The sequence below is a fragment of the Jaculus jaculus genome, chromosome 13, assembly GCF_020740685.1.
Source record: "Jaculus jaculus isolate mJacJac1 chromosome 13, mJacJac1.mat.Y.cur, whole genome shotgun sequence".
Lineage (NCBI taxonomy): Eukaryota > Metazoa > Chordata > Mammalia > Rodentia > Dipodidae > Jaculus > Jaculus jaculus.
This window is the reverse complement of record NC_059114.1, coordinates 23,394,815-23,516,150: the sequence shown is the minus strand read 5'-3', so window position 1 is coordinate 23,516,150 and position 121,336 is coordinate 23,394,815. Positions and strand designations below refer to the sequence as shown.

General features: G+C 44.8%; 2 protein-coding genes and 1 non-coding gene across 3 annotated transcripts; 1 reads left to right on the top strand and 2 right to left on the bottom strand.

Moving 5' to 3' along the window:
- Window positions 1–5,603: 5,603 nt before the first annotated feature.
- On the bottom strand, window positions 5,604–70,516 carry Acad10 (acyl-CoA dehydrogenase family member 10). Its single transcript, XM_045132709.1, has 21 exons — window positions 70,378–70,516; window positions 63,871–64,070; window positions 56,823–56,971; window positions 54,282–54,476; window positions 51,949–52,107; window positions 50,850–51,009; window positions 49,008–49,149; window positions 47,165–47,233; window positions 38,642–38,823; window positions 30,655–30,805; window positions 27,764–27,909; window positions 26,675–26,848; window positions 23,086–23,489; window positions 17,266–17,406; window positions 16,715–16,852; window positions 16,536–16,626; window positions 13,235–13,393; window positions 12,437–12,609; window positions 8,662–8,805; window positions 7,019–7,096; window positions 5,604–6,352 (listed from the first exon to the last, which is right to left on the bottom strand). Exons 2-21 carry the CDS (start codon window positions 64,055–64,057, stop codon window positions 6,182–6,184), a joined length of 3,213 nt encoding a protein of 1,070 aa, XP_044988644.1. The 5' UTR covers window positions 64,058–64,070; window positions 70,378–70,516; the 3' UTR covers window positions 5,604–6,181.
- On the bottom strand, window positions 48,380–48,542 carry LOC123454420. Its single transcript, XR_006633379.1, has one exon. It is a non-coding gene; the product is annotated as a U1 spliceosomal RNA (small nuclear RNA).
- Window positions 70,517–70,640: 124 nt separating the features above from the next.
- LOC101611263 (BRCA1 associated protein) lies at window positions 70,641–116,162 on the top strand. The gene is made up of 12 exons (XM_004670974.2): window positions 70,641–70,912; window positions 74,440–74,601; window positions 76,739–76,934; window positions 78,537–78,726; window positions 86,696–86,809; window positions 89,977–90,125; window positions 97,172–97,247; window positions 98,901–99,039; window positions 99,397–99,506; window positions 104,676–104,765; window positions 110,716–110,819; window positions 113,946–116,162. Exons 1-12 carry the CDS (start codon window positions 70,831–70,833, stop codon window positions 114,307–114,309), a joined length of 1,776 nt encoding a protein of 591 aa, XP_004671031.1. The 5' UTR covers window positions 70,641–70,830; the 3' UTR covers window positions 114,310–116,162.
- Window positions 116,163–121,336: the final 5,174 nt, after the last annotated feature.

Sequence of the window (121,336 nt, the reverse complement as noted above, 5' to 3'; positions counted from 1 at the left end):
GTGACCCTAGGCATTGTTTGCCTGCTATTCAAGTATTCTAGTACACTGGGGGAAGCACTTTACTGGCAAATTCTAAAATTCAACTGAATAATATACACATTCAATCAAAACCAGCACAGAGTATTTATGCAAGAGTGGGGATTACAACAAACAGATAACCTAACAAAGCCAAGGTCCCTAAGGGTTTGTGTTGCTTCATACTCTTAATACTGTCAGCTGGGAGGTTGAGATTTTTGGTCTGAAATGGGCTCCAGGTCAGCCTGGGGCTGAGTCAGACCCTGCCCCTAATAATGACAGAAGAAAGACAAAGGCTCTATGAATTAAAAAATCTCAAAGCCGCCCACGAATATGTAAAACATTACCAGCTCTGACATAGAAAGAAAGATGAGCACTTCCAGTGCAGGCCTATGTACCTGCCTTTGTAAGTAGGTCCTGTTACCTTTTCGAATGGCTTCCAGTCTCACCAATGCTGAGTACTTACCTCGATCCATCTCTGTTGCCCTGTGGATCTGGTGTTCTGATTGGCTGTGCTGGATGTCCTGTGGCCAGGAGCTGAATGAGTTCACAGGTGGTTCTCCATGGCACTGGCAATTGGGGAATGGGAGACGGCGCAGGATGCCTGGAGTTGTACTGAAGCCGCTCAGCCGGTCCTGTTTGTGATCTCCTTCAGTAGTTGCTCAGCTGGTCCCTGCTGACTTCTTCAGGTTTCTTGACTTTGCGAGGAGGCTGATGTGAGTAGAAAGTCCCTTCACCTGGTTTCTGATCCTGCAGCTTGGCACCAGGCCAGAGGGGCATACAGACCTGAGCTGCTGGTGCCCCAGCGGGATTCTGGCCAGTTTCCTCCTTTCTGAAAGGTGTCTCTCCTGCTTCTCTGCTGTGGTTGATAAGTTATACACCTCCACTTTTCAGAAGAAGGGTTTATTTTGCTGTTTCTCTGCTTATTTCCCTCTCTAGGCTGCTTTGCTGTGGCTCCTATGCTGCCATCTTACCTGAGAACCATATTATTTTTTTGAGACAAGGTTTCTCATTACACTTGGAGCTCATGAACTTAGACTAGGTTGGCAGCCCCAGGGATTCTTTATCACCAGTACTGGGAGTATAGGCACCCAATAGTGGGAATACAGTCCAGGTCCTCATGTTTGCACAACAAACACTTTACCAGCTTAGCCAGCTCCCAAGCCCCAAGGTGTATTTTTAATTAATTTTTATTTTGGGAAGAGAGAGAGAATTGGCATGCCAGGGCCTCATCCACTGCAGTCAAACACCAGACCCTTGCATCATCTAGTGCACTTGCCTCACTTTTGTGCATTTGGCTCATTTTTTTCTTTTCTTTTTTCTTTTCTTTCTTTCTTTCTTTCTTCTTTTTTTTTTTTTTTTTGAGGTAGGGTTTTGCTGTAGCCCAAGGCTGACCTAGAACTCACTATGTAGTCTCAGGGTGGCCGCGAACTCTGGGCAACCCTCCTACCTCTGCCTCCCGAGTGCTGGAATTAAAGGTATGCACCACCATGCCTGGCCTGGCTCGTATTTTTGATTGTTTTACTAGTGGGTCCTTTGGAGCCCTCAGTAACATCAGAAAGCTTTCTCTGATCACCTCTATTCCTTCTCAGTCCTGGGAAACTTTGGAGAGTGAAAAGGTCTTGTGAAAACTCAAATTGGGGCTGGTGAGATGGCTTAGCAGTTAAGGCACTCACCTGCAAAGCTAAAGGACCCAGGTTCAGTTTCCCAGGACCCATGTAAGCCAGATGCACAAGACAGCAAATGCTTCTGGAATTCATGTGCAGTAGCTAAAGGTCCTGGCATGCCCATTCTATCTGCCTCTTTCTCTCTCTCAAATAAATAAAATAACAAAAACAAGGGCTGGAGAGATGGCTTAGCAGCTAAGTGCTTGCCTGTGAAGCCCAAGAACCCTGGTTCGAGGGTTGATTCCCCAGGACCCACGTAAGCCAGATGCACAAGGTGGTGTATGCATCTGGAGTTCGTTTGCAGTGGCTGGAGGCCCTGATACACCCATCCTCTATCTGTCTGCCTCTTTCTCTGTCTGTTGCTCTCAAATAAATAAGAATAAATAAATGAAATAAAAATAAGAGATATCCCAGTGGTTAACACACTTGCCTGCAATGCCTAATAACCTGGGCTCAATTCCTCAGTACCCATGTACAGCCAGATCCACAAAGTGGTGTGTACATCTGGAGTTTGTTTACAGTGGCTGGAGACCCTGGTACATCCATTCTCCTTTCAAATAAATAAATAAAACCTGGCTATAGAGTAAGGTCCAGGTCAGCCCGGCCTGGTAAGATTGCCTAAAAAAAAAAAAAAAAGCATGCCTTTAATTCCAGCAGCACTCGGGAGGCAGAGGGAGGAGGATTGCTGTGAGTTCGAGGCCACCCTGAGACTACAGAGTGAATTCCAGGTCAGTCTGGGCTAGAATGAGATCCTACCTTGAAAAACAAACAAACAAACAAAGCAACAAAAAAACCCACTAAAGTGTCATATCATATCGTTACCTACATTTACCACTTTGGCGCACTGAGTATCAACACCAAACAGGTCCCACGTGGCTGAGTGCCTGCCCTACCTTCCCAACCCACCTATTATGTCATAATTTTTCTCCTGCCCCTTCATCTACACACCAGGCTATGCCTGACTGCTCCTGCTTCTGGAAGCACCTTTCTTCTTAGCTCTGGTGCTGTTTAGAAATCATTGTCTGTGTCCCCAGCAGTTTCTGTCACATCACCCACCTGACAAGTGAAGTTTACATGGGCAGGACAGTGACTACCCTATGTTCACCTGCACATTTCCCTAGACCTAGACTTGGTCCAGACCAGTGGTGGGGCTCTCTTGACAGTGGATAGAATCCTGGAACTGGGCACTCTGAAATAGGCGCTGCTGCCAGCCGATCCAAGGGAAATATACGGTCCTGTCTCAACGTGGCTACAAAAGCAAGGTTATTTTCAGTGTTTCAGGGTAGAGAGCGACAGCTCTTCTCAGCTCTGGTTGGTTTAGCTTAGTGGTTAGAGTGTGAGACATTCAACGGTCATTAAAACTCCCCGAGACAGTGGCCCTCGAGTCCATGTCTTATGATTAGCAAAACTAAAACAAATAAAAAAATAAAAAATTGATAAATAACAGCTGGAGAAAGATGGTTTAGTAGTTAAGGTGCTTGTCCGGGAAGCCTAAGAACCCAGGTTCAATTCCCCAGGACCCATGTAAGTCAGATATACAAGGTGGCACACACATCTGGAGTTCATTTGCAGTGGTTAGTGGCCCTGGTGTGCCCATTCTCTGTCTGCCTCTTTCTCTACAAATACATAAGTAAATAAATATTAAAAGTAATGAAAGAAGCTGGGAGTGGTGGCATACAACTTTAATCCCAGTATTTGGGAGGCAGAGGTAGATGGATTACCACTGTACGGTTCGTGAATAACCAAAGAGCACACATGATCACTCTGAGGCAGGAAAAGAGCTGTTTATTGGGGCCAGAGCTGCCAGGCTCTCTCTTGGGAAGAGAGAGAACAGCCAGCATAAGTCTAGATAGTTTGGGTTTTTATAAATTTTTTTTTGTTCTTTTTTTAAAAATTTTTATTTATTTGATAGAGAGAAAGAGAGAGACATAATGGGTGCGCCAGGGCTTCCAGCCACTGCAAACGAACTCCAGACACATGCACCCCCTTGTGCATCTGGCTAACGTGGGTCTTGGGGAATCGAGCCTCAAACCGGGGTCCTTAGGCTTTGCAGGCAAGCGCTTAACCACTAAGCCATCTCTCTAGCCCAGTTTGGGTTTTTATATAGTCTTTTCCTTTGGGAGGGGATACAGAAAACAAAGAACTGAGAAATTCAAGGGAGAGAAGGGGCCAAACAGAGAAGGGGGACAGAGATTAAATGGAGAAGGTAATCACTCAGAGAATGAGTTGCCATCAGAAGAGCCAGGTTGTCTGTTAGATAAGATTGGCAGGAAAACTATGGTCAAGGACACTTTTAGGTCAGGGGAGTAAGGGTTAGGCAATGTAAACATCTGAAGTTGCATCAGTCAGGCTGCTGTCGTCCTCTCAATTCCATCTTGGGACTCTTGTCCCTGACCTAAGAGCCATGAGTTCAAGGCCATCCTGAGACTACACAATGAATTTCAGGTCAGCCTGGGATGGAGAGTTAGACCCTACTCAAAAAAAAAACAAATAAAAAATTGATAAATAGACAAAGTAGGGTACAATATTAAACACTTATTTTAGAAGAGTGTAAAAAAAAAATAAAGCAGAAAAGCTCCCAAGCTAAACTGAGAGGAGTCCTGAATAGGTAGCCACATAATGGTTTAGGTTTGGTTTCCTAATAGCCACGGAGATGTAAATTAGCCATCTTGTTGGGATGGGCCAAGTTCAAAAGCATATGGATTGATTGGTGGTGGAGGGAGGTGTCAGGGAGGAGAGTACAGATCTGGTTTACATGGGGTCTAGGGAATCGAACCTAGGCAAGCATCTTAACTGCTAAGCCATCTCTCCAGCCCGAGTGTGCAGATTTGGAAAACCCACTTGAAACGTCCTTAACCAGGCAGCAGTTCCTGGAGCCATACTTGGTTTCCCTCGTAGTCTTGCTAAACCTGGGCAGGGAATGTGTCCCCAACTGACAACCTGTGAAGGAAGGCTCCCATGTGCCTAATCTCTATTAAGAGGGTACCAGAGACATTCTGAGGGTCATGTGGTATGCTGGGCCATGAATACTACTTTTTTGGTGGTGGTGGGGGGTTGCATTTGTCTTTTTGAGATACTTTCATGTGACCTAGATTGGCCTAAAAATGGCTACGGACCCGAGACTAGCCTTGAATTTCTGACCCTCCTGCCTAGGTCTAAGATTACAGGTTTTGACCATACCTTGATACAACTTCCTTTTACAAATGCCTCTTTTCTTCCCTGAACCCCTAAGCAGAAATAGGACTCCTGGGATCCTTCCAGTATGCAAAAGCTGGAGTGCTGGCAATGAGCAGGTCAGAACTTTATGTGGCCTTCCTTTAGCAGTTTCTCACATGCCAGCAACCAGGATTAGCCCATTCTGGAGCCCCTGGTGACTACACCTGTGGTGAATGGCCCAGGCTGCAGTTGTGGACCCCCTCAGGGAATGTGGTTCCCCGCGGCCAAGTCTGCAGTTGCTGCCTCTCTTACCCTGAAATGGGCTGCGGTCAGATTGCAGCTGGTGAGATCAGAAGGCTGAGTCCTCCCAGCTGGTGGCTTATCAGAAGGTTAAGACCCCACAGAAGTTACTTCTCTGCAAACCCCGGCAGCCCTTTCTCCCAATTCCCTAACATCGTGAACGGGGCAGGTGGTGGAACATGACGGTTTTGGGGAACTTGCACTCGCAAACACTCGTTTGGTGAAGATTTGCAAGCAAAGTTTGTAACTGAGCCCAGACACGAAGCAGTAGCACAGAACCCACAGAACCCAAGACACACATGCCCCACAAGGCCCTGTGTGTAGGGCTGGCACAGCGCCAAGAGGCTGGGGGAGCAGCCAGAGGCATGCAGAGGCCACTGACACCAAAGATGCAGGGGCTGAGCAACAGTCTTTATTTATTTATTTATTTTTGGTTTTTTGAGGTAGTGTTTCACACTAGCTCAGGATGACCTGGAATTTACTAAAGTAGTCTCAGAGTGGCCTCAAACTCATGGTGGTCCTACCTCTGCCTCTTGAGTACTGAGACTAAAGGCGTGTACCACCACGCCCAGCCTAACATTCTTTATTCTTTATGCCCTTCATATGACATAGAAAGCTCACAAACCCTCTAAGGTGTTCTCTTCTTTTGTGTCCCCAATTTCCCTCCCCCCAAATCACACTTTAAATAGTGTCCTGTGATGTGAGCCATCAGATGGATGTAGGTGGCTGCAACTTGGGTTCATTCCATCTCCAGGATCACTCGCCTGGGTCATGCCTGTGCCCCTACTTCTGGGAGGTCCAGAGCAGGAGGCCATCATCTCTGGAGAGAACACAGCTCACTCGTGTTGCAATTCCTGCAGCCAACAGGGGAAACAGGCCGGCACTAAGAAACTGAAGATCAGCTCTCCAGGCCTGAAACGCAAACTCAGCTTTTCCAGAAACACATTCAGGGGGACCCCAGCAGGCTGAGCTGAGAGTGGCTGTCCCAGAGGTGCTGGCAGCAAGCTAGAATCACACAGAGCAGATCTTTCCAGGCAGGCCACTTAGAGTCTGTGCACGGGGGGCTCCCTCAGCCTCGCAGGCTTCTTCAGCTCCATCTTGGCCACTGTTAACTGGTGTACCTCGTCGGGGCCGTCAGCAAAGCGCAGTGCCCGGGCCCAAGAAAAGAAGTGAGCCAGGGGGTAGTCGCCGCTTAGACCCCCTGCTCCAAAGGCCTAGTGGACACAGGGCAAGAAGGGAAGGAAGTTCTGGGTAAGCCATAAGAATTAAGGACTGCTTGAGAGGACTACTGACAGCAATGTTCCTGTGGGTGTCCTGACACCTGTGTGACCTAACTCATGCTCTGGACCAGAAGGCCCGACGTGGGGCAGCACTGCCATCTTTGGACGCCTAACTTACCAAGTCCATTCTGCAAAGGGCCTTTTGCTACTAGGACATCTCTGTGTTGAACCAGCTGTCAGAAAATGGGTATGATGAGACACCTGAGGGATTAAGATGCTACAAGCCCAGGCTCATGTAAATTTGAGGTGGCTATTTTTTGTTGTTGTTTTTTTGAGGTAGGGTCTTGCTCTAGCCCAGGCTGACCTGGAATTCACTATGTAGTCTCAGGGTGGCCTTGAACTCATGGAGATCCTCCTATCTCTGCCTCCCAAGTGCTGGGATTAAGGGCGTGCGCCACCACGTCCAGCAGAGGCTGCTACTTTTGAAAATCAAATGATCTGGGCAAACCATACCACTCTGAACCTGTTTCTTCATATTCAAATGGGTATAGGAAGGGCCAATGGACAGCCAATATCTAAGAGGGAGAAGAAAATGGCTTGAACAGTTAAGGGGCAGTTCGGGGAAACTGAGGACCAGGGAGTTCAAATAAACTAGCTCACCTGAATAGCGCGGTCGATCACTCGATAGGCCATGGATGGGGCTACCATTTTAATCATGGCGATCTCTAAAGCTGCAGTCTGCAAGGAGACCATTAACTTAGAACAAAGGGCAGGCAACTTGGAAGAATGATTAGTTTCACAAGGAATTTAAAAAAAAAGTTAGTGCTGGGAAGATTGGTCAGTGGGTAAGGTCCTGCACAAGACATTTATATTGGAGTCCCCAGACCCATGTAAAATCCTGGGTAAGGTGGTGTGTGCCTAAATCCCAGCTGAGGAGTCAGAGGCAGGGAATCCCTAGTATTCACTGGCTAGACTAGCTGAATCAGTGAGCTCTAGGGTTCAGAGAGGTACCCTGTCTCAAAGAGCAACTGAGGGGCTGGAGAGATTGCTTACTGGCTAGGGTACTTGCCTGCGAAGTCTAAGGTTCAAATCCCCAATACCCACGTAAGCCAGATGTACAAGGTGGTGCATGGGTCTGGAGTTTGTCTGCAGTGGCTGGAAGCCCTGGTATTCTCTCTCTCTCTCTGCATTGGGCCCCATTGGACAGCTTTGCCTAGCAAGCAGAAGAAAGGCACTGATTTGGACTCCCAGAGCCACAGAAAGTAAAGCAGGAACAGCCAGCACCAGTTCCAGGAACAAGACTGAGGCCAGACAGGGTCCGCCCTGGGCCAGGGCATGAGTGAGGCACCTGCGATCCTCCAGTACATTCAGAGTAGGGCATCAAAGAGCAAGAACTTCACACCTGGTTCACTCCCCCATTTCTGAGACTCTTGGATGGGGATGAAGCCCCCTACTGCCACAGCTGGACAAGGCAGGGGTCAACACAGGTATTATGCCTGGTCGTGACAGGTCGGCAGAAAAAGCTCTACTACTACGAGACAGTGTCGTCCTGGGTGATAAGCCCTGTGTCGGTTAATTCTGCGTCTGGATCAGGGCCTGTGGGATCCCTTTGACCTAGTTTGCCTCCTCCACCAACATGCACAGGGAGCAAGGGCTTAGATTAGAGGCCATGTGACTCTATTAGGTCCATTGCCCTGAACCAGAATGTTCTTTTTCTATTAATTAACTAATTAATTAACTTTTTGAGGGTCTCACTCTAGAGCAGGCTGACCTGGAATTCACTATGTAGTCTGAGGGTGGCCTTGAACTCACAGTGATCCTCCTCCCTCTGCCTCCTGAGTGTTGGGATTAAAGGCATGCAACACAATGCCCAGCAAACCAAAATGTTCTGCAGGCAGTAGCAGTGAAGTTCAGTTGGCCTCTCACTGAACATTCCTGTTGTTTTTGTTTTTTTTTTTAATTTGAGAGCAACAGAGAGAGAGAAAGAGGCAGATAGATAGTGAGAGAATGGGTGCGCCAGGGCCTCCAGCCACTGAAAATGAACTCCAGATGCATGTGCCACCTTGTGCATCTGGCTTATGTGGGTCCTAGGGAACCAAGCCTTGAACTGGGATCCTTGGGCTTCATGGGCAAGCGCTTAACCGCTAAGCCCACATTCCTGGTTTTAAATGGATGACCAGACAGTTCCAAGCAGAGCTGAGGCAATTATCTATGTCAACGAGCCAAACCTTCTCCAAGATTTGCTGAACGAACAGGGTAAGGCTAGAGTTTCACTGTGACCTCACAACCTGTGATCCTCGCACCTTATTTCCTGCCACGTCCATGAGGTGGGCAGCTTTCAGCACCAGCAGCCGTGCCTGCTCGATGTCCACGCGGCACTGGGCAATGTCTGCCAGGATGGTGCCATGTTCTACCAGAGGCTTCCCAAAGGCCACGCGGGACCTCACCTGTGGATGTGGAAGAGACACAGGGCTGAGGGGCTGGGCTGTGGTGGCTTGCATGGGAAGAGGGAGTTCACACAGGAGAGGCATACAGAAACAGGTGCATTATCACGTGTCTGCCAACTCACCAGCCACAAGCATCTGCTGGTTTTGCTTCTAGGGAGAAGATCTAAATGCAGACAGTTGTCATGTAAACTGTACCAATCCACTGTCTACCTGGTGTCCAGAAAAGTTACTTCTAAGCACCTTCCTTCACTGCAGCTAGGCGGCCACCTCTTGTCAAGGGAGAACAGCTCTGAGCCAGAACCTGACCCGAGGCTTCTCCTGGGAAGAGCTGGACTGTTGAGTGGCTCACATAGGGGCTGGGTGCCCTCTGCTGACCACAGCCAGAACATAACAAGCATCTTGCTATGCACCCTAGGCTGGCTTTAAGCTTACTGAAAGGGGTTTTAAAGTTTGAGGCCCACAAGGCAGCAGAGTCAAAAGCATTTTTCTTTTTTCTTTTCTTTTCTTTTTTTTTTTTTGAGGTAGGGTCTCACTCTGGTTCAGGCTGACCTGGAATTAACTCTGTAGTGTCAGGGTGGCCTTGAACTCAGGGCGATCCTCCTACCTCTGCCTCCCGAGTGCTGGGATTAAAGGCGTGCGCCACCACGCCCGGCCAAAAGCATTTTTCTTTGGTGTGTATTTTACTATAATCACTAAAGGAACTTTAAATTTTTTTTTTAATTTTTATTTATTTATTTATTTGAGAGCGTCAGACACAGAGAGAAAGACAGATAGAGGGAGAGAGAGAATGGGCGTGCCAGGGCTTCCAGCCTCTGCAAACGAACTCCAGACGCGTGCGCCCCCTTGTGCATCTGGCTAACGTGGGACCTGGGGAACCGAGCCTCGAACCGGGGTCCTTAGGCTTCACAGGCAAGTGCTTAACCGCTAAGCCATCTCTCCAGCCCTAAAGGAACTTTTAGATAGTATGTCACGGTGGAACTATCAATAGAAAATAATAAAACCACCTACTAGCCCACCATCTCATTGCTTAGACTCTATGGATGTGGCTTTTGGCAAGACACAGTGGTGCATGTCTGTAGTCCTAGCTACTTGGAAGGCTGAGGTAGGAGGGTTGTTTAAACCTAGGAGCTCAAGACCAGCTTGGGCAACATCACAAGAAATTATCTCAAAAAAAAAAAAAAAAATTCGCAAGCTGGAGAGATGGCTTTAGTGGTTAAGACACTTGCCTGAAAAGCCAAAAGACCCAGGTTTAATTCTCAGGACTCACATAAGCCAGATGCACAAGCTGGCACACGGGTCTGGTATCTGCAGTGGCTGGAGGCCTTGGTGCATCTGTTCGCTCTATCTTTCTCTCTCTTTCTCCAATAAATAAGTAAAATAGTTTTAAAAATCATACTTCATTTATTTATTTGAGAGAGAGGGAGAGAGAAAGAAAGAGAGAGAGAATGAAAGGGCACGCCAGGGCATCCAGCCATTACAAACAAACTCCAGATGCATGCATCCCCTTGTGCATCTGGCTTATGTGCGTCCTGGAGAATCGAACCGGGATCCTCTGGCTTTTGAGACAAATGCCTTAACTACTAAGACATCTCTCCAATCCTTTTTTTTTTTTTTTTTAAAGAGGCTGGGCATTGTGGCACATGACTTTAACCCCAGCACTTGGGAGGCAGAGGTAGGAGGATTGCTCTGAGTTTGAGGCCACCCTGAGACTACATAGTGAATTCCATGTCAGTCTGAGCTAGAGTGAGACCCTACCTCAAAAAACAACAAAAAGAATCTGGCACTTTTTTTTTTTTTTTTAAGTATGTTAAGTATCTGCTTTATTTATTTTAGAGAGGGAAAGAGGAAGAGGAACATGGAGAGTTGGAGGGAGGGAGAGAGAGAAATACAGAGCGAGAACTTAATTGGGCTTGGAATCTGGCACTTTCTGAGTCAAGCTGCTTTGCTGGAGGATGCTCAGAGTTTCAATGGCATGTGGGGCTGAGGTCTCATAGCTGAGCCCCCAGAAACTTGAAGAAATGTTCTGTCTGAAAGGAGATGGTGTAAATAGCAGGTGTGCTGAGGAATCAATAGCAGCTGATGGCTTCTGCTCCGTGTGTGGCATTTCCTGGGAGAATCATTTCGGTATTGAGGGTTTGTTTCATCTTTGTGGAGCTAATACCCTGGTGTGAATTTGTCTTTGGAGATAGCTCTTTTGCATAGGCTTCTAGCCATTGAGGAGCTCGTGGCGGATGGCCTTTTGCTTTTCTTCAGATTAGGGGTCTTATTATGTACTGTAGGGTTGCTTTGAACTTACAGCAAGCCTCCTGCCTCAACCTCAAGCATACAAGCTTAAGTTCCATGTCCGACTTCAGATTACAGTTTGTTGTTTTTGAGGCAAGCCCAACAGACTGCCCCCCTTTTTTATGAGAGGGGATGAGAGCAAGAGCAAGAGGGCATGCGCAAGAGAGAGAGAGAGAGAATTGGTGGGCCAGGGCCTCGGCCACTGCAACTGAACTCCAGACACGTGCGCTATCTTGTGTTCACGTGCGACCTTGCGCACTTAGAGCGCCTTGTGCATCTGGCTTCTGTGGGAGCTGGAGAGTCAAACATGGGTCCTCAGGATTTGCAGGCAAGTGCCTTAACAGCTAAGCCATCTCTCTAGCCTCAGATTACATTTTCTTTTTTTGTTTTGTTTTTAAATATATTTTATTTATTTAATACAGAGATAGAGGCAAACAGAGAAAGAGAGAGGGAGAGAATGGGCAGGCCAGGGCCTTCAGCCACTGTAAATGAACTCCAGATGCACGTGTCCCTCGTGCACCTGGCTTACATTTGTCCTGGAAAATTAAACCAGGATCCTTTGGCTTTGCAGGCAAATGCCTTAACTGCCGAGCCTTTTTTTTTTTTTTTAAGATTTTATTTTCATTCATTTATTATAGATAGATAGAGAGAGAGAGAATGGGCACGCCAGAGACTCTAGTCACTGCAAATGAACTCCAGATGCATGTACCACCATGTGCATCTGGCTTACGTGGGACCTGGAGAATTGAACCTGGGTCCTTCGGCTCCACAGGCAAGTGCCTTAACCGCTAAGCCATCTCTCTAGCCCCTTTTTGTGGGTTTTTTTTTTTTTTTTTTGAGGTGGGGTCTCACTCTAGCCCAGGCTGACCTGGAATTCACTCTGTAGTCTCAGGGTGCCCTTGATCTCATGGCAATCCTACCTCTACCTCCTTAAAGCTGGAATTAAAGGCATGAGGTACCACACATGGCTCCAGATTATATTTTCCTGACATGTTGGGGGATGATGCTGGTCCAGGGACAGATGCTACAGCCCAAGGACAAAAAGAAGCCCTGCAGGGTCTCCCTGGTGTCTGAGCTTTAACCATGTGCTGGGAGCACAAACAGCTCTTAGTAGCCTGTGGACCTTTTGGGCCTTGGAACTCACCTTCAGCTTCTGGTCACCTGAACAGTTAAGGTTAAACAGTGGCAAAGTGAAGAAGACGCAAAGTGAAGATAGGGAAGCAACTTCTAGGTGTGAACAATCTTGTTTCACCTTCTAACTCTGCTCTCAGAAAGAAGCCAGGGCTCAAACTCCCCCAACCCAGCAGACAGTGGCTCTGAGTCAGTGTGGAAGCAAGTGGGGACTCACACGGGCTTTCATGAGTGACAGGGCCCTCTCTGAGTACCCAATCAACCTCATGCAGTGATGAATCCGGCCGGGCCCCAGCCGGCCCTGGGCAATCTCAAAGCCACGGCCTGGGCCCAGGATGATGTTCTCCTTGGGCACACGCACATCTTCGAACCGTACTTCACCGTGGCCACCTGCAACAGAGACAGACTGCCTTAAGCACTGTGCTACAGGCCTTGCAAGTGTTTACTCCTTGCCTCAGTGCCATGTTCCACTGGCAACATCCCACCCCTTAGTCAGCTACCGTCTATTTGTGTCACTGCTAAGGGGAGGGACAGGAGGAGTCTATTCAAAATAGAAAGGGAAGCATTGCTTTCTAATAGCCAGTGAGTATTTTGCCTTTTTTTTTTTTTAAAAAAAAATGAAAACATGATGATAATGGCTGAAACTCCCAGTGTGCCTCTAACAATGCCAGAAGTGAACCCCAACTTCTAGCACATGAAGACATGGGGGCTGTGGCCTAGAGTTCACTATGCATTCAGAGACCTAGAAGAGAGTGCCAGGAGGACTCTCCCTGCCTTGCCCTCCTGTATTCCTTGTCTCACAGATGCCTGTTTATCTATTGAGTTTAGAAGACAAAAGCATGCATAAACAGCCATGGGAAGTCTGCTGATTACAGAAATGAACTACTGGACTAAGAACCTTTCTAATGTCATAGATTCTTGCATGTGGCAATTTGTGACCTTTAGAAGGAGTTACTCAAAACTGTTGCCCAACCGCCAGAGCCACATTCAGGGTGACTGGCCCTGGGAGTCTAACCTGGAGCATCATCCATCCCATACACCGTCAGAGGCCGGATGACTTTGATCCCAGGGCTGTCCATGGGCACCAAGAGCATGGACTGCTGCTGGTGCCTCGGGGCCTGTGAGTCTGTTTTTCCCATAAACACACAGATTTTGCAGCGTGGATCCATGATGCCTGCCAGGAAAAAGACAGACTCTATGAGCTGCTGCCAGGGCCACTAAGTCTTGGTCCACAAAGGCAAGATGCAGGCTCTGTTAGAATACACATAACCAGAGAAGCGTGACCAGACAGTAGACTGTCTCAAGAGAGGCAGGAATCCAGCATCATAAGAGCAAAATTTTAAAATAGCACCAGGCTAGACGTGAAAATACAGAAACAAGATGCTGAGGTTGCCAATGCCAGGTGTGCCTCTAGTTCACCAAGCCCCAACGGAAGGAGAAGAGGTTAAGTACAGTTTCTACTGTGGTTGGTCAAAGCCCACTGCCTACATATCCACTGTGGCACAACACGCAGGAAAAAAGGGGCTACATTGTAGATGCCTATCGACAGGCCTGTGACTGTGGCACTTACTGAAATTAGACACTATTAGAAGTCTACTCAACTTCAAGTATGACAACTCTTCTGGTGCCCTGATGCAAGAAATTCCTAAGGATTTCAAGGTAAAGCTGTGCTTGCAGAGAGCACCTATTGGTGCTTTGTGGGAGGCACTTGATGCCTATGTTTTGGCTTTTTAATTTTTATTTTTTATTGACAAGTTCCATATTTGTAAACAATATTCCACAGTAATTCCCTCCCTCTACCCACTTTCCCCTTTTAAACTCTACTCCCCCCCCCCCACTTTTTTTGTTTTTTGAGGTAGGATCTCACTCTAGCCCAGGCTGACCTGGAATTCACTATGTAGTCTCAGGCTGGCCTCAAACTTAGAGAGATCCTCCTACCTCTGCCTCCTGAGTGCTGGAATTAAAGATGCATGCCAACACACCCAGTGGGTAAAGAGAGAGGCAAACAGAAAGAATATATGTGCACCAGGGGCCTCTTGTCACTGTAAATGAACTCCACTCATGCGCCACTTTGTGCATCTGGCTTTATGTGGGTCCTGAGTACTGTGGAACAGAAGTTAGGCCATCAGGCTTTGTAAGCAAAGTGCCTTTAAGCACTGAGTCATCTCTCTAGGCCAATTTTATAACTTATTTTCTTCTTCTGGTTTTTCGAGGTGGGGTCTCACTCTAGCCCAGACTGACCTGGAATTCACTATGTAGTCTCAGGGTGGCCTCGAACTCATGGCGATCCCCTCCTACCTCTACCTCCCAAGTGCTGGGATTAAAGGTGTGTGCTACCATGCCTGGCTCAACTTTATAACTTTTTTATTTTATTTTTGATAGAGAGACAGAGAGAGGGAAAAAGAGGCAGAGAGTGAGAGACAGAATGGCACACCAGGGCCTTTCAGCTGCTGTGAATGAACTCTAGACGTGTGTGCCCCCTTGTGCGTATGGTGACATTGCATGCTTGCATCTGGCTATGTGGGACCTGGAGATTCAAACAAGTGTTCTTGGGCTTAACAGGCAAGCACCTTAACTGTTAAGCTATCTCTCCAGCCCCAACTTTATAACTTTTAAAAATAAACCTGTTAAATTTTTCTGGACAATGACATCATTTGGAATTTTGTGGTTGTGGCTGTTATTGTTTTGCAACAGGGACTCATGCAGTTCAAGCTGGCCTAAAACTTGCTATGTTGACAAGAGTGACCTTGAATTCCTGATGTTCCTGCCTCCAGAGTGCTGTGATTACAGGTGTGTGCCACATCACCCAGCTAGATTTGGATTTTTTTTTTTTCAAGGTAGGGTTTCACTCTAGCTCAGGTTGATCTGCAATTCATAAGTAATCTCAGAGTGGCCTCAAACTCACAGCCATTCTTCTACCTCTGCCTTCCAAATGCTGGGATTAAAGGCACGTGCTGCCATGCCCGGCCTAGATTTAGATTTAAAAAAAAAAATTTCAGGGCTGGAGAGATGGCTCAGCAGTTGAAGGCACTTGCTTGCAAAGCCGGACAGCCCAGGTTCAACTCCATAGAGCCTAATGTTAACCAATGCAAGTGGTACATATGTCTGGAGTTCGTCTGCAGTGGCAGGATGTCCTGGTGTGCCCATACTTACACTCTTTCTCTGCCTCTTTCTGTTTCTCTTAAGTACATACACACATACATACATATTTAAAAAAACTGATTTTAGCTGAGTGTGGTGGGGTACACCTACAATCCCAAGACTTGGAAGGTAGAAGCAGGAGGATAAGGAAGTCAAGGCTAGCCTAAGCTATAAAGCGCATTTGAAATCAGCTGCCTGAGTTACATGACAGCCTGTCTCAAACCAATAAAAAAGATGCAGCAGGGCTGGAGACATGGTTTAGCGGTTAAGGCACTTGCCTGCGAAGTCTAAGAACGCTTGTTTGAATCTCCAGGTCCTACGTAGCCAGACACAAGCATGGAATGTCACATATGCACACAAGGGGTCACAAGCATCTGGAGTTCGTTTACAGTGGCTGAAAGGCCCTGGTGTGCCCATTCTCTGTCTCCGTCTCTCTCTCTCTCTCTCTCTCTGCGTCTTTCTCTTTCAAGAAAAACAAAATAAAAAATAAAGATGTTTCAAACTGTTACTTAATCCCTGCCAGCCTGCCTTACTGTCCCCAAAGATGATACAAAGCACATCTTGGGGCACAGACTTGAGAATCCAGAAAATCTTGAATTCTGAGTTCCCTACCCAACAGCTGAGGGACTAGAGCCTTCCATAAGTGACTGCGGTCAACCAAGTCTTGGTTTCTGCCTCTGTGAAATGGGAGGCAGGATGATAACCCTGTCTTCTGAAGTGTGGGGGCTCCATAAGTGGGGAAGCAGACTGGCACTGGGTTGGGAGGGGCTTGTAGGGAGTCCAGAATGTCATGAACATCTAAGATCTATTTTAATACATTTGATCTTGTGGCAATGACAAGCCACCAAAGAGACCTTGTCCTTCCAAAGGGGCCTGATGGACAGAACAAAGAAAGCAAGGGTGAGTGAAGAGATTTCTAGAGTGCTATATGCAGGGACACCTCCACAGGTGAGGGTGTCTGATAATGCCTTGAGGGCACCCATGATTCAGCACACCTCATATAGTACTCTCTTATTCCCTGGGGTTTGCCACTTCTGCAGGGAGCAGAGACAGATTCTATTGTGCCACCAGAGAAAGAAGCCAGACCCCACTAGAGGCACCAGAGACCTGCACCAGAGACCTGTACATCAACAAAGACTGGTGAGTGTTTGAAAAGCATATTTCAGCCCAAATACCTGAGATCCACCACTTGTGACCATTTATGATGTAGAAGTCACCTTCCTCTCTAATGGAAGCCTCAATGTTGGAGGCATCTGATGAAGCCACCTGCGCAGAAGAACATACTCTGCTTAGAATGGCCAGTAACCTACATTCCTTGTAGGCAGAGACCAGGATGTAGAGTGGCAATGGGTACCTGGGGCTCGGTCATGGCAAAGCAAGAACGAATCTTGCCCTCCAGTAATGGCTCCAGCCAACGGGCCTTCTGCTCCTCAGTGCCGTAGCGCACCAGTACCTCCATGTTCCCTGTGTCAGGAGCAGAGCAGTTAAATATCTGAAAAGAAGAAAAATACCTCAGTGATTCCCATATCCATGTTTAGAACTCTACACACCACAGAAGTCGGAGCAGAATCCTTTCTGCACCACAGGCCCTCAAATAACTCAAGAAAGATCTTCCTGTCCCCAAAGAAGAGCCCAGAAAAATGCACTCAAACAGAATCTTGGACCTGCCTGGAGCCCACACTCATTCAGATCCTGTCTTTGAGACAAAGGTCCCTGGACCTCAGGATGGGGACTTCCAGACTTCCACACCACTAGACAATTCTCCTGCTAAGCTATTTTTTTCTCCTAACTCCAGCCATGTGTCCTCTTTCCTACAGGAAGACCCTGATCCGAGTTTCTGTGTGAGCAATGAGCGACAGTGTGGGCAGATGTTCTCATATGCTGAAGAAACTTCTGAAAAGGTACCTCAGGAGCATATATGGACATGCCCATGACTTCACACAGATGTGCATACTCCACGTTGGTCAGCCCTGCTCCATATTTTCTCTCAGGATCAGTTTCCAATGGTAGGAAAAGGTTCCAAAGTCCTTCAGCCTTGGCTTTCTCCTGTTGTGGGAAAAATAAGTCAGGGAGCCAGAGAGAATGACTTTTTGTTGTTGTTTGTTTTTTGAGGTGGGGGTTCACTGTAGCCCAGGATGACCTGGAATTCACTATGTAGTCTCAGGGCGACCTCAATCTCACAGCGACCTTCCTACCTCTGCTTCCCTAGTGCTGGGATTAAAGGCGTGCGCCACCACGCTTGGCTAAGAATGACTTTTATATGGTCACGTGGAACACAAGGGGTTGGAGGGAAGAAGGAAGTAGCTAATGGCACAATGTTTGCCAACAGCAATGCCATGAGTCAGGGTGACTGGTAGATGGTGGGTTCAACAGAAGGCACTGGGGAACAGCCAGGAGTCAGCTCATACCCAGGCCCCTGCCCTCTTCCTTCCTTCCCCCCTTCCTTCCTTTCTTTTTTAAGTTAATTATTTGAGAGACAGAGGAAGAGGCATATAGAGAGAATGGGTGCACCAGGACCTCCAGCCATTGCACATGAATCCAGACGCATGCACTACCTTGAGCATCTGGCTTACATGGGTCCTGGAGAATTGAACATGGGTCCTTAGACTTCATGGGCAAGCACCTTTAACCACTAAGCCATCTCTCCAGCTACCCTGCCCTGTTTCACCAGGAGTAGCATTGGTGGTATTATAGCTAAGAATTCTACTGGAGCACACACTGCAATCACTGAAGGCTAAAAATATGTCTGGGCACATGAGAGAAGTCTGGCCCAGCTCCTCTGGCTGGGTCTCCCGCCCTTTTAAATGGTGGATGAGAAAACCTCCCTAACAAGCTTGCTTTTGCAGTCCAACTTTGTTCCTGGGACAAGAGACTTGTATTCCTATGCATAACTGGGCTGAGGAAGCAGGAAGTTGACTGTGGGGTGAGAGGTCAACCTTGGTCCTGCACACCTGGTATGCTGGGTTTGTTTCCTTTCTGTGAAATGGAGATGTGGCCAGACCCCATCAGTCAAGACCACTGAGCAAAATGGATGAGACTAACTGTGGTGGTTTGATTCAGGTGTCCCCAATAAACTTAGGTGTTCTGAATGCTACGTTCCCAGCTGATGGAGATTTGGGAATTAACACCTCCTGGAGGGAGTGTATTGTTGGGAGTGGGTTTATGGGTGTTATATTGCCAGTGTTTGGCACACTCTCCTGTTGCTATTGTCCACCTTATGTTGGCCAGGGGTTGATGTCCACCCTCTGCTTGTGCCATCGTTTTCTCTGCTATCGTGGAGCTTCCCCTCAAGCCTGTAAGCCACGATAAAACTCTTTTTCCCACAAGCTGCTCTTGGTTGGGTGATTTCTACCAGCAATGTGAACCTGACTGCACACTAACTAAAGAGTAAAGGGAGTGAGGTGCTCAGTTCTCCAGGGTCTTCACTGGACAGGGAGATTAGAAAGTGAGGTTCAAATGTGGATAGGAACCAGCCGCGTACAGGATTGTGCTAGCATGGCAAGCTTGCGGTCTAGCTCTACTCCACTGCTCTGAACAAGTGAGCGTCCACTAGTCTCCATATTGGAAACACTGCTCCTCTTCCAACTCAAGGAGGAGAGCATCCAGCTGGAGCACCCTGACTCACAAGTCCTCTTTCCAACAAGGCCTGGGACAGTAACATGACTGATAATCTGTCAGGCTGTTGCCAAAGAGGAGAGCAATGTCTCTCAGTAACCTGGCGTGCTATGAGAAAGGGGGAACGGCATGATCCTGTCAGATGGGTAAGGGTGAGGATACTCTCAGCACACAGCGGCCTGTGTGTGGAAGGTGCCTTCTTGTAGCTTCTGTGTTTTTGTTTTTTTTTTTTTTTCAAAGTAGGGTTTCACTCTAGCCCAGGCTGACCTGGATTTCATTATGGAGTCTCAGGGTGGCCTCAAAATCACGGCAATCCTCCTACCTCTGCCTCCCAAATGCTGGGATTAAAGGCGTGCGCCACCACGCCCAGCCGCTTCCTCTGTCTTTTGAAGGCAGCTACCCAAAGTCCTGTGTTGCTTAACTGGCCCAGAGTTAGCTTTGGTGGCTTGTACTGTGACTGCCCACTCAGTCACGTGTACCATGGCCTTCTACTAGGGGCAGGTCAGACAGATCACAGCGCACAGTGCCCACACTGAGGAACCCCCCTGTGTGCTTTCATGTGTTTAAACCCCAAAAGCAAGTGGGAGATTTGAAGGCACAGAATGACCTCGTTTCAGCACAAGATGACAATATTTGTTAAGAGTATAATGGGAGATGCACCAGGTTGGTGACGGTAACCACCTTAGGGGCAGAGTACTTCTCTCATGTTTGAGTTTTGCTGAATTTTGCAAGAAGTTTGGAACTAAAAAAAAAAAAATCTGGACAATGCCACTTGTAGAAGTTACTTTGCCCATGATGAGCTCAAAGAACTTAAAACTGGGCTGGAAAGATGGTTTAGTGGTTAAGGGGCATGCCTGCAAAGCCAAAGGACCTGGTTCAATTCCCCATGACCCATGTAAGGCAGATGCACAAAGTGACATATGCGTTTAGAGTTTGTTTACAGCAGCTGAAGGCCCTGGTGTGCCCATTGTCTCTCTCTTCCCCTATTCCTGTCTTTTTCTCTCTCAAATATATATTAAAAAAAAAAAAAAGAGCCAGGCATGGTGGCACATGCCTTTAATCCCAGCACTAGGGAGGCAGAGGTAGGAGGAATGCCATGAATTTGAAGTCAGCCTGAGAATACACAGTGAATTCCAGGTCAGCCTGGGTTAGAGTGAGACCCTATCTCGAAAAACCAAAAATAAATATATTAATTAAAAATTAAACAAAAGAAGAAAAGAGACTTCCCTTAAAAAAAAAAAAAAAAAAAAAACAAGCAAACGAAAAAAACTTAAAAACTATGGGCCACTGGCGTGGTGGTGCACACCTTTAATCCCAGCACTCGGGAGGCAGAGTTAGGCGGGTTGCCATGAATTCAAATTCAAGGCCACCCTGAGACTACATAGTGAATTCTAGATCTGGACTAGAATGAGACCCTATCTTGAAAAAACAAAAAACCAAATCAATCAAACAAACAAAACCCCCCAAAAAACAACAAAAAAAAACCATTGGCTGGAGAGATGGCTTAGCAGTTAAGGCGTGTGCCTGTGAAGCCTAAGGACCCAGCTCTAGGTCCCATGTAAGCCAGATGCACATAGTGGCGCATGTGTCTGGAGATCATTTGCAATGGCTGGAGGCTCTGGCATGCCCACTCTTATTCTCTCTATCCCTCTCCCCCTTCCTCCCTTCCTCTCTCTGTCTCAAAAGAATAAATAAAATTGACCGGGCATGGTGGTGCACGCCTTTAATCCCAGCACTTGTGAGGCAGAGGTAGGAGGATCACCATGAGTTCGAGGCCACCCTGAGACTACACAGTTAATTCCAGGCCGGCCTGGACCAGAGTGAGACCCTACCACAAAAAAACAAACAAACAAAAAAAGAATAAATAAAATAGATGAATAAATTTCTCTTTTTTTTAAAAAAAATTTTTTGTTCTTTTTTTTTAATTTTTTTTTTGTTGTTCATTTTTTACTTATTTATTTGAGAGTGACAGACACAGAGAGAAAGACAGATAGAGGGAAAGAGAGAGAATGGGCGCGCCAGGACTTCCAGCCTCTGCAAACGAACTCCAGACGCGTGCGCCCCTTTGTGCATCTGGCTAACGTGGGACCTGGGGAACCGAGCCTCGAACCGGGGTCCTTAGGCTTCACAGGCAAGCGCTTAACCGCTAAGCCATCTCTCCAGCCCTTTTTGTTCATTTTTATTTATTGAGAGTGACAGAGAAAGAGAGAGAGGGAGATAGGTAGAGAGAGAGAATGGGCATACCAGGGCTTCTAGCCACTGCAAACGAACTCCAGATGCATGTGCCCCCTTGTGCATCTGGCTAACATGGGTCCTGGGGAATCGAGCCTCGAACCGGGGTCCTTAGGCTTCACAGGCAAGCGCTTAACCACTAAGCCATCTCTCCAGCCCAAATTTCTCTTTTTTTAAAAAACAGATACAAGGCTAGAGAGATAGCTTGGTTAAGGTGCTTGCCTGTGAAGCCTAATGACAGGATTCAGTTCCCCAGTACCCACATAAAGCCAGAAGCACAAAGTGACACATGCATCTGAAGTTCATTTTCAGTGGCTAGAGGCTCTGGTGCACCAATTCTCTCCCACTAAAATAAACAAACAAACAAACAAACATGAGCCAAGGTTGAATAGCAGGTGTTTGTGTATCAGCTGTAATGGGTAAATGAACAATCAACCTGATTGGGTTGAGAGATGCCTATGAAAGTAGTTAAACACCTGAGGGTGTTGCCAAAGGTTAATGAACTAAGTGGGGAGGACCCACCCACATGGGGGTGCAGATAGAATAAAAAGGCTGAAGGAAGACGTCACCAGCACAGACATCCTCTTCATTTCTTCCACAAGCTCTTGTCACCAGGGGGTTCTGTTTAACCATAGGGACACAGCAAAGGAGACAGCCCACTATGGACTGAAAACCCCAAAATGCTGAGTCAAAAGCAAAAACTTTCCTCCTTTTAAGTTATTCTCTCAGTATTTGTTCCAGCAACAAGACCAACAAAACAACAACAACAACAACAAACTACTGTAGTGGGATCACTAGAAGTCACCAAGCCGCAACTCCTAAGTGGCTGATCCTCTGTTTTTAGTCATGAATTCTCTAGCAAGATTGTTACTTAATACGGCAAAATTTTCACATATACCCACCTCCCTCAACTTCCTAAACTACAGACAACATTATTTTCTTTTTTTTTTTTCTTTTAATAGTTTATTTGTTTGAGAGAAAGAGGCAGAGGAGAGAGAGAATGAGCACAGCAGGGCTTCTAGCTACTTACGTGGGTACTAGAGAATTGAACCTAGGTCCTTAGGCTTCACAGACAAGTGCCTTAACCACTAAACCGTCTCTCCAGTCCTTGTTTTTCTTTTATTTATTTATTTTTATGACAAGGTTTCATGTCCAGGCTGGCCTCAAACTCACCATGTAGCTCAGGATGACCTTGAACTTCTGATCCCCCTACCTCCACCTTGAGTGCTGGGATTATAGGCATGTACCACCATGCCTGACATAGCACTCTTCTTTGATATCAGAACTTTAACTCTATTTTTTTTTAATTTTTTACTTATTTATTTGAGAGCGACAGACACAGAGAGAAAGACAGATAAAGGGAGAGAGAGAGAGAATGGGCGCATCAGGGCTTCCAGCCTCTGCAAACGAACTCTAGACACGTGCGCCCCCTTGTGCATCCGGCTAACGTGGGACCTGGGGAACCGAGCCTCGGACCGGGGTCCTTAGGCTTCACAGGCAAGCGCTTAACCGATAAGCCATCTCTCCAGCCCTTAACTCTTTATTTTTAAAAAAATTTTATTTATTTGCAAGGTCAGAGAAAGAGAGAAGTATGGATGCACCAGAACAAACTCCAACACAGGTGACATTCCGTGCATCTGGCTTCATATGGGCCCTGGAGAATCAGACCCAGGCTGGTAGGCTTTGCAAGCATCACTTTTAACTACTGAGCCATGTCTTCCAGCCCAGAACCTGCCCCTTCTGAAGGTGACAGATGAGCAAGGAATTCCACCTGGCCCTACTTTCTCTCCCACTTAGCAAGGACTCAGATGAGCCCGGCAGCCTGTGCTGAGGGGCTGTATGGTGACGAGGGCTCACCAACCTGGCACGCTGCCTTACCTTGAGGTCTTCTATCACTGGGGAAGGGGTCCATCTGTCCTCGGTGGTATGATATTTCTGCAGCTCTGACTCCAGGGGGTACACACGCTGCTCCATGAACTGCTGAAGCCGGAAATACAGCTCTCTGACCCGAGGAGAGAGACCTTCTGGAGAGATTATCAGAGCTGCCCTTGAGGCATGAGAAGGGGAAGAAGGTTCTGGAACAGTGCTATAACTCCTCACGCCCTTGGGGCTTAATGCGGACTGTGAACCAGCCCATGAGTGGTGGGATCTCGTTTGCGGTTTGGTCGTCGGCATCTCCTTGAAAATCTGGAACCCTTCTCTGATTGCGAAGTCCCATGCCAGGTTAGCCACCAACTCAGTGAGCTTCCCGCTTTGTTCGGCTGTTGCTGAGCTTGCCTGCCCTAAGCAGAACGACAGCAAAGCAGTGGTCACTCTTACAATCCCGCCTGGTGATGCTGACCAGTGAGAGCGCACATGTTCTCTGCAGCCACAACCGGTGGCTGGACACTTGCTATGCACCAGATCGTGTGCCAAGAACCCTTGCAGCTCACTGCATTCCTAGGTCAACATAGCTATCTGCACCCAAACTTTGTGGACAAAGAAATTGAATCTTAGCCGAGCATGGTGGCATTCGCATTTAATCCCACACTGAGGAGGCAGAGGTAGGAGGATCCCCAGGAGTTGGCCACCCTGAGACTATATAGTGAATTCCAAGTCAGCCTGGGCTAGAGTGAGACTCTACCTTGAGACTCCCCCCCCCCCCCACAGCAATCGAGTCTTAGGGAGGGAGGTGACTTGTTGAAGTTACATCAGTGTCCTGGGGACCAGACATCAAACTCAGGTCTGGTTGCTCCTCCTTTTCCCAGAGAAACCAATTGAATCAGTGACGCTTCAAATCATTTCTGCTGCAGCACTGGGCAATCAGGAGTCCTGGATGGTTCTAGAGCACCTCTGCTAGGGAACTGGCAACAGTGTCTCAGGCAACTGCATGAATGGCCAGTTTCTACATAGCATTTCATCTGAACTAATGTGCAATGCCGGCCAGCATCACAGAGCTCGCAGGGGTTTTGCTCTCTCTCCACCTTTATTTGCATGTGCTTGGGTATGTGGTAAACATGCATGTATGTGTGTGCAGATTACAGATTGGCATCAGGTGTCTTCCTCGATCCTGCTCTGCCCATTACTGAGGCAGGGTCTCTCACTCGAACACAGAACTTAACTGGCGCAGCTACTACTCTAGCCAGCTTGCCCCCGGGATCCTCCACTGAGTCTCCCAAGCACGGAAATTACAAGTGAGCTGCCCGACTGGCCTGGAATTTATGTAAATGCCGGGGCTCCTGCAGGCTGGTCCTCATGCTTGTATAGCATCTTAACCCTTGCACCATGGCCTCAGCCACCACATTTCTTTTTTGTTATTTTTTTTAAATACATTTTATTTGTTTATTTGAGTGAGAGAGAAAGAGACTGAAAGAAAGAGAATGGGCACACCAGGGCCTCCAGCCACTGCAAACAAACTCCGGACACATGTGCCACCTTGTGCATCTGGCTTATGTGGGTCCTGGGGAAATCAAACCTGGGTTCTTTGGCTTTGCGGGCACACGCCTTAACCACTAAGCTATCTCTCCAGCCCTTTTGTTTGTTATTTTTATTTTTCATTTATTTATTTGTGAGAGAAAGAGGCAGATAGAGAACGTGTGTGCCAGGGCTTCCAGCCACTGCACATGAACTCCAGACGCATGTACATCTTGTACATCTGGTGTTGCATAGTACTGGAAAATCAAGCTCATATCCTTAGGCTTTGCAGGCAAGCACCTTAACCATTGAGCCATCTCTCTAGCCCCAGCATATTTCCTAAACCTAAACTAGCTTTGAACTCTGTATGTAGCTAAGAATGAACTTGAATTCCTGATCCTCCTGCCTCTGCTTCCTTAGTGCTGAGATTACAGGTATGTGCTACCAAGCCTGGATCCATCCTTTTATAAATATGTGCACCCAGTGATGGGCATGGTAGCGCACACCTTTAATCCCAGCATTTGGGAGGCAGAGGTAGGAGAATCGCTGTGAGTCTGAGGCAATCCTGAGACTGCATAGTGAATTCCAGGTCAGCCTGGGCTACAGTGAAACTCTATCTCGAAAAACCAAAATAATAAAATAACAAAAAATAAATATGTGTACCACCATGCCAAGAATAACACTCCTCTTTGACATCAGAATCTTCTCTCTCTCTTTCTTTTAACTGTTGTCTATTTTTCAGACATGATGTAGCCCAAACTGCCTGTAAGTCTTGATCTTCCTGTCTCAGCTCCTGAGTGCTAGAATGACGGGAATGATTCACCACACCTGACAAAAAAAATTTCCCCATTTTTAAATAATTAAGATAAAAAGAAACGGCTTAAAGGTTCTTGCTTGGGAAACCTGACAGAAGGTTTGAGGAAGGTAGAGATTATCTCCATGGCGGTGGAGGTCACCCAGCTATCTGCTGGTCCCTCTCCCCAGTCCCAGCACCAATGCCCTCTATCCATCTAGTCTGACTCCCAGGAAGCCACACACCGCTTGCCACGCCCAAGATCCATGCATGCTGCCGGTGCACATACGGCTTTATAGTGGGTGTTTCTCAGCTTCCCAGGATTGCTGTTAGCATACCCAGGTACCCAAACCATTTCCCTCATTCTCTTTGTATGGGTCTTTGTATGGTAACTCTCACTGTTTACCACACTGCTTGTAAGGCTAGCAGGTCAAGCAAACTTCTGGGAAATATCCTGTTTAACCATAGGTTCACTGGGATTACAGAAACGTGCCACAGCTTCTGGCTTTTCTGACGGGCCTGGGGATCCAAACTTGGGCATTCATGCTTACATGGTAATTGCTTTATCCACTAAAGCCATCCATGCAGGCCCCATTCAACTCTTTCAGAAAACCATTTTTGTGAGACTGGAGAGGAGCGACTAAGGCACTTGCCTGCAAAGTCTAAGGACCCATGTTCGGCTCCCCAGGTCCCACATCAGCCAGATGCACAAAGTGATGCAAGCACGCAAGGCTGCACATGAGCATAAGGTGGTGCACGCATCTGAAGCTTGATTGCAGTGGCTGGAGGCCCTGGTGTGCCAATTCTATCAGCCTCTTTCTCTCACATAAATAAATAAAAATAAACATTTTAGCAAATTAGCCAGACGTGGTGGCACACACCTTTAATCCCAGCACTCGGGAGGCAGAGGTAGGAGCATTGCTATGAGTTTGAGGCCACCCTGAGACTACATAGTGAATTACAGGTCAGCCTGGGCTACAGTGAAACCCTACCATGAAAAAACAAAAAAAATCACTATTTCCTTTTGGTGAGCGGTATGGAGGGGTAAAACAGGGTCTCCAATAGCCCATACTTGCCTAGAATTCACTATGGAGCTGAGCCTAGCTTTGAACTCATGATCCTCCTGTTTCCATCTCCCTCCTGGGATTACAGCAAGCTATATACTTTAATGATGACCGAATTAACTGAATTTTACAGCATCTACCCCACAAACCTCTGTGGCAAGGTAGGGTGAGGGACCGATCTTGTTTGAGACCTCCCATCAGACTAGCCATCCATTACCTGAGAGGGACCGCTTGTAGACTCCCTGTAAGATTGCAGCCACGCGGAAAAAGGAGAAAGCCATGTAGAAGTTCCAGTTCTCAATGGGGGGGATCTCCATGTGAAGACAGTACATGTGGAAGTACTCCTCGGCCGTGGGGATTCCCAGCTGTGCCACATCCCGGCCGCTGAACCCTGAGGTAAAGGCAGAGTGGTTCCCAAGTGGTGAGCGCCTGTACTTTCTATGGACGGCAAGTGAAAATTCTGACCTTCACCATGTCTCTCAGCAATTACTTTCACAACTAGTTCCAAGGGGCACCTCATAATTTCAGCCCTGTCAGAGGGCCAGGGATCCAGACAGGGAGCTATTACACAAAATAGCCTTTCAAAGTTTCAGCCTAAATTAGCAGTGAAGCAAGGAATAAAGGCTTTGATTCCACCTAGACCAACAGTCACAGTAAATGGATGGGATCCTCAATCAGTCATTTGATTAAAACCAGCCCTTTGGAGAGATGGCTTAGCAGTCAAGGTGTTTGTCTGCAAAGCCTAAGGACCCAGGTTCAATTCCCCAGGACCCACGTAAAGCCAGATGCACAGGTGGCACAAGCACCTGGAGTTTGTATGCAGTGGCAGGAGGCCCTGGCACACCCATACTCTTATCTGCCCTTTCTCTTTCCCTTCCTCCCTCTCTCATACATACATACATAAATAAATAAATAAATAAATAAAAACATTTAAAAAACCCAGCCCTTAAGGGACTAGAAATGTATCTTAGCAGTCAAGTGCTTACTTTGCAGGCACCAGACCTTGGGTTTGCTGCCCGGTGTCGCGTGCGCGCGTGCACACACACACACACACACACACACACACACACACACACACACACACGCGCGCAGAGAAATCCCACTGAATGATAAAACAGTTAAGCACAACAAATTCACAAGTTTATCCCCTACTTGCAAAAAGATAGGAAAACATTCCAGTGACATCACTTACCCAAACCACCCTGACTTCACTTTCCTGCCCTGCCCAATCATAAAGCACTTCTGCCAGGTGTACTCCCCGGGGCTTGCAGAAGGGAGCAGGCTCCGTGTCAAGGGCGGTACCTACCTTTGAGCATGGGAAAAGTGGACGGCAGGTAATGAGCCAGGCAGCTGTAGGCCACATCGGAAAAGGGGTCACCTAAGGTAGAAAGTTCCCAGTCCAGAACAGCAAGCACTTCGGGCTTTTCTGGATGAAACAGCAGATTGTCCAGCCTGAGCTAGCACAGAAGGAACAGAGACAGCGCTGAGGACATGAGCGGCTCAGGTGCTCTCTGAGACATGCCGATCCATTTGCTTCTCCAGGATTCCACCCCATCAGCCCACCGCTGTGCTGGAGCCTGAGCCTCTAAGGGCTGCCTGGCCGTCTGACTTGTAACTGAACATAGCTGACCTCAGCTGACCAACAAATAGCAGCAGGGATGGGGAAGGGCCTTGCTGTTCATTCCCCTAGCTCCCTCACTACGGAGAAATGTACTCAGAGCTCTGGCCAGGCAGCCCTCTCTGCACAGCTACCCCGTCTGCGATGGCTCTAAGGCAGGCCTACTAATTCCTTGACACATTTGCCACCAAATGTCACATCTAATTCCTTGTCCCAAGATGCACCCAGTTGTAACAAATATGGGATGGGAGAAAGTGACACTGAGGGGCTCCCACGACTCAACAGCCAGAGCAGTCCAGCTGTGAGCACCTTCTGTCTCAGCGCCAGCATGCCAGCAAGGCTGCAGATGACTCTAGCCCTGGCCAGGAAGTCACCCCAGAGGAATCATGCTGACTTGTCCCCAGACTGAGGATGCACAAGCAAAGCAATCCCTGTCTCTGCAGCCAACCACCAGGCCTTGGAGCAGTTGGTTGTACAGTCATGGCAGTGGAATGTGCTGGCCCAAACAGGCCTGGGTGCTGAGGAGCCCCATGGTGCCAACCCCAGGCGTCCAGACTGCTCAGTGGCTTCCTTAAACCAAACTGCATCCTGTGTTAAACTTGCCTCTGTTGATCTCTGAGTCCTGTTTCCTGTCCGGATGTTAATGCAAGCTTGTTTTAAAAGAAAAAGTCATTACCAACATGCGGAAAAATACATGGAACAACACACAGAAACCAAACAAACAAACAAAAGTAGAAAATTTACAGCCAGACATGGTGGTGCATACCTTTAATCCCAGCACTCGGGTGGCAGAGGTAGAATTGCCATGAGTTTGAGGCCACCCTGAGACTACATAGTGAAATCCAGGTCAGCCTGGGCTACAGCAAGTCCCTACCTTGAAAAACCAGAAAGGGTGCAGTTGGGGGCTGGAGGGATGGCTAAGCAGTTCAGGTGCTTGTCTGTAAAGCCAAAGGACCCAGGTTTGATTCCCTAGGACCATGTACGCCAGATGCACAAGCATGCATCTAGAGTTTGTTGGCAATGGCTAGAGGCCCTGGTGCGCCCATTCTCTCTCTCTCTATCTGCCTCTTTCTTGCTCTCTCTCAAATAAATAAATAAAATGTTTTTTAAAAAGGCACAGCTGAGCTGGGCGTGGTGGCGCATGCCTTTAATTACAGCACTCGGGAGGCAGAGGTAGGAGGATCACCGTGAGTTCAAGGCTACCCTGAGACTCCATAGTGAATTCAGGTCAGCCTGGGCTAGAGTGAGACCTTACCTCGAAAAACAAAAAACAAAAATCAAAAAAGGCACAGCTGGCTGGGGTAGCTCAGTGTTATATCACTTGCTTGACACACGTGAGGCGCTGGGTTCAATACAAGCACCTACATGAATGAGTCAAGTAATAAAATGAAAGGCATAGGTCCCCAGGATGGACAAGAAAAATAACCAACAAATCAGAGGCCCAATGGGAAGTGCAAACACAATGAAGCCTACCTGAGGGCCTCAAGGGCAGTATAATGTCTAGCTCATGAACCAGTTGGACAGAAGGAGCACCTGGGTTCAGATGCAACCCATGAAACCACACCCACAACCTGTCCTCACTTCACTATAGATTCAAGGCCAACATCCAACAATGACTCCACAGGAGGTGAGAGGAACCCTCACTCCACTGGACCTTCAAACAGTGCCTCTGCACCCAGCATGATGGCACACTGAAGGGCACATGGGTTATCTAGTACTGGTATTTAGTCAGCAGAAGCAGGGGATGAAGTCAGGTGTGGTGATGCACACTTTTAATCCGAGCACTCAGGAGGCAGAGGTAGGAGGATCACTGTGAGTCTAAGAACAGCCTTGGACCACAGAGTGAGTTCCAGGTCAGCCTGGGCTACTAGAGTGAGACTTTATCTCAGAAAAACCACACACACAAAAAAAAAAAAAAATTAGGGGATAATGCTTGACATCTTGCAAGGCAAAGCAGCCTTATGACAAAGGATCGTCATGGTGTTAAGACTGAAGAATGTGCCGGGCATGGTGGCGCACCCCTTTAATCCCAGCACTTGGAAGGCAGAGGGAGGAAGATCGCTGTGAGTTCGGGGCCATCCTGAGAATACAGAGTGAATTCCAGGTCAGCCTGGGCTAGAGTGAGACCCTATATCTCAGAAAAACAAAACAAAACAAAAAAAAAAAAAAAAAAAAAAGACCGAAGAATGCTGAGGCTGGAGAGATGGTTCAGTGGTTAAAGGTGCTTGCTTGCAAAGCCTGGCAGCCCAGGTTCAAATCCCCAGTGTACACATATAAAGCCAGATGCACAAAGTGGCGCATGCACTTGGAGTGTGTTTGCAGTGGCAGGAGGTCCTAGCATGCCCATTCATTCTCTTTCTCTCTCCCTTCCCTTTCTCTCTCTCTACTTGCAAACAAGTAATACATAAAATATTAAAAAAAAAAAAAAAAAGACTGAGAAATGCTGATGTAAAAGGGAAGAACTCTGTAAGGGGAGCAATTTCCGACTGTACCACGCACAAAGACAAACACCTGCATTCCCCCTTCAAGGGGCCCACCGTTTTCCACATCCGGCACACAGGCCCGGCAGATGCATCTACCTGAAGTCGCCATGCACCACCGTGGTCCTCTGTTGAGTGGGAAGATGCAAGGGTAGCCACTGGATGAGCTTCTCCATGGCAGGGATGGTGCTGGTTTCTGCCGCTCGGTACTGCTTAGTCCACGTTTGCACCTGGCGAGGAAGATAGTTCCCTGGAGGAAAGAAGACTAAACTATGGCTGCCATTCCAACAACGCGCAAAGGCTTTGAAAAGTGACCAGTGCAAAGAAGCCTCAGAAATGTGTGGCGGTGCTGTGTCTTCAAACACATTCCTGTGATGAGAATCTCCCAAGTGACGTTCCTGCTGCCCGGCTCAGAAGCCACTAGTCACTTTGCCTTGAATCGGGTACTATTCTCCACAACATGGCTTCAAGCTTGACCCCTGATACTAACTGAAATCTTGCAAGTTTCCTAATAACTGATAAATCCCGACTTAGTTAAAAAGAATAATGGTGCCAGGCATGGTGGTGCACACCTTTAATCCCAGCACTCGGGAAGCAGAGTAGGAGGATCGCCGTGAGTTTGAGGCCACCCTGAGACTACATAGTGAATTACAGGTCATCTGGGCTAGAGTGAGACTCTACCTCAAAAAACAAAACAAAAAAAAAGAATAATGGTAGGGTTAGGGTAAGAGAATGAACTTTGGAGACAGATTGCTAGGGTTTGAATCCCAACTCTGCCATTGTCAAGCTGAGTGAGGTTCGTCACATTGCTTAATCTCTCTCTCTCTGCCTTTCCTCCTTGAGATGGTCCTTCTATAGCTGCTGAGAAAATAAATGAAACATGTAAAGCCACTGGGTGACAGCTACTTGGGACGCTGCAGCAGGAAGATCACTTGAGCAAATGAATTAAAAAATGGAAACTAGAGGGAGGGAATTACCATGGGATTTTTTTTATAATCATGGAAAATGTTAATAAAAATTAAAAAAATTAAAAATTAAAAAAAAATGGAAACTAGGGGTGGAGAGATGGCTCAGTGGTTAAGGCACATGCCTGTGAAGCCTAAGGACCCAGGTTTGATTCTCCAGGTCCCAGGTGTAAGCCAGATGCACATGGTGGCATGTGTCTGGAGTTCGTTTGCAGTGGCTAGAGGCACCGACGTGCCCAATCTCCCTCTCTCCCTCTCTCTCTCTCTCTCTCTCTCTCTCTCTCTCTCTCTCTCTCTCTCTACATATATATATATATATATATATATATATATATATATATATCCCCCACCTCTCTCTCTGTCTCTAAGAAACAAAGAAATAAAAACAAATGAAAGAAAGAAAGAAAATGAGCGCTAGAGAGATAGCTTAATGGTAAAGGTGCTTGCCTGTGAAGCCTAAGGACCCAGATTTGACTCTCCAGGTCCCACATAAGCCAGATGCATATGGTGGCACATGTGTCTGGAGTTATCTGCAGTAGCTATAGGCCCTAGCACACCCATTCTCTTCACCCTTTCTCTGTCTCAAATAAAAATAAATAAAATAAAATACAATAAAAAAAAAAAAAGAAGATTAGAGACAGGAGTGGTGTTGCACTCTTTTAATTCCAGCACTTGGGAGGCAGAGGTATGAGGATCACAGTGAGTTGAAGGCTACCCTGAGACTGACTACATAGTGAATTCCAGGTCAGCCTAGCCTAGAAACCTTACCTCAAAACACCAAAATTAAAAACAAAAACAAAAAAAAAGAAAGAAAGAAAACTAGCTAGGTGTGGTGGCACATGTATTTAGTCCCAACACTTGAGAGGCAGAGGTAGGAGGATCACCATGAGTTCTAGGCCAGCCTGAGACTACACAGTGAATTCCAGGTCAGCGTGGACTAGAGTGAGGTCCTACCCTGAAAAACCAAAATAAAAGAAAAAGAGAACTAAGGGAAGAGGGAGAAAAGAAAGCATTCTACATACCACATGCCGACAAGGACAAAGAACAACTCGACTTCTGCATTAAAACAAGGAAGTGGGCTGGGAGGTGGCTTAGCAGGTAACGGGCACTTGTTGGACAATCCTGCCAGCCCAGCCTGAATTCCCTGGTACCCACAGAAAGCCAGCTGCACAAATGCTGTATGCGTCTGGAGTTTGTATGCAGCATCAAGAGGCCCTGGTGCATCTATTCTCTCTCTCCTCTCAAATAAATTAAAAAATTCATTTATTTGTATATTGTGGGGGCAGAGGCAGATAGAGAGAGAGAATCACTCCAGGGCCTCTAGCCACTACAAACAAACTCCAGACACATGTGCCACTTTGTACATCTGGCTTTATGTGGGTACTGGGGAATCAAACCTGGGTCCTTAGGCTTTTGCAGGCAGGCACCTTAACCGTTAAGCCATCTCTCCAGCTGTCTAATAATTTTTTTTAATTACAAAGCAGTGGGGTGTGGTGGCACATGCCTTTAATCCCAACACTAGGGAGCCAAAAGAGGATCGGGTGAGTCTGAGGCCACCCTGAGACTACATAGTGAATTCTAGGTCAGCCTGGACTACAGCAAAACCCTACCTCTAAAAAAATTTTTTTTAAAGTACATGGGCTCTGGAGATGGCTCAGTGGCTTAGAGTGCTAGCCAGTTAAGCACAAGGGCTAGAGACCACTCAAGTCTTATTCCCCAGAACTAACTCAAGTAAACAGCTGAGAGTTGCCAAACATCTGCCTATAACCCCAGGCTGTGGGAAAGCAGCAGCCATGGGGGAAGACAGGACACAGGACCAACACTGGAGAATCACTGACTGGTCCAGGCTGAGAGAGAAGGTGTCCTAAGGAAGTACGTGGAAGAGCAGAAGAGAAGGGCACCCACAGTACTCCTATGGCCTTGTGGGTATATGCATACCATACCACACGTACTCTGCATACACGTGTACACCAAAAGAGTACATCACATAAACATAACATCTTGGCATAATGTCATTTAAAGATACCTATCAGGCTGGAGAGATGGCTTAGCAGTTAAGGCAGTTGCCTACAAAGCCTAAGGACCCAGGTCTGACTCCTCCAGATCTGTGTAAGCCAGATGCACAAGGTGGTGCATGCATCTGGAGTTTGTTTGCACCAAATGAAGGCCCTTGTAAGCCAATTCTCTCCCTCTTTCTCCCCGCCGCCTTTTTTTACTGAGGTAGGGTCTCACTTTGACCCAGGCTGACCACTATGACTCTTTCTCTCTCTCTCTCTCTTGGTTTTTCAAGGTAGGGTCTCACTCTGGTCCAGGCTGACCTGGAATTAACTCTGTCATCTCAGGGTGGCTTTGAACTCATGGCGATCCTCCTACCTCTGCCTCTCGAGTGCTGGGATTAAAGGCATGCGCCACCACGCCTGGCTTTTTTTTTTGTTTTTCAAGGTAGGGTCTCACTCTAGCTCAGGCTGACCTGGAATCCACTATGTAGCCTCAGGGTGGCCTCGAACTTGTGGTGATCCTCCTACCTCTGCCTCCCAAGTGCTGGGATTAAAGGCGTGTGCCACCACACCTGGCCCTTTCTCTCTCTTAAATAAATGAATAAAAATAAAAATAAAAATAGCTGTTAGGCATGGTGGCATATGCCTCTATTTAATCCCAGCACTCGGGAGGCAGAGGTGAGTCTGAGGCCACCCTGAGACTACACAGTGAATTCCAGATCAGCCTGAGCTAGAGTGAGACCCTACGTCAAAAAAACAAAAATTTAAAAAGCAAAAAAACAAAACAAAACAAAAAAAAACCCCACAGTTTGGGACAAAGGTACTCTGTGTAGATAGATAATGCTGCTCGAAGAAACCATAGGTTGTTAGAAGAAAATCCCAGTGTCACAGGTAGGAAACCTCCCAGTTACAGAAACCCCTGAGGCTAAAAATAAAATATAAAAAATAAAACTAGTATTGTCACTGCTCTTGGTTGCCCACCAGAACTAGATGGTAAGACCCTATTGCTGAAGACTCCACATGCTTTGGTTGCAGGACACTGAGAAATCAAGCTGGAACTGGCCTGGAAGCCTCTTCCTAGCTAGCTAACTAGCTATCATAATGCTGGAAGATGCTATACAGGCTGCAGAGGGAGAAAAGTCATCAACAATCATACCCAGTAGTGGATCCTATGAACTACATAACTGACAAGCCAGGCAAGATGCACCCATTGGTACAATAATGGCATGAGTTATGGGAGTAACCAACTACTCTCTGATTGGCTATGAGGCCTGTCCTATGGGAGGGGAATTCATGCCTGGTACTGAAATCTTAGTCAAACACCTATGGCTAGACAGGTGTGGTGGTACATACTTTTAATCCCAGTACTGGGGAGGCAGAGGTAGAAGTATCCCTGTGAGTTTGAGGCCAGCCTGAGACTACATAGTGAACTGCAGGTAACTTTGGGCTGGAGGAAGACCTTACTTTGACCTTGAAAAACCATCTGGAATGGTAGCATATGCCTTTAATTCCAGCACTCAGGCAACTGAGCTAGAAGGGTTGCTGTGAGTTTGAAGCCATCACAGGCTACAGAAGGAATTTCATGTCAGCCTGGCTGGAATAAGACTCTGCCTAAAGAAAAAAATGCTGGGTGTGGTGGTGCACACCTTTAATCCCAGCACTGGGAAGGCAGAGGTAGGAGGATTGTTAGGAGTTCCAGGCTACCATGAGACTACATAATGAATTTCAAGTCAGCCTGAGCAAGAGTGAGACCCTACCACGAAAAACTAAAACCAAACAAAATAAAATAAAAAACAATACAACAAAGCCGGGCATGGTAGCACATGTCTTTAATTCCAGCACTTGGGAGGCAGAGATAGGAGGATTGCTGAGAGTTTGAGGCCACCCTGAGATTACATAGTTAATTCTAGGTAAGCCTGGCCCAGAGTGAGACCCTACCTCGAAAATTAAAAAAAAAAAAAAAAAAAGAGACTAATTGGAAAGAAAGGATTCAGTAGAGGGAGAATAGGGTGAAGGAAAAAAGGAAGATGGTGGGAGGGGTTTATGATCATGATATACTATCTATATGTATGAAAGTTGTCAATAAAAAGTTTTATAGCCGGGCATGGTGGCAAGCATCTGGTATTGATTTGCAATAGCAAGAGACTCTGGTGCAACCATATACACTCACATGCAAATAAATTTTAAGTCTATGAACTGCTCTGTAATTGGTCTGGAGGCCTGATTCATGGGAGGGAATACAACCCTGATACTGAAAACCTACAACAGAGGTAGCCATGAGCCCTAGGAGTGTAACGTCTGCTGGTGTCTGGCTAAATGTATATACTATGCTCACCAAACTGCCCAGTAAGCACTTCTCTTAATGTCCATACCCATATATTAATGCTACTCTCACTTTTATTGTTTTATTTTTATTTATTTGAGAGCGACAGACAGAGAAAGAAAGAGGCAGAGAGAGAGAGAGAGAGAATGGGCGCTTCAGGGCCTCCAGCCACTGCACGCAAACTTCAGATGCATGCACTACATTGTGCACCTGGCTTATGTGAGTACTGGGGAATCGAGCCTCGAACCAGGGTCCTTAGGCTTCACAGGCAAGTGCTTAACCACTAAGCCATCTCTCCAGCCATACTCTCATTGGTTAGAGAAGCTTTTCTTTTCAGAGGGCAGTGACTTTGGGATGACTCAGAAGGCATCCTGTGCTGAGAAGAAGTGGCAGAGGAGTGCTCAGCACTGAAATATCTCTATCACACCTTCCAAGGCTCAGGGTCCATTGTGGAAGAGGTGGCAGAAAGAATGTAAGAGCCAAAGGAAGAGTGGGGACTCCTTACAACATGCTCCTCCAAACACAAAATGGCCTGGATATCCATGACCTCGCAGTGCCTAACACTACCTACACAAGACCATCATAATAGGTGGAAAAGATGATGACATCAAAATAAAAGAGACTGATTGAGAGGGGGAGGGGATATGATGGAGAGAGGTGTTTCAAAGGGAAAGTGGGGGGAGGGAAGGCAGTACCATGGGATATTGCTTACAATTATGGAAATTGTCAATTAAAATTAAAAATTAAAAAAAATGAAAATAAAGCTCTACATTTTTTAAAGTGTATGGCTGGGAAGGTCTTAGGCCCCAGTGGGAAAGTTAATGCTATTTTATGTCTAAATGAATATACTATGCCCATCAAACTGCCCATAGATTAGTGTGCTCCTACGTTGGTCAAAGCTTTGTTTTGCAACTGGTGGGTGACAACAGGAAAGACACAAAACTCCACACAGTGCTGAGAAGTAACTGTTGAGTACTCAGTGTTAAATGAGACGTCTCTATCAACACCTCCAAGGCATGGGGAACATTGTGGAAGAGGGGGTAGAAAGCACGTGAGAGGTAGAGGATGAGGAGGAATGCTTTGCAACACTGTCTTCTGGACATGAAGTGGATTTTGTATTTCTGACTTCACAGTAGCTGTTACCTGCACAATACTGGGCCCACCAGCATTCTATCATGGAGAGTGGATGAAGGGAAAAAAAGATATCAAGGTCAGGAGAGATGGCTTAGTGGTTAAGGTTCTTACCTGCAAAGACAAAGGACCCTGGTTCAAATCCCCAGTCTCACTCCAGCCCAGGCTGACCTGGATTCACTATGTAGTCTTAGGGTGGTCTTGAACTCACAGCAATACTCCTCTGCCTCCCAAGTGCTGGGATTAAAGGCGTGTGCCACCACGCCCAGCCTAAAATCATTTTTTTTGTTTTTAAAGTCATCAAAAGCCAGGCATGGTGGTGCACATCTTTAATCCCAGCACTTAGGAGGCAGAGGTAGGAAGGACTGCCTTGAGTTCAAGGCCACCCTGAGATTACATAGTGAATTCCAGGTCAGCCTGGGCTAGAGTGAGACCCTACCTCAAAACAAACAAACAAAAAAGACATCAAAGTAGGAAGAGTACTGGTTAGAAAGAAGAAAGGGTTCAGTGGAAAGGTGATGGGGGAGAAGAGGGGATTATGATAATACTTTGCATACATATATGAAAATTATTTTTAAAAGTTAAAAAAAATCTATTCCTGGGCTAGTAGCTCAGTTGGTAGGCTTATCTAACATGCACAAAACCTTAGGTTTGATCCCCAGCAATGCTTAAACAGGATACCTTGAGAGCCTGTCTTAAAATAAAAGCCAAGGGCTGGGGAGACAGCTCATTAGTTAAAGGCACTTGTTTCCAAAGCCTGCTGGCGCAGGTTCAATTCCCTAATCACCCACATAAAGCCAGACAGAGACAGGCACTGGTTTATAGTGGAAAACACCCTGGTGTGCCCTTATATACATACATACACATGCATGCACACACACAAATAAATAAAACTTTTAAAAAGGAGAGCTGAAGATGTGGATGAATAGTTAAGGCACTTGCCTGCAAAGCCTAAAGACCTGAATTTAATTCTTCAGTACCCATGTAAAGCCAAATACACAAAGTAGTGTATGCATCTGGAGCTTGTTTGCAGTGACTGGTGGCCCTGGCACAACAATTCTCTTCATCTCTTTTCTCTCTCTCTGCTTGCAAATAAATAAATAAAAATATACCTGAGCACGGTGGCACATGCCTTCAAAAAATCTTTTTAAAGGAAGGGCAGGAGGGAAGAAGAGAAGGAAGGGAGAAAGGAAAGCAGGAAGGAAGGGAAGAAAAGAGGCCGTGAGGGAGGGAGGAAGGTAGGTAAGAGAACTCTATCTTTTTGCACAGCATCAGAAAAAGGAAAAATTTACATGGTCAAGGAGAAGAGTCTGTCAGGTCCTGATGGGTTTATCCAAGGACAAAATGACCAATAATCGCCTGGTATGGTGGTACATACCTTTAATCCCCACACTTGGGAGGCTGAGGTAGGAGGATCACTGTGAGTTTGAGGCCAGCCTGAGACTACATAGTGAATTCCAGGTCAGCATGGAATAGAGTGAGACCCTACCTTGAAAAAAAAACATAAAAATAAAAATAAATGGCCAGTAGACAAGATCTCTGTTGAATTTAGCAGTGGATTGTGAATTTCGAAGGTGGACAAACACTAGGTTGTAAGTACCCCAAACCATCCCAGAGCTGAGGTGAGCAGCTGGTAAGGAACTACAGGGGGAGGGGGCAACCCTGCTCACCTTGCTTTCCAAAGCTGTCTAGGCCCAATGCCTGCAGGTCCACACTGTGAATTTTGCACAGGACTTGATTCATGGCGGTGTATATGGCTCGGCGCTGACTGGGCTCCATCCCTGGCAAGGAGGGGTCTTTGTAGATGATGCCTGGGCAGTACTCCATCACATAGAAGGGGGTGCCGATGATACTGGGAAGGAAACAGATGAGCCAGGGGTCAGGGTCCCAACACAGACTGCAGCCACAGTGCCACTCTATTTCTGTGCCCTGGACTTGGGTGCAGGTGCAGAGCTCCAGCTGGGAGACTTTACATGCTGGGTGTTCCGTTACTCTTTTGCATGTAAGTACAGGGCTCTGGGAGTATACACTTCCCCAAAGATATACTCACATGCACACATACACACACCCAACCAACTGTACTTTAAAACATTTTTAAGATTTTATTTTTTTACTTATTTGAGAGGAAGAGAGGGGCAGAAAAAGAGAGAGAGAGAGAGGATGGGCACACTTTCATGGCTTACATGGGTTCTGAGGAATTGAACCTAGGTCATTAGGCTTCGCAGACAAGCCTTAACCACTAAGGCACCTCTCCACCCACCATCTGCGCTTCTTAGTTAGCATGCTCTCTATCTATGGCAGATGTACAGAAGTCTCAAAAGGATGTAAGCACTAGTGTGTGAAACACAATGGTTTAGACACGGGGGCTCTGGAGTCATGCAGAATCAGGTTGAAATGCCCCTTGTGCCTTGCACTAGCAGATAGTCCTAAGAGACTTGCCAAGCCTCTCTGAGCTTGCCAAGGCCTTTTGTTTGTTTGTTCTGCTTTTGTATTTTTTGACACAAGGGCTCAATATGTAGCTCAAAATGGCTCTGAACACTTTTTTTCCTAATATTTTATTTATTTATTTATGAGAAAGAAAGAATGAATGGGCATGCCAGGGCCTCTAGCCACTGCATACAAACTCCCGACACACGTGCCCCCTTGTGCATCTGACTTATGTGGGTCCTGGGGAATCAAACCCTAGTCCTCAGACTTTGCAGGCAAAAGCTGTAACTGCTAAGCTATTTCCCCAGTCCTCAGCTCTGAACTCTTAATCCTCCTCCTCAGCTTCCTAAGTACTGGGATTACAAATACCATGTCTGGCTTGTTTGTTCAATCTATAAAATATACCTACTCTGTGGTGGTTTGAATCAGGTCTCCCCCATGAACTTAGGTGTTCTGAATGCTAGGTTCCCAGCTGATGGAGATTTGGGAATTAATGCCTTCTAGAGGAAGTACATTGTTAGGGGCGGGCTTATAGGTATTATAGCCAGTTTCCCCATGCCAGTGTTTGGCACACTCTCCTGTTGCTATTGTCCACCTTATATTGGCCAGGGGGTGATGTTCACCCTCTGCTCATGTCATTTTCCCCTGCCATCGTGGAGCTTCCCCTCAAGCCTGTAGGCCAAGTGAACCTCTTTTTCCCACAAGCTGCTCTTGGTTGGGTGATTTCTATCAGCAATGTGAACCTGATTGCAACAGTAAAGTGGTACCGAGGAGTGGGGTTGCTGCTGGACACCTGACTGTGTGGCTTTGGCCTTTTGGAGCTGACTTTCAAGAGGAATGTGGAAGAATTTGAAACCTTGGCCTCAGAGACACCTTGCAATGCTGTAAGTACAGCTTCATGGACTATTCGGGTCAGAGTTCAAAGACCTGGATGTAGTAAGAACCATTGACTGTGAGGTTTGGCTTATGAGGTTGAGAGAGAGCTTTGCTTAGACTGGGCTGTAAGTACAGCTTGATGAACTATTCTGGTCAGAGTTGAAAGACCTGAATGTAGTAAGAACTACAGACTGTGAGGTTTGGCTTATGAGGGTAAGAAAGAGCTTTGCTTGGACTGGACTATTTTTGTGTGAAAAGCTTGCTTTTATGCCCATGTCCTAAGAAGTTGTGCAGGGTTGCATTGCATAGAAAAGAACTGGTGTGAACAGAGGGATATGGCACATGAAGAAAAATCTTTGGGTGAACTGCCCATTCCGTTGCAACTGAGAGATTATAACCTTTGAGATTGGGCCAGCTGACCTGCACTGGGGCAAGAGGAAGAATGTAGACTCTTTTAAAGGGGCCTGAGTGCTCAAGGAGTGTTCTGTTCTTCAAAGTCTGCTTTATTCCCCCCTGAGTGAACAAGTTGACACCCTACCTGGTATTGTAGAGTATAAGAAATGCAGGAAATTTTGGAAGTCTTAGCCATAGCAATAAGGCAAGAGACACATATAAAAGGGATACAAATTGGAAAGGAAGAAATCAAGTTATCATTATTTGCAGATGACATGATTCTATACATAAAGGACCCTAAAGACTCTACTAGCAAGCTGTTAGAGCTGATCAAAACCTACAGCAATGTAGCAGGATACAAAATAAATACACAGAAATCAGTAGCCTTCATATATGCTAACAACAAACACACAGAGGATGAAATCAGAGAATCACTCCCATTCACAATTGCATCAAAAAAAATAAAGTACCTTGGAATAAACCTAACCAAGGAAGTAAAGAATCTATACAATGAGAACTTTAAAACACTCAAGCGAGAAATTGCAGAAGACACTAGAAAGTGGAGAAACATCCTTTGTTCCTGGATTGGAAGAATCAATATTGTGAAAATGGCAATCTTACCTGAAGCAATCTACACATTTAATGCAATCCCTATCAAAATTCCAAAGGCTTTCTTCATGGAAATAGAAAAAACAATCCAAAAATTCATTTGGAATCACAAAAAACCTCGAATATCTAAAATAATACTGAGCAACAAAAAAGAGGCTGGTGGTATCACCATACCTGATTTTAACCTATACTACAGAGCCATAGTAACAAAAACAGCATGGTACTGGCACAAAAACAGACATGTAGATCAGTGGAACAGAATAGAGGACCCAGATGTAAGCCCAAGTAGCTATAGCCACCTGATATTCGATAAAAATGCCAAAATCCTCATTGGAGAAGAAACAGCCTCTTCAGCAAATGGTGTTTTGAAAATTGGATATAATATCTGCAGAAAGATGAAAATAGATTCTTCTCTCTCGCCATGCACAAGAATGAAGTCCAAATGGATTAAAGACCTTAACATCAGACCTGAAACTCTGAAACTGCTAGAGGAAAAAGTAGGGGAAACCCTTCAACATATTGGTCTTGGCAAAGACTTTCTGAATACAACCCCAATTGCTCAGGCAATAAAACCACAGATTAACCACTGGGACCTAATGAAATTACAAAGATTTTGCACCGCAAAGGACACAGTGAAAAAAGCAAAGAGGCAACCTACAGAATGGGAAAAAATCTTCGCCAGCTATATATCTAATAGAGGATTAATATCTAGGATATACAAAGAACTCAAAAAGTTAAATAATAAGGAATCAAACAAGCCAATCAAAAAATGGGCTATGGAGCTAAATAGAGAGTTCTCAAAGGAAGAAATACGAATGGCATATAAGCATCTAAAAAAATGTTCTATGTCACTAGTCATCAGGGAAATGCAGATTAAAACTACATTGAGATTCCATCTCACTCCTGTCAGATTGGCCACCATCATGAAAACAAATGATCATAAATGTTGGCGGGGATGTGGAAAAAAAGGAACCCTTCTTCACTGCTGGTGGGAATGCAATCTGGTCCAGCCATTGTGGAAAACAGTGTGGAGGTTCCTAAAACAGCTAGAGATTGATCTACCATATGACCCAGCTATAGCACTCCTAGGCATATATCCAAAGGACTCATCTCATTTCCTTAGAAGTACGTGCTCAACCATGTTTATTGCTGCTCAATTTATAATAGCTGGGAAATGGAACCAGCCTAGATGTCCCTCAACTGATGAGTGGATAATGAAGATGTGGCACATCTATACAATGGAGTTCTACTCAGCGGTAAAGAAAAATGAAGTTATGAAATTTGCAGAAAAATGGATGGACCTGGAAAGGATTATACTAAGTGAGGTAACCCAGGCCCAGAAAGCCAAGCGCCACATGTTCTCTCTCATATGTGGATCCTAGCTACAGATGACTGGGCTTCTGCGTGAGAATGAAAATACTTAGTAGCAGAGGCCAGCAAGTTAAAAAGGAGACATAAAGGGTAGAGAAAGGAAGGGAGGAGGATACTTAATAGGTTGGTATTGAATATATGTAATTACAATGATTGTAATGGGGAGGTAATATGATGGAGAATGGAATTTCAAATGGGAAAGTGTGGGGGTGGGGAGGGAGGGAATTACCATGGGATATATTTTATAATCATGGAAAATGTTAATAAAAATTTAAAAAAAAATTAAAAAAAAAAAAAAAGAAAAGAAATGCAGGAAAGAGAGGGTCATTGAGTTAGCAACACGGTCTTGTGTTTGGAAATGGTCATGGGCAGTGTGAAGCAGGTTTGCTGGATGCCTGCATGGAGACTCCATGGAGCCATGAGGATGAACCTTGGGTTGCAGTGGAGAGCCAGTGGAGATGCCGGGACCATGAGATGGCTGCTAAGGAGCTGCTGGCCCCAATGAAGTTTTCCAGAACTGTGAGTAGCCTAGCTGGCGGGGCGGAATTGGAAGTCCAGAGACTTGTTGCTGGTTAAGAGTTATCGGACTTAGAGATCTGTCACTAATTAAAGTTGTTGGACTTGGAGCTACAGAGTTTGGTATCTGCTCTGTTTAAATCATGTATTGCTTGAGTATTTCTTTGCTATGCCCAATGCCATCTTTTGCAGTGTGAATGTTATTCTGTTGCAGTATGGATTTTGGGGGATTTTTTTTTGGTATCATGGCTCAGTTAAAAGACCTTGGACTTGGGCTGGAGAGATGGCTTAGTGGTTAAGCGCTTGCCTGTGAAGCCTAAGGACCCCAGTTCGAGGCTCGGTTCCCCAGGTCCCACGTTAGCCAGATGCACAAGGGGGCACATGTGTCTGGAATTCGTTTGCAGTGGCTGGAAGCCCTGGCACGCCCATTCTCTCTCTCTCCCTCTATCTGTCTTTCTCTCTGTGTCTGTCGCTCTCAAATAAATAAATAAAAAATGAACAAAAGACCTTGGACTATGGGGATATATGAACATCATTGAGATTGAAAAAAAAGGGGGGGACTTTTAAAGTTGGACTGAATGCACTGCATTTTACATCATGTATGGTTATTAGTTTATGGGGGCCAGAGGCGGAATGTGGTGGTTTTATTCAGGTGTCTCCCATGAACTTAGGTGTTTTGAATGCTAGGTTCCCAGCTGATGGAGATTTGGAAATTAATGCCTTCTGGAGGAAGTGTATTGTTAGGATGGGCTTATGGGCGTTATAGCCAGTTTCCCCATGCTAGTGTTTGGCACACTGTCCTGTTGCTATTGTCCACCTTATGCTGGCCAGGGGGTGATGTCCACCCTCTGCTCATGCCATCATTTCCCCCTGCCATCGTAGAGCTTTCCCTCGAGCCTGTAAGCCAAACAGTACTTTTTTTCCCACAAGCTGCTCTTGGTTGGGTGATTTCTACCAGCAATGCGAACCTGGCTGCAACATACTTCATAGGGTGCTATAAGAACTGAGAACAAAAACCCAGTGTGGGGCTACATAGATAGATGGCTCAGCAGTTGAGGTACGTGACCCAAAGCCTAATAAACTGGGTTTGATTCCCCAATACTCCTGTAAAGCCAGTTGCACAAAATGGCTCATGCATCAGGTGTTTGTTTGCAGCAGCAAGAGGCCCTGGTGTGCCTATTCTTTTTGTCTCTTCTGTCCCTCTCTCTGCTTGCACATAAATAAGACAAAGAAAAAAAGTGTGTCTGGTTCCTTTAAGGGTCAATAAATTCAATAAATATCCCCACTGGGCTGGAGGGATGGCTCAGCAATTAAGGCATTTGCCTGCAAAACCAAAGGACCCAGGTTCAATTCCCCAGGACCTATGTAACCCAGATGCACAAGGTGACACATATGTTTGGAGTTCGTTTGCAGTGGCTAGAGGCCCTGGCATGCCCATTCTCTCCCTCTCTAATAAATGAATAAAAAATAAATAAAATTAAAAAAAATCCCCACTATTACTTAGATTATTTTTACCATGGTTTTAGTGGTATGAATGCCACACGTGACACCTGACAGTACTGAATTGAAGAATATGTCATTAATCCATTAGTCATGATTAAAAATCAAGTTATGGCCAGGCATGGTGGCGCAAGCCTTTTATCCTGGCATTTGGGAGGCTGAGGTATGAGGATCCCTGTGAGTTCGAGGCCACCCTGAGACTACAGAGTAAACTACAGATCAGCCTTGGGCTAGAGTGAGACTCTATCTCAAGAAACCAAAAAACAAGTAACTAATACTAAAGTAAAATAAATAAATCAATTTATTACTCTAAAAAGTAGCTTTGAAAATTCAACCATTGAGCCAGGTATGGTAGAGCACACCTTTGAGCCCAGCATACCAGTATACTTTGCTTAAAAAAGAGTTGGAGCCGGGTATGGTGGCGCACGCCTTTGGAAGGCAGAGGTAGGAAGATGGCTGTTAGTTCAAAGCCACCCTGAGACTACATAGTAAATTCCAGGACAGCTTGGATGAGAGCAAGACCCTACCTTGAAAAACTAAAACCAAAACCAAACCATTACTGGTGGGGCATACCTATAATCCCAGCATTTGAGAGGCTGAGGTGGGAGGATTATGTGTTTAAAGCTAACCTCAGCTACATACTCATCTTAAGGCCAGCATGGGCTACATAGTGAGACCCTGTTTCAAAAACAAAACAAAACAGCTGAGTGTGGTGGCACACACCTTTAGTCCCAGCACTCAGGAGGCAGAGGTAGGAGAATTACCGTGAGTTCAAGGCCATCCTGAGATAGTGAATTCCAGGTCAGTCTGGGCTAGAGTAAGACCCAGTAGAAAAAACAAAAAACAAAACAAAACAAAACAAAAACAAAAACAAAAACAAAAACAAAAAAACCCCACAAATATACATAAAACATACATAGAAAGCAAATACATATACATATATACCCATATTCCACGATACACATTTATAGAAAGCAAATGTGGGAGACATTAACACTTTTAAATGAAGTATAATCAGATTCTTGTCATGCAAAAAACTTGAGGCATTAGGACATAGCTTAGTGGTGGAGCTCTTGCCTAGCATGCACAAGGCTGAATCTGCTCCCCAGCACTACCTAAACTGGGTATGATGTTCCATGCCTGTCATCCTAACATTTGGATGGTGGAGACAGAAGGATGGGGAGTTCAAGCAAGGCTTAGAGCTTCACTACATGAGACTTTGTCTCAAAATTTTAGAGAAAAAAAGAAAAAAGCATGTTACAAAGTAGTTTGAAGCATCTTAGAAGAGCCATGGTTTAAAAAACAAAAAAACAAAAAACACCAGACGTGGTGGCACATGTTTTTAATCCCAGTACTCTGGAGGCAGAGGTAGGAAGATTGCCATGAGTTCGAGGCCATCCTGAGACTACATAGTCAGCATAGGACCCTACTTCAAACAACCAAAAAAAAAAAAAAAAAAAAAAGCCAGGCATGGTGCAGGCAGAGGTAAGAGGATCACTGTGAGTTCTAGGTCACCCTGAGACTACATAGTGAATTCCAGATCAGTCTGAGCTACAGCAAGACCCTACTTTGAAAAAACAAAAACCAAACCAAAACAAAAAAACTAGTATGAAGCCAGGCGTGGTGGTGCACGCCTTTAATCCCAGGACTCAGGAGGCAGAGGTAGGAGGATCGCCATTGAGTTCGAGGCCACCCTGAGAGTCCATAGTGAATTCCAGGTCAGCCTGGACCAGAGTGAAACCCAACCTCAAAAAAAAAAAGAAAAAAAAAAAAAAAAAAACTAGTATGAAACTCAGTAGAGTTTTTCTGAGAGGTCTCAATATGTAGCCCAAGCACTGGGCTTCAATTCATATATCCTCCTACCTCTGCCTCTTGACTGCTGGGATTACAAGTGTACATAACCAGTCCCAGCTATGGCTTAGCAGTTAAGTCACTTGCTTGCAAGGCCTAAGGACCCAGGTTCAATTCCCCAGAACCCACATAAGCCAGATACACATAGTGGTACATGGATCTGGAGTTTGTTTGCAGTGGCTAGAGGCCCTGATGAACATAATTCTTTCTCCCCCCCACCTCTTTTTCCTCTCTCTCATAAACAAAAATAAAATGTTTTTAAAAAGAAGCTATTTTCTAGGAGAAAAAAATGATGACATCAGCATAGAAGAGACTAATTAGATACACAAGGGGACGCATGTGTCTGAAGTTCATCTGCAGTGGCTGAAGGCCCTGGCACGCCCATTCTTTTTCTCTCTCAAATAAATAAATAAATAAAATTAAAGGGAAAAAAAGAAGCTGCCAATCCCCATACAAGGTGACCCATCCTTACCTTTCAGGATGGCTTAGAGATCTGGGAACTTCTAGGGTGGCCATATAGTTAGTCTACTTTTGTTCTAACCCCAACTGTAAATTGCCTTTACTTAAACAAATGGGCACTTGTGCTCACAAACAGGCCTTTCTCTCCTGTAAGGTGAGGGTACAATGGTAAAAATACACTTGAACTTTACCTTGAATCTTCACAGAGGTCAAAACCATTAGGGACAGGTACCCCAGCACTTGCGAGTGCCTTCATTATCCTGCAGGAACAAATGAAAACGAGTATCATGGGGGTTGTGCAGGTGAGACCCTTTTTTTTTTTTTTTCTTAAGATACTACCGTTCTGATTCAGAAAACTGTACACTGTGACTGGGGCTATATCTCAGTGGTATGCCTAGCATAAAAAGGTCCCATTCCCTCCACTGCCCCTATCCCCCCCCCAAAAAAGCACATTCATATATCAAAATGAAGTTTTAAAAAATTATTTAAGTGACCCAAAAGCAGATAATAAGGAAGCTGGAGAGATGGAGGCCCTGGTGTGCCCATTCTCTTTGTCTATCTTTCTTTGCAAATAAACAAATAAAAACATTTTTAAGAAAGAGCTGGGCATGGTAGTGTACACCTTTAATCCCAGCACTTGGGAGGCAGAGGTAGGAGAATCACCGTGAGTTCGAGATTACCCTGAGACTACAAAATGAATTCCAGGTCAGTCTGAGCTACAGTGAGACCCTACATTGAAAAACAAAACAAAACCAGAAATGAAAAACCCTAAAAAGCTACTCACAGGGCTAGAGAATGGCTTAGCAGTTAAGGTGCTTGCTTGCTTGTGAAGCCTAAGGACCCATGTTCAACTCTCCACGTTCCACATATAACAGACACACAAGGTGACGCAAGCACAAAGTAGCACATGCTCACAAGATGGCGCACACATCTGGAGTTTGATTACACTGGCTGAAGGCCCTCTCATAAAAATAAAGAAAAAAATTTTTTTTAAAGTTATTCAATGCTGGAGAGATGGCTTAGCGGTTAAGCACTTGCCTGTGAAGCCTATGGGCCCTGGTTTGAGGCTCGATTCCCCAGAACCCACATTAGCCAGATGCACAAGGGGCACATGCGTCTGGAGTTCGTTTGCAGTGGCTGGAGGCCCTGGCGTGCCCATTCTCTCTCCCTCCCTCCCCTTTTCTCTCTCTCTCTCTCTCTCTCTCTCTCTGCCTCTTTCTCTGTCTGTCGCTCTCAAATAATAAAAATAACAAGGAAAAATTTTAAAAAAGGGGATTTTTAACAGGAAGATCACATGAGTCCTTGAATTAGAGACCAGCCCAGGCAACATAGTGATATAGTGAGGCTCTCTTCTCAAACCAGTAGCAAACCAAAATTAGGTCACATATTCCTATCTGAAGTAACACAGAAATTCTTTTTGTTAAAAAACATTTATTTATTTTCAAATTATGCAGTCGAGTTTTCCACATCCAGGAAAATCACAGGGGTGAGCACATCTGGGGTGCAATGGATAAGCCTTGCCCTGGGAAACTCACCTTAGCGAACACATCTCCCCTGCCAGGGAAGTACTAACAGAAATTCTTTTTTTTTTTTTCTTGAGGTAGGATTTCACTCTAGCTCAGGCTGAACTGGAATTCACTATGTAGTCTCAAGGTGGCCTCGAACTCGTGGTGATTCTCCTACCTCTGCCTCCCTAGTGCTGGGATCAAAGGTGTGTGCCACCATGCCCGGGCCTAACACAGAAATTTTTTTTTTTTTTTTTTTTTTTTTAAGTAGGGTCTCTGGCCCAGGCTGACCTGGAATTCACTATGGAGTCTCAGGGTGGCCTCGAACTCATGGCGATCCTCCTACCTCTACCTCCCGAGTGCTGGGATTAAAGGCGTGCGCCACCACGCCTGGCTTAACACAGAAAATTCTTAACTGCAGTTTTAACAGTTTCAGAACTTTCACAGAACCTGACCTGATGGGTTAGGGCTAAACTTGCACACTATAAAGGCTGACTGGGCAAGTGTCTGTGTCCCTCTAAGAATTCACCTGAATTCTCTCTCTATTGCATGTGCAGATGGAAGGAGGGTCCCTGGGGGTTTCTTCCTCAGAACCAGCTGATGATCAGCCATCTTGATGTAGTACGTTGGATTTGACTGTCCGTGATCAAACTGAAGCAGCTGTAGAGGGCCTGGAAGTTGGAAAATAAAGAATATTAAAAATAGACCCAGAACCTATACATGGACAGATATTCCTTCTTCCTAGGGAGTCTTGCCTTTGGAATGCAGAATATCCTCACGTGGGATGCAGAGCAAGAAACACACCACAGCAAGTGAGCCCAAGGCACACCCTGACAGCTCAGGTCCCCGATCACATGCTACTACACGGTAGCAAAGGCCTGCTTCCTTCACTGCACAATCATTTTCTGTCTTTGTACATGTATATGACCCCTTGCCAGCTCCTGCTGTGAACAGAGGCACACTAGTCCTGTTTCCTAGCCACAGCAGTCATGGCAACTCATGTGGCCCCATGGAATACTCCAAACACAAGATGCAAAGTGCCCATGTGTGTCCCTCTCCCACGCTCTGCCCACCTGTCTGACACTGGCCTGACAGGTGAAAGGAGCTATGCAGGGGCCTCAAGCTGGAGGCAAAGCTGCCTTCAGGAAACACAATTCTCCCCTTTGGCTGAGCCCAGTGGCTCCTGTGCAGGCTTCTGAGGGAGGTGGACCTAATCAACCCTCAGCTTCGTGGCAAGACCTAACTCTGGGTGGAGATTTGTCTCACTTGGGCAAGAACGGGAGTTGGCCAGGTCACCACAGGCGCCTCACCTTTGTGGAGGTGCTACTAACAAGCCCATCATTGGAAAATACCATAATATGAACCTGACACATACAAGTCTTGCACAAGTACCAAGTGGCAAGGCAAAACTGTCACCAGGTAGGAATTTCTTCAAAAGCTCCTAAAATGCCTCTTTTTCTGAGGATGAAATGGGAAGAATGAGAGAAGCACCTTTGCAGAGGTGGAGTCAACTTACCACATTTTAAAATTGGGCAACAGTTTTTCTTTATGGCAGTGCTGGGGATAAAACCCAGGGCCCTATACATGCTGGGTAAGCACTCTACCACTGAGCTATGTTCTCAGTCCTTAAAATCATGCAAATGTTGAGCTACCTTTACAAAACAGGCCATTGTATCAAAAAATTAGAAGTAGGGCTGGAGAGCGATGGCTTAGCAGTTAAGGTATTTGTCTGCGAAGCCTAAGAAGCCAGGTTTGATGGTCCAGGACCCACATAAGCCAGATGCACAAGGTGGCGCATGCACTTGGAGTTTGTTTGCTGTGGCCAGAGAACCCGGTGTGCCCATTCTCTCCTTCTCCCTCTTTCTCCCTCACTCTCTCATTTAAAAAAAATATATAGCAGTACATAAATGCCCCAAGAACATATTGTAGTCAAGTTCCCACCTCAGAGGACATAGCAGGCAAATGATACTGTATCAAATTCTGAAGTGGCCAGGCATGGGGGTACATGTCTTTCATACCAGCACTTGGGAGACAGAGGTAGGAGGTACACTGTGAGTTCAAGGCTGACTACATAGGGAATTCCAGGTCAGCATGGGCTACAGTGAGACCCTACCTTGAAAAAGCAAAAAAACAAAACAAAACAAAAAACACTCTGAGGTGTGGGACAAAGGTACTTCTGTGAATGCATAAATAGATAAATTAATGTCTTTTCCAAGCAAAATTGAAAGCAACTCTCAGATTCCCAGGTCAGATGGCTATTTGCTCTACCACATTTGCCTCTTTGTCTCTGACATTCCATTAGGATTTGAAAGTGAAAATCAGACTGGAAGCCCCACCTTGGTGAGTTTCCAAAATACAAAACATTCCATACCAGTGGTGTGGGCTCCCAGCAAGTTCTTGAGGTACTTTTCCAAGGCATCTTGTGGAATTTCCATGTTCTTCCTCACAGGACTCGTGCCAGGAACACCCACACACAAAGGAAAACCCAGAAGAGCTTCCAACTCCTTCACTGCCGTCTCTGGGTCATTGACCTGGTTTGAGAGAGAATCCTGACCATGTGCCAGTCAATCTAGCCCTTGCCTGGCTCTGTGAGGGTCTGCCTTACAGAGAGACATCCGGGAAGTCAGTTCTCACAGGAAGGCCTATGTAGCCACAAGACTCGTGCTGTGAGGTGACTGAGTTTCCTCTTCCATTTAATTCTTAACCATCACTAACTTTTCTATCTGAAGGAGTGCCACTGAGGAATTCATAATATGATATGCTGGGCATGGTGGTACACACCTGAAATCTGGAAAGCTGAGGTAAATAGGGCTATGAGTTCAAGACCAAGCTAGGTTATATAAGTGAGAACTTGTCACAAAAAAATGGGGGGGGGAGAAGGTGGCTGGAGAGTTGGCTTAGTGGTTAAAGGCAATTGTTTGCAAAGCCTGATAGCCTAGAGTTGATTTCCTAGTACCCATGTAAAGCAAGATGCACAAAATGGTGTCTGGAATTTATACTGTCAAGAGGCCATTCCCACCCCCACCCTCTGCTTGCAAATAAATTAAAAATGTTTATTTTATTTATCTGAGAGACAGTGAGAGAGGCACAGGACAAGAGCCTGTGCTATAGCACTGGCTCTATCTCTAGCCTGTCAGCTTAACAATAAAAACCCAAATGTAGAAAGCTGGCCTGTGACCCCCTTTCACATGGCTTCTATGCTTCCTGGCTACCACCTGAGGTGGCTCATGTGGCTGGTAGATCCTGGTCGCCACCTAGAAAAGTATCACTCAGACTGCTTGAATGCTACTTCTCACATAAAGAACTAGTCAATATAGATTTCATGATTAATTAAAAAAAAATCACTAGGTAAGGTGGGGAGAAAACACCTAAGAAAATCTATAGCCAAAAATGGGAAAAAGCAACACAGAAAAGTTACATTAACTATCTGTATGTACTAGAGGGTTAAAAAAAAAAATAGTCACAATTACCTTAATGGTACGAATGCCAAGGCTGGCAGCTGTATTTAGATTTGGTCCCAGATCATCTAGAAAAATGGACTCTGAGGGCTGGAGGCCGAGCCGTTCTAGGCACAGCTGATATATCCTAGGGTCTGGCTTACAGATGCCTTCCACGCACGACTCTACCACCTGGGGGAGGAGAAACATATAACCCTAAAGTTGGAGCTTTCACTTACATACTGGCATATTTTTGAGAAAGGACAGAAAGAAGAGAGCGGAGATTTATCAAAGGAAATAAGATAGGGACTGGAGAGATGGCTCAGCACTTAAGGCACTTGCCTACGAAGGCCAAGGACCCAGGTTCAATTCCCCAGTATATAAGCCAGATGCACAGGTGGCACATGTATCTGGAGTTTGTTTGCAATGGCTACAGCCTCTGGCATGCCCATTCTCTCTCTCAAATTAATTTAAAAAAAAAAATGTAATGGCTAGAGCCTGGGGAAATGGCCTATTGGTTAAGGGTCCTTACTTACAAGTCTATTGATTTGTGTCTACAGCAAGGGAAGGCAGAACCAGGAGAATCTGGAAGCCTGTGGGCCAGCTAGACTGATCTGTCTACAGAAACTCATTGATGCTCCCCTACACATGCCCCACTAGTAGAGGGAGGAGGGGAGGACTACAATCCCCTCATCCCCTCATCTGGGACTCCCAGCTATGGCTGCCTCTTTCCCTTCCCAAGCTGCAACTGATCTTGGGAGGAGCTAAAGAATATAGGAAGGGCCTGGGGAAATGGCTTAGTGGTTAAGCCTGTGAAGGCTAATGATCCCGGTTTGATTCCCCAAGACGCATGTAAGCCAGATGCACAAGAGGGTACATGCATCTGGAGTTTGTTTGCAGTGGCTGGAGGCCCTGGCACGCCCATTCTCTCTCTCTCTGCCTCTTCCTCCCTCTTCTCCTCTCTCTCTCAAGTAAATAAATAAAGTATTTTTTAAAAAGAATATAGAATGTGTACACCTTTTTAATCCCAGCACTTGGAAGGCCAAGATAGGAGTATTGCTTTGAGTTTGAGGCAGTCTGAGACTGCATAGTGAATTCCAGGTCAGTATGGGCTAGAGAGAGAACTTAACTCAAAAACTCAAAAAAATTAAATAAAAATAATAATAGGGCTGGAGAGATGGTTTAGCAGTTAAGCGCTTGCCTGTGAAGCCTAAGGACCCCGGTTCGAGGCTCGATTCCCCAGGACCCACGTTAGCCAGATGCACCAGGGGGCGCACACATCTGGAGTTCGTTTGCAGTGGCTGGAAGCCCTGGTGCGCCCACTCTCTCTCTCTCTCTCTGCCGCTTTCTCTCTCTGTCTGTTGCTCTCAAATAAATAAATAAAAATAAACAACAACAACAATAATAATAATAAAAGGCTGGGCATGATGGCACATGCCTTTGATCCCAGCACTGAGGAGGTTGAGGTAGGACTGCTGTGAGTTTGAAGCCAGCCTGAGACTACATAGTGAATGCCAGGTCAGCCTGGCCTAGTGTGAGACCCTATCTTGGGAAAAAAAAAATCAATAAAAACTAAAATGAAGAATATATGAAGTAGAAGGTGAACTAGAAAGGGGACTCCATGATGTAACATGTAACTTCTATGAGGTCACCATCAAAGATGAGGTGGGACCTTGTGGTGACACAGCTGTCTTTGAATCACAAATAATAACAATAATAGTAACAAACCAAGAATGGCAGCGCAAGCCTTTAATACCAGAACTCAGAAGGCAGAGGTAGGAGGACTGCTCTGAGTTCAAAGCCACCTTGAGACTAGTGAATTCCAGGTCAGTTTGGGATAGAGTGAGACCCTACCTCAAAACCCTCCATCCCCACCCCCTCCCAAAAAATGGAGAGGACAAATACTCCTCAGACCTCCATTGCATACATACACACACACACACATATACACACTCATTAAAAAAAATGTGGGATGTGGTGGTATACGCCTTTAATCCCAGCACTCGGGAGGTACAGGTAGAAGGATTGCTGTGAGTTTGAGGCCAGCCTGGAGCTACAAAGTGAGTTCCAGGTTAGCCGGGGCTAGAGTGAGACCCTACCTTGAAAAAAAACCAAAAACACAATTAAAAAAAAATTGTGAGTGATACAGTACAGTGGAGGTTCAGAAGACAAAGGGCTGGGGTTTCAAATCCCATATTTACTTGATGACCAGCGCAATTACATGGTATGTGTAAACTTAATTTGGGCACACATCAGGATCAAAAACTCAACTGCTGGAGTCATGCAAGCAGGCAGCGTTTAGGGCTGCCTCCTCATGCAAGGCACAGGCCATTTCCACGGCTTGCTTTGGTCATCCCCACGCTCACCACATCAAACTGTTTCCGGTCCAGGGGCAAAAAGCTTTTCCCATTAGAGAGACGAAAATTATTGCTCAAGACTGCAGTCTGAAGACCTCTGGCTCGGATTTGGGAGATGGCCTGGGTCATCACGGGGGATTGCTTTGCCACCTGCTCATTGGTCATCAGAGAGAAAAAGGAGTCCACAGGCACAGAGGTCTTTGCCTATGAGTAGGAAGAGACAAAAGCCACAGTTATTAGAGTTGAGGCCCCCTTGTGATCCACAGGAAAGATCCACTTTTGGCCAGGGAGGGTGGTGCATGCCTTTAATTCCAGCACTTGGGAGGCAGAGGTAGGAGGATCACCATGAGATCAAGACCAGCCTGAGACTACATAATGAACTCCAGGTCAACCTGGTCTAAAGCAAAACCCTACCTCAGAGCTGGAAAAATGGCTTAGTGGTTAAGGTGTTTGCCTGCAAAGCCAAAGGACCAAGGTTCAATTCTCCAGGACCATGTATGCTGTATGCCAGATGCACAAGGGGCACATGCATCTGGAGTTCATATGCAGTGGCTAGAGGCCCTAGTGTGCCCATTCTCTCTCTGTCTGCCTCTCTTCTATCTCTGTCTCTGCTTACAAATAAATAAATAAGTTTTTAATCTTATAAAAATTCTTTAAGGGCTAGAGAGATGGCTTAATGATTAAGGTGCTTGCCTGCAAAGACTAAGGATCAGGTTCAATACTCCAGGTCCCACGAAAGCCAGATGCATATACGGTGCATGTGTCTGGAGCTCGTTTGCAGTGACTAGAGGCCCTGGTGTGCCCATTCTCTCTCTCCCTCCCTCTCTCGCTAAGTAAAAAATAGTTTTTAAAAATTCTTAAAAACAAACTTACCTCCCCCCAAAAATACATTTTTGACTTCTTATACCTTTCTGGTTCTAAAAACTCAGGTCTTTGGCTTGCAGTATGACCACATCCAATTTACATGGTGCTAGCAATCAAACCCAGGGCTTCATACATGCTAGATAAGCACTCCTGTAACTAAGATACACCCCCTAGCACTTTTATTTATTTATTTATTTTATATATTTATTTTTGAGAGAGAGTAAAATAGGGAGGGAGGGAGGGAGGGAAAGGGAGAAGGAGAGGGAGGGGGAGAAAGAATGGGTGTGTCAGGGCCTCTAGCTGTTGCATATGAACTCTAGATGTATGTGCCACCTTCTGCATTTGGTTTACGTGTGTTCTGGAATGGAGAATTGAAGCTGGGTCCTCTGGCTGTGCAGGTAAGCATCTTACCACTAAACTATCTCTCAAGTCCTTATCTTTTTTTTTTTTTTTTTACATCTCAAAGATAATTGTTTTTAATTTTCTAAGTTCTCACTTAGGCAACATAAAAAGGCCTGATTATGACGTTTTTACAAAAACAACCCCCCCAACATCTTGTCAGTTGTATATAAATATTTACAATGAAAGAATAGGCAAGGAAAAAGGAAATCTTCATTATCCACAATGATTTCTTTCCAGTGCTTTCCTTATCATTTTTGTTATTTTATTTTTTTTCCTTTTTGGTTTGCCAAGGTAGTGTCCCACTCTAGTCCAGGCTAACCTGGAATTCACTATGTAGTCTAAGGGTGGCCCTATCTCTGCCTCCCAAGTGTTGGGATCAAAGGCTCAAACCACCAAGCCCAGCTCCTTATGGTTTTTTGTTTTTTTTTTTAACTGTGGAAAATACATATAACAAAATATACAGCATTAACCATTTTAAGTGCATGGCTCAGCATCATTAAATGTACTTACTTTGTTGTGCAACTAATACCATCCACAGAATGTATTACTGTATTTTAAATTGTATTTCAGTGGAGGTACGCAAAGGTTAGATGAGTTACTATAAATAAAAGGTGTAGAGTAATGCACAGCACAGAGAAAATGGTCACTATCACTATTGATTTCATAAAGCTTTTGGATCAAAGCCATTATGATAATGGCTCCTGTTGTCAAAACTGCTGTAGGGACTTATGGTAAAGAACATAATTACTTATTCACATATAGATTTTAAATTGAGCGCCTAGGAATACAATAAATAGCTTAAAATAAGTAATAGATTATTGGGTTTTAACATTATTTGCAGTTTAAACAACTTTTGAATGAATGTTACAAATACTATTCAAGGCGAAAAGAATAATATGAAAAAGGTGGACATGGTGGAACACATCTGTTATCCAACACCTGAGAAGTAGAGGGAGAGAACCAGGAATTCAAAGTAAGCTTTGGCTACAGTGAGCTTGTATCACCCAGGCTATATGAAACTATCTGTCTCAGAAGAAGAAAACAAACAAAAACAGGGCTGGAGAGATGGTTCAAGGGTTAAAGCACTTGCCTGCAAAGGCTAAGTACCAGGGTTTGATGTCCCAGTATCTACATAAAGCCAGACACACGAAGTGGCCCACACATCTAGAGTTTGTCTGCAGTGGCCAGAGACCCTGGCACACCAATTCTCTCTCTCTCCACTTGCAAATAAAACAAAATTTACAAAAAGAAAAACAAAGGAAATGCATGATGTTTATCACTCACTAGTTCAGAGCAGTATCTTCCAAATTCTTGTAAGAAATCTTCCAGTGTTATCTCTCCTCGCATAAATCTCATCCAGGGTCCATTTCTGCCATCTCTGATCAAGGCCTTCACAATAGTTCCAGAAGGGATATGATTCTGTACCTCCCATTCTGTTGGAAATAAAATACACAAGAGTGAACTACTGTGACAAATGGCTGGGGGCTTGGGACCAGTAAAGGCACCAGTTCCTATGGCCATCATTGTGGTGGCTGTGGGTGCTACCAGGAATTCTGCACAATGTGCACACTCGCCTTTGACATCCTGCAGAGGGACTAACGTTCATGATGAGGAGCACCACAGAGGACCAAGTCCTCATGACTCTTGTCACGTGAGATGACTGGACACTGCACTGACCTAAATATACGTTAAGTCACTTAGCTGGTCCTGGCACATACCATGAAGATGGTGAACAGATAAACCACTCTGACAACACCCCCCCCAAACCAGCCATTCTCTTAATAAGTGGCAGTAATCTTTTATGGCAGTGGAGCTGAAACACTTGGAAGATGCAGTTCTTGAAAATAAACTTTTTGTCCATCCAAACTAAGGCAGTGTGGGTGGCTCAGCATCTGAGAATAGTGGGAACATTTGGACAAGGGTTTTGGTTTTTTGAGACAGGATCGCTACCAGGCTGGCCTCTAACTCAAAGGCTTTTTTCTTATGTAGCTTCTTTTATTGTTTCTATGTAACACATCTGCTAACAACAACACATGTATGTATAAAACTCAGGGCTAGGGCTGGAGAGATGGCTTAGCGGTTAAGTGCTTGCCTGTGAAGCCTAAGGACCCCGGTTCAAGGCTTGATTCTCCAGGACCCATGTTAGCCAGATGCACAAGGGGGCGCACGCGTCTGGAGTTCGTTTGCACTGGCTAGAAGCCCTAGCGTGCCCACTCTCCCCTCTCTCTCTCTCTCTGCCTCTTTCTCTGTCACTGTCAGATAAATAAATAAAAATAAACAAAAAAATTTTAAAACTCAGGGCTGGAGAGTTGGCACGTAGTGGAAAGCCTGCTGGCCTGGGCTGGATTCCCCAGCACCCACATAAAACCAGATGCACAAAGTGGCACACATGTAGGGGCAAGAGGCCCTAGTGCATCCATTCTCATTATCTTTATCTCTCTGCTTGCAAATGAATAAAAATATTTAAAAATATTAATAACAAAAATAAAAGTCAGCTAGAAGTAGTGTCACAAACCTGTGATTTCTCCACTGGGGAGGTGGAAGCAGGAGGATCAGGAGCTCAAGGTCATTCTCAGTTGCACAGGGAGTTCTATCCAGCTTGGACCACATGACACCCTGTCAAAATAACTTAAAAAACAAAAACAAAATTCATATTTATATATCTATGACTTAAAACATTTTACTTATATTGTTTCAAAATGAAAAAAATTGCTTTTCTTTAAATTTTTTGTTTATTTTTATTTATTTACTTAAGAGTGACACAGAGAGAAAGAGGCAGAGAGAGAATGGGCACACCAGGGCCTCCAGCCACTGCAAACAAACTCCAGATGCGTGCGCCCCCTTGTGCATCTGGCTAACATGGGTCCTAGGGAATAGAGCCTTGAACCAGGGTCCTTAGGCTTCACAGGCAAGCACTTAACCACTAAGCCACCTCTCCAGCCCTTTTAAGTATTTACATATACTTATTTGAGAGAGAGTAAGAGTTGCCATGGCCTTTTGCCTCTGCAAACTCCAGACACATGTGCCACTTTGTGCATCTGATTTTACATGGGTACTGGGGAATCTAACTCAATGGGAGGCTTTGTAAAAAAAAAGCACCTTTAACCACTGAGCATCTCCCAAACCCTTCAAAATGAAAAAAAAAAAAAAAAAAAACACCTTACCACTGTTTCTGATAAAGTAGTTTCTGTGTACTGAGGGTATCTGACAATAGGAATAAAAAATAATAGAGTAAAATGATAAATAACCTCACTCTTCAGAAGTAAGCAAGGTGATGAGATGGCTTAGCAGTTAAGACATTTGCCTGCAAAGCCTAAGGCCCTAGGTTCAACCCCCTAGAGCCCATATAAGCCAGATGCTCATGGTGGCATATGCATCTGGAGTTTGTTTGCAGTGGTAGAAGGTCCTAGCATGTCCATTCTCTCCCTTTCTCCCTCCCACTCTCAAATAAATTAAATTTTTAAAAAAGTAACCAAGGTGAACTAGGCATGGTGGTGCATATCTTTAATCCTAGCACTCAGAAGGCAGAGGTAGGAGGATGACTATCAGTTTGAGGCCACCCTGAGACTACATAGTGAATTCCAGGATTCCAGGTCAGCCTGGGCTAGAGTGAGACCCACGTCCAAAAAAAAAAAAAAAAAGAAGTAACCAAGGTGAAAATGTGGGGTATAATCATGTAATCATGGAGAATACCAAGATTTTTAAAAAATTAGTTTTACTTATATATTTTCAAGCAGAGAGAGAGAGATAAAGAGAGAGAGAATGAGCATGCAAGGCCTCTGCCATTGCAAATGAGCTCCAGATGCATGCAACACTTTGTGCATATGGTTTTACATGGGAACTGGGGAATTGAACCTAGGTTGTTAGGCTTTGTAGGCAAGTGCCTTAATCCCTGAGCCACCTCTCCAGCCCTGAGAATAGTAAGACTTACAATAATGCTTACCAGTCTGGAGAGATGGCTTAATGGTTAAGGCACTGCCTGTGAAGCCTAAGGATCCAGGTTTGACTCCCCAGAACCCACTTAAGCCAGAAACACAAGGTGATGCATACCCATAGGGTCATGCACACATACAAGGTGGCACACATGTCTGGAGTTCCACTGCAGTGGCTGGAGGCCCTGGCATGCCAATTCTCTCTCTCTCCCTCATAAATAATAATAATAATAATAAGGCTGGGCGTGGTGGCACACACCTTTAATCCCAGCACTTGGGAGGCAGAGGAAGGAAGATCGCCATAAGTTCAAGGCCACCCTGAGCCTACATAGTGAATTCTAGGCCAGCCTGAGCTAGAGTGAGACTCTATCTCGGAAAACCAAAATGAATAAATAAATTAATTAATTAAATAAAATAAAAATAAGTTTAAAAAATAGTAAGTAATAAGGCTTCCTGGGCCTGGAGAAATGGTTTAGCAGTTAAGGCACTTGTCTGTGAAGCCTAAGGACCCAGGTTCAATTCCCCAGTACCCATGTAAGCTAGGTGCACAAGTTGGTGCATGTGTCTGCAATGGCTGGAGGCCCTAGCATGCCAATTCTCTCTCTCTCGTAAAATAATAATAATAATAATAATAATAAGGCCGAGTGTGGTGGTGCACATCTTTAATCCCGGCACTCAGAAGGCAGAGGACGGAGAATTGCCATGAGTTCAAGGCCACCCTGAGACATAGTGAATTCCAGGTCAGTCTGAGCTAGAGTGAGACCCTGCCTCAGAAAACCAAAATAAATAAAGAAATTTTTAAAAAATAATGAGTAATAATGCTTCTTGGGGCTGGAGAAATAGTTTAGAAGTTAAGAAACTTGTCTGTGAAGCCTAAGGACCCAGGTTCAATTCCCCAGTATCCACGTAAACTCGATCCACAAGGTGCCACATATGTCTACAGGTTGTTTGCAGTGGCTGGAGGCCCTGGCAGCATTCCCATTCTCTCTCTCTCTTCCCCCGCCCCTAATAAATAAGTAAAACATGAAAAAAATCTGTGCAACTGACATAATTTAAAAAATAATGACGCTTCCTTAATTGTAGAGCTAACCTAAAGTGTTATTAATAAGGTAGAGAGCAATTAAGAAAGACACCTGACAGTGACCTCTGGCCTGCACATGCATGCATGCTGAGATGCATGTGTACCCACACATATACTAACATGCACATCTGTGCATGCACACATACATACACATGGATGTTTAATTTTTTTCATTTATTTTTATTTTTCTATTTTTTTTTATTTACTGGGAGGGGGGAAGAGAGAGAAAAAGAGGGGGAAAGGGAGAGGGAGAGAATGGGCATGCCAGGACCTCTTGTGGTTGCAAACCAACTCCAGACACATAGACTACTTTGTGCATCTGGCTTTACATGGGTGCTGGGGAACTGAACCTGGGCCAGCAAGCTTTGCGAACAAGGGCATTTACCTGCTGAGCCATGTCCCCAGCTCCAGAAATTTGTTCATTTGTTTGTTTTCAAGGCGAGGTCTCACTCTAGTTCAGACTGACCTGGAAATCACTCTGTAGTCCCCGACTGACATTGAACTCACCAAGTTCCTCTTACCTCAGCCTCCTGAGTTTTTGGCTTCCAGTTTTTGTTTTTGTTTAATTTTTTTTGTTCATTTTTATTTATTTACTTGAGAGTGATAGAGAGAGAGAGAGAGAATGGGCGCACCAGGGCTTCCAGCCACTGCAAACGAACTCTAGATGTGCGCCCCCTTGTGCATCTGGCTAACATGGGTCCTGGAGAATCGAGCCTCGAACTGGGGTCCTTAGACTTCACAGGCAAGCGCTTAACCGCTAAGCCATCTCTCCAGCCCCAGTTTTTGTTTTTTCTTAATAGAGGAGAGAAAACCCACATTAGCACCCAGAAAGTAAAAGCAGGAGGATCAATAACTTGAGATCAGTCTAGGCCATACAGCATTGTAAGATTCTATCTCAAGAACCAAAAATGCACAAACTTTATGACCAAACTAAAACATTGAAATACAGAAGAAATATTTGTAAGTAATGCTATTACTACAAGTCAGTCAAAAACATGAGGAATTTACAGAAAAGAATATTAGATGAATAGAAATGAATATATATATATATTTGGGGGGGGGGGTTCAAGGTACGGTTTCACTCTAGTTCAGGCTGACCTGGAATTCACTATGCAGTCTCAGGGTGGCCTCCAACACATGGCGATCCTCCTACTTCTGCGTCCCGAGTGCTGGGATTAAAGGCATGTGCCACCATGCCCAGCTCAATAGAAATGAATATTAAAATAACATAGGAAGCCAGTTGTGATGACAAAACACCTGTCATCCCAGTATTAAGGAGGTTAAAGTCAACCCCTCAGCTACATATCAGGTTCAAAGCCAGCCAGAGCAACATGGCACTCTGTCAAAGTAAAAAAAAAAAAAAAAAAAGGCTTGGAGAGATGGCTTAGTGGTGAAGCACTTGCCTGTGAAGCCTAAGGACCCCAGTTTGAGGCTTGATTCCCTAGGACCCATGTAAGCCAGATACACAAGGGGGTGCACGCATCTGGAGTTCGTCTGCAGTAGCTGGAGGCCCTGGCGTGCCCATTTTCTCTCTCTATCTGCCTATTTATCTGTCTGTTGCTCTCAAATAAATAAATAGATAAAATATACAACAAAAAAGTTTGTTTTTTTTAAAAAAGAGCCTTTCACTAATTTTTTTTTTTTTTAAAAGAGCCTTTCTCTACTTCCTGGCCTAGATGAACTCCACTACTTTAACATATTTTCCTGACCATGATGGACTTAATCCTCTGAAGACATGAGCCAAAACAAATCTTTCCTACCTTAAAAATAAATACAATAACCTGAGCACTGGGGAAACAAGAGGTAGGAGGATTGCCATGAGCTCAAGGCCACCCAGAGACTACATAGTGGATTCCAGGCCATCCTGAGCTAGAATGAAACTTTACCTCAAAAAATAAGTATAAATAAATAAATGAGGGGGAGAAACCAGAGAGGGAATTTTCACACTAACAAAAGTGCTAAAATCCAAATATGTCATTACGCTACCTGAATATAATATTCAAGTTTCTAGCTGTGGTCTTTAGGTTTCTGTCACTTATATCAAGGCTTTCCTAAAAAGAGGCTGGGCATGGTGGCACACACCTTTAATCCCAGTGCTTGAGAGGTAGTTGGACTGCTGAGAGTTCAAGGCCACCCTGAGAATACACATAGTGAATTCCAGGTCAGGCTGAGCTAGCATGAGACCCTACCCCAAAATAGAAGGAAAAAAAAAAAAAAAAAGGAGCTGGAGGGTAGTAAATATCCTAGGCTTTGAAGGCTATAAGGTCTTTGTTGAAACTCCTGAACTCTGTTACAAGGCACAAGATGCCCAGAGACAACTGTAAGTGAACAGGTATGAGTGTCTCACTGTTTACATGTCACAAAATATTTTTTTATTTGTTTGAGACAGGGAAAGAGGCAGACAGAGAAACAGACAGAGAGAGAATGGGTGCACCAGGGCTTCCAGTTACTGCAAATGAACTCTAGATGCATGCCTCACCTTGTGCATCTGGCTTACATGGGTCCTGGGGAATTGAACCGAGGTCCTAAGGCTATGTAGGAAAGTACCTTAACTGCTCCAGCCCACAAAATATTATTTTTAAGCCAGGTGTGATGGTGTACACCTTTAATCCCAGCATTCAGGAGGCAAAGGTGGGGGAATCACTGTGAGTTACAGGCCCACCTGAGACTGCATAGTGAATTCCAGGTCAGCCTAGGCTAAAGCAAGACCCTTCCTTAAACAAACAAAAAAAAATGTAAATAATTATATACAGAAAAAATTTTGTTTTGATTTTTTTAACTCTTTCAAAAGGTAGAAGTCATTTTTAGCTATAGATGATACAAAAACTGACAGCAGGCAACATTTGGCCTACATGCCACAGATGACTAAGCTTTGACTTCAATGTAAAATATGTACAGATAGACATGAGCCATATGGATTGACCTGGGGAGCCAGCTCAGTGGAGGCATGCTTGCCAACATGTACAGAAGTCCTAAGTTCAATCACTAGGGTCACCAAAAAGAAAAGAAAAAAAAAGCACAGCAATTAATTACTGAGAACATGTGATGAGCTGAGCTAAGCAACAACTGTTTTCTGTCAACCATTTCATTTAAACTTTCCCCCAGATGCCAAAGGAGGTAGGATCTATTTTTAGCCCTACTGTAATGCATTGGAAAGTGAGGCTCAGAGAACACGAACAATTTGCCTAAGTGGGGCCTGGCACTTGACGCAAGGGCCAGCACTGGAATAGACTGTTGCCCAGTTCTCCATCTCCCCCACCATTCTCCCTTTCTTCACCACCATTCCAGTCCCCCAAAGTGGAAGCAGTTTAAAACTCACTGGCAGCCAGTGTCCCTGGAGAAGGAATGAGAACTCCACCCATGTCAAAAATGACGGCTTTGTAGGTGTTGCTTGCAGAATGCATCCATCGCTGGGCTGCCTGCTGCCTGAGCCAACTGTGTTTCAAGACAGCTGTCCTCCATGGCCAGGGGAGAGAGGAAGTGTGAAACAGTCTCCTTATGCACATGACAAGGCTAAGGCTGCGTGGAACAAGGCACAGGGACAGATTGATTAACCTCAAGGCCGGCACAAACCTAGCTGATACCCACAGTTGACTCCATTGGATCCATGCATCTTCAGTGACTGTTCTCCCCTGCCTCTCAGGCTATAAAAGGCGATTTGGCTCTGACTTTCTCCCATTTCAACTCAGCTGTTCTTCCTCCTGAAATCTGTCTCCCTCCTACCTTTCTTGTAGCTAGAGACTCAGTCTGGGGACCCTAAATGGCTTCCCTGCCTCTTCTCAAACCTCTCATGTTTTCTTCACTTATCAGCTACAATAATCTTTCAAAACTGCAAATGTGATCACATCTTAACCCCAGACCTTCTAGAGAAGCATGGCATGCTGGCTCACACCTGTAATCCCAGCTCAGGGGAAGCTAATTGTGCGAGTATGAATGGGGGTCAGGAGGCAAGGAAGAGGAAAGGGTGGAGAAAGGGCAACCAAACTTAAGTATATGTAAATAATTTTTTTTTTAATCCAAAGATTCTTGGCTGGAGAGATGGCTTAACAGTTAAGATGCTTAACTTCAAAGACTAAGGACCCATGGTCGATTCCCTAGTACCCACATAAGCTAGGTGCACAAGGTGGTTCATGAGTCGAGTTCATTTGCAGTGGCTAGAGGCCCTGGGTGCATCCCCACTCTCTTCCCCCACAGCCTCTCTCCCAAATATATATATATATTGGTTTTTTCGAGGTAAGGTCTCACTCTAGCTCAGCCTGGCCTGAAATTCACTATGTAGTCTTAGGGTGGCCTCAAACTCACAGTGATCTTCCTACCTCTGCCTCCAGAGTGCTGTAATTAAAGGCGTGCACCATCACGCCTGGCTGAAAAAATAAAATATTTTTTAAAAAGATGTATTGCTTAAGAATCCTTAGCTTTTAAAAAAATATATATTTATTTATTTGAAAGAGAAAGGTAGAGAGAGAATGGGCACACCAGGGCCTGTAGCCACTGTAAACGAACTCCAGACACATGCACCATCTTGTGCATCTGGCTTATGTAGGCCTTGGGGAATCAAACCTGGGTCCTTTGGCTTTGTAAGCAAGTGCCTTAACTACCAAGCCTTCCCTCCAGCCCAACCAAGATATCTTGAAATTTATCTTATATACTTCACAGATCAAAAGTTTGTTGAATTTTGGAGTTAAAAAAAAAAAAACCCTTTAAGGTAGATCTTAATTTTCAGTTTTATTTATATTCCTATGAAAAGCCAACGTTCGTGTAGAAAAAGCAGCTCATTTACAGGCTTGTAAAAGCACCTTTTGTATGAGAGTTTGAGATGCAGAGTGTTTGGAGCCGAATGAGACAAGTGAGGTCACACACTGCCACTAATGAACATGTGGGCAAGGTTCCCATAAATAGGTTGCTTCTTACTTCAGCCACAGATGACAGTTTAGATACATATATATACATATACATATACATATATATATACACACACACATACATACGAGAGAGAGAATACGAGCATGCCAGGGCCTCTGCAAATTAGCCACTGCAGATGAACTCCACATGCATGTGCCACCTTGTGCTTCTGGCTTACATGGGTACTGGGGAATCAAAGACTTTGCAGGCAATCGCCTTAACTGCTAAGCCATCTCTGCAGCCCCAAGACGACAGTTTAAAAAATAATTATTCATTTGCAAGTAGAGAGGGAGCGAGCTTATTTGAGGAAGGGAGAGTGAGAGAGAGAATATGCCAGGACCTCTAGCCACTGCAAGTGAACTTCAGATGCATGTGTCCCTCTGAGCATCCATGGGCACTGGCGAATTGAAATAGGCCTTTAGGCTTTCAGACAAGTGCCTATACCACTCAAGTCCTTTCTGCAGCCCCCACAGATACTGTTTCATAGCCACTTCCCAACCCTTACTTCCAAATAAGATTCTTTTTGTTGTTGTTGTTGTTGTTGTTTTTTGAGATAGGGTTTCACTCTAGCTCAGGATGACCTGGAATTTACTATGTAATCTTAGGGTGGTGGCCTTGAATTCAATCCTCCTACCTCTGCCTCCCAAGTGCTGGGATTCAAAGCGTGCACCACCAAGCCCGGCTTCAAACAGGATTCTTTAACTCACCTAGGTACCTGCTGTGCGGGGCTGGAACACTTTTCTCTTGTTCATGTGACTGGTGAATTTCCACTCACCTTTACACCTCAGCCATGGTTTTATACCTCCTCTACAGACTTACTTTCTTTTCCCGAGCAGACTGCCGCAGGCTTTATCCTCACTCCCACTGCCCTTCTCCATATCTTCAGTAGAACTTTTACCCCATTTCATAATCGCTGTTTCCATGTTTATCTGCTCCTATAGTAAGCTCTCTTTCCATTCTCTCTCCATACCTTGGGCCCTGGAACGGCCTCTAGAGGCAGAACCACCTGGGCATGGTGGCTCATACTTATCATCTCAGCACTTCAGGACTGCCATTAGTTCAAGGCCAGATTGGGCTACTGAGTGAGTTCCAGGTCAGACTGAGCTACAGAGAGACCCTGCCTCAAGGAAAAAAATAAGTAAAGTAGATCCTGACTGGAGAGTTGGCTTAGCAGTTAAGGTGTTTCCTTGCAAAGCCAAAAGACCCGGGTTCGATTCCCTAGGACCCACGAAAGCCAGGTGAACATAGTGGCGCATGTGTCTGGAGTTTGTTTGCCATGGCTGGAAGCCCTGCTGCGTGTCCTCCCCCCACCTCACTCTCTCTTGCTGTAACAGATAAATAAAAATTTAAAAAGCTAGAAGCTGTGGCAGGCTTCTGTCACCCCGGCACTCTGATGGGCAAAAGAAGGCGAAGACAGGGGAGTTTCCCGCAGCTCAAGGCAAGAGCAGTAAGAACAGCAGAGGGAGATGCAGAGAAATCCTGCCTCAAACTAGGTGAAAGGTGAAGGCCAACGGGAAAGTTGTCCTCTGACTTACATGTGTGTGTGCACAATCAATCAATCAATCAATCAATCAATCAATCAAACAGAATGAATAAAATATCAGAAAACAGGAGCAAGGTGTGGTGACACACAACTATAATTCTAGCACTAAGAGGACTGTGAGTTCCAGGTCAGCCTAGATGACATAACAAAGGAAGGGAGGGACCGGGCAAGACATGGCAGCCGAGGACAGTTAGCTCTCAAGTGACACTAAGTCTCCCCCCACCTTGGGAAGTAGGGGTGAATTCGGATCCACCTGGGAGTGGGGAGTGTAAGTTCCCGCCCCAGAGCAGCAGCAGCAGCAGCAGCAGGCTGGCGGCAGCCACAGCTGATTATGGAAGATTCCCGCAAGAGGAACACTTCCCACACTGCACCTCACCCAAGTTCAACAGTTCAGGGAGCTCTTATTTCTCATGCTGCCCGACAGGTATCATCTTTATCAGAAAGTGAGGAGTGTCGGGCAACTCAGCTGACAGAAGGGAGATGTTTTATGCAACAGACCTGATCACAGAGGCTGAGGTGGAAAATAGTCTGTAAGAAGCTACTGGCACAACTGGGAGCTTTGTAAATAAGCAGCATACTCAAAAGGCAAGAAAGAAACATCGGCCATTCAACTCTGCTAAATCATAGTTGTCAATCCAAAAATGGCACATAAGATGAAATTTGGTAAATTGAATTTGTAAATCAGTTGACCCTGTAAATTTGCATTTCTTACTGTTTCTTAGGATTCACCTTTTTCAGTTGTATGTGACTGCATGTGTATTTTATTTCTACCAATAAATTTCAAATTACAAATGTAAAAGAAAATGTAATGTGTTACTAAATATATAAATTATGTGGTCTGATTGTGAAAAAGAAAAAGAAAAACCACTAAGGACAGCCTTAGTGGTTGGCAGCTACAAAGAACTATAAATAACATGTCCATTTTTGGCTACCAATTCTAGTTCTCTGGACTTGGCATCTCCTATGCCACAAAGAACTTTTGTCTTCTTGCCAATCAGAATGAGGTTAAAAGTGAGGTTAGAATGTGAGCTTGCTTCCTCAATCCTACCTGCACAAACATGCATACATAGTATATTAAGGAGATGGTTAAGAAAGACATTAGAGTCTGTGTTCTGGGATCAGACTGTTGTCTGGTTTCAAATATGAGCTCTGCCACTGACTAAGAGATTCTGGGCACAAATAATACTCTCTCTGAGCCTCAGGCTCCTCCTCTGTAAAATGGAGACAATTTTGTGTGTATCTCATAAAACTGTCACCATGGCATGAGGTAAAATAGGTTAAGATCCTCGTTAGTACCTGGCAATAACAGTAAGGGTTACTTACCACTTGAGCTGGGGTTGTGCCTCAGTGTGCTCAAGGCTCTAGATCACCCCCTAGCAACATTAAAAAAATGTTATGTACTTCTGTAATATACTTTAAAAGTGCACATGGTCTCAATGTTAGGTACCTACACTACGTGTGTATGGTTTATGCACTTTCACACAAACCAGTGATTGTTCACAGGGGATAATTCTGGCCGCAAGGAGACACTTGGCAGTAACTGGGCAATTTTTGGCGGTAACCAGAATGTACTGTCACACATCTTATTTTATTTTGAGAGGAAAAAAGAAACAGAGAAAGAGAGAGAGAAAGAATAGTAGAGAGAGACAGAGAGAGAGAAAGAATGGGTGTGCAGGGCCTCTAGTCACTGCAAACGAACTCCAGTCATATGTGCCACCTTGTGCATCTGGCTTTACGTGGTTACTGGGGAATCATGCTCGGGTCCTTAGGCTTTGCAGGCAAGCGCCTGAATCGCTAAGCCATCTCTCCAGCCCCTGTCACACATCTTAGTTATTATGTCACATGGAAAAATAGTATGCTTTTCATGTTCTGTCACTGAGTATGACTAGCTTTTCTTCCTTTAATTCTTTCTTTCATTTTTTTGTTGGGGTGGGGGAAGACAGGCTCTCACTCTAGCCCAGGTTGACCTGCAATTGGAACTCATTCTGTAGCTCAAGCTGGTCTTAAACTCCTGATCACACTCCTACCTCCTCCTCCCAAGGGCTGAGATTAAAGTCGTGAGCCACCATACCAGGCTGCATCTCTCTCTAGCTCATCTCTGTCTCAATTCCGGAGATCAAACCCAGGGCCTTGCACCCAAATATTCTACTAATAATATACAACTCCCAGATTTTAGTTGGTTCAGCCTCACCTTGAACTCCTACTGTTTCTGCCTCATACTCACAAATGGTGGCAGTTGGAGGCAGGAGGGTCAGGAGTTCAGAGTCATCCTCATCTACATAGTGAGTTCAAGACCAGCCTGGACTACATGAAACCCTGTTCCAAAACAGCAAACAAGCCAGGGCTAGGGCTGGAGGGATGGCTTAGCAGCTAGGGCATTTGCCTGCAAAGCCAAAGAACCCAGGTTCAATTCCCCAGGACCCACATTAGCCAGATGCACAAGGGGGTGCATGCATCTGGAGTTCGTTTGCAGTGGCTAGAGGCCCTGGCACGCCCATTCTCTCTCCCGCTTTCTCTGTCAAATACATAAATAAATAGAAATAAAATATTTTTTTAAAAAAAAATAAACAAGCTGGGCATGGTGGTGCACACCTTTGATCCCAGGACTGGGGAGGCAGAGGTAGGAGGACTGTTGAGTTCGAAGCCACCCCGAAGCTACGTGGTGAATTCCAGGTCAGCCTGGGCTACAGAGAGAGACCCTACGTCGAAAACCCAAAAAGTTAAAATTTAAAAAATTAAAAATAAAGCTGGGCTGTTGGCTCACACCTGTGAGCGTAGCACTCAGGAGTTTGAGGCAGGAGATTTGCTGTGAGGTGGAGGACAGCCTGAGCTATAAGGTGAATACTAAGTCAGTCAGGTTAGAGTGAGACCCTACCACCAATAAGTAAATAAATAAATAAATAAGCCTAAATTAAAGTTAAAAAAAAAATCATTCAGTCTATATGCCAAAAGCAGTCTTGGGAGTGGGAACAATGTTTACCGCTCCTTCTACATATTTCATCTCGTAATCACCATATGGTATTACGCAAGCAGTTGAAAATCACTCAAGCGGTGATGAAGGTCAACCCAGTAAGGGACTGGGTTTACTCTGCCAGTATAAAACCCATGTACCCCACCAGCGTCTGGACTCAGAATAAACCTTCATGAAGCCACTGGATAGGAGCTGGACGCCGATCTGCCACCGGCCGCTGCGCTCTTAACTAGTCCTTCGCCCTACCTTAACAGAGCCAGCCAGAAAGCCGACAAACCCAGGGTGTCCCCGGGAGCCCCGCTTCCGGAACTGGAAAGTGGGCGTGACGCGAAGCAACCCTGCTCAGGGCGGCAGCCTGAGGTGCGCACACACGCCAAACAGAAGCCACTAACTGAGCACCGACAGCATACCTTCCTCTGCGGCCCAGCCCGGGGCTGCCGAGCACGAGGCCTCCCAGCTCGCGGAGACTCGAACCGCAGCCCGCAGCAGCCCACCGGAGGCGAAGCGCCGCGGGCGTCCAGCGAGTCTCCCCTCACGCGCAGGGCGAGCGGGCGCAGGGCGCATGCTCCGCGCCGGCCCCGCCCCTCCCCTCCCCGCCCCGCCCCGCCCCGCCCCCTGGGCGCGTGCGCTGGCGCGCATGCGTGACCCCGCGGGTCAGCGGCGGCGGCCGGGAGGCGGAAGCGGAGGTGGTTGTGGCTCCGAACGCCGTGGATACCACCGCCTGCTCCTGCTGCTGCTCCTGCTGCTGCTGCTGCTGCTCCTGCTGCTGCTGAGGCGGTGGCGGCGCTGCTCACCCCGGGCCGCTCGGCCTCTGCGCTAGCTCCCCAGTCTCCCCCGAGCCCGCCGGGGCCCGCGCCTGCCCTATGAGTGTGTCACTGGTTGTCATCCGACTGGAGCTCGCGGAACACTCGCCGGTCCCCGCCGACTTCGGCTTCAACGCCGCGGGTGAGTGAAACCCTGCGGGCTCCTTTCCCCGGAGCCGGCTCGGTGGCCCCGGGGACTCGCTCTGCCGAAGGGACAGGCCTCCGGGTGAAGTCATTCCCTCCCCGTGCCTTCCCCAGCGGGAGTGTCCATTGCTCGCCCCTAGCTTCGTGCAGGTAGAAGCTGGCTCTCCGGCACACTGACGAGCTCTGCTTGCAAGTAGTCTTCCTTCGTTAAGAGGGGATTCCTAACAGTAATCGTAAGAAATAAATAAAATGTGAGCACTGCTACATCCCAGCACCCAGACACCCCCCACCCGCCCCCATGGGCTTTATTTTTAATGAATGCTGCAATAGCCAGCTCTACACCAGGTAAGGTGGAAGATGTGTACCCTTTTTAAAAAGTGGGAAACTGAGGCCTTTGGTAAAATGATTTACCCAAAGTTACCTGTAAGTGGTTAGGAACGGATTCTAACCCAGCTAGGCCTGAAAACTTGAACTGTTCACCAACCTTAGCCACACACTTCCTTAATTAGTAATGTAGACAGAACTGTTCCTTGCTCTTCAGAAAGGTAGCTAATAACATTCAAAAAGTGTTTATTGGGGGCTGGAGAGATGGCTTATGGTTAAGGCATTTGCCTGCAAAGCCAAAGGACCCATGTTCGATTCTCCAGGACCCACGTAAGCCAGATGCACAAGAGGCATATACATCTGGAGTTCGTTTGCAGTGCCTACAGGCCCTGGCGTGCTTTCTCTTCTCTTTTCTCCTCTTCTCTCTCTGCTTGCAAATTTAAAAATCAATAAATAAAGTGTTTATTGGGCTGGAGAGATGGCTCAGCAGTTAAGGCTTTTGCTTGCAGAAAAACAAGTGTTTGTTGACTGTACAGGTGGAAGCAGGATGATCAAGAAGTTCAAAGCCACCTTGGCTACAAGGTGAGTTTGAGGCCAGCCTGGGCTACATGAAACAAGGAAAGAAAATGAGAGCCATTTATTGATTATCCTGCGTCCTCCAGAGCTTTAGTGATACACAGAATGAGACCTAGTCTGCTCGATAGGGCCAGCAGTTCAGTGGAGGAGACAGGTGAATAAGTGCAGAATAAAAGGGATCAATGTAGGAAAGGCGGAAGACTCTGGAAAACTTTCATGAAGACCCCTTTAGTTTGGAAAGGTACTGGGACAGGCGAGAATGAAGTGTCACTGAGCCAAGGAACTTTGGAGCTGTAAATTGAAAATTGAATATGGTGTTGCTATGTTGTCCTTTCTATTCTCAGATGAATATGATTCAACCCAGGGTAACAAACACTTTTAAAGGGCTAAAAATGCCCCTTTAGTTCTGGGAGTCATTTAAATTGGCATTAGCCACATAGAAACATCTGCATGGGCCAGTGGTGGAGTCATTTAGTCAACAGACATTTAGAGAACGCCCAGTATATGCTGGACGTTGTGGTCTGAGTGCTGGGAATACAGTGGTGGGCCTGACAAGCCTGGTCTTGCCCAGACTTACTTATACTAAGAGTATTTTGGTCAAGTCTCCAAATTCCTTTCCCTTTTAAAGTTTTCATTGAAATTTAGAAGACACAGATTTTCATGGCTTGATGCTCATAGTTTAAGGTAACTCAGGCTATTTATATTTAACAAGATGGTGGTGGGCTGGAGAGGTGGCTCAGCAGTTAAGGCACTTGCCTGCAAAGCCTAAGAGCCCGATTCAGTTCCCAAGTATTCACATAAAACCAGATGCCCAAAGTGGTGCATACATCTGGAGTTTGTTTCCAGTGGCTAGAGGCCCTTGCATGTCCATTCTCTCCCTCCCTCCCTCCCTCCTCCTCCTCCTCCTCCTCTCTCTCCTTGCAAATAAAACTTATTTTTTAAAGATGGTGTTATTGTTACATTCTTGGGACAAAAACAGTTGACCTGACCAAAAGCAGCAATAGGAGAGGGTTTAGTTTGGTTTGCAGTCTTGAGGAGAAGTTTCATCATGGTGGACAAATCATGGCAGAGCAGTGGCTGGACGTCACATCTTGTCACATCAGGTGGGAGGTAGCAGCAAGAGTGAGCTAGCTAGTGAACACCCAGTAGGGCAAGGTTCTACTTCCCAAAGGCTCCACCAGCTGGGGATTCACTATGAGGCTAGATCACATACACATGAGGCCTTGGAGGAATTTCACATTCAAACCACCACAGATGGTCACCAAGAGGTTTTAAAATTCTGTTTGTCGAACTGAGGAGAGAACTCAGTGGTTAAAGGTGCTTGCTGGCTGTCAAAGCTTGCTGGCCTGCGTTTAATTCCTCAGTACCTACTTAAAGCCAGATGCACAAAGTAGCACCTGTGTCTTGAGATTGTTTGCAGTGGCAAGAGGCCCTCGTATACGCATTCTGTTTCTCTCACACAGATAAATTAAAAAAAAAAAAAAAACCTCTGGGCTGGAAGATGGCTTGCCTACGAAGCTAAGGACCCATGTTCAGTCTCTGCAGATGCCGTGTAAGCCAGACATACAAAGGTGACACAGACACAAGGTCACTCATGTGCCCTAGGTGGCACAAGCATCTGGGGTTTGATTGCAGTGGCTAAGGCCCTGATGTGCCAATTCTCTCTTTCACTCTCAAAAAAAATTCTATTTGTGACATTAGTGTTTTGGAAAGCAGAATTTGTTTATTAGGTGCTAATAATACTAGTTGATGTTGGCATAATCAATCACTGCAGCACCTTCTCTAAGGCGTTTATTCTTGTTGGTTTGCTTAAAGTTCATGAGTCCACTAGAACAGTGCTGCATTTTTGAGTTTATTGTATTGGCTGCCTATTGACTGCTGAGAGTGTTGCAGTGTCGCAGAGGTAACTGAGGTGGATGCTGCAAAGGCATCTTAATCCTGTTGGAGGAGGGCAGCAGAGAGAAAAAGGAAACCTAGAGCTGGGGTACATGAAGAACGGAAAAGAACTTTTTAAAAAAAATATTTTATTTTTAGTTATTTATTTGAGGGAGAGACAGATTGGGTGCATCAAAGCCTCCAGCTGCTACAAACGAACTTGAGACACATGCGCCACCTTGTGCATCTGGCTTACCTGACTCCTAGGGAATCAAACCTGGGTCCTTTGGCTCTGCAAGCAAGTGCCTTAACCACTAAGCAATCTCTTCAGCTCTGGAACTTTTTTTTTTTTTTTTCACTCTAGCCCAGGCTGGCCTCATTCTCATGGAGATTCTTTTACCTCAACCTCCCAAGTTCTGGGATTGTAAGTGTGAGTTTAGGAACTTGTTTTACTTTGTGTGTGTGTGTGTGTGTGTGTGTGTGTGTGTGTGTGTGTGTGTTTATTTGAGAGAAAGAGGCAGAGATGAGAGAGAGAGAGAGAATGAATATGGATGGGCGTGCCAGGGCCTCCAGCCACTGCAGACAAACTCCAGATGCATGCACCCCCTTGTGCATCTGGCATATGTGAGTCCTGGGGAGTCAAACTAGGATACTTTGGCTTTGCAGGCAAATGCCTTAACCACAAAGCCATCTCTGTGGCTCCTTGTTTTAGTTCTATTATTAGATATTAACCATTTGTGTGTTCTTTAGCTGGGGAGATGTCTGATGAGGATATCAAAAAGAAGACCCTTGCTTCAGCTGTTGCCTGTTTAGATGGGAAGTCACCAGGGGAGAAAGCAGCAGTCATCCACCAGCACCTCGGCCGCCGGGAAATGACAGATGTGATCATTGAGACCATGAAAGCCAACCCAGGTATGCTTTCAGAAACCCTAGACACTCATGTACAGCGAGCCCCTGGTTACCTGTTTGCTACACAGTGTTTGATGAGCCCATGATGTTGACCTCTAGCATGCTCTTATCTGTCGCTGCCTATGTGCTTTACATGCAGACCTTAAGGTACATTTCATTGTCTTTCAGTTTTTCTTCCAAATTAGTTCTCAAGCTGGGTGCAATGGCACATGCCTGTAAGTCTCAGCTACTCAGGAGGCTGAGGCAGGAGGGTCCCTGGAGCCTTGGAATTTGGAGACAGCCTGGGTAACATAACAAGAACCTATCTCAAAAAATAAAAATAAAACTAGATGAATTTTAATGAGGTGAATTTGCAGCGGTATTTGGTGAGGGAGAGCTTAACACCTAAGTCAGCATTAGGCCAGGGTTGCATTCAGGGAAACATGCTGTGTCTCCCCTGGTCTGCCAGCTCACTCCGGCTGAGGGGATCAAAGCTGGAAGGTTTGGTTTTCAAATAGCCCTGGGTATGTGTCTCACTGTGGAGTGCATGATGAGTGATGCCTACTTGTGCTATGGCATTGTTTGATGTGGTTAAAAAGCTGTTCCTTAGTTTTTGAGAGTGTTAGAATATTTTTATTGATGGTGTTAACTTTTCCTGGGGAGACTTGAACAACTTTGTGCTCCCCCCAATAGGGCATCAACAACAGACCAAAGAAATGTTTCCACCCAAGTATGGGTTAGTGAGCCAGTGAGGTTATTAGGGTTACTTATAAGATCATGGGTGAAAGCCGGGTGTGGTGGTGCACGCCTTTAATCCCAGCACTTGGGAGGCAGAGGTAGGAGGATCACCATGAGTTGAGGTCACCCTGAGACTACATAGTGAATTCAGCCTAGGCCAGTGTGAGACCGAGGGGGAAAAAATGCTGTATCACTGAGAAGCCTGTGTCAGCATAGGTGACAATTCATGGGCCTCTGGTGCTCGCTACAGAACTTGCAGACAACTGTCATGGTAGGAGAGTCTCCTCTCCCCAGCAGTTATTATTGCTTATATATCAGGGATGGGCCTTGTGAATCTTGGGAGTTTTAGTAACTTTCTGAGACTTAGGAATTGTTTACTTCCTGGCCCTTATAAGTTTCAGAACCTTCTGAGTCTTAAGGACAAGGCCTCCAGGAAAGGAATGCTTCAAATCAGAGGAAATTGATGCATAACAGGGTATTATGAGAATGTGGAGGGGGTGCATGTATGTTGTATATTCATGTGTGTGCATGGATAAACACACCTTGTGAATGTGCATGTGAAGGCCAGAAGAAAGCATCAGCTGTCCTCTAACCCTCTGCATATTCCCTGGAGGTGGAGTCTCTCTCAAATCCCAGGACTCTGCTCTATAAGAACCTCAATAATTCTCTTAGCTCCTCCCAGGACTGGGGTGACAGACAGGTGTGGCAATGCCCAATTGTCTACGTAGGTGCTGGGAAATCAAACTCAGAGGGTCTCCAGACTTCGTGCTTGTGTAGCAAGTGGTTTTTATCACTGAGCCACCTCCCCAGCCCCTGTTATGAGACTTTTTGTTAAAACATTCTATTATTTATTTGCAAGCAGAAGGAGTGAAAATGAGAATGAATAAGTGCACCAAGGCATCCCCAGACACATGCACCATTCTGTGCATCTGGCTTTACGTGGGTACTGAGGAACTGAACTTAGGTCACCAGGCTTTGCAAGCAAGCACCTTTAACTGCTGAGCCATATCTCTAGCTCCTGTTACAGATTTTTGTAGGGCAAAGAGAGCTTAACAGTTGAGATAGTCCCAAACTCAGCTACTCATCTGTTCTATGAAGATAATTCTCTCTTTCTGTTTCCTTTACCCCCCCCCCACCGCCTTTTCTTTTTAGATAGGGTCTCCCACTGTAGCTCAGGCTAACCTGTAGTTCACTGTATAGCCCAGGTTGGCCTTGAACTCAACAGCAATCCTCCTGCCTCAACCCTTGAGTTTTGGGATTACAGATGTGAGCCACCACACCAAACATGAATATCATTCCTAATTCAGTGTATTACAGTTTCTCTATAAAAGTGTATTGTTCTGACTTGGCGATTCTAACATAATTAGGCTCCGGTAGCATATATGCCACTGTTTATAATCTGTTGGTCTTTGATTTGTGAAAGATGAGCTAAAAGACACCATGGAAGAAAAGCAGTCTCCAGCAGCATCCGTCAGTGTGCAGAGAAGTAGAGGTCAGAATGAAGGCATAAACATAGCTCCAGATTCTCCATCCAAACAGCTTCCAGACCAGATCTCGTTCTTCAGTGGAAACCCTTCAGTTGAAATAGTTCATGGTATTATGCACCTGTACAAGACAAAGTAAGAAAAGTACCTCTTTCCTTTTGGATTGGTCTATTTTTTGCCTTAGGATAGAGAAAATTTTTGGCCTTAAGTAAGGGAAATTTCTTAAGTGTTCAAAAGATACTACCTTTAGGTCTTGTGTGTGAGAGAATTTTTAGTTGTTTTACATTTGATCTTGTATATTGGGTCAGAGCTGTTATTAAAAAAAAAAAAACACTGAAATGTAGGTACAGTTGAGAAAAGACTTGGGAAAATATTTCCTTAGCTGTTGTAAATGGCTGATGACTGGGGAATTGAAAGGAGAACTGAAGAAAAATAAGTAAAAAAATGATCAGCAGTACTACAGTTGCATATCCACACCACACAAAAAAGCTAAGAAGCAAGTTAAATAATTTTATTTTTATTTATTTATTTGGAGGTAGGGTCTTACCTTACTGTAGCCTAGGCTGACCTGGAATTCACTACATAATCTCAGAGTGGCCTCAAAATTTTTAATTTTCTTTTTTTTTTTTTTCTTCTTTTTTTTGGTTTTTTGAAGTAGGGTCTCACTCTGGTCCAGGCTGATCTGGAATTAACTATGTAGTCTCAGGGTAGTCTCAAACTCACAGCAATCCTCCTACCTCTGCCTCCCAAGTGCTGGGATTAAAGGCGTGTGCTACTACGCCCGGTGAAATTTTTAATTTTAAAAAATATTTGTATTATTTGCAAGCAGAGAGAGAATAAGAAAATAGGTACACCAGGACCTCCAGCCACTGCAAACACTCCTCATGCATATGCCACTGTGCATCTGGCTTTACATGAGTATTGAGGAATCATACCTGGGTCATTAGGCTCTGCAGGCAAGCGCACCTTAACCACTGAGCTATCTCTCCAGCCTTAATTTTAATTTTGTTACTTTTTACCCTTTGTCTGTGGTCCAAACAAAGCTTGCTAGACGTTCCAGGAAAAACATTTGGATAGACAGCCCTCAGGCTGGGCCATCAACTCCTTGGATAATTGGTAGCTGATGTCTGAAAGGCTATCCTTGTCCTAACTTGTTTGCCAGGTCTCTCCTGGGAAAACAGCCAGTACACAGGTAGCCATTATGGACACAGCTGTTGAGTGAGTTTATGGTATCTCAGAAGCTAATTGCATGGTGGGAGATTTTTCTTCCAGTCTTCCAGCTGTTCCAGCTCAGCTATACTTTCTGTAACCTTCAGTCACATCCTCGCAGTTTAGAATTCTCACGTGAATTTTCAGCTTTCCTTCTAGATGTATTGACAGAAGTCCACAGCTAGACTAATACATCTAAGATAGATTAAACTGAAGAATATAATACACTGTGAAACGTACTAATGCAGATTCAGAACTATCACAAAACCTTATGTGAAAACTGCAAATTCTTGTGGGGAGTATAACGTGTAACATTTTAACACTTGCCTTAAAGTCCACTGCAGATCTGTGAAAGGGATTTTGCATTCGCCTATCAAAATGTATTTTTAAGTAAAATGACAAGGTATTTTAACTGATTGTGAACTGTTAGAAGTTTTATTTTATTCTTGGACATAAATTGTCTAATTAGTATTATCTGAACTAACCATACCTCATCTATTCAAGACAGTCTGATTATTGTCTTATTAGTAAGATGACCTCCTTAAAAGAAGATGTGAGGCGCAGTGCCATGCTGTGTATTCTCACAGTCCCTGCTACAATGACCAGTCATGACCTTATGAAGTTTGTCGCCCCATTTAATGAAGTAATTGAACAAATGAAAATCATCAGAGACTCTACTCCAAATCAATATATGGTGCTGATAAAGTTTAGTGCACAGGTAAAAGTTAAGATCTTGATCATCTCTTTGCCACCAAAACTGTTTTTGAAACTATATACCAGCTTTGTGTGAATGATTTACATTTTACACTTAAGGGGTTTTTTGTTTGTTTGTTTTTTGAGGCAGGGTCTATCCTGTAGGCTAAGTAGGCCTCAAACTCAATATATAGCTAAGGATGACCTTGAACTTCTAATCCTCCTGCCATCATCACACAAGGGTTGATATTAAAGGTATGTGCTACCCTGGTTTCTGAGGTGCTGGGTACTGGATCCAAGGCTTTGTGCATGTTAGGCAAACACTCTGCCAAGTTAGTTATATCCCCAGCTACTGAGGTTCTTGACATATACATCTTCTAATATGTTCTCACTGCAGTTGTATCTCTAAAATCACTAGCAAAAAATACAATTGTAAGGTGATGGGGAGATGTCTCAGTGGGTAAGTAAGTGCTCCAGAAGGATCTCTGGGTCTTGGCTGAACAACGATGTGCTCCATGTTTAGTGAGACACTGCTGAGAAAAATAAGGTGGGGGCTAGAGAGATAGCTTAGTGGTTAAGGCACTTGTCTGTAAAGCCAAAGGACCCAGGTTCGATTCCCCAGGATCCACATAAAGCCAGATATACAAGGTAGTGTGCCTGTATCTGGAATTCATCTGCAGTAGCTAGAGGCCCTAGTGTGCCCATTCTCTCTATCTGCCTCTTTCTCTCTCTCTCTCTCCCTTTCTCATAAATTTAAAAAAAAATACATATTTTTTAAGACAAGAGAGCCGGGTGTAATGGTGCCTGCCTGTAATCTCAGCACTTGGGAGGCAGTGGTAGGTGGATCACTGTGAGTTCAAGGTCATCCTGAGACTACATAGTGAATTCCAGGTCAGCCTGAGCTAGAGTAAGACCATACCTCAAAAAAAAAAAAGAGCCATGCACACACCTTTAATCCCAGCACTCAAGAAGCAGAGGATCACCAACCATGAGTTCGAAGCCACCCTGAGACTAATTAGTGAATTCCAGATCAGCTTGAGTTTCAGTGAGACTCTACCTCGAAAAAACAAAACAAAACAAAAAGAAAAGAAAAGAAGAAAAACAGTAAGGTGGGGCTGGAGAGATGGCTTAGTGGTTAAGGCACTAGCCTACAAAGTCTAAGGACCCAGGTTTGATTCCCCAGTACCCATGTTAGCCAAATGCACAAGGTGGCATATGCATCTGCAGTTAATTTGCAGTGGCTGGAGGCCCTGGTGTACCCATTCTCCCCCCCCTCCTCTCTAATAAATAAATTTTAAATATAGAGAAAATAAGATGAGGGGACTGGAGAGATGGCACAGTGGTTAAGACACGTGCCTACAAAGCCTAATGATCTGGGTTTGATTCCCCAGTACCTATGTAAACCAGATGCAAAGTGGGGCAGGTATCTGGAGTTAGTTTGCAGTAGCTAGAGGCCCTAGCATGCCCATTCTCTCTATTTCTCTGCTTGAAAATGAATAAAATACTGAAAGAAAATAAGGTGAAAGAGTGATAGAGGAAAACTCAGATTCCTCTGGCCTCTAAACTTTTGTATGTGGGGTGCACATATATGCATACACCACACACACTACACATATACAGCCCACCCCACCCCCAAAAGAAAGAAATAGAATTACAGTTCAAACTTCTTTGATTGATTTCGATTTTTTAAGGTAGGGACTCACTCTATAGTCTCAGGCTGGCCTCAGATTTACAACGATCTTCCTATCTTTGCCTCCTGAGTGCTGGGGTTAAAGGTGGGTGCCACCATGCCCGGCTTATATGATCTTTTTTATAATCTGTGGTATTTCTCTATGGAAATTTCACTAGGTCTTGATATTCAGCTGTGTGAAATAAATTTCTCTCACCTCATTGATAGCCTCCTTGAATTTGCCCAAATGTACAGTTCCATCTTGCTAGCCAACAAATGAGTGTGTGAAGGGTCATTAGTTGTTGCCTGCTTGACAGGTCCGTGGGGTTAGTGGGTGACAGGGAGCTCATAACATAGGCTCACGTGTTCTTCCTTATTACAGAGCTGGAGCTGACAGCAGTAGCAGCCACTTGGCATAAGAAAAGTTGCAGTTGGGTTATATTTGTACCTGTTCACATGGACTTTTGTTTGTTTGTTTGTTTTGTTTTGTTTTTTGAGATAGGGTCTCTCTCTTTCCCAGGCTATCTTTGAATTCACTATGGAGCCTTGGGGTGGCCTTGAACTCGTACCTCTGCCTCCCGAGTGCTGGGGTTAAAGGCATGCATCACCATGCCTCCCTATATTTGGTCTTTTTAATAGCCTCAGGTTTAATCATGTAACACTAACCTATGTAGCAAACACTGGAACTTCTCTTTAGCAGGCACCCTATTATAATGTATAGACACTACCAGGGATGTTTTCTGTCACTCTTAGTGGATTTTCTTTGCATATCTTTACTACACTTTTCTCCTCTTGTATTTGTTTTGACTTTTGCCATACTGGGGTTATACTCAGGACCAGATGCATGCTAAGCAAGCTCGAGCTACACCTCTGGCCCACATCTGTCTTTGGACCATATGCAGGTTGGTCACACCAACAGATGTTTTCTGAAACTGTGAGCCAGCCTGCTGCATTTTCTTCCCCATGAACCTAGAACTCGGGTCCTTGGTATTGTGAATTGTACTGTTTAATGCTAACATGGGATGTTGAGGCCTGATGGATCATCCTATCAAGGCTCACCTGTGAGGGACTTTCTAAGACCTAATAACACTCTCTTGGTCTAAGAGTTAGAGTTTTTAAGTTAATACAGGGTTCTGATGTTCTAAGTGCTTATTAGGAAACAGGCCCAGAGAATTAATTCCCAAAGTTAGGTCCTCAGTATTAAAGTGGAGTCCAGCTCAAGTAGCCTGACTCCATAGACTAGGCAGCTGTGTTCTTTTTAATATTTTTTAACATTTTTATTTATTTATTTATTGAGAGAGAGAGAGAGAGAGAAAAATGGCCATGCCTGGACCTTTAGCCACACACTGCAAATGAACTCCAGATGCATGTGCCACCATGTACATCTGGCTAATGTGGGTTCTGGAGAATGGAACCTGGGTCCTTAGGCTTTGCAGGCAAGTGCCTTAACCTCTAAGCCATCTCTCCAGGGAATGTTTAATAAGAACTCATAAGTAGGCTGGGCATGGTGGCGCACGCTTTTAATCCCAGCACGTAGGAGGCAGAGGTAGAAGGATCACCGTGTGTGTTTGAGGCCACTCTGAGACTACTATTTTTTTTTGGTTTTTCAAGGTAGGGTCTCACTCTAGCCCAGGCTGACCTGGAATTCACTATGTAGTCTCAGGGTGGCCTCAAACTCACAGTGATCCTCATACTGCTGCCTCCCGAGTGCTGGGATTAAAGGCGTGCGCCACCACGCCCAGCTGGTCTTTTGAATTTCTTTTAGCCTTGGAGGTCTTAGACTTAGAATCTATACTATGATTTTTAGGAAATTTGTTAACTCTGAATATGGCATTTGTAAATCAGGGAGACATTGGAACATCTAGTGGGTTTGATTTTGTTCGTATGAGTAGAAATATGACTAGTAACCTCTTAGCAGACTGTGTAATTTGTTTTCTTTCATTGTTTTGTTTGTTTATTGTGTGTGTTAAATTTATCTATTTATTTATTTACTTATTTATTTATTTATTTATATGAAAGAGGGAGGGAGGGAGGGAGGGAGGAAGGGAGGGAGGGAGGAAAGAACATGCCAGGTTCTCTTGTTACCACAAACAAACTCCAGATACATGTGCCACTGTGAGTCTGGCTTTACATGAGTACTGGAAAATTGAACCTGGACTGGCAGGCTTTGCAAGCAAACATCTTTAACTACTGAACCATCTCTCCTCAGCTGTTTTTTGTTTTGTTTTTAATTTGCAAGGAGAGGCAGAGTCAGAGAGAATGGGCAGGGTTTTTTGCCACTGCAAATCAACTCTAGATGCATACACCATTTGTACAGTTGGCTTTGTGTGGGTACTGGAGAATCAAACTTAGGGCTATCTCATTTTGTAAGCAAGCACCATTTTTAACTGCTGATCCATCTCCCCAGTCCTACATTTTTTTGAAGCATGGTCTCAATATAGAACAGAATGGCCTCAGCTGCTCTGCAGTCCTCCTACCTCAGCCTCCCAAGGGCTGGGATTAAAGGCATGGGCCATCATACTTGACTTCTTTACATTGTGACTCCATGCAGTGGGAACTTTTTATTCCATTTTTTATTTGTTTGTTTGTTTTGAGACAGGATCTCCCTGTGTAGCACAAGCTCAAACTCTTGGTTTTCCTTCCTGAGCTTCCTGAATGGTGGGATTCACCTAGTTCATTGCAACCATTGTAAAAGTTGTTTTTCCTCTGTTAATATCGGGTTGGGGAGGGGGGTTGCACGCGCGCGCACACACACATGCACATATTTTTTTCTATTTGTTTATTTTCTTGCAAGGAGAGGGAGGGAGATAGAAGAGAGAATGGGTGCACCGGGACCTTTAGCCACTGCCTATGACCTCCAGACACATGGCACCACCTTGTGCATCTGGCTTACGTGGGTACTGGGGAATTGAATCTGGGTCCTTTTGCTTTGCAGGCAAGTGCCTTTACTGCTAAGCCATCTCTCCAGTCCCCGCATTTTGTTTTTTATACTCTTTTTAGTGCACAGCACTATGTGAGGAATATTGGAGGTGTTCAATAAATAATTTGCACAAGTGAACCTACATTTAAAAAACTTTTTAAGCTTTATTTGTGGGTGATTAAGTATATGTATGTGGTACACCTCCTGCCACTGCAAACATACTCTAGACACATGTACCACTTTGGTTTCTGGCTTTAAGTGGATTTGGGAATTGACCTGGAACAATAGGCTTTGCAAACAAGTGCGTTGTACTACTGAGACTTTTTTGTGTGTTTGGTGGGGTAGGTGTTTGTTTTGTAGGGGAGGGTTTCGAGGTAGAATCATCTGGAATTCACTATGTAATCTCAGGTTGGCCTCAAACTCGCAAAGATCCTCCTGCCCCAGCCTTCTGAGTTCTGATATTAAAGGTGTACACCACCATACCCAGTTAGTGTACATTTTTAAATTTTTATTTATTTATTTACTCATTTATTTGAGAGAGAGAGAGAGCTATAATGGGAACACCAGGACCTCCAGTCACTGCAAACAAACACCAGGCACATGCAGCACCTTGTGTGTCTGGTTTACTTGGGTCCTGGGGAATCAAACCTTGGTCCTTTGGCTTTGCAGGCAAGTGCCTTAAGCCATTTCTCCAGCCCACTAGTGTACATTTTTGATACCAGATTTTAAAGAAGACACTATTCTATTCAAATTGAAAATTCCAGGTGCTGATGTTATTTCCAGTAGTATGTTTTGTCTGGGCATGGTGGTGCACACCTGTGATCTTAGCACTTGAGAGACAGGAGGATCAATAATTCAAGCCCAGCCTGAGATATAATACTGAAGCCTTATCTGAAACAACAAAAATACAATTGTTTAATATTGTTTAACAACTCCCTGAAAAAAAGAATAATAAGTCCCACATTAAGTGCATTCACATGCCTGTCCCTTCCTCTGAAGAGACCTGACAACCTGTGCTCTCAAAGGTCTAGGTTGGAGGAGGTATCTGCCTTTGCAGCAGCTGAGGCCAACTCCTAGTGGTGCTGCAGAAGCCTGCCTGAGCTGTAACACCAGTACATCCGTCCATGAGGTCCCTGTGCCACGTACTCATCCAGTTGCATTTTCAGAATAAAAGCCATTGTTTTTGAAGAATGAGGAGGCCATGTTAGGCTGCCTCTTCCTAGTATGAAAGAGAGTTGCTATCCAACAACCAGCTTTATACATTTTAATGTTAAAGTACACAAGACTAAAAGTGCTAGCTTGTGCCAGGCATGGTGGCACATGTCTTTAATCCCAGCACTCTGGAGGCAGAGGTAGGAGAATTACCATGAGTTCAAGGCCACCCTGAGACTACATAGTGAATTCCAAGTCAGCCTGGACCAGAGTGAAACCCTACCTCGAAAAACTTAAAAAAAAAAGGCTAGCTTGCAAAGCCTGTTGGCGTGGGTAGGTTCAATTCCTAAACTACTCAGATAAACAAGATGCAAAAGATGACACAGGGGGCTGAGGACATGGCTTAGTGGTTAAAGGCGCTTGCTTATAAAGCCTGTGGCCTGGGTTTTATTCCCCAGTATGTGCCCACATAAAGATGCTGCAAAGTTACATGCATCTGTACTTAGTTTGCAGCAGTAAAAAGCCCTGATGTGCCCATTCTTTCCTTCCCTCCCCCTTCTCCCCTTGCTCTCAAAAATTTTTAAATGGCACAAGGATCTGATGAGAAGTAGCAAGAGGCCCTGGTACAATATCACAGACACATGCACGCACGCGCACACACACACGCAAATAGGTGGACAGATAAAGTCGAATGCACAGGACTCTACGCAGTTCCCAGATGTGTTCCTTAGGTACCTTTCCCCTCAAGTAAACTACTGCAACCAGAATTGATCATTTTTTTCTCATGGTTTCACTCACTTCTCATATGAGGGAAGCATGGAAATATCTACACTGAGATTATGTCACTGGAGTAAAATCAGAAATTGTTCAACTGGAGTTGTAGAGCTGGCTCATTGGTTAAAGACACTTGCTTGCAAAGCCTGCTGGCTTGGGTTTTATTTCCCAGAACCTGCATAAAGCAAGAAGCAAAAAGTGGCCTAAACATCTGGTATTCCTTTGTATTTTCAAGAGATCCTGCTATGTGTGCAAATAAATACATTTTTTAATGGCCCAGGAAACTTAACAGTGGCTGTGAGATTCGGAGCCTTATGAAGATAGGCAGGCAGGATGCTTTGCCCAGCATAGTCTGAATCTCCTGGTAGAAGTTGACAGTGCAGTGGTTCTTTTTGTGGGCTCCTCCCATACAAGCAGCTGGTCTACAAAGCCAGAGCATTAAGCCAAAGCACAGGACTTTTGATATTCCAAAGTGAACTCCTGGCCTCGGCCTCCACCTCTCTGCTTCCTTGAAAGACTGAGTTGAAAAGCTGGAATTGTATTGTTGCTTTCCCCTTAAGCTAGGCCAGCGGTTTGTCTTACCTGTGTCCTATTCACACCTGCACATGTACCTTTCCTGTGTCTCAATGTTCCATTCATCCTCCACTGCAAAGGAATTGAGCTGCCAGTAGCTTAAAGGATAGACCTGACCTTCATCACATGTCCTACTCTTGTTAACTACACTTGTGAGGGGTCCTCCTGTGACTCATGCGTTATGATTTTGTTTGTTGAAAAGGAGTTGGGGGCTGGAGAGATGGCTTAGAAGTTAAGGCATTTGCCTATGAAGCCAAAGGACCCAGGTTCAATTCCTCAGGACCCAAGTAAGCCAGATGCACAAGGGGCACGTGTATCTAAAGTTCATTTGCAGTGGTTAAAGGCCCTGATGTGCTCATTCTCTCTATGTCTGTCTCCTCTCCCCTCCTCTTCTCCCCTCCCTTCCCCTCCCCTCTCCTCTCCTCCGCTTGCAAATAAAAATAACATTAGAAATAAAAGGAGTTGGTTTTCATCCCATGTTGGTCCTTATTTTTTAGCATGAACGCTAACTTTTTTGGGGGAAAAAAGAATTCTACAATAGCATCAGTTATGATTTGGTTCCAGGATTTGCAGAAATGTTTACTCTTAGCCGCTATGAAGGTGATGACAACGGGTTGGGGGGGAGTTGACTGCCCAGGAAATGCTGACTGTGGCTGGTTGAACGTTAAAAGTATATTGGCTGTCTGCTCACTGCACATCCGTGCCTTCTGCCAGGCCAGCTCAAAACTCTCATGTAACCAGGAAACACTGAAGATGAGAGAATAGACCTGCAGAGTTCCATCAGCGTACCAACCTGCTTCAGGATGGTTGGTTTCTGTCCTAATCATAAATTTTATAAGTGAGGTCATAAGAAGCACATTTCAAGTCTATCTGTTGTTAACTTTTCTTTTCCCTTGATGTACATAGGCTGATGCCGATAGTTTTTATATGGCGTGTAATGGCCGCCAGTTCAACTCAATTGAAGATGATGTTTGCCAGCTGGTCTATGTGGAAAGGGCTGAAGTGCTGAAATCTGAAGATGTAAGTGTGAAGACTTCCTATATTTAGCTGGAAATGTTGCAGATTGGTATAAAATTGAATCCGAAAATATCAGTTGAATTGTCCAGAGTATACCAAGCCATAGAGACAGAAAGTAGATGAGTAGTTACTAGTACTGGGAGAAGAGAGGAATAGGAAATGACTTGTTGATAGGTGTGGGGTCTCTTTTGGGAGCAAATATTCATGAATTAGATAGTGGTGATGGCTGTATATGAGTATATTTAATGTTAATATACTAAAAGCTACTGAAGGGACAGGAGCGGTGGCTTAGCAATTAAAGGCACTTGCTCAGCACCCACATGAAATAAACCCAAAAAGTAGCACAAGCATCTGTCATTCATTTCAGAAGCAAGAGACTCTGGCATGCATGTGTGCACACACTCTCACACATATGAAAATAAATAAAATATCTTTTAAATGTTTGTTTTTACTTATTTATTTGAGAGAAACAGGCAGAGAGAGAGAGAATGGGCACATCAGGGCCTCCAGGCACTGCAAACAAACTCTAGATGCATGCGCACCTTGTGCATTTGGGTTATATGGGTCCTGGGGAATCGAGCCTCGAACCAGGGTCCTTAGGCTTCACAGGCACATGCTTAACTGCTAAGCCATCTCTCCAGCCCCCAAAAAAATATTTTTAAAAGGGCTGGAAAGGTGGTGCATGCGTCTATAGTGAGTTTGCAGTGGCTGGAGGCCCTGGCGTGCCCATTCTATCTCTAAAGTAAATAAAAATAAAACATTTTAAAAAATGAAAAATAAGAATTAACAAATAGTTGTGTCATTTACTTTAGAGTTGTGACCCTTTGGCTTAAAATAAAGGGCAAGTAATTCTACAAAAACAACAAAAATAAAATAAATCCCACTGAAGTTAAAATGGAGAATTGGAGGTGTGGGGACACAGCCCAGTTGGTAGAGTGTTTGTCTAGATTGAATGAGGCCCTGGGATTGATTTCCAGCACTGCATCAACTGGACATGGTGGTGGTGCATGCCTATAATTCCAGCACTCTGGAATTGGAGGCAGGAGGATCATAAGTTCAGAACCATGCTTGGTTACATGGTATGTTCAAGACCCAGCTGAGATAAATGAAACTGTCTCAAAAACAAACAAGCAAGCCAGCCTTGGTGGCTTGGTGGCACACACCTTTAATCCCAGGCAGAGGTAGGAGGAACACTGTTCAGTTTGAGGTCACCCTGAAACTATATAGTGAATTTCAGGTGAGCCTGGATCAAAGTGAAACCCTACCTTGTAAAACTAACTAGCTAGCTCATTATCTAAATAAATAAATAAGCCAGGCATAGTGGTGTATGCCTCTAATACCAGCAGAGGTAGGAGGGTAACCATGAATTTAAGGCCATCCTGGAGCTACAGTAATAATAAATAAGAATAAAATGGATAATTTTGATTTTTTTTTAATTTATGAGAGAGAGAACTGGTGCACCAGGGCCTTGGCCACTGCAGTCAAACTCCAGACACGTGTGTCATGTTGTGCATCTGGCTTACGTGGGTTCTAGAGTCAAAACTGGGTCCTTAGGCTTTGCAAGCAAGTACCTTTAACCACTAAGCCATTTCTCCAGCTCCCGACAATTTTAATTTTTAAAATGTAAACAACAGGGCTAGAGAGATGGCTCAGTGATTAGGGCACTTGCCATCAAAGCTTAACAACCCAGGTTCCATTCTCTAGTGCCCACTTAAAGCCAGATGCACCAAGTGGCTCATGCATCTGAAGTTTGTTTACATTGGCTGGAGGCCTTGGTGTGCCCATTCTCTTTCTCCCTCTCTCTATATCTCTGCTTGCAAATAAATACTAAAAGTATTTTTTTTTTTTTTCAAGGTAGGGCCTCACTCTAAGCCCAGACTAACCTGGAATGCACTATGTAGTCTTGGGTGGCCTCAAGCTCACAGCAATCCTCCTACCTCTGCCTCCTGAGTGCTAGGATTAAAGGCATGCGCCACCACCCCTGGCTTTTAATATATTTTTATTTGGTCATGTGTATGTGCATGCTTAGGGTGGGCACTCGAGGGTCTCTTGCTGCTGCAAATGAATGCCAAACAGAAGCACCATTTTTTGCATCTGATCTTATGGGAGTACTGAGGAAATGAACATAGGCAGGCAGGTTTTGCAAACAGGTGCCTTTAACTGCTGAGTTGTTATTTATCTGCTAGAAGAGAGAGAAGAGAGACAAACAGAGAATAGGTGTGCCAGGGCCTGTAGTCCCTCCAAGGGTATGTTTCACTATTTGCATCTGGTTTTATGTGGGCACTGGGCAATTGAACTGAGGTCATTAGGCTCTGCAGGCAATCGCCTTAATTGCTGAGCTATCTCTCCAGCCCACTATTTTTTATTTATTTGTTTACAAGCAGAGAGAGGGAGAAAATAATAAAATAAAATAAAATAAAATGCTTGTATGTTAATTTTTTTTAAAGCAGCAACTTGCCAGGTGTGGTGGCGCACACCTTTAATCCCAGCACTTGGGAGGCAGAGGTAGGAGGATTACTGTGAGCTCAAGGTGACCCTGAGACTCCATAGTGCATTCCAGGTCAGCCTGGGCTAGAGTGAAATCCCATCTTGAAAAACTCAAAAAAAAAAAAAAAAAAACCAGTAACTTGGGGCTGGGGAAATGGCTTAGCCATTAAGGCATTTATCTGTGAAGTCTAAGGACCCCCGTTTCTATTCCCCAGGACCAATGTAATTCAGATGCATAAGGGGGCACATGTGTCTGGAGTTGGTTTGCAGTGGCTTGAGGCCGTGGTACACCCATTCTTTCTTTCTCTTTGCCTCTTCCTCTCTCAAATAAATAAAATATTAAAATAAATAAAGATACAGAATTGGGGACTGGAGAGATGGCTTAGCAGTTATGGCACTTGCCTGCAAAGCCAAAGGACTTAGGTTCAGTTCCCCAGATGCATAAAGTGGCACATGCGTCTAGAGTTCATTTGCAGTGGCTGGAGGCCCTGGTGTGCCCCTTCTCTCTCTCTGCCTCATAAATAAATAAAAACTTTTTAAAAAAAATGCAGGGACTAGAGAGAGAGAGCTTGTTTTCAGTGGCTAGAGGCCCTGGAAGGAACAAAAGCAACAGGAAATGTTATTCAAAGATAAAGATGGTAGGGGATGAATTGTGAGGCTTAACATGAAGCATTTTCCTGCAGGGTGCCAGCCTCCCTGTGATGGACCTGACTGAGCTCCCCAAGTGCACAGTGTGTCTGGAGCGCATGGACGAGTCTGTCAATGGCATCCTGACCACATTGTGTAACCACAGCTTCCACAGCCAGTGTCTGCAGCGCTGGGACGACACGACGTGAGTGCAAAGGCTGCCCTACCCTATCAGATTCACTGTGAACCCCTTTCCTCCTCCTCAGAATTTAAAACAGCCATCAACAGTTGAACACTCCAGTTGGTACCATAGTAGCACAGAGGCATCCCTAAATCAAGTGTTTCTTAGATTCTTCATGATCCTGAATTCTTGTGGACTTTCCCAAAGCAGCAGTACTAGCTTTTGTTTCCATCCAAGAGCTAGGCCAGAATGAGTCAGTCAGTGGGAGGGAGAGAGGGAGGGAGGGAAGAAGGAAGAGAGACACACACATAAATGCACGCATACACAAGCAAATCTTGGCGTTGAGGCTCTTGTGTTAAAGTATCTCTTGGGTGGCAGAGTACTTGCTAATATGAACATGACTCTTGAGTTCAACCCCTAGCACAGGAAAAAAAAAAATCTTATGTCTTAAACTTCCTATATTGTGTACTCTTAGTTGATCTGCCTTTTACTTCAGCTCTCTTACCTACTGGTCTGCAGCATCCTGGGATTTTTGACATTCTGACGTGTAGGTGGGACAAAGTCTTTTGTGGACTCAGACTCACTGTGCTCACTGTGTAGCTGAGAATGATCTTGAATTCTGCCTCCTTAGAACTGAGATTACAGATATGTGCCACCATGCTTGGTTTATCCCATGCTGGTGATAGAACCCAGAGCTTCAGGCACTGTTGCCATCAGTTTTGCATTTCTGGCAGAAAACACCCAGTCAAGAGCAGCTTATAAGAGGAAATGGTTTATTGTGGTTACAAACTCAAGGGGACTCTCCATGATGGCAGGAGAAAACTGTATGAGCAGAGGGTGGACATCACCTCCTGGCCAGCATCAGTGGACAACATTAGAAAGAGAGTGTGCCAGCACTGGCAAGGGGAAGCTGGCTATTAACACCCATAAGCCCACCCCCAATAATACATCACTTTCAGGAAGCTCCAATTCCTAGATTGTCCTCAGTTGGGGACCTAGCATTCAGAGCACATAAGTTTATGGGGAACAACACATGCCTGCTAGGTAAGCACTCTGCTAGTTGAGGTACATCCCAGCCCAACACTTAGCTTTTTGGGACTGTTGATGGGTTGGAGGCCAGAAGTTACAGAAATCACCATGTATGAGGCACACATCTGTGTGTCATTACAATGCACAGAGACCTTACTTGTAGGTGTCACTACTTCAGACAGAACTGAGTTGGTGTCTGAGCCTTTTTTGTCATCCTAAATGGAGTTGTATTGCTCCTTTACAAACTTTACACACACACAATAAGTGTAAACTCATATCTTTAATGGGTATGACAAAAGAGCAGTTTGCAGTATTGTGACTGGGGACTTGGAATCCTGACACATTACCAATCTGAGAACGGTCCTCCAAGAGGATAGGTAGGAGTTAGCCAGGTGAAGAGTGGGAGCCAGAGAAAGGAGTGGAGGAAAGGAGGTGTGCATGAGAAGGGCAAATCACAGTCCTAACTCCAGAAGTTAGGAGGGTGAAGGTCCACAGAAACCCTTGTTCACCTGTATGATGTAGCACAGAAGCTAGAAGATTGCCAGCTTTCAGCAAGGACACTGCCTGGTTTGCTCATGCTAAGTCTGTGGTTGAGAGCGGCTTTGTGCCTTGGCATATACATGATGCCATGCTAGATATTGAGGCAAGAACTAAACACAGACCCTCCTCCAAGAAGTACATTCTAAAGAGTTTATGCTTACCTCAATGCATGTGATTGCATCTAGGCTGAGGAAGAGAAAACATGGCCCAACCTGTGGTGCTCAGAAAGGCAGCTTTGAGGCAGACTCCTACTGTGCCTTTTTTATAAATGGAGAACCATTCTTCCACAGTCTTCCTAAATATATCAAGAAAATAAAATTAAGGGATTGGGAAAATGACTCAGTGGTTAAGTGCATTTGCACCATGAGCCTGACAACGGGAGTTTAGATCCCCAGAACAGAAAGCTGAATGGAAGTAGCACACAGGACTATAATCCTAATGTGCCTACTGCAACAGAAAGTGCTTTTAGTAGAATCCCAAAGTTCAAACCAGCTAGTGTAGTGTTCTCAGTCAGTAGCAAAATGAGAAAGACTGCCTTAGGGCTGGGAAGATGGTTTAGTGATTAAAGGCATTTGCTTGCAAGCCCTACTGACCCTAGCCACCCACTTAAGTGAGATGCAAAAAATGGTGCAAGTGTCTGGTGTTCATTTGCAGGACAAGAGGCCCTGGTGCATCATGCATATGTGCATGCACTGTGCTTATGGGCAAATGAATAATTTTTTGTTGTTTTTTTGAGGTAGGATCTCGCTGTAGCCCAGGTTGACCTGGAATTCACTATGTAGTTTCAAGGTGACCTCGAACTCATGGCAGGCCTCTGCCTCCCAAGTGCTGGGATTAAAGGCGTGTGCCACCACACTCAGTTTAAATAAAATTTTTAAAGTCAAGGACCAACACTCAGATTGTCCTCTAACCACATGTTCCATGACACGTGTGCATACAGACACACACAAGAAAATAGAAAAGAAGATTGAAAAGCCAAGGAAGGAATGGAAAGATGGCTTAGTGGTCAAGACACTTGCCTGCGAAGCCTTAAGGACCCAAGGTAAGGACCCTAGGACTCACATAAAGCCAGATACACAAGGTGGCACATGCATCTGGAGTTTGCTTGTGCGGCTGGAAGCCTTGGGGTACCCATTCTTTCTTTCTCTCTCTCTCCCTCTCTCTCTCTATCTCTCTCTCTCTCTCTCTCTCTCTCTCTTTCAATCTGTTTCTCTCTCAAATAAAAATAAATTAAAAAGCCAAGGTAGGTGGCACAAGCCTGTAATCCCAGTACAAGGGAGGTACAAGCAGGAATATCAGAAATTCAGGCTGTGGAGATGGCTCAGTGGTTACAGTTGCTTTCTTGCAAAGCCTGCCTGAGTTTGATTGCCCAGTACCCACATAAAGCTAGACAAGGTAGCATATGTGTCTGGATCTCATATGTAATGCCAAGAGGTTCTGATATGAACCCCTCTCTCTCTCAAATAAATTAAAAAGAAATTCAAAGGCCAGTGTAGTGGCACACACCTTTAATCCCAGCACTTTGGAGGCAGAGGTAGGCGGGTCGCCATGAGTTCAAGGCCACCCTGAAAATATAGAGCAAATTCCAGGTCAGCCTAGGTTAGTGAGACCTGACCTCGGGGGGGGGGGGGGGAATCAAGTATATCTCTGATTACATAGTGAGTTCAAGGATAGTCTGGATTACATAAGACCATGTCTCAAAAAATAAGTAGCCAGCCAGGCATGGTGGCACATGCCTTTAATCCCAACACTTGGGAGGCAGAGGTAGGAGGATCACCATGAGTTCGAGGCTACACTGAGACTACATAGTAAATTCCAGGTCAGCCTGAGCTAGAGTGAGACCCTGCCTCGGAAAACCAAAAATAAATAAAGGCTGGAAGATAGCATAGTGGTCAAAGGTGCTTGTTTCCAAAGTTTGTAGGCTCAGGTTCAGTTTCCCATGTAAAGCCAGATGCACCAAGTGGTACGTGTGTCTGGAGTTCATTCACACTGAGAAGAGGCCCTGGTATGTCCATTCTTATAGATAATCATACTTCAAGCAAAATTAATAACATCTTAAATTTTATTTATTTTATTGTTGTTATTTGGGGGGATCAAGGTAGGGTGTGTCTCTTGCCCAGGGTGATATAGACTCAGGCTGGCCTTAAACTCACTTGATCCTCCTACTTCTGCCTGCCAAGTGCTGGGATTAAAGTTGCTTGCCACTATGCCTGGCAGCACCTTAAATCTTAAATATAACCATTAATATTTAGCTCTTTGATCATCTGTCAGGTGTATTCAGCCTGTGATGGGCTGCATGTAGCTGAGGATAGCTATGAATGTAGCCCAACACAAATAAATAGGAACTTACCTGCAACATTAAGGGGTTAGGGTTTTTGGTTTGATATTTGCAACTTGATTATTTTTTAACCATGAGCTTTATAGATGAAAATATTGTGTCATAGTATCAAAAAATTGCATTTGCTGAATGTTAAAGACTGGAAAAAGCTATCAAGTTCAAAATTCCTCATTTTCCTCTGCTTTATAAAGATTTTATGTAATTTCATTTTGTATAAGAATAACTTAAAGCTGGGCGTGGTGGCGCACACCTTTAATCCCAGCACTCGGGAGGCAGAGGTAGGAGGATCACTGAGAGTTCGAGGCCACCCTGAGACTACATAGTGAATTCCAGGTCAGCCTGAGCCAGAGTGAGACCCTACCTTGAAACACCAAAAAAAAAAAAAAAAAAAAAAAGAATAACTTAAGCCAGGCGTGGTGGGCTAGAGTGAGACCCTACCTTGAAAAAATAAAAAAGAGAATAACTTAAAAAATGTTTGTCTTTGGCCGGGCATGGTGGCACATATCTTTAATCTTTAATCTCAACATTCTGGAGGCTCAAATGGGAGGATCTCCATGAGTTCAAGACCAGCCAGCTGGAGCTACAGAGTGATTTCCAGGTCAGCCTAGGCTAGAGTGAGAACCTTCCTTTAAAAAAAAAAAAAAGGCTGGAGAGATGGCTTAGCGGTTACGCGCTTGCCTGTGAAGCCTAAGGACCCCGGTTCGAGGCTCGGTTCCCCAGGTCCCACGTTAGCCAGATGCACAAGGGGGCGCATGTGTCTGGAGTTCATTTGCAGAGGCTGGAAGCCCTGGCGTGCCCATTCTCTCTCTCTCCCTCTATCTGTCTTTCTCTCTGCGTCTGTCACTCTCAAATAAATTAATTAATTAATTAAAAAAATAAAAATAAATTTAAAAAAGGGGGGGGCCTGGAGAGATGGCTTAGTGTTTAAGGTGCATGCCTGTGAAGCCTAAGGACCCAGGATTGATTATCCAGGTCCCAGATGCACATGATGGCACATACATCTACCCATACTCTCCCTCTCCGTGTCTCAATAAATAAATAGAGTCTGTATCTTTCTCTGTATCTGCCTTGCCTCTTCTATGGTTCTTTAAAATAAGTAAAAAGCACGGGAGAGATGGCTTAGCAGTTAAGGCACTTGCCTGTGAAGCCTAAGGACCCAGGTTCAGTTCTACAGGTCCCACATAAGCCAGGTGCACATGGTAGCACATACATCTAGAGTTCATTTGCAGTGACTAGAGGTCCTGGCATGCCCATTCCCATTCTCTCTCTCTAGTAAATAAATAAATAAATAAAAATAAAATCTTTTAAAAATAAATAAATTGAGGCTGGAGAGATGCCTTAGCGGTTAAGCGCTTGCCTGTGAAGCATAAGGACCCTGGTTCTAGGCTCAGTTCCCCAGGACCCATGTTAACCAGATGTACAAGGTGGTGCATGCGTCTGGAGTTTGTAGTGCCTGGAGGCCCCGGCGCACCCATTCTCTATCTGCCTCTTTCCCTGTCTGTCACTCTCAAATAAATAAAAATAAATAAAAGTTGCCTTTTAAACATCTTATAGTAAATTTTAAAGTAATGTAAGGGAGCCAAGTGTGGTAACTCACACCTTTAATCCCATCACTTGGAAGTCTTAAGTAGGAGAATCAACAGGAGTTTGAAGCTAGCCTGAGCTAGAGTGAGACCCTGCCTTTAAGAGGGGGGAGCCAGGCATGGTGGCACACACCTTTAATCCCAACACTCAGGAGGCAGAGGTAGGAGGATCATCATGAGTTCGAGGCCCCCCTGAGACCACATAGTGAATCCCAGGTCAGCCTGAGCTAGAGCGAGACCCTACCTCAAAAAATGAAAGAAAAAAATTTTAATTTTTAAAAAAATAAAGGGGGACCAGACGTGGTGGCAAATGCCTTTAATCCCAGCACTGGGGAGGCAGAGGTAGGAAGATCAATGTGAGTTTGAGGCCTCATTGAGACTAGAGTGAATTCCAGGTCAACCTGTGCTTAGAGTGAGACCCTACCTTGAAAAACCAAAAAATAAAAAAGGGGGTGGACACTGGAAAGGTGGCCTAGTGGTTAAGGCACTTGTCTGTGAAGCCTATGGACACGGTTTCCATTCCCCAGTGCCCATGTAAGCCAGATGCACATAGTGGCTCATGCATTTGGAACTCATTTGCAGTAGCTAGAAGCCCTGGCACACCCATATTCTCATTCTCTCTCCTTATTCTCATTCATCCTTCCTCCTTCCCCCCCTCCCCCCTCCCTCCCTCCCTCCCTCCCTCTCTCCCTCCCTCCCTCTCTCTCTCTCTCCCTCCCTCCCTCCCTCTCTCTCTCAATAAAGTAAAATAAAATTTTTAAAAGAGAGATCGAGGAAGAGCCAGATGTGGTGGCTCACACCTTTAATCCCAGCTCTCAGGAGATAGAGGTAGGAGCATTGCCATGAGTTCGAGGTCACCCTGAGACTCCATAGTGAATTCCAGGTCAGCCTGGGCTAGAGTGAGACACTACCTCAAAAGAAAAAGAAAAGAAAAGGCCGGGTGTGGTATATACCTTTAATCCCAGTATTTGGGAGGTCAGCCTAGGAGTACAAAGTGAGTCCAGGTCAGCCTGGACTCAAAGAAAACGACAGGGGTGCTGGAGAGATGGCTCAGCAGTCAAGTCACTTGCTTACAAAATCTAATGACCTGAGTTCGAGTCCCCAGTATCAATGTAAAGCCAGAAGTGCAAAGTGGCATTCATTTGCTAGAGGCCCTGGGGTGCACATTCTGTCCCCACCCCTGCTTGCAGTTAAGTGTGTGTGTGTGTGTGTGTGTGTGTGTGTGTGTGTGTGTGTGTGTGTACATATATATATATATTTTTTTTTCTTGGTGGGGGGTTTCAAGGAAGGGTCTTACTCTAGCTCAGGCTGACCTGGAATTTACTATGTACTCTCAGGGTGGCCTCGAACTCATGGTGATCCTCCTACCTCTGCCTCCTGAGTTCTGGGACTAAAGGCGTGTGCCACTACGCCCGGCTTTATTTATATATATATTTATTTATTTATTTATTTTTAAATGTGGCAAAATGACAACATGAAAGTAAAATGTAAGAGATGGTGTAAGTTTGCTATTTGATGTTTGGATTCTGTAAAAGCTTGTAAGAGCTGAATGTCCTGTTACCTTTCCATGTTCTGGACAGGTGTCCTGTTTGCCGGTACTGTCAGACCCCAGAGCCAGTAGAAGAAAACAAGTGTTTTGAGTGTGGTGTTCAGGAAGTAAGTAATGGGTGGTGAAAAGAATAATGAACCCAGCTTTCTTTCTCTAGGAGTTTCTTTTGCCCAGTGCAGCTTAAATTCTTGGTGAAGCCAATTCTCATTTTTGTTTTTGGTCTGGAGTCAACAAATATGAATACATAAATAGGTTACTTCTAAGCAAAATATTTTATTCTTAAGCCGGGTATGGTGGCGCATGGCTTTAATCCCAGCACTCAGGAGGCAGAGGTAGGACGATCACTGTGCATTCAAGGCCACCCTGAGAACACATAGTGAATTCCAGGTCAGACTCGCCTAGAGTGAGATGCTACCTCAAAAAACAAAACAAAACAAAAAAAACACCTTTATTCTCTATTAGATGTTCATTCATGATTTCTGCATCTTTTTGATACTGCTTATTTAGAGATCTTCAAAAAAACATACATAGATAATGATGGGATGGTGGACCCATAAAATTGCTCTTGATTATTGAGTTTTAAACCTTTTGCAAATGCCAGTTATGGTGTCACATGCCTTTAATCTCAGCACTCAGAAGGCAGAGGTAGGAGGATTGCTATGAGTTTGAGGCCACCTTGAGACTACATAGTGAATGCCAGAACAGCCTGGGTTAGAGTGAGACCTACCTAGTAAAAATTAAATAAAACAAGAAGAAAACCTCATGCAAGAGGTTTTTTAGGGATCCGGGCATGGTGGTGTACACCTTTAATCCCAGCATTTGGGCGGCAGAGGTAGGAGGATCACTATGAGTTTGAGGCCAGCCTGAGACTACATAGTGAATTCCAGGTCAACCTGGACTACAGCAAGACCCTACCTTGATTAAAAACAAAACAAATAAATAAATAGAAGAAGAAAGAAAGTCTTGTAGGGGCCTGAGGAGCTGGCTCAGTGGTTAAAGTTGCTGAGTTGGGTTTGATTCCTCAGTACCCACATAAAGCCAGGTGTACATGGCACATGCATCAGTTTGTTTGGACTACAAGAGGCCCTGGTGTGTCCATTCTCCCTCTCTCCCTCTCCCTCCCTCCCTCCCTCCCTCTCTCTCTCTCTCTCTCTCTTTTTAAGTTGGGTCTCATTCTAACCCAGGCTGACCTGGAATTCACTTTGTAGTCTCAGAATGGCCTCGAACTTGTGGCAGTCCTCTTACCTCAGCCTCCCGAGTGCTAGGATTAAAGTTGTGGGGGGTTTTTTGTTTTGTTTTTTTTGTTTTTTTGAGGTAAGGTCTCACTCTAGCCCAGGCTGACTTGGAATTCACTATGAAGTCTCAAGGTGACCTCAAAGTCACAACAACCCTGCTCCTACTTCTGCCTCCTGAGTGTTGGGATTAAAGGCATGTGCCATCATGCCCAGCCATTTTCTCTTTCTCAAATAAGTAAATAAACAAAAATTGGCCAGGTGTGGTGCACGCCTTTAATCCCTGCACTTCGGAGGTAGAGGTAGGAGGATCCCTGTGAGTTCAAGATCACCCTGAGACTACATCATGAATTCCAGGTCAACTTGGGCTAGTATGAGATCCTACCTTGAAAAATCAAAAAAATATGTTTGTTTTTTTTTGTCAAGCATGGTGTCACACACATAAGCCTTATCTGGTATTTGCCCTTCAGTGGCAGGTGGCCAAATCATGTGCTTTAAGTGATTAAGATCTTGTCTTGCTCTTGGCAGAACCTTTGGATTTGTTTAATATGTGGCCACATAGGATGCGGACGGTACGTGAGTCGGCATGCTTATAAGCACTTTGAGGAGACACAGCACACCTATGCCATGCAGCTCACCAACCATCGTGTCTGGGACTATGCTGGAGGTGAGCCCTGTTCTTGTTTTCTAATTTGGATTCTTTCTCCATGGAGACTTCCTTCTGAACCAGTCTACTCTCCCTTACAACTTGACAAGTCCTCTTCCTGACAGCTGTTGCAGACTCAAATTCCAGGGCTGCCCCCAGGGCACCATTTCTGTCTTAGAGACACACTTGTACACAGACTTTGTACCTCTACTCCTGCCTGCTCGCTTTAAGGTCCAAATGATTTGACCCAATTTAAAAGATACATTACAAGGCATTTAATTTAGATCTCTGAAACACATTTTTTTCAGAGTTAAGAGCACATGAAGGCTTTTTTCATTCTGAAAAAGCACACTTTGGTTGACTTATTCTTTTCTTTAGATAACTATGTCCATCGGCTAGTTGCAAGTAAGACAGATGGAAAAATTGTACAATATGAATGCGAGGGTGACACTTGCCAGGAAGAGAAAATAGATTCCTTACAGTTGGAGGTAAGATGTTTACTAGTTACCACTTAGTACCTGTTCCTACTACTTTTTACCTTTCTAGCTAGAAAGGCTATTTGACTTTAATTTTTCCATTTACCCTGCATAGAGACTTTTTTAAGTTTTGTTATTGCTATGAATTTACATGTTTTTCATTTTAAGAAGTATACACTTCACCGTGCCTTATTTTCACTGTGATGTTCCTAGTTAACTTCAGATTATCTTTGGCAATACCAATAAAACTAGAACATTGCTATTAGCACCACAATAGCAGCTGGAAACTTAATAGATTTATTTGGTCAGAATGGGCAAAGCCCGTAGCATCTTTCCTTCTCAGAAGCATTTTCATTGAGCTGTCATTGTATAATTAGGAATTTATGTGTCTATATGCAGATGTGTATTCAAAGTACTTTAGTTAAAGCCAGTTTTGAATATTCATATATTTGAAGTAACAACAAATTTATTACACTCTTGCCATGAGTTCAAGGTCATCCTGAGACTATGTAGTGAATTCCAGGTCAGCCTGAGCTAGAGTGAAACCCTACCTTTAAAAAAAAAATTAATACAATCTCATTTTTCTGTCTGGCAGTAAAAACTTGCCTACTATAAAGTTGTTCTACTGTGAATATATTCATGGTTACTTTTGTTTGGTTGGTTTTGGTTTTTGTAAGGATTTGATTGTTTGGTAGGGCTTCCTTTTATTTATTTATTTTTTTAGAGTCTTTCAATGTAACCCAGGTTGGCCCTACAACAGATGATCTTTCTGCCTGTGCTTGCTGAGTACAGAGATGTCCGGATGTACTACCATGCTCAATCTAAATTTTCTCTTAACAAAGGGGAAGTTTCAATGGGAATCCTATTTTACACAAATTTCAAAAATGTTTTGAAGAAAGAGCTGGGTATGTGCTTCAAATCTATAAACTTACCACGCAGAAGGCTGAATCTAGACCATTCATTAATTGAAAATTGATGATGAAACAAGACATCTCCAAACAACAGATAACTACCATCAAACCTTTAATTTTCAGAAGAAATGACATCTGAAAACATGCTCATCTCTAGACTCTTAAAGGTCTGATAGATTCAGAAAGTAGCTTTAAATAAGGCAAATATTATTAATAAGAAGCTGAGCATGACGCGTCTTGAGTTCATATGCAGAGGCTGGAAGCCCTGGCGCGCCCATTCTCTCTCTCCCTCTTTCGGTCTTTCTGTCTGTGTCTGTCGCTCTGAAATAAATAAATAAATAAAAATTAAAAAAAAAAAAACATTTTTAAAAAAAAAAGAAGCTGAGCATGGTGGCACACCCCTTTAATCCCAGCACTCAGGAGGCAGAGGTAGGAGAATTGTGTGATTTGGGGGCCAGCCTGAGACTATAGAGGGAATTCCTGGTCAGTCTGGGCTAGAGCGAGACCCTATCTTAAAAAAACAATATAACTCGGACATCGTGGTGCATGCCTTTAATCCCAGCACTTGGCAGAGGTAGGAGGATCACCATGAACTCAAAGCCAGCCTGGGCTACAACTAGACCCTACCTCAAAAAAACAAAATTAGAAAAGAAAAGAAAAATTATTGTTAGGGCCTGGAGAGATGGCTCAGCAGTTAAGATGCTTGCTTGCAAAGCCTAAAGACCCGAGTTTGATTCCCCATATAAACAAGGTGGCACATGCATCTGGAGTTCATTTGCAGTGGCTGGAGGCCCTGGCATGTCCCTTTTCTTTTCTCCTCCTCTCCCTCCCTCCCCCCCCATATATATGTGTGTGTGTGTGTGTGCGCGCGCGCGCGCGCGCGTGCCTTTGTCTCTTTCAGATAAATAAAATATAAATATATATGTATTTTTTAATAAGTTACCACATTGACAAAGGAAAGATCAAACTATTGACACATTTTGTTCATTCAAGAAATAGTTTGTGTGAGGTAAGAAGATGACTTATCTGTTAAAAGTGCTGGCTTGCAAACAAAGCCTACTGGCCCAGGTTCAGTTCCCCAGACACAAAGTGCCACATGCATCTGAACTTTGTTTGTAGCAAGAGAGACCCTGGTATACCCATATACACACACATACATACAAATAAAAACATTGTGAGGCTAAGGCAGTAAGTCAGTAGTAAAGCACTTGCACAGCATGCATCAGGATATATTTTGATCCCTAACACCTCAAAAAGGAAAGAAAGAAATATAAAGAGAAAGAGAAAAAAGAGGGAAAGGAGAAAAAGGGAAAGAGATAGAAGTTTTGGTTAATGGCTACTCTGTGTCAGCCACTACCAATACCATTACATGCAGCATCAGGCCGTCTCCTGCCCTCACAAACCCCACATTCTGTCATCATCGCCTTCTCTAAGGTTCTTCCCAATTTTTTTTTAACTTTTTCATTTATTTATTTGAGAGAGAGAGAGGCAGAGAGAGAATGGGCACATCAGGGCCACCAGACACTGCAAACAAACTCCAGACGCATGTGCACCTTTGTGCATCTGGCTTATGTGGGTTCTGGGGAATTGAACCTGGGTCCTTTGGCTTTGCAGGCAAATGCCTTGACCACTAAGCCATCTCTCCAGCCCTCCTAATTGTTCTTTATGTCTGCAGACATGCTCACAACCCTTCTACCTTCTGTCATAGTCTTTTCCAAATGGAGATGCAACTTTGCCACTGCTTGGTGGGCAGGCCTCAATATAACAGTAAAAAAATATAACAGCCTAGCCCTGGGGCTGGGGGAGGGAGGTGCCTTAAAGGTGCTTGTTTGCCAAGCCTGCCAGTACAGGTGTGATTCCCCAGTACCCAGAAAGAGCCAGGTGTACAGAGTGGTATATGCATTAGAAGTTCATTTATCTGTTCTCCTGCATATTCTCATTCTCCCTCTCTCCCTCTTTTTTCTCTTTCCTTGCAAATAAATAAAAAACATTTTTACATATTTAAAACTACAACCCTAGTGCTACCATATCTGAGTACTGCACACTTCAGCCTCATGTTAATGCAGTGCCAAAGAGACCCTAAAATGTTCACAGCTCTGTACTGATTCAGCAGTTCTCTAGAATCTGTCTCCAGTCTGTCAGCAGCCTCTCATTCTCATCTTCCCAAAATCCCCCAATCCTACTGCAGTCTGCCGTCTGTCCTCCCCCTATAGTTAACAGCACTATTTGTTAGTCTCATCATACAGCAAACATTTCTTGGCATTCAACATGTGCCAGACCATGGGGGATATGGAGGTACAATATGGTCCTCGCTTTCATAGAGTTAACAGTCCAGTCAGAGTGACAGGCATGTAAACCTTGGATTAAGCACTAGGGTCTGAGGGCTCCTACTGGTAGACATGGTACTACAGGAGTTGAGAGGAGACTCAGTCCAGGGGTATAGACATGGAGAAGCTGGTTAGAATTATACATATTAGCTGGGCGTGCTACTGCACGCTTCTAATCCCAGCACTCGGGAGGCAGAGGTAGGATCACCATGAGTTCGAGGCCACCCTGAGACTACATAGTGAATTCCAGGTCACCCTAGGCTAGAGTGAGACCCTACCTCAAAAAAAAAAAAAAATTATATACATGTTTTGTGATAGTAATGGCCTAATATATATTAAGCATACACTAAGCTAGCCCTGAATCATATATTAAAACCACTGTTCTTAACGTTGTCAGCAGAACACGTTTGTATACGTGTACATTCCTCCATTTCTCTTAGCTGTATTGAAAGCTTCAGCTACGTGCCTCTGGCCCAGTGCCTGTTGTTAGGTTGAACACAAGTATAACAGACATTCTGATGTGCCATGGTGGCACAAGTCTACAGTGCAGGATACAACTGTGGGAAGATTGCTTATACCTTGCGTGGGTAACATAGCAAAACCTTGTCTTAAAATTATATTAAAAGCCGGGCGTGTTGGTGCACGCCTTTAATCCCAGCACTCAGGAGGCAGAGGTAGGAGGATTGCCATGAGTTCAAGGCCACCCTGAGATGACAGAGTTAATTTCAGGTCAGCCTGGACCAGAGTGAGACCCTACCTCAAAAAAACCAAAAAAAAAAAAAAAAAAAAAATTAAAGCCAGCCATGGTAGTGTATGCCTTTAATCCCAGCACTTGGGAGGCAGAAGTAGGAGGATTGCCAGAGGTAAGAGGATCACCATGAGTTCGAGGCCACCCTGAGACTCCATAGTAAATTCAAGGTCAGCCTGGGCTAGAGTGAGACCCTACCTCGTAAAATAAAAAAATTTTAAAAATGTGTGTGTGTGTATGTGTATATACACACACAACACACACATATACATGTATATATTTTATTGGGGGCTGGAAAGATGGCTTAGCAGTTAAGATGTTTGCCTGTGAAGCCAAAGGACCCAGGTTCAATTTCCCCAGGACCCACGTAAGCCAGACGCACAAAGTGACATGTGTCTGGAGTTTGTTTACAATGGCGGAAGGTCCTGGTGTGTCCATTCTCAGTCTCTCTCTCAAATACATATTTTTTAAATTTATAAAAATTATAGCTGGGTGTGGTGGCACAAGCATTTAATTCCAGCACTTGGAAGGCAGAGGTAGGAGGATCACTGTGAGTTCATTGCCACCCTGAGACTAGTGAATTCCAGGTCAGCCGAGGCTAGAGTAAGACCCTACTTTGGAAAAACCAAAAAAAAAAAAAAAAGTATTATTAGACCAGAGAGATGATCAGCAGTTAAGGCACTTGTCTATAACACTAATGACCACCCCCCCCAAGTCCTTTTCTCCAGTATCCACGTAAAGCTAGAGGCACAAAGTGGCAGATGCATTTGGAGTTTGTTTTGCTTATATTCATTCATATTCTTTCTCCTTAACCCCTCTCTCCTAGGCATGGCGGCAGAGTCTCACTGAAGTCTAGGCTGGAATTGAACTCATGGTGATCCCCCTACGTTAGCCTTCCCTCCCAGGTGCTGGAATTAAAGTTGTGAGCTACCACACCCAGCTTTAGAAAAAAAAGAAGAAATTATAATGGGTTTGTTTTTATGGAGGCAGAGTGTCTAGTCCAGGCTGACATGGAACTCACTCTGTAGTCTAGGCTGGTCTGAGTGCTGGGATTAAACCAAGCTCAGCTCTCTCTTTTTTACTTATTAATTTATTAATAGTTTATAATGTTTATTTTTCTGTTGGTGTGTGAATGGTCAAGTGTTAATTGGATTTTAGAAATTGACTTATATTTTGATGTTTATTCTGTTTCTAGTATTCATATTTACTAACAAGCCAGCTGGAATCTCAGCGAATCTACTGGGAAAACAAGATAGTTCGGATTGAGAAGGATACAGCGGAGGAAGTAAGTCTCTGTTGTGGTGACTGCTGAAATGCCATGTGGCAGGGGCAGAGGGCAGGGAAAAGGACTACAGTCTTCCCTTCACGGACTGGTAGTTGGTAAAGATTCCCAGCACTTGGGAGGCAGAGGTAGGAAGATTGCTGTGAGTTCAAGGCCACCCTGTAACTACACAGTGAATTCAAGCCTGGGCTAGAGTGAAACTCTACCTCAAAAAAACTTAAGAAAAAAAAAAAAAGTTTTGTCTTTGAAAAGACATCTTGACTGTCCTGGTGTTTATTTCTCTAGAATTTTGTGCAGTTCCTTTAAAAATGTGATAGAACAAAAAAAAAAAAAAAAGTGGTGACACATGCCTTTAATCCCAGCATCTGGGAGGAAGAGATAGGAGGATCTCTTTGAGTTCAAGGCCAGCCTGGGACTACAGAGTGAGTTCCAAGTCTACCTGGGCTAAAGTGAAACCTTACCTCTATAAAACAAACAAGTAAAAAGAACAAATAGGTAAGTAAATAAAAAAATTAAAGTGGGCAGGCAGTACTGTCATCCCACTCCTTCCTTGCAGCATAGTCAATAAACTGTTCTTTCTTTTTTCGTTTTTCAAGGTTAGGTCATGCTGTAGACCAGAAAGTCCTAGAACTTACTCTGTAGTCTCAGGCTGGCCTTGAACTCGGAGGTCCTCCTACCTTCCAAGTGCTAGGATTAAAGGAGTGTGCCACCACACCACCTCAATAAACTTTTTTTTTTTTTTTGGTTTTCCAAGGTAGGGTTCTCACTCGAGCTCAGGCTGACCTAGAATTTACTATGTAGTCTCAGGTCAGCCTACCTCTGTCTCCCGAGTGCTGGGATTAAAGGCATGCGCCACTACGCCCAGCTCAATAAACTATTTTTTCAAAAAACAAACCAAAACAGAAGTGTGTACATGAGGCTTATAATTTGAGTCAGTCAGTTGGTTTGTCAACTTGAATAGTTGCTTCTGGAGCTGTAAGTAGACTTCTGAGGCAACAAGCTGGTGCCAAGGCCTTCTAAGTTAAAAGAAGTTAAATGGGACAGAAATGTCATTTCTGTGGTCATCCTTGGTAAGTTACTGGTTTGAGGCAACAGTTGTCAAATTTTAACAAAACACTCCCTTAAAGCTGCCACACAGCTGGGCATGATGGAACCAGGCATGGTGGCACAAGCCTTTAATCACAGCACTTGAGAGGCAGAAGTAGGAGGATTGCCATGAGTTTGAGGCCAGCTTGGGACTAGAGTGGGTTCCAGGACAGCCTGGGCTAAAGTGAGACCCTACATCAGAAGGGAAACAAAGTGTGTTTGGTACTGGGGTTTGCAACAGTTAGTCCTCTAGGTGCCATTCTCTGGACCTCAGGACAATGTGTGCAGTTCAGTGGTTTTCTTATTATTAAATGAAGGCTTTAAAAAAGATTTTTTTTTCTTTATTGAAGCAGGGTCTCTAACTTTAGCACAGACTGGCCTCCAACTCATGATGGTTCTTCTATCTCATTATCCTAAGTGCTGGACATGGTGCCAAGGTATCTTACAATTTTATAAATGACAACTTTTTCCTATTTATTTGAGAGAGAGAGTACAAGAGAGAAAGAGGCAGATACAGAGAGAATGGGTATGACAGTCTCCAGCCACAGCAAACAAACTCAAGACGCATGTGCCACCTTGTGCATCTGGCTTACGTGGGTACTGGGGAATCAAACCTGGGTCCTTTGGCTTTGCAGGCAAGCGCCTTAACTGCTAAGCCATCTCTCCAGCCCAAAATAATGACTTTGTTGGTGATTCCTCACCATTACTTGGGCCCTATAAGTGGGAGAGATAGGTTTGTTCAAAAGCTAACACTGGGGGCTAGAGAGATGGCTTAGCCGTTAAGGCGCTTGCCTACAAAGCCATAGGACCCAGGTTCGACTCCCCGGGACCCACGTAAGCCAGATGCACAAGGGGGCACATTCATCAGGAGTTCAGTTGCAGTGTCTGGAGGCCCTGGCATGCCCATTCTCTCTCTGTCTCTCTCTTTCTCCCTACCTGCCTACTTCTGTATTTCTCTCTCAAATAAATAAATAAATAAGCTAGTAGTTAGCCGGGTGTAGTGGTTTATGCCTTTAATCCTAGTACTTGGGAGGCAGAGGTGGGAGGATTACCATGAGTTTAAGGCCACCCTGAGACTACATAGTGAATTCCAGGTCAGCCTGGGCTAGAGCAAGACCCTGCCTCAAAAAAAAAAGAAAAAGAAAAAGCTAATACTTAACACCAGCTTTGAAATAATCTTGAGTTAAAGGCATGTATGACATTTGTGCAGGAACCATCCAAGCAGTGCAAGTACCCATCCAGAGAGGCACTCAGGGCCCCCTTGACTCTGTGTTCTGAATAGGGCTTGATTGGAGCACATGCAGGAAGGACTTGCTGCCTGCACTCAGTGGAGGCAGAGGGAGATTACTGCCACTTGGTGTCACATTATGGAGTCTGTTGGCAACGCTGCAGCATGCAGCCTTGCTAATGGGTTTTTCTACCAGATATATCAGCATGACCACCTAAAGTGCTTCACATAGACCCTTGAGAGCTCAGCTCAGGATTCTCCCTGCCTTTTAAGATTCTTTAGGATTAGCTGCATTCCCTAAAACATGCCGGCAAAAGCCATACAGGCCAGAGAAAGGAAACGCTGTGGAACACACACTGGCTTTGAGGTCAGGGTGAGACAGAGCCAGCACAGCTTCAAATGAAGGATGCCTTTGTTTTCTAATGACAAATGTCATTTGTCCATAATTTCGCTGATGCAAGCCTTTTGTCCTGCATTGTCCTTTTGTGACCAGTCTCTGTCCTTTAGCACCTCTAACAGTAGAGCATGCAAGCGGAAACTATAACATGGACCCCGGGTTTCAGTGATGTATTCTCGTTCATAAGCCTCATAAAAATTCACACAGAAAGACGGGCCTGGTAGCTCACTTCTTTAATCCCAGCACTTGGGAGGCAGAGGTAGGAGAATTGCTGTGAAATTCCAGGTCAGCCTGGGCTAGAGTGAAACCCAACTTTAGGGAAAAAAAATAATTCATATGGGTAAGAAGGACTGCAACTGAAATTCATGGCAGACTTCAGTAGTAAATACTGAAGTAGCATGAATCTCACAGCATGTGACTGGCGTTCAGGAGGTGACACTATACACACTTGAAGGCTCTTGGTTTTCATGGGGTTGTGTATAAAGGACACATAGTAGGCAGGCAGTGTAGGTCAATTCATCTATATGTAACTCTTGGACCTCTACCTCCCTTTAAACTTCTGGTTTTTTAGTCATGAATTATGAAATGAGTTTTATGGACCAAAACATAGAATATGGCGTATGTAAAATAAAAATATATCACATGTAACATTTTCTAGAACTTGTTTCCATCATGTGTTCTTGTGTGTCAGGTGCTTCCTACTGTGTCTGATGTTTGAAATGTTTAAAGGCAGTAATTTTAATAATGTCTGTCTGTAGCAACATTAGAAACTTTATCAGAGATGAGTGTGGTGGCTCACACCTGTGATCTCAGCACTTGGATGGCTGAAGTAGGATTGCTTTGAGTTCAAGGCCATTCTCGGCTATCTAGTGAGTTCCAGGTCAGCTTGGGGTATAGAGTAAGATCTTGTCTTAAAAAAAAAGGAAAAAAAAAAAGAACTGGGCATGGTGGCACATGCTTTTAATCCCAGCACTTGAGAGGCAGAGGTTGGAGGGTCACTGTGAGTTCAAGGTCAGTTTGGGACTACAGAATGAATTCCAGGTCAGCCTGGGATAGAGCAAGACCCTACCTCGGGAAAAAAGAGAGAGAGGAATTAAGAGAAAGAGAAGGCTTAGTTTAAAGCATAACCCTTCTCCAGTGGTGGATGTCGCATGCACCACAACCTTTGCTATATAACTTTGCACTGTACATAAAGGGGTTTTAGAACTTGGCTTTCGATCTAGGCTTGGTCCTGGATTGAATTCACTCCACTCTACCTGGGCAACCTTGAACATACTCTTTCATTTTTTGATGTCAAAAATGGGCTCGTCTAGCTGGGTATGGTGGCACTGACCTTTGATCCCAGCACTCAGGAGGCAGAGGTAGGAGATCACTGTCTTGAGACTACATAGTGAATTCCAGGTCATCCTGGGCTAGTGTGAGACCCTATCTAAAAAAAAAAAAAAAGGACTCCTCTGTGATAATAGCTTATTCTCTTTGGTTTTGTTGTTGTTGTTTTGTTTTGTTTTTCTTTTTTCTGGTTTTTCAAGGTAGGGTTTTACTCTAGCCCAGGCTACCTGGAATTCACTATGTAGTCTCAGGATAGCCTCAGACTCAAAGCAGTCCTCCTACCTCTGCCTCCCTGAGTGCTGGGATTAAAGGTGTGCACTACCACCCCCAGCAGCTTCTTTTTATACATTTTTTTTTCTTATTTGCAAACAGAAAGAAAATTGGCACACCAGGGCCTTTGCCACTGCAAAGTAACTCCAGACAGATACGCCACTTTCTGCATCTGGTTTTAGGAAACTGGAGAATCAAACCTGGGCTGTCATGCTTTACAGGCAAGCACATCTAATCACTGAGCCATCTCTCCAGCACCCCCATCTCATCTTGTTGCTGTTTTAAGACAGGATCTTTCCTTGTAGCCCAGGTTGGCCTGAAACTCTCTGTATCCCAGGCTGGCCTCTTAAGTCTTGGTAATACTCCTATCTCATTCTTCCAAGTGCAGCGATTACAGGAGTGAGCCACCACCCCTGGCTCTTCACAGTTTTTTTATATCACCAATGGATAGATGATAACTTTTGGGATCTAAACTCAAGAAGGAAAGCAGTAGGGAGTTAACAGTAAGAGATTCTGGTCTGGCTTCTGGCAAACTGGGTTCTCCAGAGCCTGAAGCTTTCTGAGCTCCTCCTAGCAGTTCCCAGGTCTGTGCTGGGAGACAAGTAGTATGGAGGAAAAGATACCTCTATGTCACATATGTTTTCTAGTTGATTTAGGGAGATGACTCAGCAGATAAAGACAATTGCTTACAAAGCCTGCCAGTCCCAAGTTTAATTGTCCAATACCCACCTAAAGCCAGATGCTTGCATCTAGTGTGCCCATAAGCGTATGCATGCACATAGACACACACACACACACACACACACACACACACACACACACACACACAAATAGACTTTTTTTTTTTCAAGGTAGGGTTTCACTCTAGGCCAGGCTGACCTGGAATTCACTATGTAGTCTCAGGGTGGCCTTGAACTCACGATAATCCTCCTACCTCTGCCCCCTGAGTGCTGGGATGGAAGGTGTGCTTAGATTTTTCAAAGATAGCTTAGTGGTTAAGGTGCTTGCCTGTAAGGACCCATATTCTCTATTTCCCAGTACCCACGTAAGCCAGATGCACAAGATGGCACAATATCTGAAGTTAATTTGCAGTAGCTAGAGACTCTGGTGTTCCCATTCTCTATCTATCTACCCCTCTCTCTCCCTCTGGGTCTCTCTCTCTCTCTTTTCAAGGTAGGCATTCACTCTAGTCCAGGCTGACCTGGAATTTACTATGTAGTCTCAGGGTGGCCTCGAATTCACAGTGACCCTCCTCACCCTCCCGAGTGCTAGGATTAAAGGCATGCACCACCATGTCCAGTTCGGTCACTCTCTCTCTCTCAAGTAAATAAAATATTTTAAAATATATGTAAGTAAATTCTATCAGGGTGTGGTGACACACACCTTTAATCCAAGCACCTAGAGGCAGAGGTAGGAGGATCACTATGAGTTCGCGGCCACCCTGGGATGACTACATAGTAAATTCCAGGTCATCCTGGGCTGGAGCAATACCCCACCTAAAAAAACAAAACAAAAAAGTTCTTTCAAGTAGGTAGCATCACCTTTCTGTTTGTCAAAATTGTATTTGCCAAATTAGGGGTCAGGGGTTGTAACATTAGTTCCAAGAGCCATACAATTGTTCCTGACCCTATTTGCATTTTCAGATTAACAACATGAAGACCAAATTTAAGGAAACAATTGAGAAGTGTGATACTCTAGAACACAAGCTGAATGATCTCCTGAAGGAAAAACAGTCAATGGAAAGGAAGTAGGTATCCTTTGTCCTTTGAGTTACCTAACAGGTTCTGTCTGTCCTTAGAGACAGTCTTTCAGTTCTTTGAAATTTAAGTGTGAACATCACAAGGTCTCCTTTTAGTTGGAGCAAAGTTACAGTGACTTGTTCACTAAAAAGTGGAGTTGGCCAGGCGTGATGTCACACACCTTTAATCCCAGCTCTCAGAGGTTGAAGTAGGAGAATCTCTGTGAGTTTGAGGCCAGCCTGGGGATACAAAGTGACTGTCTGGGCTAGAGAGAGACACTAACTTGAAAAAACATAAGTGGCTGGATGTGGTGGTGCAGGCCTTTAATCCCAGCATTTAGGAGGTGGAGGTAGAAGGGTTGTAGAGAGCTCAAGGACACCCTGAGACTACATAGTGCATTCCAGGTCAGCCTGGGCTACAGCAAGACCCTACCTTAAAAGGGGGTAGGGGGTAGAGAAATGGTTTAGCGGTTAAGATGCCTGCCTGCAGAACCAGAGGACCCATGTTCAATTTCCTGGGATCCACATAAGCCACATGCACAAGATGGCACATGTGTCAGGGGTTCATTGGCTGTCACTGGAAGCCCTGGTGTGCCCATTTTCTCTATCTGCCAGTCTCTTCCTCTCTCTGTCAAATACATTTAAAAAGAGAATCAAAGCCGGGCGTGGTGGCGCACGCCTTTAATCCCAGCACTCGGGAGGCAGAGGTAGGAGGATTGCCATGAGTTCGAGGCCACCCTGAGATGACAGAGTTAATTCCAGGTCAGCCTGGACCAGAGTGAGACCCTACCTCAGAAAAACAAAAGAGAGAATCAAGGTCAGGCATGGTGGCGCATACCTTTAATCTCAGCACTCATGAGGCAGAGGTGGTAGGATCAATGTAAGCTCGAGGCCAGCCTGACACTACCTAGTGAATTCTGGGTCAGGCTAGGCTACAGTGAGACTCTACCTCAGAAAATCAAAAAGAGAAAAAAATTAAGTTGAGGAACTGTGAGATGGGTCAGTAGTTAAAATCACTTATGCAAAACCAGATGTGGTGGCACACGCCTTTAATCCCAGCACTCAGGAGGCAATGGTGGTAGAATCACTATGAGTTTGAGGCCAGCCTGGTACTAGAGTGAATTCCAGGTCAGTCTGGGTTAAAGACTTCACATCAGATAACGCCACCCCCCACCCCACCTCCCTGCTCCCAGAAAACAGGATAAGATGAGCCAGGAGGATCAAGAAAATCTTCCTAGGGCTCAAGAGATGGCTTAGCAGTTGAGGTGCTTGCCTGCAAAGCCCAAGATCCATGTTCAACTCCCCAGATCCCACGTAAACTAGACGCACAGGTGACACGTGCACACAAGGTGGCACACATGTTTATAGATCCATTGTAGGGCCCTGGTGGGCCAATTCTCCATCTATTTCTCTCATAAAAAGAAAAAAAAAAATTGTAACTCTTTACTTACAAGATTGGGCATCAAGACATCAGGGTAATCCTGGTCTGGGAGATGGCTCACTATTTAAAACACTTGCCAACAAGCCTGAGTACTTGAGTGTGGATCCCTAAAATCCACATAAAGTCAGAGTCAGTCTAGTGTATAATCCCAGCATACCTGTAGGGGGAAGGGAGGTAGAGACAGGAGAATCGGGAAGCTCCTGAGCCAGCTAAGCTGGCATATGCAATGGCAAAGAACTAGAGAAGTGGAACGTGAGGACTGACATTTGAGGTGGTCATCTGACCTCCACACACTCACTGTGGCATGTGCACACCCTCATTCACACACAAGAGCACACACACACAAGAAATAAAATAAAATGTCTAAGAAGTAAGGCACTCCCAATTCCTGAAAACACTTAGGTTAGAATAAGTACCTTTTCCCTTCCTCAGCAAATGAAGTGAGTTAAGAACACTTGATTCTCCAAGAATGTCCCTTTCCTCATAACTGCCTTATCACAGCCAACATTTCTGAGACACGAAATGCCAGAGAAGCAGTTTAGAAGTATTACAATGAGTCATACAGCTTTCTGGCATTTGAATGTTTCAGATGGTTGGTCAGCCTTGACTAGAGTGAAACCCTACCTGGAAAAAAATAACAACAAAATGTTTCTGGCCAGGTGTGGTGGCGCACACCTTTAATCCAGTACTCCCAGGACTCTGGAGGTAGAGGTGTGAGGATTGCCATGAGTTCAAGACCACCCTGATCGCAGCTCAACCTGAGCTAGAATGAAACACTACCTTTAGAAAAGAAAAAAGTGTCTGATGGTTATTAAAAGTGTATTGCCTCAGAGCCCAGAATTTGGGAGGCAAAGGTTGGAGGATCGCCGTGAATTCGAGGCCACCCTGAGACTACATAGTAAGTTCCAGGTCAGCCTGGACTAGAGTGAGACCCTACCTCAAAAAAAAAAAAAAAAAAAGTGTCTTGGCTCAGCAGTCAAGGCACTTGCCCACAAAGCCATGACCCAGGTTCAGTTCCCCAGTACCCACATACAGCCATATGCACAGTGGTGCACGCATCTGGGGTTGGTTTGCAGTGGCTGGAGGCCCTTGCATGCTTATTTTCTGTCTCTCTCTGCTTGAAAATAAATATTTTGTTCTTTTAAAATGTTGCTGGAGAGATGGGTGAGTGGCCAAGGTGCTTGCCTGCAAGGCCTAATGACCCAGGTTCAATTCCCCAGTACTCACATAAAGCCAAATGCACAAAGTGATACATGCATCTGGAGTTCTTTTGCAGTGGCTGGCGGCCCTGGCGCGCCTATTCATTCATTCTCTTTCGCTTTCTCAAATAAGTCTTCAGAGTACACTTGAGTTGACCAGAACACAGCTGACTGTAGTGGCCACAAACTGTTTCCCTTGACATGGAAGGGAGGGCCTGCCCTAGATGTATTCTGAGGTCATCATGGTAGGCTACTTTTCTTTTTCTTCCCCAAGGTAGGGTCTCACTGTAGCCCAAGTTGACCTGGGATTCACTATGTAGTCTCAGGCTAGCCTTGAACTCAAGGTGATCCTCCTACTTCTCTGCCTCCTGAGTACTGGGATTAAAGGTGTGCATCACCATGTCAGGCCATGATGGATTTTTAATCCCAGAGCTATAAAGGGTTATGTCAACAAGTGAAACTTATGCTTTTTTTTCATCCTTTGTTTTGCCAAAGGTGTACTCAGCTGAACACTAAAGTGGCTAAACTCACCACTGAACTCCAGGAGGAGCAGGAAATGAACAAGTGCTTGCGAGCCAACCAGGTCCTCCTGCAGAACAAGCTGAAGGAGGAGGAGAGGCTACTAAAGGAGACCTGTGACCAGAAGGATCTCAAGATCACTGAGATCCAGGAGCAGCTGCGAGATGTCATGTTCTACCTGGAGGCACAGCAGCAGATCAACCACCTGCCTGCTGAGACCCGGCAGGAGATCCAGGAGGGGCAGATCAACATTGCCATGGCCTCTGCCTCCAGCCCCTCCTCCTCCGTAGGGAGTGGGAAGCTGCCCTCCAGGAAGGGCCGTAGCAAGAGGGGCAAGTGACCTGAGCTCCATGTCCCAGAGACTGCCCCTGGCACTACAGGGTGTGGGAGAACCTTTGCTGAGTGGGAGGGCAGGCCCTAATAAGTAGGGAATGAGGATAAACCATGATCGTTGGCTCCTTCGTTTGCTAGCGTGTGATGCTGGGAGGGTGGCTTTGGCAGTATTTCCAAAGGTGGTGAGTGACCCGGGCCTCAGATACCTAATGGCCGTTTTGCCTTCCTGTTTGGTAGACCCCAGCCTTTCTGGGTGTTTTTCCGTTGTATTTATTCAGTTGGAGTTCAGTTTTGAGGTTCAGTTCTGAGGTAGATGTACAACATGAAGATTTTTGTGGCCTCAAGGGCAATGTTACCTAGCACAAAAGCATAGAGCCTCCCAGAGGTTCCAGCAGCTGTTTTCCAGAAAGACTCCTGCTGGCTTCTTAGGAGCTAGGAAAATTCCCCAGCATTAGTCTCACATTGTTGCCATCCCTTCCTTACCCTGGGGAGTTGAAGAATCGTTTGAATGTTATGTGAAGAGAGACTGGGTTGTAAACCAGGCACTGGCTTGTCCCCAGCAGCGTCTCATCTTGCTTTAGGGCCAGCCAGGAAAAATAAACAACCCACAGCAGATTGAGTAGACCCAGTATGGGGAAAAATGGTAGCAGTTCCAATTTGTTTGTCTTTGGTGACTCTGTACGGATTGTGCCTATCAAATAAGAAAGGAATTAATGGCTACCTCCCCAGTCATATCTCTGAGAGTATGTCCTACAACTAGCAAGAGTTTTGGAGGGCTTGCCACCATGAGAAAAACATAGAGCAAGCCTCTGACTAACTAATTGTGTATTTTGCTGGGATCAGTATTTTCTGAATGTTTACAGAAGGCCGAGCTGTATGTTCACGTTGCAGCTAGAGGGAGCCTGGGCAGGTTTTCAATTTTGCTTTCAAGATAAAACTAAAAGCTGTTTCTCAATCCAGAAATTGGAATTTCAACAGAGCCCCTTTAAAACAGCTATGTAATGCTTGTTGTGGGTCAACAGAAGGACTGTGTGCTTTTTTCTAGAGTGGAGAATGTCAATGATTTGTAACATGCAGTACTTGAGCAAAATTAAAATGAGGCCTGTGTTGGAATTTAGTTTCTAGAAGAGGTAGCTGTCCAAGTTAACACAGCATTCTGCTAAATGGTGGTTTTCTTTTCTGCTTTATAATTAGCCAAAGGTTTGAAACGATCACATTTCAGGATTGCTTTTTCAGGCTGTGATTGGACCTTATCCTTTGACCTGAATGTCTTAACATGTTACTTGTTAACACATTACCTGTGTTGCTCATCACCATCCAGCTCTGTGGAATGTGCTACATTTCCCAAAATCCTCACCTATAACTTAGCAAAATGAATGTACTCAGACACTCTTGATTTTTACTTAGGCGGACCTACCCTTCAGGTCCTCCTCGGACTAAAATCCACAAATACCCTAAAGCAAGCGTGGGAATGTAAAGCAGAATCTGATTCTCTGTCTTATAGAGATTCTATTTTATTTAAAATATATTTTTACACTAGTTAGAATCCTGTTTTGGCCAAGTACTTGTGTTGCATGTGTGACCTTGCACAAGCTGAGGTGTATGGAGCATACTAATTAAGAGATTAGAAGTAGTTCACAAAGCTTGCTTCTCTTCATCTCATTACTATCGCCTCCACCAAGCAGCCCTGCCACCAACTGGGAGAGCAGTGTTTTCAGCACAGGTGGGATAAATGTTTTTGAAAGCTGTGCCCAGAGGAATGAACAAAGAGGTGAAGGTTTCCAAACTACTTGAAGGTCTTAAAAATGTTCCAGGAAAAGAAAATCAGGATCTGTAAATAAAACATTATTTTAAAAGAAAGTCAGAGTTATGTTTGAATTTGACAGCATTACACAGGACCAGAGCTGTTAGTGTCATCTTCAGGACAAAGTGAACCACTTACCCAGCTTTGACCAATGAAATTGTATGAAAATCACCAAACTAACATTCTGTCCTGGGTGAAATCTGTGCCCATGGCTTTGGCTGGGATGAAGCCCCATCTGATGTGTCCATGTCTGAGTTTTGAAAGCAGCATCAAAATCAATTCTGCCACAGTAAACCAGCAAGTGGTTATTATCCATCCCCATTGCCCCTTTCCTCTGAAGCTAACCAAAAATAGTGAACCTAAACCAAAAGTGGTAGCCCAAGCCTGAGCTCCCAGGTACCAAGAGGCTGAGGTAGGAGGTTTACTTGCACTCAGCATTTTAGGGCCAGCCTGCACAACAGAGTGAGACCTTGTCTAAAGAAAATAAGGCGGGGGGAAGGAGGGTTGAAGAGGTGACTTAGCAGTTAAGGCGCTTGCTTGAAAAGCCAAAGGACCTAGGTTTGATTCCCCAGAACCCACATAAGACAGATGCATAAGGTATTATGTGCATCTGGAGTTTGTATGCAATGGCTGGAGACCCTAGCATGCCCATGCCCATATATTCTCTCTCTCTACCTGCCTTTCTCTCATATAATAAATAAATGAATAAAATTTTGGTTTGTTTTTTTGTTTGTTTTGGTTTTTCAAGGTAGGGTCTTGCTCTAGCCCAGGCTGACCTAGAATTCACTATGTAGTCTCAGGGTGGCCTTGAACTCGCAGTGATCCTCCTATTACTATCTCCCAAGTGCTGGGATTAAAGTGTGCACCCCCACACCTGGCTAAAAATATTTTTTTTTAATGCCGGGCATGGTGGTGCATGCCTTTAATCCCAGCACTTGAGAGGCAGAGGTAGGAGGATTGTTGTGAGTTCAAGACCACCCTGAGACATCGTGAATTCCAGGTCAGCCTGGGCTAGAGCAAGACCCTACCTTAAGAAAATAAATAAAATAAGGGGAGAGCTGGGCATGGTGGTGCACACCTTTAATCCCAAAACGTGGGAGGCAGAAGTAGGATCACAGTGAGTTGGAGGCTTACATGTTGAATTCCGGTCAGCCTGGGCCAAAGTGAGACCCTGCCTCGAGAAAAGGGGGCTGGAGAAATGGCTTAGTAGTTTAAAGTTCTTGCCTGCAAAGCCAAAGGACCCAGGTTTAAGACCCCAAGGCCCATGTAAGCCAGATGTACACGGTGGTGCATGTGTCTGGAGTTCCTTTTCAGTAGCTGAAGGCCCTGGCATGCCCATTCTCTCCCTCCCTCCCTCCCCATGTCAAATAAATAAGAACTGGAGAGATGGTTTAGCGGTTAAGGCACTTGCCTCTAAGCCTAAGGACCCAGGTTCAATTCTCCAAGTCCCATATAAGCCAGATGCGCAAGGTGGTACAATGCATCTGGAGTTTGTTTGCAGTGGCTGGACGCCCTGGTGTGCCCATTCTCTCTCAATCTCCCTTCCTCCCTCTCCCCCCCTAATAAATTTTTAAAAATTATAGTTAAAAAATGAAAGAAAGAAAATAGGGCTGGAGAGATGGCTTAGCGGTTAAGGCATTTGGCTGCAAAGCCAAAGGATCCCAGGACCCATATAAGCCAAATGCTTAAGGGAGCGCATGCATCTGAAGTTTGTTTGCAGTGGCTGGAAGCCCTGGCATGCCCATTCCCCCCTTCTCTAAAATAAATAAATTTTATATATATATATATATATATATATATATATATATATATATATATATATATATATATATATATATATATATAAAAATATATTAATTAAAGTGCCAGGCATAGTGGTGCACTCCTTTAATCCCAATATTCAGGAGGCAGAGGTAGGAGGAGTGCCCTGAGTTTGAGGCCACCCTGAAACTACATAGTGAATTCCAGGTCAGCCTGGGCTAGAGTGAGACCCTACCTCGAAAAACAACAAAAATAGCTGATACACACTTGAAGAAAGTTACCTGCATTTGGAAGCTTTGAGTGGAGGAAGACCCTGACAAATACCATCAGTTATATACACCTGAGCTGCAGCAGTTGTTTTATTTTTGGAAGCTGTCACAGCTGCGGTTTGTTAGGATGCTTTTGGTAATATGAGGCTCTGGAAGAAACTACCCCCTCTGCTTGCACAGCAAAGTTGTCCTCATCCGAAGGGCTGAGAAACTCCTGTAACCAGCCAGCCAGCAGAGTGTGAGAACTTGGCACTTTCCGAATGAGCAGCCTTCTGTCGCTGGAAAGCTCTCTGCGTGCAGCCAGGATACACACACTGCAAGTATTAGCCATAAATGTAGCTGCCCTGCACAATGCCAAGATGCACTGGCTGATGGCATCCTTTGGCTCAGACCCTCAAGTCCACCGCCTTCTCTAAAAGCAGAAAACCTCACTCTTAACACTTGGAGAGTATTGTTTTCTCTGGGATAAAGCTGGATTCGCTGCAGCATACTGATTTTGCTGCATTCCTCCTTTTGGCAGCAGAAGGGGAATTAAAGAGTCTGAAAGGACTCTTCTGCTTCTTAAAGGTACAGGGACATCTAAGTTTCCCCAGAACCCAGCCATCTCTTTAGAACACCACCAAGGGCTGGAGAGAGGACTCAATAGTTAAGGCGCTTGCCTGCAAAGCCTAAGGACCCAAGGTCAATTCTCCAGTATCCATGTAAACCAGTTTCACAAGGTGGCACATGCGTCTGGAGTTCATTTGCATAGCTAGAGGCCCTGGCATGCCTATTCTATCTGACTCTCAAAAAAAAAATTTTTTTTTGGTTTTTCAAAGTAGGGTTTCACTAGCCCAGGCTGACCTAGAATTCACTATGTAGTCTCAGGGTGGCTCCCAACTCACAGCAATCCTTCTACTTCTGCCTCCTGAGTGCTGGGGTTAAAGGCATGTGCCACCACACCCGGTTAAAATTTTTTTAAATATATTTATTTATTTGAGAGAGAGAATGGGCATGCCTGGGCCTCCAGCCACTGCAAACTCCAGGCACATGTGCCTCCTTGTGCATCTGGTTTAGTGGGTCCTAGGGAATCACACCAGGGTCCTTTGGCTTTGCAGGCAAATGCCTTAGCCTCTAAGCCATCTTCTCCAGCCCCAATTTTTTTTTCTTTTGTTTTTGTGTTTCGAGGCAAGGTCTCACTTTCTAGCTCACGCTGACCTGGAATTCATTATGTAGACTCAGGGTAGTCTCGAACTCATGATGATCCACCTACCTCTGCTTCCCAAGTGCTAGGATTAAAGGCATGCACCACCACGCCCAGCTAAAATATTATTTTAATAAATTTTGTTTATTTACTTGAGAGCAACAGAGAAAGAGAATGGGTGAATCATGGCCTCCAGCCACTACAAACAAACTCCAGATGTGTGTGTCACCTTGTGCATCTGCTTTACATGGGTCCTAAGGGATGGAGCCTCAATCCTGGGTCCTTAAGCCTCACAGGCAAGTGCTTAACCGCTAAAACATCTCTTCAACCCTATTAAAACAATTTAGGGGGGAAGGAAGGTATCACCATGGGGTATTTTTTATAATCATGGAAGTTGTTAATAAAAAAATTAAAAGAAAACAATTTAGAACAAGTATTGTGTGGTAGGCCTCTGTGGCTGTCCTTTTTTTCCTCCTTAAAAAATAAAAAAATAAATTAGGGGCTGGAGAGATGGCTTAGTGGTTAAGGCATCTGCCTACAAAGCCAAAGGATTGTGGTTTGATTCTCCAGGATCCACTTAAGCCAGACGAATGAGGGGCACATGCATCTGGAGTACCTTTGCAGTGACTGGAGGCTCTGGCATACCCATTCTCTCTCTCTTGCTCGCTCACTCACTGTCTTTCTATCAAATAAATAAATAAATAAAATTAAAATTAAAAAATTAGGGGTGGTGGCACACATCTTTAATCCCTGCACTCAGGAGACAGAGGTAGGAGGATTGCTGTGAGTTCAAGGCCACCTGAGACTACATAGTGAATTCCCAGTCAGCCTGGGCTAGAGTGAGACCCTGCCTGGACAAACAGAATTTTTTTTTTTTTTTTCTGGAGAGATGGCTTAGTGGTAAAGGCACTTGTCTGCAAAGCCAAAGGACCTAGGTTCTATTCCTCTAAATCCTTTCCATCTGCCTGCAAAGCCAAAGGATCCTGGTTTGATTCTCTAGGACCCATGTAAGCCAGGTGTACAAGGTGATACATGCATCTGGAGTTTGCAGCAGCTGGAGGCCCTAATGTGCCCATATTCTCCCTCCCTCCCCCTCTCTCTGCCTCTTTCTCTCTCTCAAATAAATAAAAATAAATACTTAAAAAATTATTTAAGAGAGAGATGAGCACAGGGGCTGTAGACAAACTCCAAATGTGTATGCCACTTTGTGCACCTGGCTGTACATGGGTACTGGAGAATGGAACCCATGCTGGTAAACTTTGCAAGCAAGTGCCTTTAATAGCTGAGCCATCTCCCTAGCCTTCTTTTTTTAAAGTTATTTATTTATTTTGATTAGTGCTGGGGACAGAACCCAAGTTCTGGCCTTGCACATGTTCTAACACAGCTACATACACTCAGCTCTTGCCTGTGAGCATTATTAAAGCAGGAGTCCTAGAAGATCTGCTTAGAAATGTCTGGTTTCTCTTTGAGATTTTTTCTTTTTAGTGGGTGCTGGTAGAGACACATAGGAGACTATCTTGCTGTGTAGCCCAGACTGGCCTTAACCCTTTTTGTGCCTCAAGTCACTGTCTACTGTAGATCAAACCTACGGTTTCATGCATGCTAAACAGGCACATCCCTTTTTGGTTGTTGAGACAGTCTCACATGTAGCCAACGCTGGCCTCAAACTCGCAGCAGTCCTCCCTCAGCCTAAGTGCTGCGATTACAGGTGTGAGCCATCACATCTGGTCCTCTTCATTTTGTAATGATAACCCTCTTCACTTTAAAAAAAATAATATATTTTATTTATTTATTTATTTATTTTAAATATTTTTTTAATTTTTTTTTATTTATTTATTTGAGAGCGACAGACACAGAGAGAAAGACAGATAGAGGGAGAGAGAGAGAATGGGTGCGCCAGGGCTTCCAGCCTCTGCAAACGAACTCCAGACGCGTGCGCCCCCTTGTGCATCTGGCTAACATGGGACCTGGGGAACCGAGCCTCGAACCGGGGTCCTTAGGCTTCACAGGCAAGCAC

Coding starts and splice junctions, on each gene's coding strand:
- Acad10 (XM_045132709.1), bottom strand. CDS start 64,057: ATGTGCATAAGGAGACTGTTTCACACTTCCTCTCTCCCCTGGCCATGG. Junction 27,910..30,654: donor GTGGTGCATGGCGACTTCAG/GTAGATGCATCT, acceptor GTGCTAGCTCAG/GCTGGACAATCTGCTGTTTC. Junction 7,097..8,661: donor TGGACGTGGCAGGAAATAAG/GTGCGAGGATCA, acceptor GTCTCCTTGCAG/ACTGCAGCTTTAGAGATCGC.
- LOC101611263 (XM_004670974.2), top strand. CDS start 70,831: ATGAGTGTGTCACTGGTTGTCATCCGACTGGAGCTCGCGGAACACTCG. Junction 70,913..74,439: donor CTTCGGCTTCAACGCCGCGG/GTGAGTGAAACC, acceptor TGTGTTCTTTAG/CTGGGGAGATGTCTGATGAG. Junction 104,766..110,715: donor AGAAGGATACAGCGGAGGAA/GTAAGTCTCTGT, acceptor TTGCATTTTCAG/ATTAACAACATGAAGACCAA.